The sequence below is a fragment of the Lepisma saccharinum genome, chromosome 21, assembly GCF_977018435.1.
Source record: "Lepisma saccharinum chromosome 21, izLepSacc3.1, whole genome shotgun sequence".
NCBI lineage: Eukaryota > Metazoa > Arthropoda > Insecta > Zygentoma > Lepismatidae > Lepisma > Lepisma saccharinum.
In genome coordinates, this window is record NC_139249.1 from 50,161,920 (window position 1) to 50,306,098 (window position 144,179).

General features: G+C 37.1%; 2 protein-coding genes and 1 long non-coding RNA gene across 4 annotated transcripts; all 3 read right to left on the bottom strand.

The window, feature by feature from the left end:
* Window positions 1–11,072: 11,072 nt before the first annotated feature.
* On the bottom strand, window positions 11,073–11,957 carry LOC146004179 (uncharacterized). The gene has a single exon (XM_083142846.1). It carries the CDS (start codon window positions 11,955–11,957, stop codon window positions 11,073–11,075), a length of 885 nt encoding a protein of 294 aa, XP_082998972.1.
* An 11,026-nt stretch (window positions 11,958–22,983) lies between these two features.
* On the bottom strand, window positions 22,984–88,939 carry LOC146003979 (uncharacterized). Of its 2 annotated transcripts, none has more exons than XM_083142513.1 (4): window positions 88,885–88,939; window positions 69,395–69,571; window positions 41,826–42,347; window positions 22,984–25,445 (listed from the first exon to the last, which is right to left on the bottom strand). In XM_083142513.1, the coding sequence occupies exons 2-4, from the start codon at window positions 69,523–69,525 to the stop codon at window positions 24,299–24,301; spliced, it is 1,800 nt and encodes a 599-aa protein (XP_082998639.1). In that variant the 5' UTR covers window positions 69,526–69,571; window positions 88,885–88,939; the 3' UTR covers window positions 22,984–24,298. The 2 variants fall into 2 exon arrangements, with proteins under 2 accessions (XP_082998639.1, XP_082998637.1); XM_083142511.1 differs by lacking the exon at window positions 88,885–88,939 and adding an exon at window positions 88,763–88,831.
* Window positions 88,940–98,088: 9,149 nt separating this feature from the next.
* LOC146004293 (uncharacterized) lies at window positions 98,089–105,373 on the bottom strand. The gene is made up of 4 exons (XR_014443908.1): window positions 105,251–105,373; window positions 103,964–104,076; window positions 100,729–100,883; window positions 98,089–98,344 (listed from the first exon to the last, which is right to left on the bottom strand). It is a non-coding gene; the product is annotated as an uncharacterized LOC146004293 (long non-coding RNA).
* Window positions 105,374–144,179: the final 38,806 nt, after the last annotated feature.

The window sequence follows — 144,179 nt, forward strand, 5'->3', positions numbered from 1 at the left end:
GATCCAAATGATGTTCAATAACAGCACCCAACAGAAATGGACTGCTCGTAACACCAAACATTACAGGAGTATGTCTGAATTTTTTAACTGTTCCAGTATTAATATCGTGCCACCAGAGAAATCTCAGGTAGTCTCTATCTTTAGGGTGTACAGCAATTTGTAAAAAGACTCGCTTAATATCTGCTATAACTCCTATTTTTCCTTTCCGAAAATGTAATAAAATATCAGCAATAAGAGCAATCAAGTTGGGTCCAAGTTCTAAACATTGGTTCAAAGACGGGTGTCCTTTTACTTTAGCAGAAGCATCAAACACTGGTCTAATTTTTGTTGTGTTACTGCGCTCTTTCACTACATGTTGATGTGGTAAGTAATGGCCAAAATTCTCTGTTTCATCCTCTGGAACCACCTTAATGACTCCCTTGGACAACCATTCTTGTAGCACTTCATCGTAACTCTGCAAAGATGTTCTTGTTTCAACTTCTGTGTAGTTGACCGAAGTAGTTTTTCTGCTAGTTCCTTATTGGTGGAGAGAGGCGAACAATCTCCCTTCCATGGTAACTGTACTTCATATCTTCCTTCAACATTGAATGTCAGTGTCTGCAAAAATTGTTCTTTGACAACCCGTGTATGTTCTTCTGCAGACTTCTTGGCAATGGGATCCTTGATCCCTATGGTATCCAGTTCCCACAGATCAGCTACGGCTTCACTAACATATAAATTCGATACCAACAAAGCTGTATCTGATTTTCTGTTTTCACCTGGAACTTTACCCATAAGTGTCCATCCCAGCTGAGTTTCCACAGCAACTAACCACACTTTAATTTCACAACATGGCCAGTCAGTAATTTACCACAAACATTCGCACCAATAAGAATTTCAACTGGACCTTTCATCTTATCTGCATCTGTTAACCTTATTTGACTTTTGTTCAGCTCATTTAACCAAACACCCACCTGGTGTTACGTAAGGAATCTCACCACATATTGTATCTTGATCAAGAACATCAAATGTGCAAGGATATTTTCTCTCAATGCTACATACCTCAACATTATAAACATTATGACTACAAGGACAAGACATGGTACCACCAAATAGCAAATGTATCAACCTTTGTTTGCCAATGTAGTTATAACCCATATGTGTTACAAGAGATTTGCATATATACGACTTTTGTGAACCTGTATCAATAAGAACTCTCACATTCCTGCTCTTATTGTAGTTACCTTTCAAATCCACTACTAATGTCTGCATGAATACATGTGGATTTTCAAGTTGGTTTATCAGTGTATTGTTTACCACAGTGTTTGATTCTTTGCCTTCAGAATAATGGTCAGAATCATTATCTTTGTCTGAAATATTAGGACACATCAATACAAAATGCTTTTTCTTGCAAACAATACATTTCAAATTGGCCTTGCACTTCTTCAAAAAATGACCAAATTTTAAACATGCAAAACAATGCTTTTTATCTTTTAGAACCTTCTGTCTTTCAGAGAGAGATATTTTCTGGGCTTTAAAGCAATCATATGAACTGTACTTACCACCACAGAACACACAACTTTTTTCCCTACCACCACTGACACTCAACAAATCTGTCGCACTGGGGATAATAGGTTGATGCAGTGGAGAACACCCTTTCTTCCGAACTTTCACTGCTGCACCATCCAATTCAAACCCAGCTGTTGCAGGGTTGATTCATTCTTCTCCTTCCACTTCAGCTCGCAGGAATGACATCAAGGACTGCGGTCTTCCGGTCTCATTATTTTCCTCAGCAGCAGACAATGTTCTTCTCTGCCACACACGCATCAAATCCTCTGGGAGGCTGGACTCCACCAATGGAAACAGCGTTGCTGCATATTTGTTGCTGGTAACACCCATCGATTCTAATGCTCGAAGTTGGGACTCCAGTGTGTCATACAAAGTGCTCAAGCAATTTTTTTCTTGGCGGTTCAACACCTTTTGTAACACCAATTTTAGCAGTTCATGTACGTACACTTCCACGAGCATATCATTGCAACCAAAATGTAATTTCATGGACTGCACAACTTTCGGGTAATTTTATTTTGTTGGTGGAAAACTGTTCACAAGCTGGCGTGCACGAGAACCTTCAATTGTTGCTTGTATCAAATACTGGAATTTGTCCTCTGCAGGGAATGTATCATCTTCATTGATCTTCTTGAATTGTCCCCAAAAATGTAACCACTTTTTCAAGTCCCCTCCAAACTTATTCAGTTCGATTTTAGGTAACTTGAATCTTCGATTCTTCACTTCCAAAAAAGACTCGCATTGACAGCAGTTTCCTTACGACAATTTCAAATAGTTTGTCATTTCAATATGTCGGTTGTTGAACAAACACTGATAATCATCTGACAATGACTGTTCTTTCTCTGCACCCAATTCCAACATCAAATCAAAAACAGTTATGTCAGTGGCATGCAGATCACTTGCCTTATTTTCAAGCAACTGGATATTTGCTTGAATAACATTCCTGTCCGGAGTTTGCATCGCTAACTCATTTGCAATCTTCTCTGAAACACGTGTGAAAGCTGACCTAGCAACCGCATGACTTTTCTTGAGACGATCACTGTCCGTTGACATTTTTTCCGATATTTGCACTTACTTTTTCCTCTGGTCCAACACAGAAAGAAAAGACACATCCTGTCACGGTCGCCAATAAATGTTGGATCAAGAAATAAAAGACTCGCTGCAAAATATCCTTTTGACTGTATTTTCAAAAACATGAGCACAACACACTAAAAAAAAAAGACAACCTTCATACTTTTTGCCTGAGTAGTGAAAAAATAACACAGCATAGAACAAAAAAGACTACTACTGCACAGGCTATTACCCAGAATACATAGTAGACAATATTGCCAGGTGCCAACTCACGTAAAATCTAACACCAGTGGAGGTACATTTCAGAATGGTTTGATTTCCACTTTGAAGATCCAGTCCCAATTAGCTTATCTGACTACTGAAGATCCAGTCCAAATTAGCTTATCTGAGTACAAATTGGACCTACAAACAGGAACCCTTGTAATTGTCTTGTTGTGAAATATATACCCAATAAGTACATGCAAACACAAAAAACGAACACATGCACAGATTAGGTTTACACATATGTATGTACTGTTTTTAATGTCATATAATCGGCACATTATTTCCAGTTTTACATCTTATCATATGCTTACGGTATAGATTCTCTGCTCCTTCCAGAAGAAAAATTCTACATCCACCTATGGTACTTGACCTGTGTTTACTATGAAAATCTCCTTTGAGAAAGTATTTATGATGCAGTGGGTTCCAGAAGTATTGATAGGCAAATTGTCAAGAACTATGTTTATTCAATATTCTCTTGCAGGATGCATTTTTAAGGAATGGATTTATGGTGTGTGCTGATGGAGAAATAGTCAGCAGCTTGTTCAGCATTTTATTTCAATTTTGAAGCTCTCATTGGGTAGAACCAGTGGTCAAAGTGAGGGAAACATCTCCTCAGCTGGCAAAACGTTTGCAAAACCTTCCTCCGACCTGTCTTATTGCCAGCATGTTAAACTATACAAGCACCCCTCAGATAACCGCATTTTCTTAGATAACATTTTCCACTTCAAGTGCTGGGTAGAACGAAGAGAATAAACATGGTGATGGAAAACTTGATATTATGTTTATAGATTCTGCTCTAGTTACCATATTTATGCATATTTAAAATAGTAATGTGATTAAGTCTTTTCTGGGTCATTATTGAACAACTTCAAACATAAAAAAAAAAGAAAAAAGGAAAATGTCTTTAGCCCACATTGCGTGAAGAGATGACTAATCGAGTAGGTGTCCATAATAAGGCAGGCATTGAATAGGAAGCATGTGGTTTAGGTATTTCAATATGCAGTCTAATAATAATAATAGACCAATTATTGAATAGGCTGGAGCCCCACGCTCCCATTAGTTTGCGCCACTGCCTAGACAATGACGAAATCAATCCATGTTGGCATGAATTTTTTAACATGTTTTAAACAATTTAGATTAATGCATTGTTGGTGTATAATAATAATGCTTGCGAGTTAACCGTTTCCATAGATATACAAATTAACTATACAAAAGAAATAAAATGCCTGGCTCTTTAAACTCGTTACAAGCTATTTTAACCACGACAAATTCCAAGTATGGTGAATAACATATTCATGGAATATGTACACTCTGTAGTGCATGAAGATTTTTACATAATATATACAGACGCATCAAAGTCTGCAACTGGTAACACTGGAGCTGCAATATATTGCATTAATCTAATGGAATACAAAATCTACCCATTACCAGCAGAATTTTCAATATTCACGGCAGAAGCGTTTTCTATTCGTCAAGCATTGTTGTATATACAGGAGAAAAACCTCAAGAGGGTAGTGATCGCCACTGATTCAGTGTAAGTCTTACACTCCCTGGATCGATAACAGCTGATTACTATGTAGACTGGTACATTGTTATTAACATAAAAATTTTGTATCACAAACTAACCAACTCAGGATACAGTATTCCTTTTGTCTGGACTCCTGGGCAGAAGGGAACCACATAGCAGATACATTAGCCAAGTACACAGCTGAAGAATCAAGTCACCGATCGCTTCGGATCAAATTTTCTGCAAAAGCGCTAGAGTCGCATGCTAAAACAGAATTGTTGAAAAGTTGGCAGAAACAATGGACAATTACAGGGAAGACTAATGGGAAAAAATATTATTCAATTCAACCAATTACACCTAAAGAACCTTCGTATCAAGACATTAACCTTTCAAGAAACTCTTTAACAAGTCTTCTTAGATGTCGGCTAAATTACACCCTAGCTCCTAAAGACCTGTACACTAGGCAGATTCTTCAAATTCAGTGTGGTGCAACTGAAGGAACATCTGATCATATTATATTTGAATGTCATCTTAATGCAACTACGCGTGATTATTTCTTTAGAGACCTAAAAGAAGCAGGATATAATGTCCCATACGCCTTGTCAACACTTTTGAGGAACCCAACAAAGAAAATAATATATGTACTTACCAACTATATTGTGAGAGAAAATATTATATTATAAAATTAGGAAATTGTAAAATTATGAAATTGTAAAATTATGAAATGTAAAATAAATGTAACTGGTGCATAGCAGCAAAGCTACAACCAAATATACATTTATAAAAAAATAAAAAAAGACAAAGCCAATTTGCCAATTCAGTCAACAAAAGAAAGGTAAGATACAGTACATATTTACATTATTTATAATATATAAATATTTGTAAATATATACCTACTGTGAGCTTATCTAAAGTTTAACAATTTTCCAGTCACACTGCTACAGATTATGATCAATGGAATACTTTTTATATTTAAAATTATGCATAAGTTAGTACGCAAATACATGAAATGACCAAAATCCATGCATAATATACTTTATCAGAACTATGAGCAATGTTCTTGAACAAATCATGAATTAATGTAAACTAGAATACCCTTTTCAAAACTTAAGTTTGTAATGAAAGTTGGGATTCACTTGATTACAAGCTCGCTCGTATACTTTTTCATGAAAGATATTGCATTACACCTCATCTCTCATTTTCTTGTTTTAATGCAAATGTAAAGGGGGTATAAGTATAAGGTAAGATATTACTGTGCAAATCATTAGTACTGTTTTTATTCTGTAATGTTTATAATGCATTTTTTTTAAAAGTTTTTCTAATATTACTTTCAAAGGTCTGCCTGGTCAAGATGAAGATTTATCAATATAATTGCATGAAGCACTCATTTGAAACACTTTATTATAAGCTTACTTGTGCGTCTCTTGTATAAATTATTTTAATAACTTTTCATTTTAATTCCAGTAATTCCGTCACATTCATTTAAAATAGCATTGTCCAGACACCTTATGTAGATTTTTAATTCTATGTCAATAACTAATTTTAGTACCGCAATGAATCTGAAATAAATTTGGGTTTGGGTATATAGTATTTTAATTAGCTTATGTTCAGTTAGCTTATGTTTTGTTAACATCAAATCTATGATGCAATTACAGTAAACATTATCTACATGTTTATACATAAAAACTCGATAGTAAGTGTAGGGAGTTGCGTTGATTCTCGGAAGAAAACAGAATCACAAAAGCACACGCTGGTTCTTTTAAGATATCTATATTCTACCTGTAAAGCACTACATTGGAGAATAACTGAAAAGCAATACTGATCACATCAGACGACGACCGTTCTTGGTAATATCCAGCTGCATGTCACCGCGATTCATGCCATGTTGCTTCTCACTCGCTAACCGTTCTCTCTCATTGGCACCCATGCAAATCAGCTGATACTTGGACTACAAAAATAATTTAACTCACATATCTAAACCAAATAATGAAAACAAGAATAAATGAAACACATTCCTATACATATTCCCCCTCTTGATTGGATAAATTCCAATCAACAGATTTGCTAATTCAATTGTCATTAGGTAAGGGAATCTATTTGTTCACTGGTCTTTTAGTAAAACCAGTTTTTGATCTAATATTTGCCACATGCACTGCACCGTCTTTACCAGGAAACGTCTCTTCCACTACTGCTATCTTCCATGTAAGTGGAGGTGCGTTGTCTTTTTTGACCAGAACCACCATGTCTGGTTGAAGATTTTCTGTTGAAGCCGTCCATTTACGGCGCTGTTGTAGTTCATGGAGATAATCCTTCGACCATCTCTTCCAAAAATGTTGTTGTAATTGCTGAATATGTTGCCATCTAGAAAGACTGTTTTGGGGCAAGTTAGTTAAATCAGGCTCAGGTATGGACATGAGAGGTGACCCTATAAGAAAGTGACCAGGTGTTAAATAAAAGGTGTCACTGGGATTATCAGATATTGAGGTCAGGGGTCGGGAATTGAGGCATGGTTCAATTTGCGTTAACAATGTTGCAAGCTCTTCATATGTCAAAGTAGCATTTCCCACTATCCTCTTAAAGTGATATTTCATAGACTTTACAGCAGCTTCGCACAATCCTGCAAAATGGGACGCCTTAGCAGGAATGAAGTGCCAGTTGATCCCATCTTTTATTGCAAAATCTTCAAGTCCACCTTTTAGTTGTTCTGCTTTGAAGAGTTGACTGAACTCTCTCAGTTCTCTATTAGCTCCAACAAAATTAGTCCCATTGTCACTGTATATGTTTTGACATTTTCCTCTCCTAGAAACAAATCTGCGTAGAGCAGTGATAAATGCTTCTGATGTTAATTAAATAGCTGCTTCATGCATTGCCTTAGTAGCCATGCACACAAATATAGCTACATATCCCTTGGTAGTGATTCTGCTTCTTCTGTTTGTTCTTAGGATGCAAGGACCAGCATAATCTATTGCTGTATTTAAAAATGGACATGATGGTGTGACTCTTGGGCTTGGCAATTGTCCCATGAGTTGATGTGGCACCTTGGCTTGCAACTTAAAACATATTAAGCATTTATGCAAGACAGATCTGACTGTTTGTCTGATATGTGGAATCCAGTATTCCTGTCTTAAAGAGCTTATCAACAATTGAGGCCCTGCATGTAATAAACGACGATGTTCTGATTCAATTATGAGTTGCGTCAGATGATGTTTGGTAGGCAAAATTAATTGATATTTGCTCTCATATGGCAATTCTGAATTTTCGAGTCTTCCACCAACTCGTAACAGCTGTCTGTCATCAATAAATGGATGAAGATCCTTGATAGGACTATTTTTTGATACTTGTTTTCCTTCTTCTAAGTCATGAATTTCTTGTGGAAATGAAATGCGTTGCATAATTAAGATACATTTCATTAGTACTGCACGTAATTCAACATAAGAAAAGTTTCCTGTTCTCTTCGAAGCAGGATCCTTAACCCACGATCGCTCGCGCCTTCATGTGTCACGCGATAACTCGCGTGTTAGATTTTTTCTAACAACTTGTTTTTTTTTCAGTTATCACTTAATATTTGCAAAATATATTTTATCAAACATGTTTTATTAAACATTGAAATCATTTTACATTGTTACAGCATTCTTCTTTATGAATATTTAAAACATTAATGCAAATAAGCACATTAAAATACAATTTATTATTGATATAAATTCAAATTCAAAATGTTTTATAATTGAGGATGTTTCTAATCAGATTCAGAGTCAACTTCTTTTGCAGCACATTCACGACAAACATAAACAGTTGTTTCTGTATGTTCTTTACATATTGGGGAGGAACACTTACTACATGAATGATATGTGAATCGATTCTTTCTTTTGGGACAATAGGCACATCAGGACTTTTCCTCTGATTCAAGAGTTCTCTCAGTTTTCGGCAGACTTTCAATGCTTGCAATACTTTTTATTTTCTCCTTCAGACGAAGTGATACATTTGGAACTGACATCCGTCTCATCATATGTTGTTTTGTAAGCATCATACTAAGTTGCGTAACAAATTTTCTACGAGCCAACAAGTCGCCTGTATTTGTTTTGTAAATTATCTGAGCATTTATTACTCCAATGTTGAGAAGGCTGAAAAATATTGTGAGAGGCCAGCGATTGCTTATTCTTGAAACAGAATATTCAGATTTCAGACGATCTACAACATCCACTTCTCCTTTTGTGAGATTGTAGAAAGTAATCACTTCTGGCTTTTTTGCCTCTCCAGAGTCAGGATCAATCCCGTCGTCATTATGCATGGTGGAAATCATCATAACATTTTTTTTTCTGTTTCTTCTTTGGCACATAAGAGCAGAGGAGACAATTATTAGATGGTTTCTCTCCAAACGCAAACATGCTGCTGTTTCCAAGCCTTTCCTTGACAGATAAAAATTCCGGTGGAATTTCTCTTTTATTCAATCGAAGAGTTCCTACTAGTGTCAACCTGTGGTTGGTGTACAGTTCATTAGCTAGAGGTATGGAGGTAAAATAATTGTCCATGGTCACATTCCTTCCGCTGTTGTCAATTGGACATATTAATCGCAATACCACGTTTTGTGCATCATTGGGAACTTGGTAAGGCCCAGATGGTTGTTTTCCTGCATAAATTTCCATATTTAGAGTGTAGAATGTTCTAGCATCACAGAGTGCATATATTTTTATGCCATATTTTGCAGGTTTATTGCAATGTATTGTCTGAACTTGCATCGTCCTTTGAATGCTTCTAACATCTCATCAATGATAGTGTAAGGACTTGGCCTGTAACTATTCATGCAGACACTAACAAAGTCATCGAATATTTCTCTAATTGGAGATAGGTTGTCTTCTTGCTTCCTTTGTGCTCGTGTAGTGATATCATCAAACCTAACAGCTTGGAGAAGAGTGTGAAATCTTCGTTTGCTCATTGACGCGATGAAAAAGTCTGGTGCAGTTCCATCTGTGGCCCACAACTCATCTGTATTTAGGTGCTGTGACTTCTTTACTCCAGCAAGATATAGTACTCCTAGGAATGCTGAAATTTCTTCAAAATCAGTTAGAGGGCAGTCCCATGTATTATGTGAGTAGGAAGGCGCCATTTCCTTGAGGTTTATGTTTGTGTATTGGACAATACGTGTGATTAGAGAATCCGGAAAGAACAGTTTCCAACAGTCTAGAATTGACTTCAAATTCTTGGCCCCACCTATCACACCTGGTAACTGTGTGACAATATTCTGTCTGGCGATTTGACTTGGTGGGGCTTTTTGCTTGAACCATATTGTTGAACCATCTTTGCCTCGATACGTATCACGATTCACATGTCTTGAAACTGTCACAGAATCATCAGAATCACTAACTGACTGTTCTGTCTCGGTATGCACTTCCTCATGTTCTGATGGACCATCTGTATCGGTTTCCCAACCTGTGTCTTGAGGTCCAATGTCCACTTCATCTGTGTCTTCTTCTTCCAGCCACATCATGTACTGTTTAGTTTGTTTGTCAGACATTTTACTGCTATTCTCTTCAATAACACAATGCGAAAAACAACAACCATCAGATTGGAAGAACCAATGCACCTTTCCACTACACTGTACACAGACGGAATAATAAATGAAAGCGGTATTTCCCAAAGGAAAACTGTTGTACAATCATTTGCTGGAAATGTGACGCGATAACTGGCATTTTAGAAAAAATCTAACAATGCACTCGGCTAGGATCAAAGCTGCTAGTATAAGGTTTCGCTTTCAATTTCAATAACATTTGCTAAAGTGTTGACAAGTAGAGACATGGAAGGAGGCATTTTAGCCTTAATGCATTGTTACCTCCAGTAACAATCTAGAAATAACAAAAGTTTTGCAATTGCTAGATTTTATCTAATAGCGCAAGCGATCGCGGGTTAACATTGTAAATGAATCTGTAGCATATTGCTACTACACGAAGCAATCTCTGTAATGTGGATAATCTCAGCATGAAATCTGCCTCTGTTGCATGTATCTTGCTAAACATTGATGTAGCCATCTTCCTTTGTTCTGTTATGCATTCTTCTAGTTCACTATTTTCCATAACATCTAATGGCCAAGTATCTTATTTTAATCATGTAGGTCCAATCCACCAAATTTCCGAATCCTTGTGGGCTCTTGGTTCTACTCACCTTGTTATCAAATCTGCTGGATTCCACTTAGATGTGACATGATGCCATTGGTTAATCACAGAAAGTTCCTGGATCTGTGCGATACGGTTACCTATGAAGGTTTTCCATCAAGTGGGGGATGGTGCTAGCCACCCAAGTACAATTTTAGAATCTGTTCAAAAATATGTACTGTCAATTGGAATTCTCAAAATGGGTGTTGTTTTCTTAAGTAGTTTAGCTAATAGAAGAGCACCGCACAATTCTAGTCATGGCAAAGTAACCTTTTTTATTGGCGCTACTCTTGACTTTGCGCACAGTAATTTAACGTTGATTTTTCCTGACTCATCTCTTGATGTAATATAAATGCAACAACCATAAGCTCCTTCTGCTGCATTGCAGAACCCATGTATCTGAATGTCATTTGTCTTTTCTCTTGTCAGTACAAATCTCTCTATTTGGATGTGAATTATATCTGGTAATTGTTGATACAAATTTGTCCATTGGTTTCTTAGATCTGAATCTAATTGTTCATCCCACTCCAATTTACAACTCAAAGTTTCTGCAAAAACATCTTATATAAAATGACAGTTGGACTGATAAGTCCCAGTGGATCAAATATGGAGCTAACAATTGACACAACTTGTCGTTTGGTTATGTTTATTAATGGTGAACAAAAGTATCCATCTTTTGCTACTTTGCACGAAATTAAAAATTTGTCTGTAGATGGTTGCCAGATGAGGCCTAATGTGTTTATTCCTGCTTCATTATTGAACTGAAATGGTAAATGAACTTCTCTGTATTCTTCTGGTACTGCTTGCACCAATTCCTCACAATTGGAGCACCATTTGAGTAAAATGAATCCACCTCGTTTCAAGAGTTCATTCAGTTCAGACTGCAATTTAAGCATAGTTTCAATGTTATCACTTCCTGATGCTACATTGTCGCAACAAAAATCCTTTAATAATATGTTGGATGCATTGGGAAAGTTTTCATTTTCCTGTCTTGCAAGCATTTGTAATGCTGCAACAGCTTGGTACGGTGATGAGGTTAAGCCATAAGTTACAGTTAATAATTCATAAGTTTGTATTTCTTCGCTTGGTGATGTTCTCCACAATATTCTTTGATATTTAACGTCATCAAGATGGACTCTAATGTTGCAAAACATCTGGGCTATATCTGCTGTAAAAACTATCTTGTGCATTCTGAACCTCAGTACAATAGAGTATAGATCTTCTTGGACTGTAGGCCCTGTCATTAGAACATCCTTAATGGATAGTCCACTGTCTGTTTTCGATGATCCATCAAATACAACTCTCACAGGTGTTGTAGTACTTTCTCTAATAATAGCATGATGCAGTAGGTAATATGACTCCTTGTTTTCTTGATCAGTAGTTTTAATTTGCTTCATGTGGCCTAATGATTCATAATTGTCCATGAATTCACAATAGTTCTGCCTGAGTGTTGACTATACTGTTAATCTTCTTTCCAACTGATGAAATCTTTTGTCTGCTTGTTGAAAAGAATTTCCTAATTCAGTATGTATTGATTTGAATGGTAGCCTAACCATAAATCTACCATCCTCCTGCCTGATGGTTGTTTCTTGAAAATGCCTTTCACAATCCATTTCTTCTTTGCTCTTCGTCTTTGTGAATACTTCTTCTAACTCAAAAAACCTCTGTAATTGTAATTGAAGGCTATCTTCAGTAGGAACAAAACATGAAGTAACTGCTGTAGGTTCTAAACATTGTTGAGGCATAGCTCCTGCTAAAATGTATCCTAACTCTGTATCTTGAAGTACAGGATAATTACCTATTCTTGTTCTTCTATCTGAACGTAGTAGCAAGAAAAATAGTTCAGATCCAATCAACAAATCTATGCTGCCTGGCTGATAAAATGAAGGCTCAGCAAGCTGAATATCCTTTGGAAGATTCCAAGTATTACAATTGATTGCCTGTGATTTTTGGTAACACAAGACACTTCACTGTTGTTGTATAATTAGATGTTCTAGACTGAATTACAACATCTACACAATGTTTAGTTTCAAGACACGAATTGTTTATTCCCTGGACTGGAACAACATAGTTTTCTTTCTTCAGTCGTAGTTTTTGCACTAATGATGTGATTACCACTGTCCAAGAGAACTCTGCAATAATGAAATTGTCCATTGTCGCCTTTTACCTTCACTAAGGCAGTTGACAATAAAACTTGTGAAGTGTGTCTTTCTTTGACTGTACAATATGAAGATTGAGGTGCTTCATCTCTTGCCACATTGTTGCTTTCTTGAGGAGACACCCTGGAATTCAATTGTTGTCTATTGCTTGTATTGTTACTGACACTCGCTGATCTTGGTCTTTCAGGTGTATCCCTGTGCAAGAGAGTATTATGTTTCAAATTACAAATTTTGCAATTTCCAGATTTATAAAATTTCACTGAATGTTTTGAAGATAAACAATTAAAACAAAGACCTTTTTTCTTCACAAATTCTTGCTTCTGTTTATAACTTGCCTGTAAGAAAGTCTCACATTGGTACAAAGTATGATTTGCGGAACAGTACATGCACTGAATGTTAGTGGATGTTGCTATATACGTATTGCTTTGTTTCATGAATTTACCTTGTTTATCATGTGATTGAAACTGCTTAGCATTGGTGTCACTATGTGTCGGTTTCATGTTTTCTAAAGCTTGACACCTGCGCTCTACAAATGCAAATAATTCTGACAAGGTAGGAAAGTAATCATGCTCTTGTGATAATTCAAATTCCTTACGAGTATTGTGATCCAAATGAGATACAAAATGTTTTGGCAAAATGACTTCATCCAAAGGCACCTCAAGTTTAAGAGCCTTTAAAGCATTCAGATTTGAGGTTGCTGTATTTACAAACTGTCTCAAGGCATTAGCATCTTCTTTACACACCGACTTTATGTGTAATAGTTCACTAACATAATGTGATGCAATAAGCCTGCTATTATCATATCTTTCAGTGAGCAATTTCCATGCTACTGTATAATTTGCCTCACTGACTTGCAAGTTTGAAATGAGCTTACTGGCTTGTTCCTTTAAAGAAGACCGCAAATAATAAAATTTTTGTATTGCTGGTAATGTATTGTTATCATGGACCAACACTTTAAAATCGTCCTTCAATGGAAGCCAGTTTTCATAATTTCCATCGGCCTCCCCAATGGCGCATTGGTAGCGTTGCCGCCTTGTAATCAAGGGGTCCCGGGTTCGATACCCGGTGGAGGCACAAGACGTTCGGATCCCACTTTAAACTGTAGGTCCAGTCCCGATTAGCCTTACTGTGTATAAAAGTGGACTTAAAACACCAAATCAACCAAATCAATCATAATTTCCATCAAAAGAGGGTATGGAAATCTTTGGAAGTCTAAGTTGCGACTGAACTGACATAACAGAACTAGTAATAACACTGGGCTGATTCATTTCATCATGCCGCATCACTATTGTCTCCATTTGAGACCTAATGCTGTAGTACCTTTCTTCAAATTCTATTCTGTGAACTTCCTCTTCGGTTGCTTCCGATTGAAGTTCCAAACTGGTTTGAACGTCATTGAATTTGTCCCACATCTCAGTCAAGTGACTTAATCTCAGTTTAATTTCCTGAGCACACTATATTAATATCAAATGCATCGACGAATGCTTTCATACGGATCAATTACCCTTTGCAGCTTCCTCTCAAAACTTTTAAACATTTAATCTCTGCCTCTGTCATGGTGAAAGAATAACTGATAACGTTTCACAACAATGCAATTAATAAACGTAATGTAATGTAAAGAAAGGAAAGGAAAATGGTACTAAAATGAGCCTGATTACCTGCAAACTTCAGCACTGCCGATGTTGGACACACAATCGTCTCGCCGGTTGGAAACACTGCTGCACTGCTCGCACGAAGATAAGACATCTGGCCTGGAGGACCATAAAAATGTAGGGAGTTGCATTGATTCTTGGAAGAAAACACAATCACAAAAGCACATGTTGGTTCTTTTAAGATATCTATATTCTATCTGTAAAGCACTACATTGGAGAATAACTGAAAAGCAATACTGATCACATCAGATGAGGATCATTCTTGGTAATGTCCAGCTGCATGTCACCGCGATTCATACCATGTTGCTTCTCACTTGCTAACCGTTCTCTCTCCTTGGCGCCCACGCAAAACAGCTGATACTTGGACTACAAAAATAATTTAACTCACATATCTAAACCAAATAATGAAAACAAAAATAAATGAAACACATTCCTATACAGTAAGTACAAGGGAAAATAACAAAATCGGTATTGATAATATTTAGATCTGTCCTGAAGATGCTGCAAAACAGTACTAGCCCAGTCAATAAAGGTTTCATGTCTGGAATAATTCTGTAAAAGCTGAATTTTGGTCAGTTGTTAGAACACTAATAAAGTTCAATTCAGCAACCCTGAGACCTTCTGTAAACAAAACCATGTGCATGCAGAAAGCATTGCAAACTCATAGAAGTAAAATAATCCACATGAAAATCCAGCGTTGTTACAGGATTCATTACGTAACGTAAAACAACGGCCAATTTGTAGTATGGGATATGCTGTCGCAAATGACGTCTCACTTTAAACCCAATTCTCTTTCTTTTGTACTTATTGCTTCAACTTTATGGTTAACCTCTTTGCACCAGTAATCATTTCCCATAAATTTGGCTTCTTTCTTGCATGCAAATTGAATATATTTTACTTGCATTTTTTTAGACAAAATGATATAACATGGTAATGTATATTTCTAAGGTTTGATATAGATAGGAGTGTATTTGAAATTTGTTTGTAGATTTTATGTAAATTGTATCTTATGTAAATAAAATATATAATGGACATAAACAGCCATATGCAATGTTGTAAGTCCAATAAATGTATTGATGATGATGATCAAAACAAGACAAAGGAAGTTCGTAAATTTATTGCGGTTGGAAACTTTGATAAGCATTCTAATAACGATTTTTGTTCCACCAAATATAGTGCACTTCGTAAAATAACTTGGTGACATGAAAAGACAAGATAAGTGTGAACATTTTGTAGAAATATGCATTGTAACTTTCAATGAGCTTAGAGATTTGTGTACAAATATGTGTACAAATATGATATTTTATAACATTGGTTATTTTCTAAAAATAATCATGTGAACAGCAAGGAAGTAGTGTCACTTTCAACATGGCGAGTTCTATACATGTGGGAAGGTCTCTATGTTCTCCGAGCTTGTTTTCAAAGCACCAGCAAAGACAGCCTTTGAAAAGGGGCGAGAAACAGATTCTACTCAATATTTATGTAACGTTGTGTCAGTGGTATCCTGAGAAACCAGTAAAAGAAGTGGTTAAATTGGTATCCCAGTGCAGTGGTGTGTCAGTGTCGCCAGTTTTAAGGGTTATGAAATAGAGAAAAATGACCAGGAAAGTTGCATCTCCCAAAAAAAAAAAACACACAAAGTTGTGTCTTATATTAATAAGTATGACAATTTCAAAATAAGTGCATTAAGGTGCAAAGTGCATTCTTTCTTTTTAAACCAAGAACTGCCTACTTTGAAAAAGGTATTAACTGAAGTTAATAACGATGAAGATCTTCCAAGTTTCAGTGTGTCTACGTTAAACTACCTCTTGCTGGATGTTTTTTTGCTTGTTTGTTTGTGGAAAGAGAAACTGACAAGCAGCACTCATTGATAGGGATGACATTGTTGTTTGGTGGCGAAGATACCTCCGATCCATTTGGGAACTACGAAACCAAGGTAAAAAAATGTATTACTCCCTCTGTCCCATAATTATTGTCCAGTACACTTTTGTTTGTTGTCCCATAATATTTGTCCGATAGGCAAACTTTGACATTGGTGTATACAGAAGAAGAAAATTAAACACGGGAATGAGTCATACAACGTTATTACTCAAGGATCAGTACAAATTTGCCAATCAAGTATCCAAAAGAACATAAATAAAAAGTCACCATTTTGGCATACCGGACTATAATTATGGGACGGAGGGAGTACTTGGATGAAACGTGGGTGAATGCAGGGCACACTGTAAGCAAAGTGTGGCATGATAGCACTATAACCTCAAAGAAGCAAGCTTTCCTCGAAGGGCTATCAATTGGACTTAAACAACCATCAGGAAAAGGCAAAAGACTCATTATCACTCACATTGGAAGTGAAAATGGCTTTGTTGAAGGTGCGGAACTTTTTTTTGTGTCCAAGACGACTGGCGAATACCATGAAGACATGAACGGTGATGTTTTTAAAGATTGGTTTTCGTCTGGCCTTCCTAAACTTAATGCGGACAGTGTTATTGTGCTTGAAAATGCTCCCTATCATAGCGCGAAATGTGAAAAATTACCGACCACTGCTTGGAGGAAAGGTGATATTTTAGAATGGCTACGTGGCAAAGGTGTCATACTTTCAGCTGATTCATTAAAGTTGGAACTTTTGGATCAAGTTTCCCACTTGAAACCAAGCTACGATAGTTACGTGATAGACAAAATGGCAAGGAGAATGGGGCACACTGTGTTGCGCTTGCCTCCTTACCACTGTAACCTCAATCCCATTGAACTGATATGGGCTCAAGTCAAAGGGTACATTGCCAGGAACAACAAAACATTCAAGCTTGAAGAATTGAAGAGACTGACTGATAGTGGCATTGCTCAAATTTCAGCTATCAACTGGGCAGATGCAGTTCGACACATTATTGAAAAAGAAGAGAGAAAACTGTGGGATGTGGACAATTTAACTGAGAACTTGAATTTTGAAAGATTTGTTATCCAAGTCAGCGACAGGGAAATTGAATACGAAGACAGCTGTGACGAAGATTTGGCAGTAAGTGAACCCCTTCCATCGAATAAAAAATACATATTTTCCCCCTGTCTCAACAGTTTGGGTATTGTTGTGACTTATGAAATGTAAAGTGAAGAGGAAGAATCAACGTTTCATTTTTCTTGGCTTGCCTTTGATTTGAGTCTGATTGAAAACGTGGCGATCTTTTCGTTCTGCCACCGGAATACAATACTCTGCACGTCAACAATATTGAGAAATGTTTTGGTGTGAGTGAAATGCTAAAATAAAGTATAGTTTAAATATGCTTACGATTGTCTTTGCTTTGTCACTGATAACAAAGGAAAATTTAGCGTACTATGTTTTTGTTAGTAAATATACACATGGGACAGGTTATTATAAAACAGTGAAAAATAAGATTTGAAATATTTTAATTCAACAACATTTCTGTTAGACATCCATTTTGGCTCTTATATAAAATGAATAGGTGCGGCGAACTATAAGTGTAACAGCAGATGACTGCGGTAGTTGGCAGACATGAATCACCTGACACGGAGTGATACATCGAATCGGTGAGAAGGTTTGTTTACAGAAAGTCTCAGGGTTGGTGATTTACACTTTAGTAATGCTTCCCTCCCTGCCCCACCCCCTCAAACATAATTTTGCAGACTCTCCGTTATTCGCCTAAATCTCCGTAACCAATCATCATAGGCAGGTAATCTTTTTTCATCTTAATCCTAATTAGATAGTCTAGAAAAAATATTCTGTTTAATTTTTCGATAATGTCAGTGGTTTTGCCATAATTTGAAAATTAATCTTGAAAAAGTGATTTTTTTCTAGTACTTTCTAAAGTTTTTACCTTGTAACTTTTGAACAAATTAAATGACAAGAAATTGTTTCAAATAAAAGTTATAGCCTAATTTATAAGCTTTAAAACGATATAAGTTTTAATGTATTTTAATGAAAGATACACCATAAAATGTCTCAAAATGGAGGATGGTACCAAAAAAGTGTGTCTTTATCACAGTCCGGTGCCCTTTTGAATGGTGTAACTATAAATTGACCTTGAACTCCTCTTCTTGTAGAGGGTCAGTATAATACGCAATGCTTGCAAAGCCCTCCTTGCAGTTTTTTTGAATATGACAGCCAAGGAAATTCTATTAACCACTTATGTAGAAAAGGTGTTTTCCCTGCTTCGCTGTCTTGCTTAAAATCGTAACCTGGACCGGGTTTCCATGGTGATGTTAATAGTTCTTATCTTTCAGTGCCAGACAAAACTTGATCAGAACTTAAGTGTACATAATTGCCAATGTCTTTTTTTGCACAGCTAATGTCCACTGATTTTCTTTGAGAAATCGGATCAAGTTTGGGAAGTTTTTCATAATCACCAATCACCTGAGTCACCTCCTGTCCATCTTGAAATGCCCGCTTTCTGGAACAAACTACAGTTTCTGCAATAGCTGTCTCAGAAGACATAGATTTCTTTTAACAGAGGTAACTTAATTTCTTTATTGCTTGTCCATGGTGTAACGCGCACTATAAATAACTTGTAAAAAACGAGCAGAAATCAGACACACAAATTTGCACTAACACAACAACACTTGAAATAGTTTAAGAATAAACATGAAGTTTCCTCCCTATGACAGGTGTCTGCTTCCCAGTAGGTCGTTGGCCAAGGTCAGTCTTTTTCTGTCCTTTGGACCTTGCATTGCAGATTGACAAGAAATTCAACCCCTGAATGCTCCCTGGTTTTCCGCCCATTTCTTCTGATAATGCACATAAAGGCGAAAGTTACAAATTAGTATAGTTTCAGTGTTGCAAATTATGAAAGTTTCACACCAAATTCGATATCTCAAAACCATTTTTAAATAATGAGGCAAAATGAAGTGCTTTGTTTATAAATTGCCATAAATTGAAAAAAAAAAAGTTGATTCAAATTTCCAGGCCCCCTTTGCCGATGCCCATGTAGACATTATAACTAATATGAGTACACACCTTCAAGCATAAACCTGTAATAGGCTATTATTTCATTGCATTACATTATAAAATTTCATTGTATTAGTATATTGTAATGTTTGACTGACATGTCCAATATCACAGCATGAAAATGCAAATGTGATTCATGGATGAAATAAATCTAAATCTAAACCCAAAAATAATATCAAACTTTTATTAATTGATCTTTTCTGGAATATATCTGTAATATTTCAATTGTCTTTACTAGGATGATAATTCAGGCAGGAGTGTAGAACAAAAAGAAGCAACTACAGATGTGTCATCTCTTCAGCCTTATTCTGATGCTTCAAATGGGTATTTTGAAGTACTTTACCAAACCATCAAAAAGTTCCTTCACTCCTGTAAGTGAAAAGATACTCCTACACGAACACCACAGTGAAGAAGAAATCAGGATTCTCTACACATGTATATAGAAAAAAGTCAACAGTGATGAAATACAGGAAATACACTCAAAGGTAGCTGCATTTTTTTTCGTATGTAATGTACCATCTAGCACTACAAATTGGGACCATTTTAGGGACATGGTAAAAGTTTTACGGCTTGGAAATATATCACATCTACCTAAACGGAAAGCTTTGTCAACAACTTTGCTTGATAAGGAAAATGAAAAATGTGTTAACATGAGCAAAAGTCTAGTGGATGAAGAATCTGTTCTACTTATAGATGGATTGAGAAATACATCCAGCAACAGATAAACAGTTGTGATAATGTTGCAAAATTCTAAAGGGTGTGTCAGTCATTCCTCAATGTCTGGAATCTTACAGAAGCAGCAGAAACAGGAGACTAGCTAGCCAAAATTGTCACACAGTCCATAGCAGAAGCAAAAGTTCTGTATAATACAACAGTTTATGCTGTTGTCTCAGACAATGCTTCAACTATGCATAAGATGGGAAGAATAGTTCCTATTCGGCACAGTAATTGCAATAGCCACACAGGAAATTTATTGGCCAAGGATATCATAGGTGAGAGTATAACCAAAAGGGTCCAGCTGATACTAAAAGAGTTCAAGCAGCCTGATCTGGAATATGCTTCTCTGGTCCAGAAATGGGAGATGTAGAATCAAGCTTCCATGTGACACAAGATGGTCTTTGTACTGGGACTCCTTCTCCTATGTATGTTTGGTGAATAACATCCATTTTATGAAGGTGTTAATTGTGAACGATAAAATATGTAATAGGTAATAGGGTCAAGGCAGAAGCAAAGCAACTGGTTGTTGATGATTTTATTGAGGAAGTTAGAGACAATATTATACTTTTGGATCCCATTTGCAAGCTAAAAAATATTTCACAGAGAACAGATTCATCCATTGAAGATTCAGCACATTTGTGGTGAAGACAGACTGGAGTACAGGAAGGACATGGCACTCACAATTTATTTACTAGCAGCATACTGCCTTCATCCTCTATATGCCGATGAGGCAAAGAGCTTACCAATAAGAAACCTTGCAAAGAGTTCAGACATTTTTGCTGGTAAGCCTTGATACTGACGGCATAATTGGACTCCATGAATTTCCACAAAAAAGGGGGGGATATTCCAAACTTTGTTTGAGAAGATCAATTGTGTTTTGGAACATGGCAAAGATACACCACAATAACTTGGCCTCTTTTGCACTGAAACTAGTAAAGATTACAGCATCCTCAGCTCAAATTGAGAGGATTTTTTTCAAATTGGTCGTATGTGCATTCTTCAACCAGAAACCGTATTGATTTCAAGCATTCAAAAAAGCTACCACATGTGTATTACACATACAAAGATAATTGATTCAAACAAATCAGATGAGTATTATTTAATTTTTATGTGTGACCATAAGGAAAGAGACTATTATTTTCTATCTATGGCTGTGTGAGTCAGTTTCGTAAATCTGCGTTGCTGGCTTTGGATGGATCCCATTGATTTCAAGGAACAAAGGTTACAGTGTCCAGTACAAAGATGCCTGGGTAGTATGCCAACCAGAACTAAACAAAGAAGTGCCATGCTATCATCTCAGTCTTGGATCCCATAACATTTATTAATGAAGGGAGTTTTTTTTTAATTAATTTGATCTATTCTAAAGAAAATAGCAACACCGATGTAGAGAACTTGATAAAACATTGCTTTCTAGTTTTTTTTCCTCTTTGAGATTATTGTTATGCCCTTTTTTGTAAAAAAGTAAAGTGTTCCCCTGTGCATAGCACCACGCCATGAAGGCGTATAGGGGGTGTGGGGGTATTATTGTGGGAATTATTATGAAAAAGAAGCAAAAGCTCTTATTTTGTTGGCAATATTTCAGCCTTTAATTTCACTAAGCTCTCTCCAGGCAAATGCTCTCATTCAGCATGAAAAAAGCTTGTCAGGTTAAAAAGCTGAGACAGCAACAGCAACAATTTGTGCTTGTTTTTGAAGAATTTCCAACTAGAACATGTACTGTAAAAGTTTTATGTTTTTCAGATAAACATTAGAATTACACATAAAAATTTAATAGCTAAACTGAATTGCAACTTAGCCTCGATGAAAGCAAGGTCAATGCTTTGAAAAACGTATCTTGCCTAAAATGTTACTTTATATATTAATACAAGATGATGGAGTTGTTTTTTAAAACCAATGTTAAATTAAAATTTGTTATGTCAATAAATTAGTGCTTAATTACAAACATGTTTATCCCTTTCACCACAAAAGATTGAACCTGTCTTGTGTGCATAATTAATAATTCTATATTTCCAATATATGATGAAATCAATACTTGTTTCATTCTCATATTGAAAAAGGTATTAGAATAATGGAAGTGTGAAATTTGTCGTTAGTAATATGCACTTCATGTTTTGGAAGAAAATAAACCATACATCCCTACAATAGATAGAAAGAAGTGTGGGGACGCTAACAATATCAAACAAAACAATCCTAACCTACTCAAGATGTAAAAAGAGTAACACTGCAAATATGTATGAACCTAATTCTGTGGCTTCTGGTCTAACTTGGTAAATCTAAAAAAGTGTATATTTTTTATTGTGTACATTTGCTATGTCCAAACCGAATAGTATGGATTCTAGAATAAATAATAACCCATGGCTTAACAACCCTCGAATGGCCTTGACATATCTCCCGACTGCCAGTTTCCTTTCCACAATCCTACCTAGAGGTTTGGAGATATTCAACCGGTAATGGGGTGACGTGGGGTCAGCACGTCAAACCCTCAGTCGTTATAGGAGATATCCATGACCGGGTTACACAACTCGCTTGTAGCTCCCCAATACAGTCCAGTACAGAGACTGAGAACCCAGGTGAACTCAAACCCATGACGTCGCACAGTCAGAATCAAGAGCAGAGCACCTTAGACCTCACGGCCACAGAGGAGGACGTGGATTCTAAAAACTTGGTAAAATTATAAGTCAGTCTAGTTCGGTTAGAATGGTAGATAGTATTTTATGTATTTTATGAAAACTGCAAATTTTGAGTTATGTTTTGACCAGACACCACAGCATCATATCCAAAGAGCAATAAACATAACTTGTTTAACCTTCTAACAGCATATAGGGGTGTGGAAGGAAACATTGTTCTGTAAACAAATATGCAAAAAGCAATTGGTAAAACATTTTATTAATGTTTCAAGACATGTACTACTTTAAAAACACATGTGTACAATAATCTGAACAAAATTTTACAATCAGAAGTTATTCTCTGCTTAGTTGCTCAGTCAGCCAGAAGTAGTTCAGACAGTAAATATCTAGGTCCAAGTTCTGATTATTTAATTAAAACTAATCATGGTACACATGAAATTTTAACATGATTTGATTAATACATTCTTCATTGGCTTGGTTAACTACCTACTTTGTGTTTATGTTAGGGGAATAAAATACATGTTTTATAATACTTAGATGTAAGTGAATTTATTTTTCCATGAAACTTGCTTGTAGAGGTTCTATTAATTTCGTATTCTCCCACCATCCACTTGTGAACTCATTGGGAATAGTGGACGTTTGTGAAAAAGATAGTAACTCACATACAGTATGTAACATTTTTATTCGTACACATATAATTTCAGAGGAAAAATGTCATAACTACTAGTAAATATAATCATTTTCACATGTACCTGGAAATTAATGTTAATCAAGGTTTCACCAACAAATGTAAATAAAAAAAAATGTTCAAAGTATATAAACAGAGCATATAATTTGTGTGAAAAGAGAAAAACACGCTGTTTCATGCAACATTGTTATTCGTACAGGCAAGAATTTCAATCTTTCTCGCATACAGCGCCACCACTATTCGGGCGATTTCGTGCAGTTTGCAACTTTGTGTTTGCAACATTCTTAAGTGTTGTTTACATTAAATCTATTCTCTACATTAGACTATGTAAACTACTATAAGCTAATGTAATATTCTAGTAGATTACACATAGACAATGCATGTAGACATAAACTTATAGTCTATGGCACATCAGTGGTCATTCTCTTTCAGGTCATCGCATCAGCACACAGAGTCACCATCATAATGCAGAATTTGGGTCACCTGGGTTTGTTCAAAAGTTCTGAATCATCTGCTATATTCTATATGCTTAGCCCCTTCATCCGACTATCTTTACCCAAATCTCAAAAAACACCAGAAGAGGAGTTGTTTTGTCAAAACTGTTGAGGTCATACTGGTTGTAAAGGCAAGTTTTCAGTAACAACCATATATCTTTTTAGAAGGGTTTCTAAAGTTCCGACAAAAGTCAAAACAAGTGTGATCGACTTCACAAAGAACATGTTAAATAAGAACATCAACATCGTTCTAGATAGAGCTAGAAGCTATCAGCAAACACTTGTAAATGTATTATGACTGCTTGCATAAGGAAAAATTCCATCAAATCAATTTTCCAGATTGCATTTTCAAAGATACGTTTTTCCGTTGTAGGGGATTTGTATCACCAATTCTTTTGTGAATTATCAAATAAATTCAAAACTTAGCACATAAAGCATGTGTTTCTTTTGGTACTAAGGGCATTATGGATGAATTCGCTAGTGAGTTTTCAAATGGACTTTTAACTTTTCAGTTTCATTAAATATCTCTTTGCATTGAGGGCATTCATATGGGCGAATTCCTTTGTGAATTCTAAAATGGGCTTTCAAGCTTCCACATTGAGTAAACCTCTTTTTGCATTGAGGGCATTCATATGGCCGAATTCCTTTGTGAATTCTCAAATGCACTTTCAAGCTTCCACTTTGAGTAAACCTCTTTTTGCACTGAGGGCATTCATATGGCCGAATTCCTTTGTGAATTCTCAAATGCACTTTCAAGCTTTCACTTCGAGTAAACCTCATTTTGCACTGAGGGCATTCATATGGGTGAATTCCTTTGTGAATTCTCAAATGGACTTTCAAGCTTCCACTTCGAGTAAACCTCATTTTGCACTGAGGGCATTCATATGGGTGAATTCCTTTGTGAATTCTCAAATGGACTTTCAAGTCTCCACTTCGTGTAAATCTCTTTTTGCAATGAGGGCATTCATATGGGCGAATTCCTTCGTGAATTCTCAAATGGGATTTCAAGTTTCCACTTGTAGTAAATCTATTCTTGCACTGAGGGCATTCATATGGGCGAATTCCTTTGTGAATTCTCAAATGGGCTTTCAAATTTCCACTTACAGTAAATCTCTTTTTGCACTGAGGGCATTCATATGGGCGAATTCCTTTGTGAATTCTCAAATGGACTTTCAAGTTGTGATTTTGAGTAAATCTCTTCTTGCATTCAGGACATTCATGTGGACGTTTTGCTTTGTGGCATTTTTTTTTAAATTTTATGTTCTGAATAACTGTTTTCTTGCATTGGTTTCTTTTCAACAAAAGTAATTCATTGTGTGTTTTCATATGGCACATTAAATTTACTTTCTCTGTAAATGATGTTCCACAATGAGTACAATTGAAAGGATAAATTCTATCCTTGATTTCAGATTTGATATTGATATTTTCTTTTTGATTCCTGTACTTACGTTTAATCAAAGCAACTGATTTATTGAATGATTTTAAATTACAACATATTGACATGGTTTCAATGGTGTGATTATATTTAATACCTCCACCAACAATTTCACCAGCACACATGATTCCTGATGGCTTCCCACAATTTCTGATGAAAGAAGGTAATATTAAATTTCCTTCTTTGTTCCTGAAACAAGAAGTTTCAATATGTTGAATTACAAGAAATTTTCACCAAACGTAGGCTACACTCTTAAATTTATGCTTGCACAAACATGTGTAACAGTATCTACCTACTAGCATATGAAACCACCTACAACCACAGCCACATGTTCTTTCTATGTATTCCTAACCCATGGCAATTTTCTCTTTACTGTACCATTCTACAGCAGCTGCACATACTCTGGGTCATTCTCTGACTTTTCTATCATTTATATTCAAACTGAGAAATTATTATAATTCACAAGATAGGGATGAAATTTTACTGGGATTTTTCATATACAGAGAGTTTAAAATAAAGGGTCATTGCATGTAAAACAGACCCTGAACCTTAGTATTTAAATGCAATGTTCTAACTTTATGCTATCTTGTGAGTGAATAATCTAAAACTGTCATTACGTAAAAATTCAAGTATTATCCATAATTAAGTTAAAAGGTAGAAGTTATTTTCCAAATAATTATATCATTTAAACTTTTAAATTTACTACTGTTTTGTTCTGTATCCAGAAGTGTGCAGTAAGGAAAAGCTGGGCAAGCACAACTTGCGTTGTTTTTTAAAACATTTTTGATATCTTAAGTTTGTGTTTTTCAATGCCTTTATACACATTATAATCGAATTTATTTACTATAAGATATTTACATTGCAGAATTTTCATTTCCTCTATTTTCTGTTCTATTGGCTTGAAGTTGCAGGACCTTGTAGTTGGTGGTGGGGCTTGCATGCTCTGATGATCCCCTAGGCTATACCGGCGGTAGCATAGCTACTGGCAGGGTCTCCCATGCCAGGCAGACTAGTGGGTAAAGAGCCAGACTAAGAAGCAACCTAACGGTCAACGGCTCGAATGGCGGAAGAAGATGGATGGTCATCTCAATGGCTGAGGAACCTAGAGAAGTAATACCTCTATAAAAAACCTTGGTCCATCTGGCTCCAGATGGTAGCACCTTGTAAGGGCCCCTTGTCAGGATTACGGTGAACACCTCAACGACATCTGTGGCAGAGAAGGAGACCTTCGGAACAGCAGAGATGGCGGAAGAGGCAACCCACCCTCTTGGGAGAAGAGGGAAACCACTGCCTTGTGGAGAAGGGGAACTTCAAAGGGCAAGGGAGTAAACCCCGAAAGAAAATCCTGGTCCCCGAGGTTGGGGGTTGGAGTGAGAGACATTAACTCTACCCATAAAACATAGAGCAGAATAGTTATGCTATGCTCACTGCAAACCCAGAGGCACAAAGGAGGCAGCCCCTCCACTAGGCTAAAATGCTGTAGGCCAATCCCCTGCACATTTGAACCTACAATGATTAAAAGAAGAACAAGTGAGCAAGCTGGACAGATCACGATGACGACGAATTGGCAAGGATATGACTCAGTGAATGTTAGAACATGGAATGTAAGGGGTCTAAATGGGAAAGAATGTGAATTAGTAAGAGAGATAAAGGAAACAAAAGTGAAATACCTTGCAGTTACAGAAACAAAGAAGAAAGGTAATGGAATTGAAGAACTTGATTAAAACTTTCTTCTATTCTACAGTGGAGTACCAAAACAAGAAAGAGCAAGATCAGGAGTGGCATGTATGATACATCAAGATAGAAAGGAAAATATCAAGGGATGGAAATTTATAAATGAGAGAATAATAACAGTAGATATATTAGAGCAGAAAGAATTAACTCTAGTGACGAGAATGTAACTTCAACCAACAAAGATCAGTTTTATGAAATACTACAAAGAACTATTGAAAACATAGATAAAGAAGTTATTATGCTAGGAGATATGAATGCCAGAGTGGGAAATAAAACTGATCGATGGGGAAAAGTAATAGGAAAGTATGGAGAAGAAGTGATAAATAACAATGGAGAGAGACTATTGGAACTCTGCATAATAAATGATCTGAGTATCACCAACACTATGTGTGTATATATATATATATATATATACATAAAGACATACACAAATACACTAGAGAAGATCCAAGTAGAAATGAAAAATTTATAATAGATTACATCATTGTGCGGAGAGAGATGAAAAAGTTCATAAGAGATGCAAGAGATAAAAGAGGGCCAGAAGTAAACACTGATCATAACTTCTCATATTAGATATGACCATAGGGATTAAAAGTAAGACATCAAGGATGAATAAAAGGAAGAAAACGATAAATTACAACATAAGAGAGAAGATAAAGGTATACAAGTTGAAAGAGAAAAATGTTCAACAAGAATTTAGAAAGAAAGTGAAAGAAGAACTAGCGAATGAGTAAGTAGAAGAAAGAGAAGAGGACTTAAAAAACCCTGGAGTAAATGGAAAGGGGCAATAATATCTGCAGCTGAACAAGTGTGTGGAACATCTAGAGTAGGAAGCAACAAGAAGAAGATAACAAATTGGTGGAATCCAGAAATAGAAGCAGAGGTAAAAGAAAAGAAAGAAAAATGGAAATACCTGCCAGTGGGTACTTGGAGGCATTTGAAGAATATAGAAAGCAGAGAGATATAGTGAAGAAAGTGCTTCAAGAGGCAAAGAAAAAAATGTGGGAGCAATTTGGAAGAAATATGGAGCAAAATCGAAAAAAAAAATCAAAAACTTTTTTACAAAGTTTTGAAGAACATGAGGAAACAAAAAGATTGCCCTTCAAAATTTATATATGATGAAAATAAGAAAATATTAACAAATCCTGAAGAAATAATAAAAAGATGGAAAAACTACTTTCAAAAATTATTAAGTGAAAATGAAAGAAGAAATGTACCAAATGAAGAGGAGGAGGAGAGAAGGCCTGAAGAACCAGATGTCCTAGATGTACAACAAGAAGTAATTACACGGGAAGAGTTAAAGAAAGCTATTAGTAGAATGAAACTAGGAAAGGCAGCTGGTCATGATGGCATTGCACCAGAAATCATCAAGTATATGGGAAAGGAAGGAGAAGATCTGTTGCTCAGAATAATAAATGTGGCATGGATGGAAAAAAGATAGTGAAGGATTGGGAAATATCAATACTAATACCAATATATAAGAAAGGAGATAATAGTGAATGCGGAAATCACAGAGGTATTTTACTACTCCATGTGCCTGGCAAAGTCTATTCAAGAATTTTGGAAACTAGACTAAGACAAGAAATAGAGGATAAATTAGAGGAGGCACAAGGTGGATTCAGACCAGGTAGAGGTGTCCAAGATCACATATTTACAATAAGACAAATAATAGAGAAAGTTATAGAATACAATAGAGAATTATACCTATGCTTTATAGACTTGGAAAAGGCTTCCGATAGGGTGCCATGGCAAGAGCTATGGAAAACCCTAAAGAAAAACAATGTAAACAAGAAATTAGTAGAAGCAATACAAAGTTTCTACAAAACAAATAGATGCTATGTCAGAACTGGCAATAACAGATCAGAGGAATTCATAACAACAACAAAAGTAAGACAAGGTGATATTTTATCTCCATACTTGTTTATCATTCTGATGGATGATGTTCTGAAAGAAATAAAACCAAAGATGAGAAAATTCAAAATAGGAAATTGGAAACTGAAAACTGTAATGGTATCTATATGCAGACGATATTGTATTGTTTGCAAATTCACAAGCAAACCTACAAAGAAATTTAGAAATAATAAATGGTAATATGTCAAAGAAATATATGAAAATAAACAAAGATAAAACAACTGTGTTAAGGATAGGGAGAATAGAAAAACACTGCATAATAAGACTTGAAGATTCAGAGCTAAAACAAGTACAAAGTTTTAAGTATCTAGAAGTTACAATCGATAGTAATGGAAAAATAGATGAAGAATTAAACACTCGAATAAAGAATACAAACAGATTATATTATGCCATAAACAAAGGATTTTTAGGGGAAAAGGAAATAAGCCAAAAAACAAAAATGATTGTGTAGAAATCAAGTTATGTACCAACATTGATATATGGAAGTGAATCCTGGATAATTAATGAAAAACAAAACTTACAAACAGTAGAAATGAAATATTTGAGGAGAACAGTGGGAAAGACCAGAAGGGACAAAATCAGAATAACATTAAACACAAAACCAATATATCAGGATGTTGAGCAAGCACAACTCAGATGGTTTGGACACCTCAGCAGAATGCCTGAACATCGAATACCTAAACAGGTATGGGAAGCAAGAATGGGAGGATTGGATGCAAAGAGACCGAAAGGAAGACCTCGTAGGACATGGAAAGCAGGAGGAACATCTCGTGGAGTGAAGGAAGGAAGTTGGCAGAAGATCGTGACAGATGGCGAGTGCTCTGTAAAACCTCGACACCAATCGGTAGAAGAGGATCGGAATAAGTAAATAAAAAAAATTATGTTGTTTAATTTCATAGCACATACCTCAATATTATATTTACCTGTGCAGGTGAAAATTTGTAGTAGTTTACCCATTCGTTAAAACCAGCACATGCTACTTTCCTACAGAGTTATAATATGAAGTACTGTGAAGAATATTGAATAACGATATATGCCTCAGACAATATTAGATAATGCCGAACATTCATTTTAATAATATTCACCAGGGGGTTTCAAAGTTTTTGCTGTCGCAGTTCCCCTCAGGTGCCAAAATCTGCATTCACCATGCACCTACCATCAGCAATAATAGATAAATGCATGTTATGTGACCATAAAAAACAACACAAAATCTGTATGCATACAAGTAATGAAAACATAATGATAAATACAGATGATGCAATTTTCTTTAATGTTCACAACCTGAGAGATAAATACAGAGTAAGAAAACCAGGATATTCAGGCATATTGCAATGTTTAGCTGAGTCAGTGAGTTGTATGAGCTTGCTTGGTGGCACACATTGTAACTAATCTTGGTATATATTTGGAAATGACAAGGATCATCTCAGTCTGTATATTTCTTCTTCTTATGGCGCTACAGTCCACTGATGAACCTTGGCCTCCTCTGTGATTTGTCTCCATCTATCTCTACCTTTTGCCACAACTTTCCAATTTCTATACTGGAGCTTTCGAACATCCTCATCCACTCCATTCACCCATCTTAATTTAGGCCTTCCTCGCTTCCTTTGTCCACCTGGGCTATCCAACATCACTCTCTTTGCAGGGTCACTATCACTCATGCGAATCACATGTCCTGCCCATCTTAACCTCGCCACCTTTATTACACCAATAACTGTTGGTTCTTGATATAAGTCGTACAGCTCCTTATTAAATCGCTTTCTCCATTTTCCATTCTCACATACTGGTCCCAATATTCTTCGTAATATCTTTCTTTCAAATGTCTCTACCAGCTGTTCATCTTTCCTTGAACTGGTCCAAGTTTCCGCAGCATAGGTCAATACAGGTCTTATCAGTGTCTTGTAAAGTATTAACTTAGTTGTTCTGGACAATATGGTGCTCTTAAAATGTCTCTGTAGTCCTTAATAGTAGGCCCTATTCGCTGCTATAAGTCGTGCCTTCACTTCCTCCTGTGAATCATTTTCATATGTCACAACAGAACCCAGGTAGATAAAGGCATCCACTCTATCAAAGGTATAATTAGCCATTGTTATGGTCGGTGATGTATTATATCCATGTGCTTTACCTGCTGCCATGTACTTAGTCTTCCCTTCATTCACCATCAATCCCATCTTCTTTCCTTCCCTTTCTATGGCTAGAAATGCTTCTTCCACTGCATGTAGAGATCTTCCTACTATGTCCACATCATCCGCATATGCTAGTGTCTGGATTGACTTATAATATATGGTACCCCTAATTTGCACCCGAGCTTCCCGTATAACCTTCTCAAAGGCAATGTTAAACAATAAACAGGACAGCACATTGTCTTAGTCCATTTTCTATTTCCACAGGTTCTGAGAGTTGTCCTGCTACTCTTATCTTACTATTGGAGCCCTCCATGGTTATCCTCACCATTCTTATTAATCCAATTGGAATTCCAAGGTCTTTCATTGCCAGATATAGTTGGGTCCTGTTTATACTATCATATGCAGATTTAAAATCAAGAAATAGATGGTGCGTTCCTATCCCAAACTCCAGAGTTTTCTCCAGTATTTGCCTTAAGGTGAATATCTGGTTAATTGTAGATTTTCCTGGCCTGAAACCAGATTGATATGGTCCAATGCACTTCTCTACATATGGTAGTAGTCTTTTATATATAATTCTTGCAAATACTTTATATGCAACGTTCAACAATGTAATTCCACGATAGTTTGCACACTCCATCATGTCCCCTTTCTTGTGGATAGGTACTATGATACCCGTCCTCCATTCACTTGGCATCTGTCCCTTTTTCCATATTATGTTTATTAATTCCTTCAAGCCTCTAATGACACTCTCGCCTCCATGCTTAAGCAGCTCTGCTTGCAAGTTATCCATCCCAGGTGCTTTACTATTTTTCAATATCTTGACTGCCTCCCATACTTCATCTAACTTTGGACTTTCTTAGCCCTCTTCTCCTTCGTCTTCTTCATTTAATCCTTCTTCCAGCATACCTGCTACATCTGCACTGGCATTCAATACATCATTAAAATGCCTTCTCCACCTTTCTAAAATTTCATTACTGTCACTAATTATATCGCCTGTTTCATTTCTACAGACTGTTGTCCTTGGCTTAAAAACATCTTTTGTATTATTTACCAGCTTATACATCTGTCTTACATTCTTCTGCTCATGCAGGCTTTCCAACTGCTTCATCTCTTGCTTCATCCATTCCCTTTTTTTCTTCCTATGGACTCTCTTCTCAATCCTTCTTTTCTCTTGATATTCATCCCTAGCTCTCCTTGTTGCACTTCTTTGCTGCATCCTTTTATATATATCATTCTTTTCTTTGGTCACATTTTGACATTCCTCATCGAACCACGTTTCTTTCTTTACTGGCTTTTGTGTTTCAAGTATTTCCTTTGCTACATTACTGATCCTCAGCTTATATCTATCCCACCTCTCATCTACATTTTCCACTTCTGCCGGTTTCATCCCGACGAATCCCTCTTGTAGTTTACTTCTGTACCTCTCAACCACCGTTGGATTTCTTAACTGCGTGACATTAAATTTCATCAGGCTAGCCGCCTTCATTTTTCGACTATTAGATATTCTTGCTCTAATCCTTCCCATAATCAAATAATGGTCGGAATCAATATTAGCCCCTCTAAAAGATCTAACATCAATGATATCTGATCTATGTCTACAATCTATCAGCATGTGGTCAATTTGATTGTAAGTTTTTCCATCCGGGGCTGTCCATGTCATTTTATGAATATCCTTGTGCTGGAACAGAGTTGTTGATATTACTTGATTCCGAGATGCTGCAAACATTATTAGCCTCATACCTTTGTTATTTGTTACTTTATGCATACTTTCTTTACCAATTGTTGGTTGATACACATCTTCAATGCCTATCTGGGCATTAAGTCTCCAATTACTATTTTTATGTCATTTTTTGGGCAGTCATCAAATGATTTCTCTAATGCATCATAGAAATCTTCTTTTACATCATCTGTGGATACTTCCGTGGGTGCATATGTGTTGATTATACTATAATTAAAGAACTCTCCTTTAACTCTTAATGTCGATAATCTAGACTTATAGCTTTAAATCCTATCACTAGATGTTTTAGTTGTTTATGTATTATAAACCCAGTTCCTAGCATATGCAGCCTTTCATCACAGCTATAGAAGATGGTTGCTTCTCTCTTTTCCAAAACTCCTTTTCCAATCCAACGTACTTCTTGCAATGCCACTATCGCAGGCTTATAATTATTCAGTTGATCCAGCAACATCCTCAATGCACCTGCCCTATACAAAGATAGCACATTCCAGCTCCCTACATATAGATCCCTTCCCTTTCCATAATTCGCTTGTCCATTGTTCACGCCAATCCGTCGTCGGTAGATCTGTCCGGCTACATTTCTTTGAGGTCTCGTAACGTGGTTCCTTTTGTGGGATGGGGTTGTCGGCCCCACGCCCAACCCCCATTCTTGGAGGACCAGGATTTGTTCAGGGTTTACTCCCGTAGGGCAGTTGGCTTCACTATGCCTTACGCTTATGGTCTGTATATTTACTCTTGATTTTTATTTGGACTTGATCACCGTCATGGTCGAAAGTCCAGTTTCACGAAGATATGAAGTCGCAGAAGGAAGCATAATGTGTAAGGTCTTATTATTGTTTAACTCTGGATACTTATTCATTACGCATGGATCCAAAATTAAGACATTGTCGCAGATAGAAACAAACATATACTTCACTATGTTGTCTGAGGAAAGATCAGTAAGCTTCTCCTCTTGTGCTTTGGAAAACATTGATAGAGGGTCTGCATTGAATGAATCTCTCATTCAGTTGTGTAGTGTGAGCTGTGGAAAGTACTTTTCGAAGAGGATGAAGTTGTGTGAAGTGCTCCACTTGATTGTAGTCCTGTTCCTTCTACCACCATGCTCAGTGTAGGTAAACAATCACCAATGTTTTCATATTCAATCTTTTTCTTTGAAAGCAGCACTTCCTTTTGAAGGGATGCACAGGATTCTAGAAACCATAGTAGCTTGCATATTATTGACGTTATTGCGTAGGAGGCAAAACTTATCAAAATGGCCCCATACCACTGTGCGTGTGTGTGAACATGTGTAGGTATTCTGTTGATATTAGTTCCATCACAGCCCACCAGGCGGTAGGCATTTGTATACCAGAAGTGGCATAGGTGAGCAAATTTTCTTTTGAGCAATGTAAGAAGTATCTACAACACAGATTTCCCAATTTAACACTTAGATTTCTACCTCTGGGAAACTGAATAATAATGTGTACCCACAAAGCCATGGTCATTGGATGACATGAAACATACAATTACTCTTCCTGTGCTTCCCTTCCTGCAGAAACCATATTTGCTGTTTGTTGATCTGTTCCACAGCATTGCAGACAACTTACTGCTGCAAATGAATATCTGTAACTTTAAGATATGTGACTAGCAAAAAAGTTCATACTTGGTGTTATTAGTGTTCCCATTATTATATTTCAAAGAGTGTAAAAACTATTTTGGGACATTCTGTATGTACGTTTCTACTGGCCTCACTCCCACCTGATCTAACTCACTCACTCACCCATGGTGGGAGATCATCCAACCAGTTAGATATGGGGTGGAGTGTGGTCACCATGTCAAGCCACACTCTTTTTTGTATGTTTCCATGACCAGATATATATGTATTAGGAGATAGTAAACACTTACCAAAAACAGAAATCAGAAGTCGATATTTTGCTGCCTAGTCATATTTTTAAAGAACAAATAGATGAGGTTTTATCAGGATGAGGGGGATGAATTGAGGCCTTGGCCTCTGAGGACTAAGGAGAATGGGATGTTTTTTTCTTTTGGTGTGGAAGGGGTGAGAGATGGATTAGTGGAGATATTGGAGGTGGTTGGTAGGTTTGATGCGTATGCAGGTTTCTAGGTGATTACCCACGATGTGGACAAACACATCTAAAGAGGAGCCCAAGTTAAGAGTTCAGTATGGGCTGTTATGGGCTTTTACTTTTGAGATCCCCACCCCCAAAACAAGTGTGTTTCTGTCAGAAACAAAAGTCATTAACATTCGAAGAGAAAATAATAAACATGCAAAAAGCAGAGGAAATGTAAGGATTTGATGGTCTATACCTTCTTTTACAATTCAGACCATTCAAAAAAGGTGCCTTCCTTTCTTGTGTTAACCGCAATTTCGGGAGTTAAAAATAACAGCCTTCCGCCTGTTGCCACTCGGTGCAAACACGTGTTGGGAAGAGGGAAGGGGTGGGGACTGGCCAGGCAAAAGTTAGTGAATAGGCTTTCGTCTTGGGGTCGGGTCAAGTGGTTTATTATTTGTGTGAGTGCTTTCTCAATTTTGGGTATTTTTCTTCGAAAACAGGCATATTGTATGCATTGGCGGATCTAGCGGGAAGACCCCCGGTTCACTTGCTCTTCCCAAAGGATGACTAACTATTATAAAAAGTATTGATAGCATTATATTAAAAGACCATAAAATGATCGAGCAGTTCTTTTCCAGATAGTACAGTTTGATGAAAATGCATAAATAGGGAATAGATTTATAAGATACTTAAGTAAATTTAATCCGGGACTTGTTGCTTGCAAGGCAATAACATTAACTGATGGACACAAAGCGAGACCATTATAGATTGAATATTTTAAATGTCTGTCTCTTTATTTCTGTAATCATTGTTCACACAAAATACAACAGAGCTTCCTTCATCTATTTCACACATCTAGCAATTGATTAATTGCATTTTAAATCCTCTTTTATGCACAGATATGTTAATTGGGACTGGACCTACGGTTTTATGTGAGATACGAACCACTATGAATTTACACAATTTAAGTGCTATATTCTTGTGAATCAGGTAAAGAATAATACATAATAATTCCATGTGACTGTACTTTTTTTTATATAGTTGTTATTAATACCTTACTCATCTTTTTACGTGATACCATACTTTTCCTCATGGCTAGTAAATATGGTTCCCTATTTTATACATACACATTTATCGAGAAGAGTAGTTATTACAAAAAAATATGTTATATTCTGTTTCATATCTTGCAACATTTAGAGCTTTCTTATTTACAGGAATTATAATTGAAGCAGCCCACCAATTAACGCTGTATGGCACTTTTGGAAATGTGCTCAGTTACCAGTGAAATCATGCTGCGGCCCTGCGGCTACAGGCAACAAACTGGCCAGCCATAAGGTCGGAAGTTGCTCAAAGATTGATACTGTGTTTGCATAAGGTTTTATGTTTTTTCTACTGTAGTCCAGTAACATACAACAGGTTTTATCCGTTGTTCTCGCATTCACTGATATGTGTCATACAGCGTTATTCGGTGGAATGCTTCAATTTTAAAATTGTTGTAACGCAAAACAAAAAGGACGAAAATATGAGGAGAAAATGTCTGCTTAATACAAAGAAAACATATGTTAATATTAAGTTATCGGGTAGGGCATAGTGTATAATAATAAATATTATGCGCTTATCCACTTAATAAATTTTCTCTTTCTAATTTGGGGAGTTTCTCAAAGTCCTACTCCCACCGTTGAATTGCACATACTCACAAGTCGCAACAAGAGGAAATATAAAAGCGTTGTGTAAAAATCTATTTCTTTATTATAAACCCATGGCAGCTAGGGATGACCAAAATTACGTCAACTTTAGTGCTCTTTGTTTATATCATACTATATTAAGCCTGTCTGAGCTACCCTGCTGTTGCACTTTAATATATTAACTCTTAGGTTCAGGAGAATGTAATTTTTGGAAACTTATGACTTGCTACATAATCTTAAAGGTTTGCTAAATGCATTTTTGTTATCGATTTACACGAGAAATTCTTACCATTGTTGAAAATAACGTTTTAATAGCCATCCTATCGCGCTCCAATGTAAAGCTTAGGGCAACCAAATGACGAACGAAATTATTTAGTGACACAACAGGGGTGGTGCCTCTAGCGGAAAAGTTTGGCAGTGAAAAGCCCCATTGAACAGTACCCGTTGACAACCACTAAATTTTGTTGCGGCATGTACTACAGCAGACGCTCTATGCACGCTGGAGTTTTTCTTCTACTGTGCACCATGCGGCAACACTGTCGCCATAAGCCCCATACTGAACTCTTAAGTTGGGCTCACCAATAGGAAGGTCGTCTATGGAGTGGAATCAGGTGAATCTGAGGGTGGTCAAGTTGTTGAGTTGATTTAGGAAGGTTGTGAGAGGGTTCACCATGTGTCCAGAGGAGGAGGATGTCATCAATGAACCTTAGCCAGAGAAGTAGCTTCTTTGATTACGAGTCTAGGAACTCATGTTCCAACCTGCCCATGAAGAAATTGGAACAGGAGAATGGCATTTGGAGCTCGTGGCTGTGCAATGTATTTACAGGTACTGCTGGTATCTAAAGTGGAAGCTGTTGCAGGTGAGTACAAGGTTGGCTAGTTGAATCAGGAAGTGGGTTCTGGGACTATGTGGTTTGTGTCAGCTGTTAAGAAATGATTCAGTGGAATGGGCATGGGCATGGGGAATGTTTGTGTAGAGAGAGAGTTATGTCAATGGTGGCAAGGATTGTATTGGGTGGTAGGTTATAGATGATGTCAAGGTAGTGGTTGGTTCCATGGAGAAAAGAAGGCCATGGCTTGGAGAAGAGATTAGAGAGGTGGGAGTCTACAAAGGCAGATATTAGTTCAGTGGGTGAAATGTAGTTGGACACAATGGGTCTCCCAGTGTTGTTAGGTTTGTCAATTGTGTGGAGACGACAGAAGGCACAGACACTGGTGTGTCAGGGATGAGAGTGAAGTTGGATAGGTTTTCAGGGAGGCCTCTGGAAAGGAAAAAAATCACAGGTTGAGGCCAATGCCTCAATTCATCCTCCTCATCCCACCCATAATACAACCTATGCCTGCATCAAGCTATAATCAACCATGGCATTGTTGCAACAATTCCATTGAAAGTAAATTATGCCATTACAACCCGAAAGCGTCCGTGGCTTTTCAACAACACATGTACGAGGGGCGTACTATAATGATTTACACTTTATTTTTTTCACGTCCCATGGCCCACCGTTCGAGAAGTGAGGACTGGCATATGAAGCTACGAGTCCAGTCTACCGATTGCAGGCGGCAGTGTCCACAAAGGATTCCTGGTGTTTACACAGCAGCACGTTCCGTACATCATTGTCAGCGGACTATTGGACAACATGGAAAGTGACTATAATGGCCAGCGTTGGACAAGTTGGTTTCTATGTAGAGAGGGTCTGACCACAGCAGAGATTTACAGACGATTTGTGGCAGTATGTGGTGAACATGCACCTTCACGGAAAACCGTTTACAATTGGGTGGAAGGCTGGAAAACAGGATGCCCCTCAACAGAAAAAGGAACAAGTTCTGGAAGGAAAGTGACTGTGACAACACCAACAAACATTACACAGGTTGAGCAAGTCATTCTTTAGAACAAGTGCATCATGTTTTCTGAAATGGAGGTGACCATCAGCCTGTCCAGAAACACCCTGCAGCGAATCGTGCACGATCACCTTAATATGGGGAAAGTGTGCAACAGATGGGTTTCCCTGACATCGGTGCAGCGGCAGCAGCGTGTGAATGTGAGCAGAGACCCTTGTCCCTTTTTCTGTTGACGCGCTTCCTGTTTTCCAGCCATCCACCCAATTGAAAATGGTTTTCCGTGAAGGCACATGTTCACCACACACTTCCACCGATCGTCTGTAAATCTCTGCTGTGGTCACACCCTCTGTCCATAGAAACCAACTTGTTCAAAGCTGACCATTATAGTCGCTTTCCATGTTTGTCCAATAGTCAGCTGACAATGATGTACAGAACGTGCTGCTGTGTGAACACCAGGAATCCTTTTTGGGCACTGCTGCCTGCAATCGGTCGACTAGATCGTAGCTTCATATGCCAAGCCTCACTTATTAAATGGTGGACCATGGGACCTTAAAAAAAAAAATAAAGTGTAAATTATTATAGTATGCCCCTCGTAGAAATTGTAGATCATGAAATAGTAGATATCATATGTAATTAAAAATGATGAAGAGAAAGCTAAAATGCTTACATAGAATTCAAAGCTTGTTCTTGTACGAGTTTCAATGACTGGTGCAATTCATGAAGCACATAGTCCTATGAAGTGAGACAGTCATATGATTTGAAGACAACAGTCGATATTTGGCATCAGTTTTCCCTAACATTATTTTCATCTTGAATATCGAGGGTAGCTACGATTTTTTGATTATGAAATTCCCTGACTTTTCCAGGTTTTCCAGACCAGAAATGAAATTTTTCCAGACATGTTTGTCATCATAATTTTTGCTTTTGAACCTCATGTTTTTCAATTAAATATGCAGGCTCGTTAATTGTTATGAATATACACAGTTATTAGCTGAAAATGTACAAAGTGATTAATATAATGCTATTCAATGAAAAAATAAATAACTATTGTACTTCCCCATTTTCAACAAGTCATTACAATTAAGGTGGTTAAAAAAATTAATAAAAAAATGTGGCATATATCAAAGCTTTACAATGTAACCTGTATACAACCTCTATTATATCAATACAAATGAGAAACAACAGAAAATTAGGTCATGCACCTTTAGAAAATATGCAGTAATTTTAATGATTATATTTTTTTAATTTATTGAAAATAGTACATATTTCAGAAATTCAGAACGTGAATGGGGCCGTTGACCAATCATACACCTAAAAAAAAAATATACGCGGGCCATACTTTGGAATCAAATATCTCCATTATTTGAATTTTCCACATGCTGGAATCAATTTTATATTACGGAAAACCTCGAAATCTGTCTATTAAAAGGTAACAATTCCGAATGTTTTATGATTTTTTTTTTTTCAAATTTTCCTAGCAGGAAGACTAATTATCATAGAATTTTGGCAATCATTGTGACACAAAATTTGAACCTTCCTTAAAATAATGAGCACTATTTGGATTCGAAAAAAGTTATTTATGTTGAAAAAAAACTTTAAAATGACCTTATGCAATCATACACGCTTGACACGGACAAGGTATTCTCCGGTTGACAAGCGACAGTAAGTATCGTAAACTAGTGGGAATGAACGTAGAAATAAATCGGAACCTTAGTAGAGTGCATTCAGGGTCTTTATTTTAATTATAAGAAAACCAAACCTGACCTACCTAACCTAACCACAAAAGCATATATTAACAAAATCTTAAGTAATCGCTAAACTCTGCAGTATGTGTTAACAGACATAAATCGAAATTGAACCATGTAAAAGTTGCATTTGTAGCATTATGAAATCGTAATAAAACAAAAGGAACTTGGGCCCATTTTCAACACTTTTCAGCATAATTTCATTCTACATGCAAAAAATACGTAAAATTACTATCGGCATCAAACCAACATTCCTAACCTAACAATGATGTGTGACCAGTGTACATTTAATTCCTCTATTTCGCACCAGTTTTTAAAAAATAAATTCGTTCTACATGCACAAAACACGTGCATATTCGAATAATGACGTCACTGATACTGCATCAAATCACTAATTTCTCGGGTGCACCACATCCCTGCAATGTAAAAACTACGACAACGAGCAAATGAACTAGTTGATCAGGTTGCTTCTGAACGGGTCGCAAACGAAGGACTCAAATTCACACAATAGGTTCACGGGGGGAACGAAGTAATGAGTCCTTTTGTATTTACTCAGTGTTCGCACTCATCCAGTGTGACGTCAACCACAGCCAGTTACGTGAAATTCTGCTCTTCAAGTTTATTGCAGATCCAAAACCAATGAACTGTCCGAACACCAACCTGCTCCGCTTCATGTATCAAAAGAGAATGGGTTTTGAATGTGTGTGTTCTTGAAGAAAGGAAATTTCCTCACCACACACGAAGCTAAAGCAACATTCTTTTCTGCAGGAAATTCTGAGGATGGCTGGTATGTAGGTTTCATCTTGAGTATCTTGTTCTCTAAGGATAAATCTCACGCCTCTCCAAATTCTGGTCTTGAACAGTTTCACAAGAACGGATTGCAAAATGAACGGATCCAAAAACCTAGATCCGAGAGTGAATAAATATAGAATCGAAATGCGAAGGAACCATAATTTTGTACGTAACAGACTAGAAGTCATAATGACGAGAGGAACAAATTTCTGAACTGAATCTTTTTGGGGGACTGGAATCACAAAAAAAAACGGCGTAAATCCCAGAAAATATGCAAAATTCCCTGATATTTCCTGACTTTTCCCTGACCAACCAAATTCCCTGATTTTTCCCGGTTTTCCAGTCGCGTAGCAACCATGATATCCTATATTGTCAGGCTAGTTTTAGATATTGTTAGTCCTACTTCTTACTTGAATGTTTGTCTCCCCACCCCCCTGCTTGCCTGTTCCCTTGTAATTTATTTCCACCTAAGATTAAACATGCAATGCCCTCCTGACTCCACTGTGGTTGTGCCACTGCATTCAAGCATACTTTGCAATAAGCTGTAAATTTTAGTCTGTGCACTCTTTCATGACATCCCATTGGCAGACCCAACAGATGTCAGGAGAAATGTCACCAGACCAGCTGTGGCATCCCAGGGTGACAGTAGTGTAACAGTGAAGAACTGAAGTGAAGCATAAGACAGACCATGAAAAACAATTAAGAGAAATTCAATGTCAACTAGATACCTCGTGGGCAACCAAAAGAGTCCATGTTGAAGTGAAGAGAGAGTACAAAATTGCAGTTACCAATTTCGATTGAAACAACCACAAGTTCCTCTTTTTTACGTTTTATGTGCGATTTTGACTTAAATCTGTGAAAGAATTTTGCAACATGCTCTTTGACTAACATTGGAAAAATTTTATTGACAATAGTAAATAAAATTATAATGTAGATATTTTCGATTACCTGGAATTAGTATCTTCATCCTTTACTGGGTAGTTCAAATCCACATCCATCAGATTTATTATGTTACTTTCTTCTGTTTTAATAGTTCGGATTTCTTCATCATTATATTTCACATCTTCCTCCATCTTCACATATTCTCTTTTTGCAAATGAAATTTTGCTTTCTCCTACATTAAATATATTTTCTTCCCAATTGAATGCATTTTCCTCTCCCTTGACTTCTGATTTGGAGACAACTGACTGCTCTGGCATATTTATATTTCTCATTGAATCAGGTTTTGTATCTGGTGATATCACAGGACCAAAATTATCCAAATCATTCTCACAAATGTCATCAACTTCACGTATGGCATGTTCAAGCACCGAAGTTTTCTCACAGCTTGTATCTTCTGATTTGAAGTGAGCACTGGAATATGGGAATGCTGGTAGAGATTTGCTATCTTTAATACATGTTTTTTGTGAAGTGCTAAAACTGGCTTCTCTTTCACACTCCAATGTTGTGCTTCCAGATGATATATTTTCACTGAAATCATCAGACAAGAGAAGATAAACAGTCGAAAGAGTGATTATATCAATAAAACAAATACAACAAACTTTTTCTCAAAATTTCTGAGAAGAGGTTGTAATGAAAGTTGATACGTACCCAATAGGACCAAATAATGTAAATAGTTTGCCAAAGCGGAATAGAGATGGCAGAACCAGGTGTGCAAAATTAAAAATTAACACAATATATGTGAATAACTATAAATAAAAACAAAGCAAATTGGAAAGATGAAAACAATAGAATCAACTATAAGAAGATAAAGAATAAATATAAATGGAATAAATTAATGTACATATTTGATAAATCAAATCAGTGATATATGTAACTTAATCAGAAAACTAAAAAAGCCAAAGCACCGATACAAATTTGTGTCTTTAAACAGATCTTGAATCTGTCTGATTGACTTACCATCCACATAGTGTAAATCTTGTTTACACCAGTGGTGGCGAGTTCCAGTCCACGCCCCACAGAACTTCTGGTTTCACGTTTCAGCCATGGCACCTACTTGGATGCACATGTCAGTCCTTTGGCACCAAGTATACACATTGTTGCACATATTTAGTGTTGGCACGTTCCAATCACAGCCGTAAGTGAAGAGATTAGTACAGGGTGGCTACTCTAGGACCATGATAAAATTCAAGTACAATTTGCAGTTTTCAAGGCAAATTTTCAAAAAAATTGAAGGCCACAAGATGTTTTCTCTATTTCAACCTTGCATATTACCGCCTCTCAACATCCACACATGCCCCAGAGGCGCAGCCACAAACTTTTGCCAGGCAGGGGGGGGGGGGATATCAGGACAAATGTACCAATAATAATAATAATGACATTATTATGACCATTATTATTATTATTATTCGTAGTAGTAGTAGTAGTGGTGGTAGTGTCAAAGACGTTATCATACTCGTAAATTACACAAAAAGGAGGTAGAAGTCGGTGTTAAAAGCATTTGTGTTGCAACAAACGATTTCAAACATTTACAAAAATAAAAAAAAACGTTCAATTTCAAATTCATTAATAATGGAAAACAAGTACACAAACTGTATTTTTGAATGGCAGAACATGCATGATAAATGCATTCCAAATATTATTATTTTCGTACACATAATATGTATAACTTTCATGAACAACATATATTTTACACATATTCAAAATGGAGTGATGTAGAATAAGAAAATACATGCCAACATTAAATTGTGTACGTATTCAAAGTTTCTTGAATATATATATACAGCATACGTCTATTACTTACATTCATTACATAATCAATCCACCTCATAACAAACCAACAGCAAAAATTATATAAATTGTCTCTCAAATGTGCATGCTCCTTTTCCTCATGCATGTCTTATTTCTCTCGCTGGTAATTTACAATGCATTACAGAAAACAATCATATTGCGAGTGAAGCGGGCAATGAAATTTTTAATCCATTTTTTTGCAAATTGAAAATAATATTGATTTAATAGGGTGCAAATAATTTCATGAGGTGCCAAGATATTCTCTCTTTTACAACTTTTTGCATTTAGCTTGTTGGGCAGCCAGGGTCGACTCCCGCCGCTCCCCAGCTATGGCTCTGAACTTGACGAGACTAAGAAAAGCAGGCATTGCGAGTGAGAAAATTTTATGAAATGTATTTTTATTTGCATAAAATTTGAAATCGAGGGGTATAATTGCCTCTCTGTGCCCTCTGCAGGTGCCCTTGGCCATCAATGTTTGCCCCCTTGCCCTCCTTAGAATTGATTTCCATTCAAGGTTGGGGGGGGGGGCAATGCACCTGACCCACTGTGGTTGTGCCACTGATATGCACACACAAATATAGTAAAAATATGACGTGTCTGTGTGATTGCAATGTATCCTAAAATTCTAATTTAATTAAACAGTATTATTTAAAACATTTAATGTGAGGTCCTTGATTTACATTCACATACTCAGACTCGAAATACATCTCCAAGTCACACAAATATTATGGTATATATTCTGGTTGATTTGTTGTTTTAAGTCCACTTTATGCACAGTAAGGCTAATCGGGACTGGACCTACAGTTTAAAGTGGGATCCAAACCACTTGTGCCTCCACCGGGTATCGAACCCGGGACCCCTTGATTAGAAGGCGAAGACGTTGGTATATATTCTAACCTGCAAAAAATTGTTAATTGTGTAAGAATTTCAAACTCAAATCTACCTAATCATCTTCGAGAAATCTTATCTTGCAATAATCTTCCGTCCGTCAGATTGCTCTAAAAAGGCCAGTAACAAAGTCAGGGTAGCTACAAACAAGCAGAAATGAAATTCCCTGACTTTTCAAGGTTTTCCAGGACAATGTTGATATTTCCACTGAGGCTTGGAACCCTCTGCTTGCAAGAACAATGAGTGCGGACTCATTTTTTTATGCATAAAGCTACTTCTCTCATCTCTGTGAAGCAAACAACTTAACTCTTGCATATAATTGAAACAATTGAATTGTACAAAATAGAGTGTCATATTTCCTTACATTATCAATGGGATTTCTGCTTCAGTACAGTATATCCAAGTGAAGTACTGTGAAACTGACAACACACAGTTATACCATTATTGCTGACGAAAAAGGTACGTAGGTATTAGAAATTTAATACATGGAATTTATAGAATTGCATTGTATAGGTACCTGATTTAGCTAACCAAACATTAAAACAGGAACACTCTGTTAATAACAGCTTCTGAAAGTTCATATACGAGGGGCGTCCTAAAAAAAAAGCTTCAATGGTGCCTGTACGCAGCACTAGTGGCCGGACAGCAACACACACATGCGTGCAGGAAGAAGTGGCATGTAGCTGTATTCTGGTATAGTCGCAATGCAGTCATTTTAGAACAGTTCTAGGTTAAAGATTGCAGCTCTCATACAGTCTCCCACTGAATGCGATGTAGCCTAAGTGTAGTAATGAGATTTTGCATGCTCAGAATTTGGTACAGAGCCAGCCACCAGCAATCATGTGAGGTGTGCAGACCGAAGGTCATGAGTGTCATGAGTGATAGTATGGTCAGACGATGGTGCAGACAATTCACACAAGGCCAATCGAATGTGCACAACCCCATCCAGCTGAGTACACGCGAACCCTTTGCACACTTCAGGTGAGAGATCTTGGACCACTCCCTGTACAACCCTGGCCTTGCATGTACCGACTTTCATCTTTTTGTTTAACTGAAGAGGTTTCTGGCAGAGCAAGGATTTTACAGCTACACTGATGTAGAGATAGTTACAGTCTTTGCTGTCAGACACATGTGCCATGGGCATACAAAATTTAGTGCCATGTTACGACAAATGACAGGATAACGGTGGTGATTATGCCAAAATTTAGGTTAGGACTCACTGCTACTAATGCAATAAATTACTACTGATATTCTTGTTTAATTTATGCCTAATCGGTAGTGACCTTGATTTGTTGTTATTTTTTTCCAAATTGGTGTATTTTTTATTTTTTTTCTATTCGGCATTATGTTTCCCAAAATTCACATTTTTATTTTAGTGCATTTTCTGCCAAATACCTGAAATTATACCTTCATGGTGTTTATAAACTACTGTTTCAAATTGTAAGTCACATGGCCTACACCTCTTCGTGAGAGTTTGATATCTTGAAAGTTATTTTGGGAAAGTTATTTTCCATACCCCCTTTTTAATTTTAACGTAAGGGATTTAGATAATAGAATTTTCCCTGTATATACTCAAGGGTGCATAATGACCATATGTGCTGATGCATCCAAAATTTTTAAATCAATCAATCTCACGTGACAGATACCGATATATTATGGCACCAAAATTTGGCATTATCTTTTTTTGACTTGTTAGTATGTTTCCCAAATTCGCGTTTTTGTTTTAGAACATTTTTCTGCCAAATATACCAAACTTAATACTGCCATTGTGCTTTTAAACTATTATTTTAAATTGTAAGTCACATGGTCTACGTTTCGTGACAGTTTGATATGTTAGATCATACTCTTGAGGAAGTAAAAGTAAAGTGCTCCCCTATGCTTAACACCAAGCCATGAAGGCATCTAGGGGGTATGGAGTTAGGACCCCGACACTTTCTTGATCATGGCCAAAGGTGGGGGTGATGTGATCAGAACCAAGCTCCTGGCTACCTTTACCCCCAAAGTTTCCTCCAGGTATCCGCTTCATACGACGTGGGGTGAGCGCCGGAGCAGTTTGAACTGGTGGAAAAGATCCCAGTTCTCCCCCGCAGGCAATCGACCCCAGGTCTCTCACATGGTAGTCAGACACCTAAATGACTGAGCTGCATTATTTCTCGCTCGATAAATGCAGATGGTGCGAACTTAATTTGGTAACTCAAAACACATCTCCCATGACAAATACTGAAGATGCAGCTCCCGTGTGACAGTAGATACGCACTCGATCTCCCGTTAGAACCCTCCCACTTTGCTGTGTGATGCAAATTGTTTTGATAGAAGTTGAACAAATCGTGGGAAATACATGATTTAATGTGGTTGTCGGAATTATTCCATGTATATAACAAGCAAGATAGTTTACTCTTGAATAAAATGTTGGAAAACTTGCATGTTCCATGTACACAAATATGGCACATTTTGTTTCATTAAGCATAGAAAAGACAAGAATGTTGGATTTCATGGAATTTTTCATTCTTTTAGGATATTTGTTTTTTAAAACATTGTTAAAACACAAACAATTCACATTTTTATGTAAAATTCGTATTATTTCAATATTTTGAACAGGCAAAAAATTTGTTCAGACATCACTGAACATTCATAAATGCAACTTTGCAGCAATTAAGTTTTTTCACGGTTTTTGCGTTTGTGAAAAATCAAGGTCTGTACTAATTGGAAATTACTTTCTGGGCACCCCTTGTATAAATCAGTAGATGGAAAGTGAAAATTTAGCAGGGCTGGCAGAGAAAAGTCAATTCTTGAAGAAAGTGATTTGCCTTTATGATTGAATGATTCAAGTAAATATGAAATTAAAATATTTACGTATTTATTATTAGTATTTTATTTCATAATATTTGACATTAACTTCACTGAGTGAGAGATTAATGACCATCTCTCACGAGTTTAAACAGACAGGACAAAGAGTGGCGTTAATTTCATTGCAATATGTACTAGTGTTGCAGTAAATTTGAGATTAGGAGCATGCACTTACCAAACTTTTATAACATTCACCAAGGCAGATTTATGTTTCACTTTTTCGTGATAGTATTCAATATATATCCCGTTTTGTTGGATTCTTCTTCATATCTAAGAATAGTGCAATGTCATTGTAAACTTATGTAAACTTATGTTAACTTGTGCGAAACCAGTAATACATCAGGATGATGAAAGAAAACCTTTGTAAGCACTTCTACATTAAATAAGTGAGCCAGAACAGTAATAAAATTCCAGCAGCATATTTGAAGTCCAAAGCTCTTGTTTGTGCATGCGATTTTTGTTGGATGTTGCAATCAGAAGACATCCAACAAAAATCAATTCCATAAGAGTGGCATGCAATCTCTGTCACATGTTGGGTGGCGATATTCGACAAAAATCGTATGTATCAATGGAGCCTATTTGTTTCCACGTTCCTTCAGTTTGTCCAACAAGATGCCTTACTACGACATCCGATAACTATCGGACGGCACCACCTGCTCCCACCCCGTCCACCTGTTGACAGTTCTGTCCCCTTACTACTCCCATACGAACAAGAAAAGATGTTAATTTAATGAATTTTCCACGTAATATTTAGAGGCTTAACACATTTTCTGACCCTCCGGAAATTTCTCTCTCTCTCTCTCTCTCTCTCTCTCTCTCTCTCTCTCTCCTGCCATCACTGATTTCTGGCGCCGTGGTTGTGTTGTGCATAAAAGGGGCCTAAAAGTTGAGGCCAAAACAAGATTTCCAGGTTTTCCAGGTCTGTCGCCACCCTGAAAGTAAACAGATCGAGCGAATTGTGATTTATTTTTCACACAACATTATTTTTCTTCCTCGATAAAAATAACTCAACTGTGAAAATCTCGCGTCAGGGCATTTATCAATATGTATAAATTCAATAGGATTTGGATTAAAAAAGATTGCAATTTTCCACGTCTACGCAGAAAGATTCAAGCAGAATCCACGCATAATTCCCGGAGCCAATAAGTCATGCAGAATTCCCAGAATCCAAGAAATTCCCAGTGAGTAGACACCCTGTAGTATAGTTCCAGAAGTTTAAAGGAAAAAACTGGAAAAAGAATAAAGGAATTCCTAAATCGTAGAAAAGCGGAAATAGAAGGAAATCCAGAAGGAAGTCCAGTTCTAAACCCTGCATTGAGAAGGAAGTCCAGATCCAGATCCTCCATTATGAAGGAAGTCCAGATCCAGATCCTCCATTAAGAAGGAAGTCTGGATCCAGAACATATATTAAGAAAGAAGTCCAGAAAGAAGAATATACAAATCAAGAAAAGAAATAATAAGGAGCATATTGAGATGAAAATTGACTGTAAACAGGAATTATAGAAGAACGTAGCTTATCATGTAAATATTCTGATTCCATGTATCCTTTGTTTAAATAATATATTTGTTTAACAATCTCCATTCAAAGGCATCCTGTCTGGTTTCATTGTCTACACAGAACTATACCCTGAGATATTCTAGCTGAGGTTTAAGATTAAGATTTTTGCACCTTGCAGCAAATAGAGGTGGCACTAATAAATTGGCGCTCCTAACATGTGGCATAAACGAATGCACGTAGTCAAGTGTGTTATCATAAAAAAAGAGGTTAGGTAGTATGAAATTAAGAGCCAACATAGAATAATGAATCCCAAGACAAATTATTGTTTTGTACAAGTCATAAGCATGTCATCATTCAGGAGGCACACAAACACACACATGTATACAAAGGCTTTTTGCTGAAAAAAATGGAAAATACAGAAATTTTTATTACTATTTTTATATTCCAAGTTTCCATTTATGTACATCTGTTCAGAATTCATATTTTCAGATGAATATCTGCAAAGCAACATAACACACATAGTAAAAGAAATTTGCAATTCATGCACACAAGTTATATTCAAGCTATGTTCACGTATGATTCCTTGGCCATATACCACACATGCAATGCAATTTGTAATGCATTTAAATATTGGAACTACGAGGCATATTTTTAGAGTAAGTTCCGTTTTGATATTACACAAACACAAGGACACATGTTGTAATAATTTTATTTTTACATGAAAGCCTCGGCCTACATCTACCTTTCAAAATAATTGCCACCTACATTAAGGCACTTATCGTATCATACGAACAGCTTCTGAATGCCATCTTCATAGAAATCGGCCACCCGATGTGATAATCACTGCTGCACAACTGTTTTCACCTCATTATCTGCATTAAAGCACTGTCTGGCAGGGTGCTTCTTTAAGTGCAGGAACAAGTGATAGTCACTGAGTGCTAGGTCAGGGCTATAGGGATGATGATCAATTTGTTCCCAACCAAATGACACGATGTGATATTGGGTTCGATGCACCGTGTGTGGACGGGCATTGTCATGAAGCAATACAATATCTTTATTGAGCATGCCGTGCCTTTTGTTTTAGATTGCATGATGCAGTTTATTCAAGGTCTCACAATATGTTGCAGTATTTACTGTCAGCCTGTGGCATCCAGCTAGGTTGCAGCACAGGTATTACCCAGGGATTTTGGAAAGGAAGCGTGTTATTGGGCGTAAGATGTTATAGCGTTCGTAAACCTAACTGGACAATCACAAATTACACTGGTCAACAAATTTTAACTTTTTTTTTGCGACATGGATGAAAATTCACTTTTCTTTATCAATACATGATGCTGAACACGAAACTAACAATGAAAATGCCACTCGACTTCCGGTTTAAGAATTATACGAGGTATTGTCGAAAAGTCGGGTTTCCCAATGTTCTAACGTAGTGGAATGACGTATGCTTGGTGTGCATGTAACTTTTACGCTTGAACTGTATTATGCGAACAGTACAAAACGTGGATACATTTCCATCTGCCTTTCCAAGTAAATTCATGAATCATAGTTTTTACATTAATCACAAAATAAAAGTTCAGGGTCATCCCTGGTTACTGTCCAGCAATAGTCGGCAAGCATTCCTCTACTCCATTTCCCTTGGTATCTTTTCTCCATTACAGATATTTGTTGGTGGAAATGCTCACTGTGTTCATCACTTACCTCCTCACAACTTTTCGGGAAGAAATTGAGATGATGGTGTAGAAAATGCAATTTAAGGAACATATTGCAACCCATTTTTTGATACGATGAAACCAAATTATTTACAAGTTTTTCATAGTCTTCATCACGTTTGTTTCCCAAAAAATTGTTGGAGACTTCTCCGAAAGAACTCCATGCACCTTTCTCAACATCAATTAGCAGGTGTTCGAAGATCTCGTCCTGGTGAAGTTGACGAATTTGAGGGCCCACCAAAATTTCTTCCTTGATCTTCTGTTCACTGATTTTTGGAAATCTGTTAAGTAGATATTTGAATACCAAAGAGTATCGATCCAACTTTTTGACAAAATTTTTGATCAGTCCAAGCTTTATATGAACTGCAGGAAGTATAATATTTTCAGATTCAACGAGAGGTTCATTATGTACATTCATATTTCCAGTTTCCATACTTTGACGTAATGGCCAATCCTTTTTAATAAAATGAGAAGCTCTGTCTCTGCTATTCCATTCGCAGAGGAAACAGCAATATTTGGTATAGCCTTGTTGGAGTTCAGTTAAAATAGCAATGACTTTCAAATCTGCACATATTTTCCATAGGTATGTACCTAGTTGTTGTATTTAATTGATTGAAGGAGGAATTTTAGGCTGTCATACGATTCTTTCTTTTACACAGAATAACCAATAAGGATTGACGTCAATTGATTGCTGTTATGAAGCAGTACAGCTTTTAGACTTTATACCGATGCATCTATGAACAACCGCCACTCTTCGCAGATGTGCTTAATGCCCATAGCCCCAATAAACCATTAATATCACTGCAGTATGTCATATCTCCTTCGGTAGAAAAGTATTCTTCCAACATTTTTTGACCGTCACGATAAAATGACACCTTCACATTACTAGCCAGAAAATTCCATTGTTGAACTCTGGAGGCTAATAGCTCTGCCTTGGCTAACCTGGTGCTGTTCAGTTTAACATCACCTGCAAAGTCCGGATCTGTAGATGTGGAAGGTTGTGGATCGTACGGTTCGTCTTGTGAGTCTACGGAATAAGATTCAGGGGGTGTTGGAACAGGTAGCTCATTACTATGCACTACAGGACGAGAAGCAGAACGGATATTTGGAAATACAATTGTCTTCTTTTTAGTATTGGACATACGTTGTATTGATGGGACCATACAAAAAAATAAACAATCGTCTGTATGATTAGTGGGCTCCAGCCAAATCATGGAAATAGCAAATGGCATCGATGGTCTTCTGTGATTCAACCAGTCCAGCAGATTCGTGTAGCAGGTCTTACAACAGAAATGTGGAGCCCAAGTCTTATCTTCATCTCCGAATTTGCAGTATTTACCGAAATATAGATTGTAGGCTGTTCTTACAGCAGGGGTAATATTTCTCCGCTGTCCAGAAAACACAATTTGACCACAAACATAACAGACATTGTTAGCATTGATAATGCATTTACGTGGCATTTTTTAACATCACTCAGCAATTTAATTAAATGTCAACCTTACCATAAACGGACCACCTAATACGCAAACACGATCTTCGGTAAATGCACACACTCAACCTAGTTTTATAAAGCCAGAATCATGTCTGCACAAATTAACACCTCACAAAACAATGAATAAAGAGGTTTTGTGGCTGGTCTTGAACAGTTCCCCCTTTCCTTACAACAAATAAAAAAAATAAGATAAGAAAAGAAAAACTCAACATTTACTTCTTACAGCTATGCAATGCCATATATATAGGGAACTTCTCCAAATCAACAATGCCCTGTAACTCAATTATAATTAGTCAAGTGCGATTTTTAACTACAGTTTCGTATTTAGGAGACCAATATTGACTAGAAATTGTATATATCACTCATGTCGCATTTTGGCTGTTGACCAGTGTTATTGGACTTCCTTAAAGGACAATGAAATTAAAAATAAAGTCAAGTCACGAAAAGGATGTTGACGTGCGGGTAAGCGCAAAGTCGACTTTCAAACAAAAAAAACTGTTACTCATAGATATATTAAATTACATTAATTTAGGTGATCTCCGTACTCTTCCTTATTTATCTAATGCGATGGCAAACGAATAGGATGCATGATCAATTCCAAGAAACATGCGTAATTTTAATGAGCATTACCACAGAGGGCATTGACAAGAACACCAGGACACTAATTGGTTCTCTTCGTCAAACAAAATGTTAAGTAACAAATATTTTCTGAAGTGATGCAAACACCACATTCGTTGTTTGCTTAACAAAAGAAACACTGGTGTGTGCGTTCCTTCTATTAAATAAGCACAAGAATTTGTTGAAAATATGTACACTAAATTCGTGCAGTTACGTTTGTTGTTACAGCGTGTGCTCTAGAAGCTGGCAGGGGAAGTGGGGAGCACAACGAGACAGGCCGGTTAGAGAGAGAGACTGCAGCATTGCCATAGTAGCGGGAAAGGGGAGTTGAAATTGAAAGAATGAAATATAGACATCCCATTGTTGGCGTATGGCCTGAGAATGCGTATTATCCCAATCTTGTGGTCAGTAGAATACCGATAAGTGTATGATATCAAGTGTATACATTGTAGGAATTCTCTCCAACTGTACCAAATGGTAGCTAGCATTGTCCATTACAATCACTGCGTCTTTGATGTTCCTTTCGTGAAGCATATCTAAAAACTGCAAAAACCACTGAAAACTAATTTACATTCCCGTAGAAAACCAGCGTGTCTGGAACCTTCGTGACAAACAATAATGCACCCACCTTTACCCATGGGCACTTTTAAACCCCCTGCACCCTCTTTATTTGCCAGATTTTTGTTGGAGCGTAATTCCGATGTATGTACGTTTCATCTAAATAAAATACCTATATAGGACAAAGGTTCCTTATTTTTTAGAAGATGCATTTTTCACAAAATCGTTACTCTGGCTGTAACTATATCGGCTCTCTCCATCAGAAATCGTCTACCGTCGTTGTTCTCTTTGTACATGAACCCCATAGACTTCAGTATCCTCCACAATGACGAAACTCCCAACTGAACGCTTATTAATGTATGCAAATCAATGAAAACATGTTCAGTGTTAGATGTTCACCCTTTACACAATACCCGAGGATAATTCTTATTATTATATCTTTATCGCAACCGTCGATTGCCTTTGTGATACTGTTCCTCTTGATTCATTTGCGTGGTGATTCAAATGACGTGGAAACTGAAGCCTCAAGACTGTCTTTGCCTTCCCTAACAACATGCTGCACAGTTTGCTTACTCACTCCACAAGCTTCCCACACTCTCTGTTGCACTTTGTGCACACTTACCAAGGGACCACTGCTTTCTGCTCCCTTTTGAAAATATTCATGAACCCTACTGATTATTTTCCTGCCTTGGCTATGAACTAACTCCTTCCTGTTCGCCATTGTACGATACTTACTGCGTTGATAAACACAAAGCTCCCAATGGAACAACGAGAGTACAAATAAACGTCATATCACATGCCACATACATGTTTATCGAAGAAACAATGCACTTAGGCAGTACACGATGCGACAACAATTACTCCCATGTATGTTATTCCTACATTCCGCTCGTAACAAACAGGAATCAACACTGGGGCAAAACACCATCAGCAACACGGTGAATTGGCAACACAGCAACGTGCAGAACGAAGCTAGTGCTGCAGCTTCCTCCCGTGACTGCGTAACCCTCGGCTCCACCGCTAGGTGGTCTGTTCTCTGGTTGGTCAGGGGCATGTTCCCCGCTCCCCACTTCCCCTGGCAGCTTCTAGAGCACACGCCGTAAGAACTGAAAAGAGCTATAATACTACCTTCACCCTGTACTAGGAATCAGTCTTAATTTAATTGTACTTCAATTTACTGACACGTATTTAACAAGAGCCTCGTAAGTCTGCAAAATGCAGTCCAGCGTATACTGTGTGGAAGTGAGGTTGACTTTTGGGCGCCTTAGCAGAAGGTCGCCCCTTACACCCCCAGAGGCAACAAAAAAGGGACATATGAGAGTAAATGTGAAGTAGATGATATCACAGTAGTGATTATTTATAGTCCTCATCCAAACTAACCCAATATGTTTGTAACCATGTAATACACTCCTTTACCTGTTCTTAACTGTACAACAACAGAAGAAGCATGTATGGCAATTGTCTTCCAAGCAAGTTATGGTTTCATCACAAATTTTGTACCAGAGACTGGTCTGTAGTGTGTGTCACACTTTCTGCAGGGTATATTTGGGCACCATTTACATATTATGAAAATTGAACTCTGCATGAATGGGGGCTATGATCTTTACAGATGAGTCATGATTCAGTTCGCAAACTAATTTCCTATGAACTATGGCTTGGAGAAAATATGGCAGCCACTACAATCCCAGGAACATCATCAAATGGAACCAGCTTGGTTGCTGTTCATATTTATATTTAGTGCTCGTGCAACTTACTCACGTTGTATAAGTTAGTATACAATAAAATATATATACTTAAAGGTACTTACGATAGTGAGTATTGTAATGGTATTGGGGGTTTTGTTTTAAGCATTATTGTTAGGGTTATGTAATTTAGATGTTTGGGTGTAGAGTTGAAAGAGAATGTTTTATTATTTAGGTAGAGTTTTAATTTTAAATAGGGAAATTTGTAGGGTGTAGATATAATTAGGTGTATGATTAATAATAACAAGGTTTATTATAGAAAATAGATGTGGTTGATATATGAAGAATATTTTAATTTATATATTAGAGGAAAAAAGTTGAAATAAAAAAAATAGATTAGCAATATTTAATAAATTTGAAATAAAAATTTATATCTATTTTTTAAATATTTGAAAACAGCCTGGATTTGGCTGGATGGATAGCTATTTTAAATTGAAAATTAAACAGCGCCTCCGGCTGTAATTTAAATCTGCTGGTCAATTACTACTACTATATTTTTAGTTTTGTGACTAGGGTTTATATATTTCGGGTGTGGCCGAAACAATTTTAGGCAAGGTTACTTTTGTTGTTTTGTGTTGTTGTTAGGAAGTGCAGAAGGTCAGGGAGACATGGACAAAGGACTGACTGTTTTTGCATTGTGTTATCGGTTGTTTGTATGTGGTGTCCTCACGTGTGGGCCTCTCCGCACGTGGGGTAACTGATCATATCTGGTTTCTAGAAACCTTCTCAGTAACCGCAGCTTTTCTGTTGTTTTTGATTTTATTTCACCAAAGGGTAGCAAGTGCATGTGGACTGAAGACAGGCGAGATAAGATCGATCCACAGCGCCTTGAGTGCCTTCTGTTGAAAACCGCACCCAAATCCAAGTTTACAGAAGGTTATGAACGTGTGGAAACTTGCACGTTATATACTTTTTGTTTTATTTTAGATGGCTTTTATTTAAGCAGAAGACAATGAACAGTTTTTTTAAAAATTAATTAGGTTTGAGAGAAGAAATTGCGCTATAGTATTTATTGACGAAAATTAATTTTTTAGTTTATAAGGTTTTAGAGAAGTATTGCTATAGTGTTGCTATAATGTTGAAGAAGATTATATGATGATATTGGCATTATATTGTTGGAGTAGTTAGAAGTATTGTGAGGTTAGGTATAGGGATAAGAGATATTAATTTATTTAAGTAGTAATTAAAGGAAATTAGTTTAAGGTGTATTAGTAATTATTAGTGGGTGATTTTAAGTAAGTTAAAGAGATTTTTTTATATATTAGAAAATAGTTTATATTATGGTTGTAGTTGCGGAGATAATATATTTGTTGTTGATTTGTATATTTAGTTTTATAACTAAAATTCATATATTTCGGGTGTGGCCGAAACAATTTTAGGCAAGGTTATTTTTGTTGTTTTGTGTGGTTGTTAGGAAGTGTAGAAAGTCAGGGAGATATGGACAGAGGACTGACTGTTTTTGCATTGTGTTATCGGTTGTTTATATGTGGTGTTTTTATGTGTGGGCCTCTCCGCACGTGGGGTAACTGATCGTATCTGGTTTCTAGAAACCTTCTCAGTAACCGCAGCTTTTCTGTTGTTTTTGATTTTATTTCACCAAAGGGTAGCAAGTGTATGTGGATTGAAGACAGGCGAGATAAGATCGATCCACAGCGCCTTGAGTGCTTTCTGTTGAAAACCGCACCCAAATCCAAGTTTACAGAAGGTTATGAATGTGCGGAAATTTGCATGTTATATATTTTTTGTTTTATTTTAGATGGTTTTTATTTAAGTAGAAGACAATGAACAGTTTTTTTAAAAATTAATTAGGTTTGAGAGAAGAAATTGCACTATAGTATTTATTGATGAAAATTAATTTTTTAGTTTATAAGGTTTTAGAGAAGTAGCAGGTTATAGTGTTGAAGAAGATTATATGATGATATTGGCATTATATTGTAGGAGTAGTTAGAAGTATTGTGAGGTTAGGTATAGGGATAAGAGATATTAATTTATTTAAGTAGTAATTAAAGGAAATGAGTTTAAGGTGTATTAGCAATTGTTAGTGGGTGATTTTAAGTAAGCTAAAGAGATTTTTTTATATATTAGAATATAGTTTATATTATGGTTGTAGTTGCGGAGATAATATATTTGTTGTAGATTTGCATATTTTGTTTTGTTTTTTATTTTTGCTAAAAATGTTTATGTTTTTTGTTATTTTATATTGTTAATTAATAATATGGAGATATGAGTTTTTTGGATTGTTTTAAATTTGATTTTTTATTAATATAAAATTTGCAAATAATACAGTGTTAGGATGTAGGTGAAATTAATAGAACCAATGATATATATGGACACCAAGGGAATAGTTTTTTGTAAGGATAAGAAAATTATATTATAATATCGATTGATAATAGATGGTAATTTTGAAAATGAAAATATTAATGTATTCAAGTGTATTGAAGTATAGTGATGAACAAATGCAATTTAAGCTGAATTTGGAAGTTTTGTTTGTGAGTGTATTGGAGTAATTACAAGATATTTTTTTGTTATTTGTTGTTAGCAATAATAGCTAGACCAATAAAATCCAGATGTGAGAAGTTATTAATTTTTATATTAAAATGTGACAATTCAATTGTTGAAAAATCAGCAGTCAATATTTTGTATATATTATTTCAATTAACACCTTGTGTAGATTTTTGTGAAGTTCAACACAGCAAGGAACTGTAGTACAACTGCAAAAGTTGATTTTTTTTTAAATTAGAACAATTGGTTTGAAATGTGATAGTTTATGTTAAAGTTCACAATTTGTTTTCGTTAATTTTGGATGTTTTAGAGTTTAATAAATTGTATTGATTGTTGAAATGATTATGAATGTTGAAATTAAAATAATTAATTAATGTATTTTTGATTTTTATGGTTTTTGATTAAATTAAAAATAAGGAAAGTTTGTTTTATTATTATTATTAGTTTAGAATAAGGAAGAGTGGAATTTAATTGGGAAATATAATTTAAAGAGTAGATAAGGGAAAAGTTAGCAGCATCCATCCATGTAGTGCAAGAAATAGGAAATTTATAAATATATAACAAGTATTACTGTATTGACAAGTTATTTTATATATTTCACTATGTATATGAATATTGAAGTGTGAAGGTATATTAATTAATTGTATAAAATAATATAATGAAATAAGGGGAAATATTATATTTATTTTATTTTATTATTTTAAATATATTTGCAATTAATTTATTTTTTTGTAAATAAGATATGATTAAAATATTGTTATATTTATTTAATATTATAGTTATTTATTTGTTTTGTTATTTTGCTAGTAATAATTTATCAAATTATTTGATTTAAGTTTAAATAATAAGTTGAGGTAGGTTATTAAGTTGAATGTTTTTTAAGCAAATTGTTTTTAATTGAGATTTTTGTAAAAGCAATAGGATTATATTAAGTTTAAAAATTGGTGAAGAAATTATTTGTATTGAGTAATTATTTTTTTATTTGCGATTATATTGTATTTTATTATTTTTATTAATGAAATAATTAATGTTTTGATATTTTTATTTAGTGAATGAACGGTAAGTAATATAATTAGTATTTTTAAAACAAGGGCTATAATTTTTAAATATTATTAATAAATATTATTTAATTAGTAATAAAAGTATTTAAGTATTTAATATATAATAGTAAGTAAAAGTATTAATGTGATTTTTAAAGCATTGATTAGATAAAAGAAAAATATATTGACTCAGATGCAAGAAGGAAGAATTAGGTTGTTTGCAGTTAAGTTTTGATAAAATGTTGTGGTTTTGATATGATGTTATAATTAGTTATTATGTTATTAGATATTTGAGAATGGCTATGTTTTGTTTATTTTTTATTTTTTTTTATTTTCCCCGACCCAAGGTTGCAATTGCCCCCAATTGCAAGCAGGAAATAGGGGGAAAGCTAAAGTAAGGGAAAATAAAATGAACTGGAATGGAGCAAGGTAATAAAAAGACTACAATTTTTGAAAGGGCAAAAATACAGCTATGTAGAATTGTTTATAAAAATTCAAAGGGACATCAGCAATGCCAAAAATGCAAGTGAATGTTTAGTAGAGGGGTATGTGTATGCAGTAATAAAAATAAGATTGATATATATGTACAACAGGTGATGCCCAGAGGTGTTTGTTTGCAGGGTGCAAAAGTTAGGGCTTGAACAATCTATGAAAAGAAAACGACGAGGGCAGTGTTGAGATTTGGATGTATATAATGAACAACAAAAGTTTATTTTGAATAGTGTTTGTATATATATTTTTATGACAGGTAATTAAAAAAATAATAATTTTAATTGAAAAATTTGTGGCTTTAAGCCAACAGCCAGGGCTGGCACAAAAGGGGGATCCAGGTGCAAGGATTATTATACAATGAAGTAAATAATGAGAATAAAACACAACGCTACAGTGGCGTTACGAGGAAAGCGAATGTGAAATACAAGAAGAAGGAAGGAGTCCGCATATCATCTAAAAGATTAGTATGTAATTTTAAGAAAAGTAGAGGTTGATATGAGTGTATAAAAGATTGGTATTCAGGTATTGTTAAAAATGAAAGATTGAGTTTAATTACGGGAAAAAGCGGCGAGAAAGACGAATGCAATTATGCGATGTTTTGTGTTTGACCGGTCAATGATTTGTGTGCATTCCCGCTGCTATAATTTTTGCAGTGGGTTTGTACACAAAGTGTATATTAGAAGGAAAATACAAGTGTGATTTGAATATTGTAATGGAACGACCAGCATTCCAAAAGTATATGTTAAAAGTGAAAATGGATACCGGCATATTGTATAATGATGTCAATCAAGAAAATAAATTAATAAAATACCATTAGAGTATTGATTTTAACGAAAAAACAACATTCTAGGATTCTACTGATCCTTCATCAGGTTACCATACTAGGCCAGTGTGACTACACTTTGCCAGAATCAGATATGACAAGGACTTAGGAATTTTCGTATGGCTTGGTAAAAAAGAATAAAAAGGAACACTTGGCCATCTGAAACCACACACATAAAACTGCCATATTCCCACCAAGTTAAAACACTGATCTAAAAAGCCATGGGTGCACAAGGCTTGACACGCAAACACGTTAAAAGGTCCTACTTAGATGTGACCGTTGGTGAGTTATGCAACGCACTGACCACCTTTGGCTAATTTGTGAAAATGGGAATGAGTGATGATATAATGAAATTGATAAATGAACACTCACAAACATACATGTCCAGGCTGGAATTCGAATCAGGGATCCCTGGCATCGTAGCATGATTATGATATTGGTGAGAACATCATACATTGTTTTCTGCAGTGTTTCATTCACGTGGCGTTTGTTATTTACATGTTGCTTTTCTTGTTTAAATATGCATGCACACAGTAGCGGCGATTAGGTGTCTTAACTGAGCAGTGAGTTGGGGGGGGGGGGAGAGGCAAGGATAGTTTACTGTCTACTGGTTGTAATTAGAAAGAATCGTATTGAAAATGGAATTCGGGCAGATGATTTTGGGTCAAATCCACTGGTAGACAATGCTTAGAATTAAGAGACCATAGTGTGGGGACAAAAAGTGTGTGTAGGGGGAAGGTGAAACTGCTTCCCATGCCCCCATCCCTATTCATCGCCACTGTCAATACATTCAACTAATATGATACGGTAAAATATGGTTCTAAACCGGTTACTTTGCCTTGGAGTCCATTGCAGAATTTTTCTTAGATACCTGGTGCTAACATGTTAAATTTATCATTTCCTCTACATACAGACGTGCACTTGTAGCACAGGTGTTGCCCCTGATGCAGCAAAAGGAGAACATACGAGTAAGTGATTGAAGATGTAAACTCCACTTCCCAATATGCTCGGCTTTAATGGAATCCCGAAGAATATCGAGCATCGTAATGTACTGAAGGCACAGAGCAACATTATCCTGTTATCTTTCATTGTTGAAACAAATGCAGATAATAAATTTTCAGCACCTCAAAGAGCTTGAACTTTCATTAACGTCTTCTTCTGAATTGAGGAGGCTAATGATTATTGAATGTATCTCAGAAATATGTTCATTTGAAATTCACTTTGCTTTTTCCAGGGTGTGCGGCACTCAGTTCCGCTGTAGCTTGTGGACAAAGTGAACCGTACATCTATGCTCCGTCGGAAAAATGTTAAGTGTGAAAGTGGAACAGCATATCAATTTGAAGTTTCTTATGAAACTCGGAAAATCTGCCACAGAAACTTATGGTTTGTTGAAGGAAGTATACGGAGATGAGTGTTTATCATGCACGCAAGTGTTTGAGTGGTTTCAAAGGTTTAAAAAGAGGGATGAGAAGTGATTGCGGATGACTCGCATCCTGGATGGCCTTGCACGTCAAAAACGAAATCAAACATTGCAAATGTCAGTGAATTGATTCGATAAGATCGTCGCTTGAGTATTCGAGCTATTGCAAAACAACCAACATTATTACATTACGGTGCTGACGACCTTTCGTGAGCGAGTAAGAAGAGGATGACCTGATTTGTGAAAAACCAAGTCATGTCTTCTTCATCAGCACAATGCTCCTGCCAGTCAAGGCTTTTTTGGCCAAGCATGGGATTCCAGTGTTAGAACAGCTACCCTATTCACTGGATATCACTCTGTGTGACTTTTTTTTATTCCCAGAAAGGAACCAGATTTACGACCACAGAATGTGTGGAAACAAAATGCGATGAGGTCATGAACATGGTTTCAGAAAATAATTTCCAGCACTGCTTCCATAAATAGAAGATTCGTATGGAGTGGTGTATCGATAGTTATGGGGAGTACTTTGAAGGGGATAATGTTCGTATTGTACAATATAACCAATAAAAGATTTTGTAGCAACAATCTGGTTTTTTTCTAGCCACACCTTGTATGTTTGTGATTGTCCATTCATCCATCCTTATCTTCACGATTGGCGCACACATTCCTTACACGGTGGAGGCACATTGCACAGTGGTTAGGATCGCACTTTAAACTGTAGGTCCAGTCCCGATTAGCCTTACTGTGGATAAAGTGGACTTACAACAGCAACTAAATCAATCAATTATCTTCATGATAGCAAAAAGTTGCAGGAAAACAACCTAATATACATTAAACAAATCAAATCAATCCGAAAAATCAATATCTAGAGGCACAAGGGGTCATCACGAAGATAAGGATGGATGAATGGATAATCACCAACACGCATGGATGGCACAACGTACATCCGTCTGTAGTAGGTCCTGCGGCAAATAAACGAAAAAAGTAAATCATCCAGGGAAACCAGCAATTTCCTTACCTCCAGATATGCATTCAATCCACATTGCACTGTATTTGTGGGCAATCAAAGAGGTAAATCACACAAACATCATCACATTTGATCAACCAATATTTCTGAATGCACTCTGTATTCTAGCAAATGAGAACTCAAATAGTCCTCTGAAGTAGCTCATACTAAGGCTGGGTGGTCTTCATATCAAGATGAGTTTCCTTAGATGTGTTGTTTATCAAATGGAAGATTCAGGTCTACTACAAATCCTTGAGATCATTTACGGAGGTAATGCTGTTAAAACTATGGTAACCTATGACCACCAGAAAAGTGCCACACTTCCAAGCAGTACACCTTGAACTGCATTTCGAAGACTAGCGAGGTTCTGGCATCTAGACTCACAGTCAGCATAATCCTCTGTGAGGCTCGTGTGTTATCCATATTGTCCCTTCATCCATATCACTATATTATCATCAGTCCTCATCTTTGCAATTAGCCAAATGAAATGGAACACGTAAAGTTAGGGAAACACATGACTGCATAAAACTCCATATCTCCTCAACCCCTGACTCTAAAGGCACGAAACAAAAACAAATCTCTAGAGGAAATCATAAGCTATGAATTTGGTTGAGTGACATTAGGACATAAATTACATAGTTTCTTACATATTTCCTGTTCTTTGTGTCAGAAAACAACATTTTCGCTAATTGAAAAATTTAAAGAAAATATTTGAATCCTTGTAATTCAATTAAGATGTATGGTAGCTCTATCAAACAAAAACCATAATTTAGCGAATTTTCTGTTCTTTCATTTTGGTCATCTTCACTTTTTGTGTACAATGCAAAATTTTTTTGAGATATTAATTTATTTTTTAATTTTTAAGTTGAATTTTTGTCGCCATTTTTCAAGATGGCGGATTTTCCCCAAACATTTGGATGACAGATTTTTAATATGTTATTCACTATATCATTCCACACAATCTGGCACAAAAAACATTTGTGTTGTAATTATTTCCGGGTGAATCCATATATTTCCATGAGACTAGTCAAGAGTTGCAGCCAGTCCAGACTTCACATTCATGAACGAAAATGCATGTCTGCACTGAGCCAACCTGGCGGATGATTTTCTTGACAGGCTACCAAGGTCAACAGGTATGAATCCTATTTTGCATGCATGGTATGCATTAGAGAAACAAGTTGCAGCCCATCAGCTGCCACCAAAGGCACTTCCACAGCTCCATACAGGTCTTTGTGAGGAATGGGACCAGCTGCCTGCAATACTCTTGAGCCACCTCGTAGAGAGCATGCAACATTGCTGCAAAGCATGTGTGGGCCCATTAGGGTTACCACACTTCTTATTAACTGACCACTGACCTGTTGTTATGGAACCCTCATGCGGACTATATTTATTTCTTTAATATGTCTTTGGCATATAGTCCTTACCTTAATGTTTTTGCATGAGGGTTTGGTTATAAGTAGGGCTAGGATTTTGATGAAATTGCATCTTTTTTTCTGGTGAATAAGAAACCCAAATCTTTTAATATTTATATGTTTCATGTCGTGCTGAAACTTTTAAGCACTATTTGTTGGGGCATTTTTTTGCATTTTTTGCCATTATGGGTTGTATAAGTCATTTTTTGGCATTTTAAGTCATTTTTTGCTCATTTTTTTTATTTTCTTAGTTTTCCAGAGCACTTGTACGCTGCGAGTGCATGGGCAGCATTAACGTGAAAGGATTAAGATGAATAAATATCCTATTTTTTCATATCTTCCCTAGACAATTTAAAATATATGAAACCGCAGCTACCTTCCATCCGTCTCAGAAGAAAATAAACAACACGAATATAACGATTTCCTTACAATGAAATTCAATTGTTAGAAGTTCAAAACAGCTCGCAATTTTGCCCCAGGAGAAGAAAGTCGTTGCCCTGCCTAATCTTATCTTCTAATCTGCTCATGCCAATTGTTGTGTTCCTTGAAGTGAATGGATGGAACGTGTGATCTGGCCACTGTCGAACTTCCTGTTTATTGCGAGAATTTACTTTGGTGCAGTGTTCAGTAGAGCAGGTTTTCGAAGGATTGGACAAGATGCCAAAAACCAAGCAAAGTACACAGTACAAATTAAAACAGTTTGTGTCCCAGTATGGTGAAAATACGTTCAGTACGGACGGATCAGTATTATTCTGTCAGCTTTGTGGTGTAAGAGTTGCTGCGGAAAAGAAATTCACGGTGGAGCAACATGTCAACCGTGAGAAACACAAAGCAGCTCTGAAGCAAATTCAAGATCAGAAGAGGACGGTGCAATTGTTAATGGGTGAGTGTTCCTCCAAATCCTCTGTTATTTCTGAAGAACTGTGCGACACTTTTATTTCTGCTGACATTCCTCTAAGTAAACTAAATAATCCTAAACTTCGAGCATTCTTGGAAAAACATACTGGGAAATCGATACCAGATTCTTCCACGCTAAGGAAAAATTATGTCAAGAAATGCTACAACCAAACAGTGGATCAAATTCATGGTAAAAAAATATGGGTGTCAATTGACGAAAGTACCTACTCACTCGGACGGTACATTGCAAATGTAGCGATTGGTACGATGCAGGAATCAGAGTCTACTCAAGTGTTTCTAATAAATTGTGAATGTCTAGAAAAAGTGAATTATTCAACGATCGGCAAAGTTTTCAATAACGTGATGCAGTTATTGTGGCCCGACGGCATTCAATATGACAAGGTGTTGCTTTTCGTAACATATGCGGCACCGTACATGGTTAAAGCAGGGAATTCTCTGAAAGGTCTGTACTCGAAAATGGTACATGTAACATGTCTTGCACATGCGTGTCACCGTATTGCTGAAGAACTGCGAAGTCACTTTTCTGATGTAGACCAACTGATTGCAAACATTAAGAAGATTTTCCTCAAGTCGCCATCACGAGTGTTAGCTTTTAGGTCTCATGCACCTGATGTGCCTTTGCCACCAGCTCCTATTCTTACTAGATGGGGTACATGGTTAGAGGCTTGTGGTTACTATTGTGAAAATTATAAAGTTGTGAAAAAGTTGTAACCTCATTCGACAGCAGTGAAGCATTGTGTATAAGACAAGCACAGGAACTCTTGGCTGATCCCGAAATGGAGGGAAAATTATGCTATATAAAGTCCAACTTCGGCTTCCTACCTTCTGCCATAACTTCACTCGAGACATCTGGAGCTACATTGGTTGATCAAGTTAATGTCCTTAACAAAGTTCAGGATAGTTTGGAAGCAGTTCCAGGTACTGTTGGAATACAAGTGAGAGAAAAGATGCAGAAAGTGCTAGGGAAAAATGCAGGATATACAATAATATGTTATATTCGTGACGTATTGTGTGGGAAAACGTTTTCATTGCCAGACTCTGAAACCGAATTAGAATCAAGTGACATTGTATGTTTTAAATATGCCCCTATTACCTCTGCTGATGATGAAAGGAGCTTTTCTATGTATAAAAGTGTGCTAGCTGACAATCGTCATTCATTTCTTTTTGAAAATTTACAGAAAATATTCGTTACACAATGCAACTCAAAACTGAACAGTAACCTCTCATAATTTGTCAAAAGTTGCATACTAGAGTTGCTGTAATTTGAAGTGCAAATAAAATTTTACTTAGGAATTTTTAACGGTTTTTAGGTCATTTTTAAAGTCATTTTTTGGCAATTTTTAGGTCATAAATGCATCTTTTTAAGGGCATTTTTTACGAATTTTTAGGTCATCAAAATCCTAGCCCTAGTTATAAGTCATGGCAAAGGTAAAACTCCCCACGTACACAGCACCATGCCATGAAGGCACATCTAGTGGATGAGGACATAGGGCTCCACACATTCTCAATCTTGGCCATTTTGGAGGTGATGTGATTAGCACCATGCTCTGGCTATCTTTTACACAGTTTCCCATTGATTTCAGGCTGGGAGAGCCCCAGAGCCAATTTTATGTAGGGTCAAGGCCTGAAAAATTCTGACCTTGGATCACACACCCCAAGAATCTAACTCGGGTCTCACGCCGTACCAACTAGATCACCGTGGCTTATGCATAGTAATAAGTAATAGCAACATTCTCTGGCAAGAATACAGGACCAGAACAAAAATTTGAAATACACAAATAGAAGAGGACACTGTATGGACAATGCAGGTCATAACTGCCAGAGGTTGGTAAGGAAGTGCCAAAAAAATTCATAAAAAAAAGTATTGTTCTACATGTGTGTATTAGACACAAGGCTACATTGCAGTACAAAAACAAAAGTAACTATAGTACATTACAAGTAAGATCTTGCATTCCGAACAGTGAGTCACAAGTAGCAGAACATTTTGTCTTTAGATGGCAGTGTGATTGGTTAATTTGCTTTATTTTACTTCACTTTTTGTGCCACTTTTGGCTAATTTGCAAAGATGGGGTTGAGTGATGACCTGATGAAATTGATGGACACACACAAACATCCAGGCTCAAGCTGAGATTTGAATCCGGGACCCCTGGCATCGTAGCGCGATGTGCTAACCACTCTGGCATGGGGGCCAGCTAGATAGCAGTGTGAAGTATGGTTATCGCACTGAGCACATGAGAACATGCCATCCCAATATGATGTCGACCTCGTACCTAAAGTAAAGGAACACCTGTGCAGGAGACTGTTTTGGACTCAAAATGACATTGTCATCACCATGAAACATGAGATGACCTGACTCACACGCAGTGACGGTCCCTCCATGGAACAGCGGGAACAGGCTGTTCCCTCCTACTTATCGACCATTGAAGCTATTTCAAATATCTATAATAACATAATAAGAACACTTCTTTCTCCCAAAATCAACATTTCCAAAAGTAACGCTGAAGAAAAACATTCACCGTGATTGGGCGTTTGTTTACTTCACCTACCCTCATCGTTCATCCCTCTACGGCCTGATGCCTAGTATTTCCGATCACGTGCAAAGGTAAACGATCCTCACCACGGAAGCTGAACTCTCTAGCTGTTCCCTGCGAGAGACATAGCGAATTCCTTTTCCTTCGAATTCTTGCTATGTGCTAAAGTTTAATTGCGTCTTAGTGATAGTTTTGAGTGTAGTAAGTCCATTATTTTCCTAATTTCATTGCAAAATTGCGCTGCCATTCATAACGAACTGGAAAAATGTTCTATAGTCTAAGCATCTGCTAAATGCTTTGGCTAAATGCTGCAAAATAGCTTCCGAGGGAACAGCTCACATCCGTTCCACCAGCCCTAAGCCAAGGCCCAAGATGCATGCAGCGGCAGGACAAGAAAGCGAATGTTGCGAGCGGACGGTTGTGAATGTTATATGATCGACTGGCTGAAGACGAAGACTTTTAGTTCATTGAACTTTACAGAAAAGACAGCAAACCAATACCTATCCTAACTGGATTAAAGACTAAAACGAAATCATACACAAGGCATTTTCAAACAAGTTACTACAACTCTGTAAAATGATTAACTGGATACTCTTCAAGCAGCAAATTATTGTTGTCCTTGTTTGCTCCTGAGAAGGGAGTTTGGAACAGTTCGGGTTTTGTCACAATTTGTACAAATCTAACGGACGTCATGAAAAAACTCGGCCATCTGAATGTAATTATTTCATTGAGGACGTTTGAATTACAAGAATACTCAACTCTACAAAAAAAAAAAGTCAATGTAATCTACAAATAGAGAGATGAACAGGATTTGACCAAACATTTATTTCCTCTCATCACTTATAAATTGCTTTCATTATTTTCTCTTTGTTGTGCATCAACAATTTTGTTTTTAATGTTTTCTTTACATTATATCATATTTGGTTTAACAATGTTATTGTCATAATTTTAACATGCTTCATGTATGTCACCTCTGACAATTTGTAACACATGTATCATATATTTTTTTTAGTTCATTTCAGTAAGGGTTGAATTTTACTTGGTCTACTGCATTATATTACGACAGGCATGGGTGGTGGGGGGGGGGGCAAGTGAAGGTCACCTGTTCCCCTGCCTGATTTAGCACTGCACGCCACTGCTCACAATAGAATGGTATTGGTATTCAATGCTTCTCACATCATTGGCAGCATGTTGTGAACACTCTGGGGAACTAGTTTAAATAGTTTGAGGATTCATAGGGCAATTTGTGTACATGTCTTTAGTTTTTGTACTGCCTGTATAGCCTTGTGAGTAAAACACATTTTTTACTAATTTTATATGGCACTTCCCTGACAACCTCTGGTACACATGACCTACAATGTCCTCTTCTATTGGAATTATTGTGTTGGTCCTGCATTCTTGCAAGAAAAAATAGTTGCCATGATTTATGCTCTGTACTTTGATGTACATCAGAGCTCTTTTGTTTCAGTATTACAGTAATGCCACTTCAGTTATCAGAAGGTTCAAGCCGTTGCAGCCAGGAGATTTCCAAGTGTGCACCTTTCGGTAATGATCTGTTTTCTAATATTTTAATTTGCTTGAATTTTGGACATGGGTGTAAAATGAACATGCCTCAAATTCATATATTTTTACCCCACATGGAACATGACTCTGAAAGGCACTTAATCGCATGGCCATGAAATTAGGTGGGTTGCAGAAGTTTGCCCTGCTGCCACGCCAGAGCACAACCCTATGTGTTCGGAAGGTTTAGACAATGAAAGGTCTCATTGTAGAGTTGGCCTTTGTAATCCATGTGATACAAACTGACAGTATTTGCTTGAAAGGTCAGGGATGACAACTGTATGCCCCAGAGAGAGGCTATAGAGTCCCGTGGAAGCCACACAGTGCATGGCAACCAGTGAGTAATGTGCTGATCTCGCTTTGCATTTCCAACATGTGGCACCAGCTCAATTCAGTCCAGTCACCTATTTTCATGGCTGTGCGTTTAGATGATTTACTCAATCATCTTGCTCACTAGATCTGATTTAGTTTCTAGCAGCACTAAAAGTGGACATCCATATAACATGCACACAAACACTGTATTCACATACAAAATAATCGTTAATAATATTTACACTACAGTGACAACCTAGCTAAATTTGCTCAGAATACTATTCATCAAACATCTAATTACAATGATCAGAAGGCACATCAAGAAGTGGAATAACATATAGACGTGGAAGAGATCAAAGATGTATATAACATAAATTGCTTGTGAAATTTGAAATACATTTAGCATTCATGCAACTCACCTTATATTCAAATGAACAGCTTCATTTCGAATTGATTCAGGCAATTTAGAAAGCTCTGCCATTAGCTCATTTTTCAAACTTTCAAATGTTTTCAATATTTCTTCATCTGTAAGTTTCTCGTAATCATCCATTTTCGTTCTGACAATTTACAGTTATATATTCAATGTAAACAAATACCTGTCAAGAACAAAGAAATAACTGCATAAAATAAAAGTGTACTTAACAATTATTTATACAATACTTCCTTATTTGTCTCATTTGAGTTAATCAGAATGTTTGACCTTTAACACACAGGTTTCCAAGTCTGTTCTTTGAATGTGCAGTGAAGAAATAAATTAAAAAAAAAAAAACGAAATTATTTACTCTTTCCTCAAAGGATTTGGTCCTTGGGTGAATGCAAATTTGCACAATTGTAGTAAAATAACAATCTGTGTAGCTATACCTTGCAGTTGAGTTCTTGCTGTCATCAGTAAAGGCATTCTGTTGTGAGATAATTTACTTATCACTGTCTGTGAGAATAGGACCCAACGCAATATTATTCTTATTTGTATGAATAAGTATGCAACACTCATGAATCAGTATTGAAGTTTTCGGCATTTTAATTTGAACATCTTTGAATTTTATTTAGTGACGTGTACAATTTGGTGTCACTTCTCTCATCTCTGGGTAGGAACTGATAGTCGCAACTGACTATCCAGAAGAAGAAGCAGTGTTACCTAACTTGTGGCTCCAAATATTGGAGTTATGAGAGTAGGGGCCCGTGGCAATGCATGTATGTGTGTGTGTGTGTGTGTGAATTATGCAATAATATGTACTAAAAATGCATGATAGGATATGAGAAGGAACTTAGTCTTGTTTAAAAAAAATTATCCTCATGGTGCACTAAATAAGTGCCAAACAGAGGTGGTCGAAATTTAAAAAACACATTTTCTCCATGAAATTTTGGTTTTCTCATACATTTCTTGAATTTTTCTTAAATCCCTGAAAACGCAACTGTTTTGCACAGAATGAATATTTGTGGTACCATACACAAATTCAAGAAATTAACTACATTAGGCTACTTAGGAACATTTAGATGCCAACACTCCTTTTCCCTCCTGATACATGTATTGTTTTCTTATGATAAATTACAAGTGTAGGAACATAGTGATACTACATTTTTAAATTTTAATGTTCATTTTGGCTTAAAGTGGGGATCGCAAGGGCATGCAAAACATAATTTTATAAGAAAATTCTCTTTTTACTTCATCTAACTCTGCCTGTATCAAGCTACAATCTCAACATCATACTTCCTCTGAATCCAATAAACATTTCAATCAAAATAAAACTCATCTTATCTCTCTATGTCAAATAGTTCTTATTTCCCACATAAAAAAAATTCATGCAATTGAAAAGTTCATCTTTCAAAATCTTTAACCATGTATTAGGTGGGTTGGAACAATTGTGGAGCATCAAATATGGCCATGTTAAATGCACAACCTAATGTGTACAAATTATTTAACTTTACAAGAATCCGGTCTGCAGTTCAACGAGCCACTTCTAGCTCTATCAAGGGTCCCTAAATGGTACTTACAAAAATGCACAAAAAACAGAAAGCACTTGAAAGGTGAAGTAGTAAAATTCTCTTTTGCAACATTCAACCAATTCAGAAATTCGGCAATCGAGGGAGCACATACATCTCTCACATTAAACACCAAGGTAAATACTACCAGATTATCTACTATCTCTTAATATTAAATGCTGGTATATTCTTACAATATGACTTAGTATATTTGTACCTTCTATACTGGTAATAGACGACAAGATTATGGTTGAGGTATTAACATATTAATTTTGGAATATAATGGAACATAGAAATATTTTAACAGTTAACAACGTTCATCAAATTTAAATAGTATAATAACAGAACATATTTTATAAAGATTCCACAATATCTAAAAAAAAAAATATGTGAAATTATACATTTGTGAATGCCTCCTTGCTTTTGTTTATATCAATATTCTTTCCAACAACATATTTTACAACATATGTTAGGACTCTTGTTGCCATGTGAATTGCATTTGGTTATGCAAAAACTTAGCTTCTCTATTTAAAAATTATTTTTATTTTAAAGAATGTACAATGGGGAAGTATGAATCATACTTATGAGGGATCACTATTTTGTCCCAATATTAAACACAGTCGTTCCATTTGTCACTTGTGGAAACTGCAACGAAGTAAGCAAAAATATAGTACAAGGGGAAAATTCTTCAGCAGATCACATCCATAAGCGTACACAACATACAATGTGTGAACTGAGATGATCCATGGAAAATTGCAACCCACGCAATAAATAAATGTTTATTATCAGCATTCAAAGTGTTGACACTTGCGCACATCCAGTGCACCAAGGGAACAATTATTGACTAATGCACATTAATATTCCAATACTTCACACTTTAGGTGTGATTAATCCTTTTCCAGGGTTGACATTTTGCCCAACCCGGTTGCTTTTCTTTTTTTCAGATAAAACGTGACCAAAACTGGGTTTTATTGTTTTTCTTTCAGGTTATGTTTAAAAATATATATATTTTAAAAATTAAATACATTTCTCCCTGATAGTAATATATTGGAACATTCAATTTGTATTGTTTTAGTTCATTGAATCAAAAACTATTTAATATTTTCTGTTAACATAGTGAAGAATTAACAATGAAGGTCTCACACCTTGAAATGATTATAAACTAAAAATATACATAACCCGTGCCATACATAATAGACCATTGAGGGCCAGGCCTACCTACCAACTGCCGGCTGCACTCCCACCTGATCCTGCTCTGAGGTGGGAGATCATCCAAACAGTTATGGGGTGACGTGTGGTCAGAACGATTAAAACCTCCAGTCATCGTTGAAGGTTTTTATGATCGGGGTACGCTACTCATTCATAGCTACCCCAATTTAATCATGACTGTGAGTGTTCATACACAGGCCAAAATCTCAGGAGAAAAGTTAAATTTCCCCAAGGAGACTAAAACCTACACACGTTCCATAGCTGGAGCCCAAAAGCATGACCACACAGCCAAAGATGATTAAGTTATCTAAAATACTATATTCTGAAAAATTTGACCAACAGTTTGATTCTACTCTTCTTGGATTGCATAGCAGTTAATAGATCTATGATGAGTTCCCAGGGTTGCGCATTGCAATACTATACCAATACTTGATAGCTTTGGTGGTTTAGTCAACCTCCGTGGCAGATTGGTTAGCATAGCACACTGCAATGCCAGGGGTCCCAGATGCGGACATGGATATTTGTGTTTGTTCCAATGAGAATACAGAGAAAATAGTGAGAAAACGAGGAATACTACTGCTTAGGTGCATTACTTTTATTACAAATGTAAAAAAAAAAACAGACAGGGTGTCTAACTGCCATGCAGAAGACCCGGGTATGAATCTTGGGGTGGGTGATCCAAGGTCGGAATTTTTCCAGTTTTTGCCTCTTCATAAAGCAGCTCTGGAACTGACCCATCCTCAAATCAATGGGTCGTGGGGGGTAAAGGCCGCTGGAGGTTGGTTGTGATTACCACCTCCAAAATGGCAGAGATCAAGAATATGTCGGGTCCTACAGTCATATCCCCTCAAGCCTTGATGGCACAATGCTATGTGCACGGGGAACTTTACCTTTACCTTCTATACAACATATGTTAGCTGCACACACACTTTTAAATACGCTTCAATACATTTTGATCACAGTTGTGTTTTACCAATATTTTTGTGGATGTTTCAAGTTGAAATATCTCCTCCGTATACAGAAGGTTGATCCGTCTATATGTGTCCGATTTTGACGTCTCACCTACTTTAGGCCATGGGACCATTATTGTTTGACCTCGATGTGAGCACCATGGGTCCTGGCAATAGCCCTGCACCGTAACTTCCATTGTAGAAGGCTCCGTTCAAGTACAGGAACGGGAATCTTGAGCCACTCCTCCTGGCAGGCTTTCCAGAGGCCATGGACAGTGGTGATACGACGAGATGCAAGTACTCTTTTCAATAGGCCAAACCCGTAAAAATCCATGGGACTGGCATCAGGTGACTTCACTGGTCTGTCCTGGAAGGGAATAGCCTGGATGCCGGTGTCTGCCACCATTGTTGCAGAAATCTCTGTGTGGAACGAGATGTATGTGATGAGGCCTTATCCATATGCACACGGACCTGATTTATTGCATTTCCATACAAACGGGGCAGATCGTCTGTATAAATTAGTGTGAGGATATGTTGCTCATAAAATGCAGAGTTGATTTTGCAGTCTTTAGGCACCTGCCGAATCGTTAACTTGCCTTCATAGCAGTATCCCACGACAACCAGAAATCCCTTCATGAAACTTGCTTTGCACTGACGGATGAAGTCAGGACGGGTTTTTGCGTCTCATGGGGTGTACGTTACGGCTCGAATTTGGCCACAATCGGATAGATAAATCCATGCTTCATCGAGTGTGGCAACAAACTTCAACTTTTCCCCGGATAGATGGCGTTTGTAGAGGCGCCTGCAGTGAGTCTTTCTCTCCTTCCGATGGGTGCAGTGAGGAAGTGTCTCCAACTTTTAAACACCATCCGGAGCTTAATTTGTCACGTAGGTTGCGGTTCACAGTTGACTGTGCCACGTGCACTCGTCTTGCCATCGCACGTTGCGTAGGAGAGTTATCCTGTAGGGCCATTCGGTGCAATTTCCAAGCTACAGGTGGAGTCACCGTAGTACACAGTTGCTTCCTACTCCCCTTTGTGGGTGAACAAAGTGCTGGAACGTCGTCGTGTTTATGTCAATCAATTATGTTCTTGATGGTCGTTAACCCCAATGCACATCCATTTTCTCCGCACTGTTTTTGAATCTGTGTCACAGAAAACTTGGCGTGGAAAAGTGCTACGATGTAGCCTTCCCAAAACCGGTTCACCTTTGGAGCCATGATGCACACACCACACACTAGAGAACTTGACACGATACTAGAGGCCTTTGGCTTTCACCTGCTGCTTGAATCATTCAGATTGGTCGATTCTGTGAGCAGGGGTGAAGGTTTAAAATCGGACACATATAGATGGATCAACCTTCTGTATTACCCATGCCAAAATTTTAAGGCTGACATATCTTATTGTCTTTGCTGATTTCATCCAAATGGAATACCATATCCATTCTCCAAAATATCTGGTTGGTATGAAACTAACAGTTCCCATGAAAAAAAAAACCATTAGTGACTCCCAATTTGAATCCTAACATACATGTGCACTATATTTAAAAAATAAATATCTGTCAAGCCATATGCCCTAAAATATTTAAGTCTTTTTTCATAATGTCCAAAAATGTACTTTACACAGATATTTGAAAGTGGGAACACAATTTGGAGTTACCTCAGAATATGAAAACCATCATGAAATGCTTTCAACAAATGCAAATGCAAAATAAAATCAATTCCTGGGTGTATCTATTTGTGACATGAATTTCAGCTTAAAAACTCTAAATTTGCTACAGATATCCTGGTCTCAAAATTGGTGACATTCCCCCACAATTCATAACCCTCCCCCCCATATTACATAGTTTTTATTAAAAACTTCAAGCTCAAGTAATGTCCTAATGTAGTTGAGACTTGGGTTTCTTAATCTATGAAAATCTAATCTCAAATATTGGCATAACTTGTAACTCTCGAAAGGCATGTTAAATCAGTCTGTTGTCCACCATCCATAAATATGGTGACAAATTTTTCTTAAATACAATATGACACTAATCTTTTAAGTTATCTTGTAACTATAAAAATTGCAACTCAAAAGCTTGACATTTATGGCAAAATGTATGTTTGCGATTTTAGCACCACTCCTCTCCTAAATTATGGACTGACGAATTATCTACAATGACTGATAGTTTAGTTCCATATACCCTGAAAATGTATTGTAGACAGTTTCGGGGAAAAAGAGAGCATGGTACAGAGCGTGCATGCAACATGAGGAAAATCAGTTTTTCATTCACCATCTTGAAACATATCCTTTAATTTCACTCACATGTAATACATTTGCAGTCTATCACGTTTCTAGCAGCAGAAACATGTTATCATGGTCACTAAATAGATGACTTGTCTTTCTTTGCCCTTCAACCCCACCCATGCTCGTCCTAAATTGTGTATTATTTTTCGATAATTTTATTGTGAATTTGCATTGCAGGTAATGTCACAATGCTCCTGACAGTTTTATGCACAAAGCTATAAATTGCACTCTATAAAAAGATTTGAAAATGTCAAAAATGGTCAAAATATGAAAGTATACGTAAGCATTGTATTTAATTGAGAACCCGACACCCTCTATTTTCAAGGGAAAACATCAAATTGTGGTAGAGTATGAGAGTGCTCAACTTCGTGGGTATAGAGCTCCTAAGCACAAATAACATTTATCCTACCTGGGAAAGAAACCCATTACATTCAATCAATGCACTGAACTGGAGGGAGGGAGGGGTCACTGTGTCAGTGCAAGGCTTTGGAAAGAAAACAGAACATTTGCACTATACTAAATTTTGTAAAAATTGATTGTCACGGGTGAAACCATGTGGCTTGCCCAAATACGGAAGTGAATGATATCTAAAGTGCTACCACATTTCAAAATAATAAGCTTTGTTTGTTCAATGTTTTATCTAAATATTTCAGACCCTTTTGATTATTGTTTCTTGGATATATGTTTGTATTATTTGTGTTAAAAGTCTATTTCTAGCATGATTTGAGACAAATATTCTGAAAAAAAAAACCACTGTGGCTTCTACCACGTTAATTGTTTTGACTATTACAAGCTTGGCTAAGCCTTTATTTGACAAGTTTTCTCAAACTATTGACAATTCTAGAACCTCACAATTATTTAAAGCAATAATATACATTATTTTCTGAAAAAAATAAAATTGAGTGGGTTTCTCTGAAGAAAAAAAAACACATGGGGAAAACTGGGCTGGGCCCACACGGGCCAACCCTGGGCTTTTCACTTCCTATCATGGGCACATGATGTTATCGTGAAACCTCGAAATAATTGGGCACAGTCAAAATCACTTGTTGCTTGCAATAATGCACACTCCTGAAGTTTGGTAACAAGGTCCTTACGTCCAGTCCTCATTGATAAGATACAGAAGGTAGATTTCTGAAGTAGACATAATTACATGTCGTGGTCCTTCTACAAGCAAAATAAATGTCCTGGTCTCTGGATACGTATCACAAGCAATCTGGTCCCTCTACATATTCTTTGGGCAAAATGGAAAAAAAAAGACATATTCTTTGGGCAAAATGGAAAAAAAGACATCTACAAATTTCTCACCTGAATTCTCTCTTACATCAAGCATACAATGTAGTTAGTAGCGGGCACCAATTCTCAGCCATCCCTTGAAGTCCCAGTAGAAAATCAAGAGTATGTATGTTGTGTGAATCAAGTTCGTATTGTATCGGCGTATACACTGGCAATGCATGGTGCAAGTCAATAACGCGATTGCAGTTCTTACTCAATGACTGTTGAGCAGGTATTCAAACATAACACTGTGAGTCATCTCTTCCTTCGATTAGAAGCAAGGCTGCTGGTAGGCAGAGACATACTCGTGAACCTACTTAGAGGTGAAGAGAGACCTGAATTGTGATGAGTTTTTACGACATTATTTTAATGAAAATAAATAATGCTTTTTATAATGCAAGACAATCGTCACAACCAATAACAAATATAAAGCATATTCTTGAAGAAATTTCAACCCCACAAATTGGAAAGAAATTCAAATATGTCACACTTTCATACATGTAATCAACAAACAATTAAATTTGAAATAAAAAGAACTCAAACATTTTTGTTCAAGAGAAATAGCATGTTAATCGTACGAGAAATGATGTGTTAAATGCCACCAGTGGTCACAGCAGTTCTGAAGAGGTTCAATAAAAACATGTATCTGCTTAAAATGAAAATAAATGAGTAAGCCTTCTCTACTTGGATTGTATTACACCAACTCAAATGTACAAACAAGCCCAGCTTCATGAAAATGCCAGGAAAAAAACAGGGTTAGTCCAAAGTCTGATCAATCCCCCCCCAAGGATTACAGACGTGACTGTAAAATGTTCTTATTTCTGATTGTACACCTATTCAAGGTTGCCCATGAATGAACTTATACCCTTAAAGAATGGATAGTAGCAAGCATGTGGAATCATGAATAACATCACACAGGAAAATCAATTATAGGCATTCAAAATAATTGAACAACATGATTTAATGAACCTATTAACCCAGGCACGGGAGATTAGTACTATTTATGTCATCAATCTATATTCATGCATCCCTGTGCCTGCATGCTCTGTCTTATCCAAGGGCAAGGTGTTATTAACCAGAAAATGAAGCTTATAATACTCAAAATAATTAATGTGGTACAAGTCACAATGTTTTTTTTCCAGAACATTTTTTTTTCAAATCATGCTAGAAATAGACTTTTAACACAAATAATACAAACATACATCCAAGAAACAAAAAATCAAAAGGGTCTGAGATATTTAGATAAAACGTTGGTTGAACAAAGCTTATAATTTTGAAATGTGGTAGCACTTTAGATATCAGTCACTTCCGTATGTGGGCATGCCACATAAGTTTACCTGTGATGATCAACTTTTACAATACATTTTTCCATGTATAATACATTACAAAGGAGAATTATGTAGGTAGGTAGGTACTAAAGTAAATACGAGCACTTTCATATTTTGACAATTTTTGACATTTTCAAACCTTTTTAGACTACAATTCCGAACTTTGTACATAAAACTTTCAGGAGCATTGTGACATTACTTGCACTGTAAATTCACAATAAAATTATCGAAACATAATGCACGATTTAGGAGGAGCATGGGTGGAGTGGATGGGCAAAGAAAGTCAAGTTATCTACTTAGTGACCATGATAACATGTTTCTGCAGCTAGAAAACTTGACACACTGCAATGGTATTACATGTGAGCAGAGGCGTGCGTGCATGTAACCGGTGTTACCACAGGTAACAGAAAAATCTAAAGAAATTAAAAAGTCATTTTTCTCAATAAAATAACAACATAGTTAAATAAGTTAACCGACAGCATTGCAGTTAAGTGTATATTGCACAGGACATTTTTTCTGCAGCCGACAAAAGCAAAGAGACAGGCTGTTCCGCTACTCTCAAGAGGCAGCAAGAGGAAAGGGCACCCGCCAATGCAAGGGAACACCGGGGAAAGACTTGGAGGCAAGTGTGCTAGGGGGTTATTCATATGCCTGTTTAGGGGCCCTGTTGCCGCTGCGGCCTACAGGATCAGCAAGTGTTGTCACTTTGGATTTCCAGAAAAGAGCCAAATCCTGCCTAAAACGGGGATATTATTTCTCTGAAGCAACAAGAGCCAGACTGGAAAGCCAAAGCTGGATTTAACTACAACTGAGACCGTTTAGTAATAGACGAAAAAATAAGTTCTTGATGCGATTCATGATTTGGACAAACCTTGCTCCAAAAAACTAAGTTGGCAACAGTAGTACGTACATCTGGACTTCCTCCCACCACTGGAGGAGAGGAATTCTGTCGTCTGCTCAACGCAGAAACGTCTCTGACCCGAATGTGTGATTCTTCTTCCCCTTTCCACCTCTTTGCAAAGAAACAGAGATGGTTGACAAGGCTCAACTCACTGGATTTTCGCGGTAACTCTCTCATGAGTGGTAGTTCTTTCTAGGAGTGATTGTGGCTAAATAAATCATTGAGCGGATTGAAAAAAAAATTCCAGATCAAAGGTACGTTTCTTTTGGGGCGAGTGGGGGGGGGGTAGGGTGGAGATGATATTCGAATACTGTGAGATAGATAGTGATAACGTTGTTAAAACAATTTCAACTACATATGTAAGAATAACTATTTAAGAACTCTTTTATAGTTCTATAGATGAAATATAACAATTGTATGTATGTTTATGCATTTTTAAAATTCTAGTACTTTTAGCTTATGTTTTGCGAAATATTTTCAATGCTCTCTTGTCCAATACTGTGGTTTTGGATACCTTGAAATATGTAACTTTGTAACCATGTAACATGTAATACTGCTGTATTAAGGCTGAAAAGCTGTTCTCGGCAGTTTAAAAACACTTTAAAATAAATAAAGTCTGATGGCCGGTAACACTTTTGAAAAAGTCACGCCATGCCACCACATGTGAGTGAAATTGAACAACGTGTTTCAAGATGGTGAATGAAAAACTGATTTTCCTCATGTTGAAGGCACGCTATATACCATGCTTTCCTTTCCCCAAAACTGTCTACAATACATTTTCAGAGTATAAGGAACTAAACTAACAGTCATGGTGGATAATTCGTCGGTCCACAAATTTGCAGTAAAGCTTTTAAAATTATATTTCATAGATTAGGAGAGGAGTGGTGCTAAAATCGCAAACATACATTTTGCCATAAATGTCAAGCTTTTGAGTTGCAATTTTTAGAGTTACAAGATAACTTAGAGGATTGATGTCATATTGTACTTGAGAAAAAATTGTCACCATGTTTAAAGATGGTAGACGACAGACTGATTTAACATGCCTTGCGAGAGCTTTAAGTTATGCAAATATTTGAGGTTGGATTTTCATAGATTAAGAAAACCAAGTCTCAGCTACATTAGGACATCACTTGAGCTTGAAGTTTTTAATAAAAACTCTGTAATATAGTGTGTGGTTTAGGAAGGGTGGGGGAAAGTCACTAATTTTGAGACCACGATATCTGTATCAAATTTAGAGTTCTTAAGCTGAAATTCATGTCGCAAATAGATACAGCCACGGAATGATTTTATTTTGCATTTGTAGAAAGCATTTCAAGATGGCGGATGAAAAATTGATTTTTTATATTCTGAGGTAGCTCCAAATTCTGATGCCACTTTCAAATATCTGCCTAAACTAAATTTTTGTACATGAAGAATGGAGACATAAATATTTTAGGGTATTTTTTAAGCTTCTTGACAAAAAATTGCTTTAACAATATAGTGCATATGTATGTTGGGATCCAAATGAGGACACTAATATTTTGTCCATGGGAACTGTTAGTTTTATAGCAACCAGATATTTTGGAGGATGAATATGTATTCCATTTTGATGAAATCAGTCAAGACAATAAAATATGTCAGCCTTATAATTTTGGCATAGTTAATACACGGAGGAGATATATAAACTTGAAACATCCACAAAAATAATGAGAAAACACAACTGTGATCAAACTGTATTGAAGCAGATTTAAAAGTGTGTGTGTGTAGCTGCCGTATGTTGTATAGTAGGTAAAGGTATAGTTCCCCGTACATATAGCACCGCACCATGAAGGCACATTCAGGAGATATGGGGGCAGGGCCCGACATATTCTTCATCTCGGCGAATTTTTAAAGGTGATGTGATCACAGCCAAACTCCGGCTAACTTTACCCCCAGGACCTATTGATTTTAGGCTGGGTGAGTTCCAGATCTGCTTTGTGCAGGACAAGACTGAAAAAAGTCCAACCTTAGACCACCCAACACAAGATTCGAACCCAGGTCGTCTGCATGACAGTCAGCCAGCCTGTCTACTTTTTTTTACATTTGTAATAAAAGTAATACCCCTAAGCAGTAGTATCCCCCTACTCTCTAATTTCTCAATTTTCACACACATGAATTTTCTCTACATTATTGATTTGCTTTTATTTGACTTTGCTTCTTGTGGCACTTTTGTGAAGATGGGGATGAGTGATGATTTGATGAATGAACACTTATAAACATCCATGCCTAGACCAGGATTCGAACCTGGGACCCCTGCCGTCTTAGCGCAATCTGCCAACCACTCCGCCATGGGGGCTCTCTGTATTATCATTGGAACAAACACAAACATTGACGTCAAAACCAGAATTCGAACCCGGGGTCCCTGGTATTGCAGAATTGCAACAACTCCCCAACGGAGGTTTACTAAACCACCAAAGTTATCAAGTATTAGTATAGTATTGCAACCCTGGGAACTGATCATAGATATATTAGTTGGTAAAATAGCACTGTGGCTGTGAGGTCATGCTTTAGGTTCTGGCTATGGGACATGTGCAGGTTTGAGTCTCATTGGTGAAATGTAACAGCTTTTCTCCTGAGATTTCGGCCTGTGTATGAGACTGGTGAACACTCACCATCATGATTAAATTGGGGAGCTATGAATGAGTAGCATAATCCGGTTATGAAATCCTACAACTATGACTGGGGGTTCATCGTGCTGACCACACATCGCCCTGTAAGAGTAGGATCAGGTGGGAGTGTGGCCAGCAGTCGGTAGGTAGGCCTGGGTCCTCAATGGTCTGTTGCAGAACGGTTTATGTATGATTTCAGTTTAATAATTTCAAGCTGTAAGACCTTGATTGTCAATTCTTAACTATGTTAACAGAAAATATTAAATAGTTTTTGATTCAGTGGACTAAAACAATACAAATTTCCAATATAATACTGTCAGGGAAAATTGAATTTCATTTTTTAAAATATATATATAAACATAACCTGAAAAAACCCAATGATCCACCCAGTGCGACCTATAAATTTTATATCCCTGATCTTTTTAACCAGCTGCAAGCTGTCTTGTTTGCCATTTTAGAATGGATCCTGCAGAAGATGAGAGGATTTTGACACTGTGGGAGAGTGTAGGAAAGAATGAACGTAATTGATGATATTAAATGTTGGGAAATGGCTTACAGCTTATCCAGGGAAGAAAAGTGAGAATATGCAGCATCCTAAAACAATGCAACGTTGGGGAACAAGGAGAGGGGAGGGTAAACATCCTAGACAGCCAAACAAGATACATCAAATGGTCATTGCACCCACTGTGACTGGTGTAAACACAGAAATGCAATGGCAAATATCAATCATACATCATACATATATGACAGGAAAGGGTGCCACACTGGAATCGATACCTGGTGGAGACATGTAATGGTTCGGATACAGTGAACATAAGAAATTTAAAAAAAAACTAAAGCCTTCGGTGTGTTGTATGACAGGAAAAAAGTCAATTAGTGCATACACAGACAATAAAATTATATGTTTTACCCTTAATATTATTTTGTTCCCAGTACGGGGCTTGCTCCCATATTATGTGATGAACTTGATTAAAAGTTTGCATGTTCTAAATGAGGAGGGGAGCACATTATGTAGCATTTGTTTTGTTTGTCAATTTCATCAAGATCTGTCGTAAACCTCTTTTGCGATTATTGATATTGCATGACAGTCGGAATACAATAGAGACTTTTTAGAATGAACATTTGAATTTCAGTCCACGATTGTTGGAAATTCTTTGTCTTGGTCAGTTTGTAATTACTGTAAATACATCTTACAACATTGCAAGTATCATTATTCATTTGTATTTTGCTTAGGAAAGATTGGCAATTGACGCTAGTGGCAGCCCTGCCACGCACCCATGGAAGTTATGTCAGAGCGATCGTTTGCAGTGTTGGGTTGCTTAAATACACATTAGATTTTAAGCACTTAAGAACGTAGAAACTAAGCATTTTGGAGGTAATGTTTATAAGGAAAAGTTACTTGTTTTTGTGATATCTACCAGTACCCAAGTGTTGTTGAAGTGGTTTTGCAACACCACTTTCTACCAATACCAATACCCCTTGTATTGGCCGATACCAATACATCACATCGATATTAGCTCAGCCCTAATGCATGTATATGTCTGTGTACTTCCTTGTAGGTGTGTAACAATTTAATTGTCCAATTTCAGCCAGTGTGCTCACTTCACCAGCAATTATACATGGAATCTCTGGATTACAAGATAACAATCTTGGCCAAGATACTACCATGGGAGCATTTATATTTTTGTTAAGGTACAAGCATTCATTTTCCTACCATAAGTTGACCACATGTGGCATTTTAGCTGGGGCAGTCCCTTTTTTTTAGTCAATGTCCCATTTTTTAAAAACCCAAAGTGGGACACCTTTCTGTGACAATAACTTTTTGGTTACAACACACCTTCTCTACTATTACAGGTCTGTAATATTCGTTCCACATTCTGGGTAAGAAGAAACTTAAATTCTTCTAATTTTAAAGGCCTGCCTGGTAGGGGTGAAATGCATAGCACAATATAATGCATGTTATTTGTACAGTATTATAAATTAGTTTTCAAACATATGTATTTATGACTACCCAGATCTCATATTAAAATGCTGCATTAGAGACCATGGTGTTTTACTGTTCAGACACAAAAATATGTTCGCTAACCCTAGAAATGTAGCGTACGTAAATTTTACGTGGAAGTAGAGGTTAGTAGGTTCCCCTCCCTTCCAGGCGCTCCCCAAGACAGCAGTGCTTCCTCATGTTGAGTATGAGTGCAGGTGGACTCTGCGTTCCTGTGTTGTATGTGGATATTTTTTTCTAGAGCTTATACGCCAGTTTGATGTGTCCCTACCCTTAATGGCTTTGGTATGATTTTGCAATACCGGACCCTTCTCCAATTTCGTTCATATTTCACATACTCTCTAATTTAGGGCTCCTAATCACAAATCTGAAGTTAAAATCTGGCGCTCTCGTGTGGAACTTTCAAAATAACATGTAGAAGGTGGTGATTTTACAATACGAAAAAAGGCATAATTTCGTTAATAACTCTAATACTCACTAATTATGGAGTCCTGATGATGCATTTGCAGTTAAAATTTGGTTGTCACATGTAGAATTTGTAAATTAACGTGCACAAGTTGTAAAATGACACTGCGATTTACCACAATGATTTTCGAAACATCAACAATAATTGGAAACCATATTTGCTCATATGAACAATTGAGGTTCAAAATTCGTTACGTTATCTACAGCATTGCCACACTGTTGCATTGTTATTAGGATTGCATTCAGGGTGGAACAATGGCAGAAGAGAGAATTGTTAATGTAATACAGTTGTATAAGTGGAGTGTGGAGGAAGAAGGGCATGGACTCATTAAGAAACTAATGGATTTTGGAGTTGTACCTAAAGAAGGGAATTATGTATCCACGTGTTCACATATTTAATTTGAACAAGGATGATGCGTCAATAGATAAGTATTCATGGAAGTGTAAAGGGAAGGTTGTGTTAAAGAAGAAAGTCTTTGCGGTGAAATTACTCCATATCAATTAGAAAGAAACATTCTTCTGTAAATCAAAATTATCATTGTTACAATTATGCATTTTTGTCAATCTGTGGGCATCAAATTGCACATTAAACATTATTTGTGATCAGGCTGAAGTTTCATCTAAAACAGCTGTTGACTGGTCTTCATTTTGTCGGGAGGTTGTAGAGCACGCATTCTATGAAAATTGTGAGAAAATTGGAGGTGTCGGCAAAGTGGTAGAAATTGAAAAGTCGAAGTTTGGCCATAGAAAGCACCATCGTATTGAAGGGCAGAGGGTTTTCGGCAGAATTGAGACAGGAATTGGACGGTGGGTAAGATTATAGTATAGGGGTGATGGATTTCTTCAAATTTACAGGAGAAAGTACTTACGGAAATCATTTTCTGTAGCGTTGTGGAAGTTCGTGAATGTAGTTTTGATCCATTTTAATGCGAATACATGTTGTTTCCTGCGAAAATCTCTGTCCGACACGCTGTTTCTGCTGCCGCCATTTGCTTTCTGCACAAGAGCACAATAGATGACAAAATCCCATAGTCAGTGTTTCAAACTCACCGTGTCAAGTATTTTTATTTCTTTAATTTTTTTTTTAACTATGCTTGCCTAACCTAACTAAACCTAACCTTACGGAAAATGGTTTTTGGGGCTAATGTCAATGGTTTGTGAGGCTAACATGAATGGTTTGTGAGGTATTAGCATAATTTCACATCTGGGCACAAAAGTAGGTATTTTCCAGTGAACGAGGTTGCAACACTGCATAAATTGACAAAACACTCCGACAACGCTCGATGAACCAGTACACTGTCGGCATAATGTGTGTTACAGAATCGAAATAACAAGTAACAGTAAGTATTCGTAAATGTAAGAAATAGACATTATCTTACTTAGAAATGCATTACTTCACCTTAGGAAATGTTCCGCAATCCAAAATAGTATGTTAGAAATGTAAAAAGGGCAAAATATATGATTTATAGGTGTCACCCCCATACTATAATAGTACTGGACGGTGCTTTCTAGTACCAGTCGAGAGGAGGGATGCTGACACCTTAAAAAAAAAAAGGTAAAGTGCTCACCAGCGCTTAGCACCATGCCATGAAGGTGTATAGGGGGTGTGGGGGTAACGCCCCACACTTTCTTGATCTGGTCATGAATGGGGGTGATGTGATCAGCATCATGCCCCTGACCGCCTTTACCCCCCCCCCCCCCCGGGGTTTCCCCAGGTACCCATGTCATTCGACGCTGGGTAGACTCTGACACCTTAGTGAATATAATTATGGACTGGATTCTACCGGGTACAACAATAATATCAGACTGTTGGAAGGTGTATGATAATCTGAATGACAAAGCTTTTGAACATCTCAAGGTAAACCACAGTGTGATGTGGAGACTTTGGCTCACACTAATACAATAGAATTGACCTGCAGGCATGCAAAAGTTAATTTAAATTCTTATGGCACGAAGAAAGTTTTCTTCTCAGGATACTTGGCCAAATACATGTTTCTGAAGAGATCCAGTCAATTAGGTTTGGACTGTACAGTTGACTTTTTCAGACTCACAAGAATGTTATATAACCCCCTGAAAAACTGCGACCAGCCCGAGGAAAATGAGGGAAGTGAGAGTGACAACTCAAAAGGGGAAGAGTATGTGGAATGTGGACTAAATAAATTACAGTTTAGTTTGGCAATGGTGTAGGGAGCATTCAGTAATCTGCGAGTTGTTGGTGGAATGAAGATGGCATCTTTGAAGGTAGGAAATGAAGTCATTTCGAAAGTTTTGCTTTGAAAAAAGCTATTTCTTAGTCACTTTCAGTTGGGTACATATTAATAATACTGGGGTATTCGTTCATATTTTGCATAGTTAATAATTTAGGACACTTAATGACGATTGTGTAGTTAAAATTTGTTGCTCAAGTGATACGAAGCACATTTTTTAATGGTGCCCCTCAACAAAAACCATTCCCGCATAGCCCCACAAACCATTCATGGTAAGGTTAGGTTAGGCAAAGAGAGTTAAAATTTAGAATATATATTTTGTTCCTAAAGTATTCAAAATGCAAAATCTTCCAATAAATAATGAGCAATCCTGCATTGCCAGTTGCGATCACGGACCACCTTTTTTTGCAAATTCAACACGTGAGCACCAAATATTAACTTCAGATTCGTGATTAGGAGCCCTAAATTAATGAGTATGCGAAATATGAACGAAATTGGAGAAGGGTCCGGTATTGTAAAATCACTTCACGGCTTTTTTCATACATGCAAGTCTGACGTATCGCTACCTTTGATGGGTGTTTTTGTTGAATGTTTGAGTACAGTTTGCATTGTTTTCTGGGCCCAAGTTCCTTTTGTTTTATTGCTATTTCATCATGCTACGAATGCAATTTTTACATGGTTCGATTTCGATGTACGTCTGTTAACACATACTGCGAAGTTTTAGTGATTACTGAAGGTTTTGTTCAATATATGCTTTCGTGGTTAGGTTTGGTTCCCTTAGCATTAAAATAAAGTCCCTAAATGCATTCTATTTAGGTTCCGATTTACTTCTACATTCATTCCCACGCTTCTATGATATTTACTGTTGCTTGTCGATGGAGAATATCTTGTCCATGAGAAGTGAGTAAGGTAATTTTCAAGTGTTTTTTTTTTCAACATAAATAACTTTTTCGAGTCCAAACAGTGCTCATTACTTTAAGGAAGGTTCAAATTTCATGTGACAATGATTTCCAAAATTCTACGATAATTAGTCTTTGTGCTTGGAGAAATCATAAAACAAACGGAACCGTACAGTTTTCTGTGTTATGTCAAGTAATTGGAAGACTAAAACAATGTCAAACTTTTGGACAGTGAAGATGGTAAATGTCTGTTATATTGGAGACACTTTCCTTCAAATTTACAGGAGAAACTACTTACGGAAATGAGTTTCTGTTGCATTTATCAAACTTCGTGGAGGTATTTTGTCACTATGGAATGCTGCACAACAGAAAATAAGCACTTTTGATGTATAAAAGTAGCCTTTTGTGCAAAGCGACATTATGCCGTTGTTTCCATTATGAACCAGAAGATGGCGCGAATGTTGAAAGTCACTCGGTCTCGTCAGAGGAAGAAGTGTTTCCAAATGTGCCTTTTTTTTTTTTTGCAGAATTTTAATTTTTTTATTTTTTTAACTATGCTTACCTAACCTAACCTTGCCAGAAGTGGTTCGTGGGGCTAACGTGAATGGTTTTTGGGGCTAAAGTGAATGTTTTTTGGGGTTATCGTGAATGGTTTTTGGGGCTATCCGTCAATGGTTTTTGGGGCTATCAGGAATGGTTTTTGGAGCTATCCGTCAATGGTTTGTGATGACATAATGAACACGAAAGTAGGTATTTTTCGGTTAAGAAGGTTGCAACACTGCATGCCCACTCCAAATCGACAAAACACAAGCACGACACGTGATGATCCACAGCTGTGCGCGAAATATTCTATGCTCCGCAACGGAAGAAAGGTCCCAAATGAATTACTCATAATGTGAAAAATCGAAGTTATTTTCATGTAAAAAGCATAATGGCACCTTCAACTATGTTCCGCAATACACAATTGGTAAGTACAACCCTTTTAAAACTGAAAATATCCGATAGAAATGTGTCTCCGATATAACAGACATTTACCGTGAAGATGCAATATTGGCTGCTCTCGACGAGGCAGAAGAAAGTTCCGAAGGTGAAGTAAATTCGGATTCAGATGAAAGCTGTTACGATAGTGATGCTGACCCCGAGTATGCACCAGATGAAAATGACTTAGATTCTTTGGAAGTAGAAGTAGTACAAAAAATTAAAATTTCTACTACACCAGAGCAGCCTCGGAAAAAGAAAAATGATATTCTTTCAAACGAAAGTAAAAAAAATAAAGCCAAGCGTACCAAAAAGTGGTAAGGAAAAAACTATGGAACTGTTATAAAAGTGCAAGGAGAAACAATGAAGGGCAAGAATGGGTTTGTATGGGATACGAAATGTCAACAGAACAAGGGAAAGACACCAGCCAAAAATGTTATTCATATAAGGCCAGGACCCACAGCAGCAAACAACTCTGGTCGAGCCACCTCTTCTCTGGAATGTTTTAAACTGTTTTTTGTGACGAAATTCTTGTGACTATTCTTCAATATACCAATGAACAAATAAAATGTACCCTAAAAAGAATATAACAACAAATTTACAATGTCATGATTTGTCCTTCGTTATAGCCTACACGTCAATCTGACGTGTCCCTACCTTTAACGTACATGCCGAGAACCATACCTTTCTAGCGTTAATAATACTCAATTCGGCACTGTGCATTTCTCACTTTGTGTCATAGACATGTGTTCCTGTTCTGTGTGAAAATATATATTCTTCTTACGTTACTTAGCATAGTCAGTTACCTGTATCGGAATCCATGTTGTAAACACACAGTATAGCCAGGTCGAACTATTGCTAATTAACGTCATGAACAGCGACAGTGTCGAGAAAATTTCCCGAAGCTCTGGAAATCTCGAATTCTACACGTCATTTTCACTTTAAATGATTGTTTTTGCATTTCTGGTACAAAAACTAACAATTTCAAATACGTTCCAGACATTTACAATGCAAAAATTGTCGAGAATTAACGACTTTTTAAAATGATCATTCGGTATTTTCCGATTGCTCGGGATCCCGTAAAGTTGGGATCGACACTGGAAATTTTTGTTTCCCAATTCAGGGAGCTTATTCTTGACACTCAACACCTAGCTCACGAGTGAATCGTCTCGTTCGGTAACCAACTCGGTTGCCAGCCGAAAGTCGAATTCTTGAAACGGAACGAGTTGAGCAGCAGCTCACGGATTCGGGGTCTCGAGTTGCATACGGCTGAAATGTTGGCTGGCAAGAGAGGCTACCCTACCATTAGCCAATGGCGTTGCGACTTTTGCGATTTCGATTCTCGGTAATCGTACAGTCGATCGCACTCGCAGCCAATTTTATTTTGTCTGTATTGAAATACCCATTGAATGTATGTTCTTAACACACAGATGTGTTACGTGTAAAATATACGTAACGTTACATGCAATTAATGACAGTGCCGTGCCATGTAGAAATACCGGCACTTTCAACATGTTGAAACTCTTTTCGCCCGCAGTTGACAGAAAAAGCTATGAAGAAAAATTGAAGTTGTGTTGCTGCATTAAGGCAAGTGTCCATTCTATTCTTTATATAAAATACTTATTTTATTTGTTGAATTCAAATCACAGTGATGAGTTTATTAAAGCCTTGTGCACCGTTCATAATCATAAGCAAGGATGTCTTCCATCTAATCTAGTGTAATGTAAATTTTTGCAAACATTTGGACTAGTGTTAAAGACGCACAACCTAAATTGGTACATAGACGTTAATCAGGACTGGATGTTGTGTTGTCAAAGCATGCCCTATCTCATTTAGAACCGCTATTATGCTCCAGGCCAAACCTCATACATGACAAGGAACGACTGAAGATGACCGGACCCCTCTCCGATTTTCTTCATATTTTGCATACTCACTAATTGAGGCCGCCTAATCACGAATCTGAAGTTAAAAGTTGTCGGAAACGTCTAGAAATTGCAAAATAAGGCGTTAGTTTTCTGAATGGAAACCATCTATTTTCACGATTTTTTTTTGTTTCCCAAGCAAATATATATATATATATATATATATATATATATATTCCTGATACTACCACGACACCAAATTTTAACTGTTTGCCTAACCTAACCACACGTCAATGGTTCGTGGGGCTAGCGTCAATGGTTCACAATTATTTTGCAATTTCTAGAACTGATACTACCATGACACCAAATTTTAACTAAGTTTGTCTAACCTAACCACACGTCAATGGTTCCGACAAATTTTAACTTCAGATTCGTCATTAGCAGGCCTCAATTAGTAAGTATGCCAAATATGAAGAAAATCAGAGAGGGGTCCGGTCATCTTCAGTCATACCCATACCCATACGAAAAGGTATTCTCGGTACCAAAATATCCCAAGCAGAAAGTCAACACGAAAAAATACAATTGGTGCTTGTGTGTCTATATTTTGCCTTTTTCCCTATTTTAAGCCACTTTTCTGCATCTTTAGTCTAAATTTGATAACAAAGATGTGAGGATTTTGATTGAATTTGATGAATTATGCTACACAAATATAGAACATTTTTCATTCATCAGTGACTTACAGGCAGTGTAGCCTTCACAAGCTACTTTTCACAACATAATTCCTCATGGATTAATACATTCTTCATATTTAAAATGCACAAATTAATTACTCCAAACGTACTTCCAGTATTCTAAATGTATTCTTTATCCTCTTGTACAACTTGCAAATTTCATTACACAATCTGAACCATTACTATGTTGGCTAGTTGTGATATTACTTCAGATAGTTATGTATGCATTTTTCATTCTAATTCTTTTCTTCTACTTTCAGGTTAAACATTCCTAGAACCCCAATTGAAAGAGGATGGGGAAGTAACATGTGGCCCTTGTTTGCCTATGGCTGGTATTGGAGAGGTCTGTCTCATCTTGCTGCTATTGTCTTCATGCTTGAACTGGGTGTACACTAAATGGATAATTTATCATGCATTCAAGAAGAAAATGCATTGTGACCTCCTCATATTCCAATAAGTAGCATGGAGTTTGCTCTTTCCGTGCGGAAGAAAAGAAGGCCGGAGATGGCAAGTGAAGCCAAAATCACCGATGAAAGCATTCCGAAATCTAGAAAAGAAGGGTTCCATGTACAACTTCAAAATTTATGTAATTGAAGTAAGACACCTGGTGTATTGTCAGTATTTCCTGGCCAACATGTAGTAATCAAAAGTGCTTTAATATGCCAGGTTTCACTCAAGCTACCCGTATTTGTGATAACAGTTGGAAAATGAATGTGCAGTTATATTTGGTGGTCAAGCAGAAAATTTGAAGTGGTTTTAGTACAAATCAGGGACATCAAACATGAAGACCATTATTACAAATGGTAGTTTCACCATCTGCGTCACTTTTTTTTTTTTTTAAGCTGCCCATACCAAGTTCTTATTTTTCCCCGAAACTTCTAAGGTATAAACCCATGAGAGTACAGTGAGAAAATTATATGAACACACTCACAGGTCTTACCACTATTTTCCATATGTGGGTTATTCCTAAAAAAGATTACCCTTGAATAGGTGCAATACCAGATGGAATGGTGAATTCTACTTGCTGTGGGAAAGGAGTATAAGACAAAAAGTGCCCATGCAGTTTGAGAAACTTGACTGTGAATGAGATTTTCTGTGTGAAATTATCTTGGTTGATGAAATATAACGGGATCATTATGTTAAAAATAGACCACCCCAATTATTTTTAGGTGCAAACGCAAATAAATGTTAACTTAATTTTGTGAATAGAGGAGAAAATGTTCATCTGTGATTCTGGGGGATGTTGAAATGTGGAATGGGTAACGGTTCCGATTATTTTATGATTTCTCCTAGCACAAAGACTAATTATCGTAGAATTTTGGAAATCATTGTCACACGAAATTTGAACCTTCCTTAAAGTAATGACCACTGTTTGAACTCTAAAAAAAAGTCATGTATGTTGAAAATAAACCAACTAAAATTTCAGTAACCATCAAACGTCTCTAATTCCCTTATTTTTCACATTTATACTTACGTATTCTGCATTCCTAAGGATTCTTGAAGGTGGCATTTCGTTTTTTTCCACGCAAATAATCTCAATTTTAGACATATCGAGTATTTTTTTTTTTTGTTCGCTTTCGCTTGCGTTACACGCAAACCATGCACGGATAGACCCACAAACAATTGATACATACATGGCAAGGTTAGGTTAGGCAAACATAGTTAAAATTGTTTTTTAAAATTAGAAAAATATTTTTTTCGGGTTCGAAAACCCCACGAACCATTCATGAATTGCCCCACGAACCATGCATGGCAAGGTTAGGTTCTGTTAGGTTAGGCAAATATTAAAATTGATTTTTTTAAAATTAGAAAAATTGAAGATAATTTATTTTTTGGGACATTCCAATTCCTTCACAATTCCATGGTGAATTTCAAATTCTACTGGATCTTCAACGCCATGCAATTTCATCATGCATCCTGTGCACGTCATGTTGTCGCAAGTTCGTAATCAGAAATGTTGAACAGTAACGCACGTTTATTTATATTCTACAACTGTTACACAGTTACAAAACTGCGTATTTGGAAACACTGACTGGTTGTTACGTCATGAAACGCATGCAAAAATTTGGTTCACGTAGTAAGACAGACATCAAGGGAATAGCTTTCGTGCATCGGAGTGAAATTAATGTCTAAAATTACATGATTTACCGGCCAAAAAATTTAAGCGAGGGGGGAAAAACACACTTCCAAGACCTTCCTAAAGTATAAATAAACTCAGTTCAGTAAGTACTTTCTCCTGTAAAATTGAAGAAATACGTTTTGCGGAAACGAAAATTTTACCATAAAAAACAACTTAAAAATTACCTTACGCAAGCATACGCACTTCCCATGGACAAGATATTCTCCGTCGACAGTAAATATCGAGAAGCGTGGGAATGAATGTAGAAGTAAATCGGACCCTTAGTAGAATGCTTTTAGGAACTTTGTTTTAATGGTAAGAGAACCAAACCTAATCTGCCTAACTAAGCACGAAAGCATATATTGAACAAAATCTTAAGTAATCGCTTAAACTCCGCAGTATGTGTTAACAGACGTACATCGAAATCGAACCATGTAGAAATTGTATTCCTAGCATGATAAAATCAGAATAAAACAAAAGGAACTTGGGCCCCAGGCAAAGTCAAAGATCTGCAGTTCCAACCAAACACATGTAGATGATCCATTAATTGTCAGCAACAGTGCTGTGACACTACCAATTTAAGAAGTATAGTGCTCGTTTTTGTTATATATGTGATTCATTGGTTTGGTAGTATTACTTCCCTTTTCTGCTTCTTTTGGCCAATTACAAAGATGAGAATAAGTGGTGATGAGATGAAATTGATAAAGGGGCAATAAAAAAGAAGCACCCATGCCCAGGCTGGAATTTGAACCCAGCACTCCTGGTGTTGTAGCATGCTATGCTAAACACACTGCCACTGAGTCTGGCTGTTACGTAGAAAATTAGAACATCTACTTACTGCAGCATATGCTCCAGTTTTGTTCTGGGATTTCAGGTGGAATGATGTGAATTTATTCATTCTTTGTTTATCACAAGAATGTTTGTACAACTACTAATGCTTATAATATGAGTGTTCCGGAGCTATTAACATGTTCACTTCAGCTGATGATAATTAATGTTAGTGTTCTGATATTTTAAAAATAAATTGGTTAAATTTTTAGGTTTACAACGCCTGGCCTTAAAATTTAGGTTTTTTTTTTTGCTTCAACCATACAATCAATTTTTCAACAGTGCTATTGCTGTATAATACTTTTTACATGCCCATCACATTCACTGAAACAAAATACCATAAATACAATTGATATCTGTCTCTTCACAAAACTAATAATGAAAGTGTAGAGACGTGTATAATTAAAACATGTATTTTTTCAAAAAAAAGTTTTTTTTATTTACTTTATTATATATAATAAAAGTGTTTACTGAAGTAGAAATTATGTTTACAGTTATTGAACGATTCATTTGAAGTACATTTGGTACCCTTGACCCTCTGTACCTCCTCGAGAAAGTGAAATATTTTACTGTGAACATTTTCTGTTTTTTAGCTCATGTAAATGTTACTGTGAAGTAAAGTACATTTATTATGTTAGTGTGTTACTTATGAAGGTGAACAGCCCGAAGGCTTCGAACCACTGAATGTAGCACCAAACAGGGTATGCAACAACAACTACAGTAGGAGTCTTAGCTTTGGAGCTTATAGAAAGTTGCAACACGTTCTTCTGTTGTTTTAGTGTGCATACAAAAGGTTTTTGCAATAAAAAGCAGCAAAAGTATTCAGAGATGGCAGGTTTCTACTCATGTGGGCCATAATTTTGGTTCAAATATCTTGTGTGTTTCATGCATGCAAGAACCAATTTTATATTACATAAAGACATCAAAATCTGTTGATTAAAGATCAACATTAACTCTTGATCGGGTTATAGTGAGTACATTTCTTATTAATTTATATTGACAATGTTTATCTACAGCCAAGCTACCTCCATTCATGTTGGAACTTAAATCAGTCAAATACAAATTATCTGGACTATTGCTTTCAATTATAAGAAATATTTCTATTTGTGCTTGGAAGTGTTTTAAATTTTTATCTTAAACATACAATTCACAAGAAAGAATACTTCAAATCTTTCTGCAACGCTCTGGCTGACATCCTATGGGAGCGGATGAAATATCTGCATGAGATGTGTGGCATTTGTGGATAAGTTTTCTGAAAGATATCTGGTTAAAAAGGGGAAAATGTACCTTACAACTAAGGGTGCTAACAGTTTTATCTTAAATGAGCCTTGAAATACCTGGTGAACCATACTTTATCCTAAATGAAATTTCATCCTAACTTGGCTAGAAATTGGCCTTGTATAAACAGCCACCCATCAGTTTTAAGGCTCGGCTGGACCTTTGGAAGCACAAAGGGCAATTTTTTCCAATTTTTGGTCTCCATTCCAAAAACCTCTTTGATATTCCAAAATATGAAAAATTACATACGCTTAGAATTCTTTTAGAGCACTAATGTGAATTTTCGAGAGTTTGCTTTTGCTGTTATCTAGTTATTCTGAAAAGTTTCGTGATTACGTAATAATATCTAGATAACAGTGAAAACAAACTACACGAAAATTCACGTCAAAGGTCCAGTTGAGCCTTAAGGGTTTCAGAAGCCATAAACTGTTGGGTACAACATTATTTGTGTGACTGGTTCAGTTATTACAGGGTTCACCAAATCAAAACTGACATGCAAAAGCTAAACATGCTGTAACTTTCATTGTAGGCAGCAGCTTGGTCAATATATTAACCTGCTAACCAACTTTTATTACAGCAGTTATACTCTCAACCTGAATAAAGCTCACTATGAACCAGGCAAGGATTGTAGATTATGGTCACTATTAAAACTCCATTGGTATATAATTATAAGTTTTTCAGGCTCAGGTAATTATACTATTTTCTGGTCTTCTCTAGCTGTAATTCATAATGTTCATGGCCAGATGATAGCAGTTATATGTTCTGCCATTACTCTGTCTACACACACACGTCATTTTGTGAGCACCAAGCTCACACATACACCAACCACGTAACCATTTTCTGAAAACATATTTTATTTCTGTGCACACTAAAATCATGTTTTGATATTCAATAGTTATTTTATTGGACTCCATTCATTTATTATGGCTACTATTTCTGGCAAAATAAACTTTGGAATATGATATTAGTCATGAATGAACAGCAGTTCCTAACATGGCCTGCTGAATCAAAGAAAAGAGAAACCCTGGGTAGTGTGTTTGATTCTCATGGCTAATTGTTGTGCTTTTCTTGATAACTTGCCTCTCAAAATAGGTAATCAGTAATATTGCACTACAAGCATATAATTTTTTTAATATAATAAGAAAAAATTTAACATATATAAGTGATACACATTAGGCACTACATATTTATAAACTACTTTCAATATCATTAATGTAAAAAGATATTTAAAAAATGACAAAAAAAAAAATTCATACGTGAGCGGCATGTTCACAGTACACCAACCACGTTACTTCTTTAAACCATGAAAAATTTCATACCCGGTGGAGGCACACACTGGTTCGGATCCCACTTTAAACTAGGTCCAGTGCAGATTAGCCTTTCTGTGCATAAAGTGGACTCAAAACAATTCAATCAAAGCTCTCGGTATCTGCTAATATAGGCATTTATTGGTAAAATTAGATATTTTTACCAATCCAACATCTCTACAAATAGTCTGTAATTTACTGCAAAATTCCGACATATTATTTTTGTGAACCTATATAAATTAATACATCCTGCTTTTGTATAAAAGCACTTTATTCGTATCCACAAAATTGTACAAACAAAAATTTGTTCGAGCATAACACACTTCAACAATTTTGTCTGTGTTACATCACCTGGTATAGCACTGCCACGTATGCACATGTATTGTTGAGATCAGAATACTATATTTTCTGTGAGCAAACATATTCTATCACTAATTTGACATGTTTTCCGAGATTCACCAGTTTCCAAGTGCATTGCATCTCGGTACCTGTTACTTATTTTTTACCTCTTGATAATTGTATTTGAACAGCCCAACACTGAAAAATGTTGGAACTCTTATCTGCAAGTACCGTGCGTCCATTTCGATCTTCAGCCGAGAGATCGGGAGAAGCGTTGCGGGCGGCGCTGACGCTGGTGCCGACATTTGCGGCCTGTAATGTTCGCTTATTTTTATGGACATATGCAGACATTTATATAAATATTGCAAGACAAGCACTAACCTGTGTTATAAGAGTTGTTCAAACTGATATCCACCTAGTGCCAAGTGTGCAGACTTTCGGGAAGAATACGTTGAATAGCCTGAAACTTTCGTGCCTGTAGCTAAAGTCCTTCTGGGTCGGGCCGAGAACTTATCAGTCCCCCTCGTAACGTGAACCTTGCAGCTGGCATTCCAATCCTCTCACTGACATAACACACATACACATTGCAATAACACAAACAAGTAACGGCAAGTAACCAATAATAACACTCTTGCGCACAGTACGAAATTAACACGCTCTTAGTTTACATCTGCTCGCCACTATATTCACAGCTCTGTCGCGAAGAAACAAAAAACTCGAGCTCGGATATTTCGGATTGCAAGGAAGTTCACGAACACCATTGACTTTTATCGGTTTCATCTACAGCGTAATCTTGATACAGTGTTGCACATTCGAAACCTCCAAACAATCCCCATCGGCACAAAACTCTTTCAAGGATATGAACTTAAGCAGGAAGTTACTGGTCAAAACTATGATTAAAATGTTTTATTATCTGTGGCTCTTAACATCGTTTCTAAAGCGTATTTTTTTGTGTATATAAGGGCAGAACTTGGATGAACTACAGATGATAAATTATAACACAGGTTAGTGCTCGTTTTGCAATATTTATATCATTGTCTGCATATGTCCATAAACATAAGCGGGCATTACAGGCCGCAAATGTCGGCATCTCCGCCAGCGCCGCCCGCCACGCTTCTCCCGATCTCTCGGCTGAAGATCGAAATGGACGCACTGTATAAGGTCAACTGGTAGATTTTGCCACTGTGTTCTGTAATGAAAGTTATTACACACACCTTGAGGGTATATACAGATCAAATACTTAACTGTATTTTGTTTACAATTAGACCAGGTCATTGCTCTTATAATCAAGCATGGTGGCCTGTTAATAAATAATTTGAAGCAATCTATAATTACAGAAACTCTCGCACCACAATTTGCCCTGAAAAGGTACTGTTTCATGTAACAATGTTCTTTCTGACCATGGTATGCAATTTAAAATCATACATGTATGATATTTGACCACTTGTCTACTATTCAGGATGCTGTCACTTTCCACACATATCAATATGCCAGATCCTGCAGTGGAGAGTTCATTTTTTAATTATTTTTTTTGTAGAAACACCATCTCCTCAAATTTTGAAAGTTAATTATTCAGGGAACAACTCCTATGTGCATCTAACACATTGAAAACAGCCATTAAAATGGTTAACTTGCTGGGACCATTGTAAAACTGCACCCTTTCTTCGCTCTCATTAAAGTCTTCAGTAAACTTTGCCTTTGACACTTGAACTCCTTTGCAAGTTCCTGTGATCTTAAATCACATTGTCAATATACACTGTATTCCATTGTCATGGGTGTCTGCCATGCAGTGTGTTCATTTCCTAAAGAAAAGAAGAGCATAAATAGTACATGTATCACGAAGAGAAAATGCAAAATAATAAAATAAAATGTATGATAAATACAGAAAAATTAGTACACACTTTATCCACGAAATGTTGTTTTCCCCTTCTTTGTTCTATTAATTTCAGTGGCCACTACCACCATCCTCATTGGAACTTGTACTGTTGCTTGACATGCTTCCAACGAGGATGGTGGCAGTGGCCACTGAAATTAATAGAACAGAGAAGAAAAAAGTTTTGCTGATAAAGTGAGTACTAGTTTCTCTATATCTACTAACGCGTCTCTCTTTTCCCAATTATGAACAAAGTATATGGTTCTGATGGACCAATGTGATAATATGCCCATATTTGATGCTACTGATGCTGAACCAGTGATGATAAAAATAGATAGTGCACACATAAATGCGAAAAAATTTTAACTTTCCCATTTATCTTTGGATTTTTCATATTTGTTTACACAGATTTATTTTAAAAATATATATATATACAGGTCGATGAAAGCAGCATGTGAAATTCCAACATGGCAATGTAAAAATATGTCTTATTACGTGTTCAATACTGGTGGTTGCATGGAAAAAATACTCATCATTGATCACGCGGATCACTGTCATGATCCATAGAATATTATAGTTTTTACCCATTATTTGTCTAAATTGATCTGGTTTTATAGCAATAATGTCCATTCAAAAGGCATTCTGGTTCCATTAGCAAAATGTTATTTTACTCAATATGTCACAGAGGAAAGGAAATTCTAAATCTAATAAATTACATTTATAGTGCAGGAGGCCTTAGAAAGATCGCTTCGCGGGCTTACAGCAGACGACAATATGGGGGTGTGTCTGCGAGAACCAATCAGGTCCGCGAATGAGCGAGCCCGGTTGCCACAGCTAGCTCGCTGCACCCTTCTGGAAGGGTGAATGACCTCTGCCTCTTGCTACCTCGGCTTGTTTGTTCGGCTGAGGAGCAGACGACACAAGAGTATCGGCAATAGTGTGCGAGCAACGTCTGCTGTTAGCCCGCGAAACGCTTTTTCTAAGGCCTCGCGCACTATAAATATGGTGAAACCAACAAAAATACAACTTATGTTGTCACATTTATTATTCAATTTCCCCACAATGGTGTGAACATACATTTATAATAGATTTTAGAAACTAGTAATTGTATATATAGAAACACTTTGTGTCTAAAAACACTTCCGTCAAGTTGCATGGATCCTTATTGTGCTCCACGGTAGTGTGAGCTCTAAAACAAGTGAAAATAATTTGTGTGTCATTATGTAACAGAACAAGATGTCTTCTAAATACATGAAACTTGACATTATAATATATGTAACTATTATTGGCATATTAGTTCTTAAACTGCAGTTTCAAGCAAAAAAAAATGGATGATATTGTTAAGACAAGGGGAATTTATGTGCATGAAGTTCATGTGAACATAACATCTTAGGTTTGCACATAATTTGAGGACCTACAAGAAAAGTTAAATATTCAAAACTCTTCCAGAGAAGAGCCATTTTCTAAATACTTTCTAAATGATTGTCATGCATTTCATCTCTGATTGTAGTAACTCAGCAAGAAACGTATATTTAGAAGCATATTTTAATAGCAGCAAGTATTGCCAGAATCATCAGTTATGAAGATACAAAATCTCATCAGTGTTTATTCACTAAGTTGTTATGTACCTGTATTAACATTAGTTCAGTCTTATAGCCATGGCGATAGAAGAAAGGAACTCTCGGTATCTTCCAGTCAACTATGTTTTTAACTGCTTGAAATAAGTTCAGGCATTGCCATTAATTTATCTCTAGTTTATTTCTTTTAAGTTTTTAAAAGTTCCACTTTTATGCACAGATAGGTTAATTGGGACTGGATCTACAACAGTTTAAATGGAATCTGAAACACTTATGTGCATCCACCAGGTATCAAGCCTGTGATGGTTTAATTACAAGGTGACGACGTTACCGATATGGCATCGGGGAGGCTGGTATGGGTTTTAGTAATGACAACAAGGAAGGTTTTGTTAAAAGGTGCATGTGTCAGATACAGAGGAATACATTGATGTTTCAGAGCATGTGATGGGGATCGTAGACTATGTTTTGATGCATAATGAAAGATAATAGTAAAAAGCAGGAGGCTGAGTAGTCTCTAAAACTGTATTTGAAAGATAATATTATTACGATTACTAACTTTGATTAAATAAGTATTTAATGTTGATTTCATTGTAAGACTTAATTTTCACAGAAAAATTACATATTCCCTTACATGGTTAGGTCATGCGAGTATCTGTTACAAAAGTTGGTGTGAGTGAATTAAGTTTATACAACATGTCAATGTGTAAATGAAAGAAGTGTGGTGTATTTTCCTTACCTTTCTCTTGGTGATATTTGAATATCTTCTGTGCAACTTTAGAACCACTGTTGGCATTTGCCTCAAATACCTCTGGTTCCTTGCTAATTTTTTTTTATAACCAACAAAGGGAGCCCAATATGGATTAGTCTCATCCATGTGGTATGCTGGTTTCCCTGAAACAGGCAGAATATGCATTATTACCAACATTTACCTTCTGTTTGTTAAAAGAAAAAAAATCAATAGAAGCACTTTCCATACATAAGCTCACTGCAGCAAGAGTGCACAAATTTCGGTAACAGCTTACTATCCTTTGGACACCTATAACTTCTTAGTTTTGTCAATTTTTGACATTCGTACTTACCTATCTGCTTCGCGGAACATTCTGTGGGCTATCCATCCCGGAATCGATGGGAAATTTAAACCAAAAAATTATTTTCGTTTGAAATTTTTGAGTCCAAATTTCCCACCGATTCCGGGTTCCACCCCTGGGGTAATTGAACTACCACCCCCAACTGCTCCGCTCCGGCTTTCTCTATAGACTCCCTGTTAAAGGCATGTTAGAAATTGGTTGGAGTCACCTGCCCCCAAATGAGCCCCAAACTTTTAAATTTGAAGAAATCAGTTTCCAGGATACGGAAAACTTACCTGAATTTCACACAAAACACCTTCCCGATGTTAGACAATACTACAGGAACTTATTACGGTAAGTAGTTTCTTCTGTAGAACTGAAGAAACCTGACCGAAGGATAGTAAACTGAGACCCACATTTCTAGTGTTTCGTTTGCTTACACATTTTTAAAAATGCAAATACAGATTATGTTTGTACCTACATTACTGATGTGTATATCTTTGCCTATGTATTAATTTCGTTGGATTCTGGCCAGGGGCGCCGACTTGTCAAAATTATTGGGGGGCTCTGATCTCTTTTTTAAAAAATAAAATTATGTCTTCGTATAGCAGTTTTTAAACAGCTATTATATTCCTCATGCAATTGAAATGTAACATGAAAAACGTTTAGAAAATGTTTCTATGTCTGTTTATGTCTTTTGTGTCTGTTCATTTGTTTTTTAGATAACAATTAACATTTTTATTGAGAAGTATGTATTTACATTAAGAGACCAACCTAACAGTTTTATGCCGGCCTCAGTAGCCGAGCGTGTTGGGTGGTCGACTCAACTCGCTTTGATCCAGAGGTCTCGGTTCGAGTCCCTGCGAGAGCATGGGTGTGTTTTAATGTCCGCAACAGACATGTGATGGTTTGCAAATAACCTTAGTGTTGACGTACCCATAAAATAACGAATATTTACAATATTTAATAGTTTTATTTAATTATTTACATAAATGTTAACACATCGCAGGAATTTAGTTTACTTTTAGGTTCTTGCTACAATATTTTACTTTTTAAATTTAATTTTGCAATAATAAAAAAAATAGCATGTACACTAAGATATAAAGTGACATACACAACAAAAACATATGAACATGATTTAAAAATAAAGCAAAAGTTGCTCTACGCAGTGGGTTATTTTTTTATGAACTCATTAACGAGCGGTCTCAGGTCCAAATTTTCAAGCACAGTTCGATGTATGTGGAGTACCGCTAAGCTTAGCCTCTTCTGCCTCATTGTAGATCTCAAATATGTCTTTAGTAGGCGAATAGCACTGAATGACCTTTCGGCTGTGGCTGTTGTCATTGGAACAGTGCGGAGGACCATTGTGAATTTGGCAACTTCAGGCAGAAGCTCCTGGTCCTGGAGGGTGCTGTCTTCCAAAAGAAACTTCCTTATGTCACTTCTGGCAGTTAGAAGCACTTTCTTCTATTTGGCGATATCACCAAGCATGAACATGTGTAAGGAGAGTCTATCGACATCCAAATTTTGGCGATAGAATTCTCGCGTTTGCTCAAAGTTTGTTGTGCAACTGTTCACAGTTGAGATGCATTCTTTCTCTACGGCTGTTATTTTTTGTAGACCTGTAGATTCATCTCCTTGTTTAACACATGATTTTGCTGTGTCACACACGTCAGTGTATATTGATTTATAATATTATTTTGCAGTGTAGAACTTGTGATGTTTGGCAGCATCAGGATTTTCAAGTCTCTTAGGGACGTGACGTTGCCGGGGCAATTCTGGCTCATCAACGAGGCTGGGTCTACCCTCTGTGCATTTCTGCCAGAACTGCTCAAAACCCATTCGCTTTTCTTGAAAGATGTCAGTCAAGTATTTTAGTTTCGATTCCACTTTTGTAGCACCAATGCGTGGAAACTGAATCTTACAGTTTACCTCTTCTATTGGACCCATCACATGGCAGTAGAGGGAGAGAAAGAAACATGTCTTGAAGTGAAGCATTGTCTCCAGGTATCCAGCACATTTTAATGCTGCGTCACTAGAATGTTCTTCAGAAAATTTCTCAAGAAAATTTAGAAGGTTTTCATAGTTCCTTAAGATCTGTTGCATACTGGAGGCTCTCAACGTCCACCGACGAGGGCAAAGTGGTCGCAGTCCAGTATCGGAAGCCTTCTCATTCACATCAATAATATTCCTAAATATTTGCATTCTTTTAGGGGATTCCCAAACAGTCTTTAACAAGTCGTTGGCTAAATTCATTATGTCTCTGATTAATATATGTATAATAGTAAATAATAATTATATACTTAGTATATAGTAATAAGTCATGTGTTTTGCTGTCTCCGGTCATAGTCCCCCAAAGTTGATGGTTTAGCGGTCTCAGCCCCCCAAAGTTGATGGTCTAGAACATTTCTAATGTGTGTTTAAAGTTAAGTTCATGTGGCAGAATTCAGAGTAAACTTTACAAGAAAAAAAATTAATACAGTAGTTCCTCTTAAGCAAAATTATTCGGGGGGCTCTGCACCCACATCATTAACATTGGGGGGGCTCGAGCCCCCCTAAGCCCCATGGAGTCGGCGCCTATGATTCTGGCATTGTAAGTATTAGATCATTGCTTATAGCAATGATTAGGTGCAGAACAGCTGCATTCTTAACCTTGCTCTTCAATAAAGGATAACTGAATTGAATAAATAGACAACATAAGCCACAACTGTGTAATAGTATTCCTGTGAAACACTTCTTATAATGGGACATGTAAATTTTACCACATACCAATACCAATGAAAAACACAATGCCTACATTTGTTTTGACGTGTGGTAAATAAGTTTTTCTACATTTCTTTTGCAAAAAGAACATTTCTTAAATTTTGTGTATATCACAAATAAATGTGCTAAAAAGACACTCACCTTCACTGTATTCCGCCCCTGCTTGCAGAGCAAGCCTTGCTTGATGCAATTGCTGACCTTGGCCTGACAAACACTAATTCTGCAATCTTTTGCCACTGTCAACCGGTAGCTGCCTGTTGCAAAAAAGCAAAAATATTTCACTAACATGCTAAAAATGTTCATATTAAGATAATATAAGATTTATTTCATCCATGAAATATATGCAGTGATATTGGACATGTCAGTTTGTTTACAATATCATAAACAATGCAGTATAATAAAACAATGAAATATAATTTATGGTTACAGCGAAATATAGTCAAATTATAATACGATAAACACCCACATTACTACCTTAATGGTACCCAGTACACATTTGCATTTTACATCCATTTCAATATCTCAGAATTTCTCTATTGATCCTTTAATTCCTACAACACGAGAAGTGCTTATTATTTAGTTAAATATAAGCATCCCAACACCTCTCACTAGTTTATTTTGTCATTTTTAACATTCATACTTAACTATTCTGCACTGTGAAAGATTCTTCAAGGTGCTATTTTGCTTTTTTCATGAAAAAAGTTCAATTTTTGACATAAAGAGCAATTATTAAACCATTGGCGTTAGCCCCACGGACCATCACGGGGACGAGGTATGCCTACGAGGTTAGGTTAGGTTCCATTAGCACTCATTTCGTTCAATTTAGCATATACGGACAACATCTGTTTTTATCGAGAAAGAAAATACCAACAATAACTTCTAAATGCAACAGAAACTCATTTCGGTAAGTAGTTTCTTGTGTAAAAATGAAGAAATCCGTTGAGACGCTATCGAAGTTTTACCAAATATAATTGAGGTCAGTTCTATTTTCCTTATTTATTACGTACCCATTACATGCAATGTGCACAGATAGTATAACAATTATGACCTTCAAAGTGCTTCAGTATTTCCAAGTTGGTTTTCGCTTTTCTACCTTTTGGATCTATTGTGACAAAATAAATTGCGAACTTATGATATATATGGTGTGACAATCATACATCCATCCACCTTACCCGTTAAAATGCTCTATATTTTTACGACAAAAACCTATTGTATTTTTTAAATATTTTTTTTTTATTTACACTTTGACAAATAAGTCTTCAAAGTCAAGCATGTGTACGCGCAAACCAATATTTTAATAAAAAATCGAAGAAAAAAAAACATTGTGCATAGAGTAACTACAACATATTTACGTTGCTGGATGCTGATTACTGCTTTTTTTAAAAAAATGCAAGCTTATAATAATAATACAAATCGTAACATACTCACCCTAAGATGGACTGGAATGGTCGTATTCTACTTCATCCGCTATTATCCTTGCCTCAAGCACAAACAGCAACTTATATATGCATAGATGGTCGACAATTATGGTAACCGACTCGACAGAATGAGTGGATACGGTAGGGTACCACCTTCCGAGTGCTAGCGAACGAACCGACTCTCAAGCCAGGGACCGAACGGATTTCAAGAATCGAGTACAAACCATGTCGTTCGCCGCGCGACCGACTTGGCTTGGCAATCCAAGAGCCAGCTACCGTAACGAGTTTCAAGAATAGGCTCCCCGGTCCCGACTTTTTGGGATCCAAGGTGTTTACAGGATGGGATCCAAGGTGTTTACAGGATGGGATCCAAGGTGTTTACATGACGGGATCCAAGGTGTTTACAGGGAGCTTATTATTGAAAGTCAACACCTAGCTCACGAGTGAGTTTTCTCGTTCGGTAGCCAAGTCGGTCGCCAGCCGAAAAGCGAATTATTGAAACTAAACGAGTTGAGCGGCTAACGGATTCGGGGTCTCGAGTTGCATGCGAGTGAAATGTTGGCTGGCAAGAGAGGCTACTGTACCATCAGCCAATGGCGTTGCGACTTTTTCCATCTCGGTCATGCACAGCTGATCGCGGACAATTTTGTTTCGTCTGCAATGAAATACAGAATGAGATGTATCGATACTCTTTTTCACGTATGATCTTAATGCACGGATGTGTTAAGTGTAAAATGTGGGTGACATCGCATACAATTAATGACCGTGCTGTGCCATCTGGAAATAGCAGTAAAACTCTTCCACGGTTGACAAAGATATGAAGAATAAGTGAAGTTCTGTTGCTCCGTAAAGGCAAGTATCCATTCTATTTTTAATATAAAAATAATTATTGCATTTGTTGAATGAAAATCACAGTTATGAGTTTATTAAAACCGTATGCACCATTCATAAGCAAGGATGTCTTCGATCTAATCTAATTTAAATTGTTGCGAACATGCGAAATTGTGCGAAGATGCACAATCTAATAAAACGGTGCCTAGTGGTGAAAAAGTTTAGTTTGGTACACAAAAGTTAATCAGGTCTGGATGTTGTGTTACAGACCTCATTTCTATTATTGCTCGACACAAAAATACTCCAAGCAGAAAGTAACCACAAAAAAATACAACTTGTGCTTATGTGTGTGTGTATTTTGCTTCTTTTCTATTTTAAGCCACTTTTCTGCATTTTTAGCCTAATATTGTTATTCCACTGTGAAAGCTTGTATTACGTACTTTGAATCTCCACCTATATTTAAAAATGATTTTCATTATTGTTACTGTGTTTTTCCAATTCCATTGTTATAATGATACAAATTTTATTTTCTACTTGAATTGAATTCCGTACATCACTATAAGCACATGTTGAACATGTTTCATTATTATTTAACTCGTTTTTATGTGCAGATCGATTTTTCAACATGTTTCTGTAGGCTTACGTCAGTAGGCTAGGGTTGGTGCCCTTAACATTATAATTATACTCCTATGTGCATACACATACAGTATTACTAATTTTACATTTTAAGTAGGTTTGGATACTTTAACATTTCCACATGTTCCTTGATGTGCTACACAAATATAGAACATTTTTCATACGTCAGTGATTTGTGGCAGAGTAGCCTGCACAAGCTACTTTTCACAACAATTCCTCATGAATTAATGCATTCTTCATATTTAAAATGTACAAAATAGTTTCTCGGTAAGAGTTTAGTATATCAGAGACACATTTAAATTGAATATTTTGTTTCGAATGGTTCGTACTTACCAATTGTGTATTGTGGAACATAGTTCAATGTGCCATTATGCTTTTTACACGAAAAGAAAAAAAATATTTTCACATACAGAGTACTTCTTTTGATTCATTTCTTTGCTTTCGTAACACACAATATGGCAGGCTGAGGTTGACTACTGTAGTGGGTATACAGTGTTTCCAAACTTCTTCACTGCAAAATACCTACTGTCATGTTTGTCACTTGTGCAAATTGTACATTATGCACGGGTAGCTGACGGATAGCCCACGAACCATTTCCTATAAGGTTAGGTTTGGTTAGGTTCGGCAAGCATAGTTAAAAAAAAGGGATTGGAAACACTGACAGGGGCTTACGTTATCAAACGTACGCAGCATCCAGTTGTCGTAGGGCAAGCAAATGAAAGCAATGGCAATTGTGCGTCGGTGAGATATTTCTCTTGAAAAATACATGATTTCTTGCTTAAATATATTCCACGATGAAAGAAAATACCTTGACGAACGTTGTAAACCTTGGATAAACTCATTTCCTTAAGTAGTTTCTTCTGTAAAATTGAAGAAATGTGTCTCCGATATACTAAACTGTTACCTGTTCCTCTAAATTTACTTTCAGTATTCTAAATGTATTTCTTATTCTTCTGTACAATTTGCAAATTTCATTACACAATCTAAACCATTGCCATGTTGGCTAGTGTATTACTTCAGATAGTTATGTATATATTTTTCATTCTAATTCGTTTCATTTGTCTTTCAGCGTTTCAGATTAAGCATTCCCAGAACTCCAATTGAAAGAGGATGGGGAAGTAACATATGGCTTGTGTTTGTGTATGGCTGGTATTGGAGAGGTCTCATCTTGCTGCAATCATCTTCATGCTTGAACCTGGTGTACAATAAAGGGATAATTTATCATGCATTGAAAAAGAAAATGCATGGCTGATTCCTCATATGTAAACACTACTAACCATTTCAATAAGTATCATGGACTTCGTTGCTTCCGTGCAGAAGAAAAGAAGGCTGGACATGACAAGTGGTACCGAAATCACCGATGAAATATCAGTTTCTTGTAAACATTCTGAAACCTACAAAAGACTAGCGAGATGTATTTCTTCAAAATTACGTTATTCAAGTTAGGCACCTGGCCAAAATTTAGTGATCAAAAGTGCTTTAATATGCCAGGTTACACTCAAACTACCTGTATTTGTGCTCAGAGTTGGAAAATAAATGTACAGTTATATTTTGTGGTCAAGCAGGAAGTTCAAAGTGATTTCAGTACAAATCAGGGATGAACACTGTATCAAACAACTGGTAGTTTCACCATCTGTTTCACTATTTGTTTAAGCTACTGAGACCAAGTTCTTCCTTTTTCCTGAAGTTTGTAACTAAGGTATAACCCATGAGAGAGTAATGAGAAAATTATATGAACACAGTCAAAGGTCTTACTACTAATGTCTACATGTCTGTTATTCCTAAACAAAAATTGTCCTTGTATGGGTGCAATATAGTAGATGTAATGATTAATAGTATTTGCTGATGCTGTGGGAAGGGAGTATACGGAATAAAGTGCCCATAGTTTGAGAAACTTTACTGTGAATGAGATTTGCTCTGTGAAATCATCTTGCTGAACTAAAGACAATGATTTCATCAAGTTGAAACTAGACTATCCCTATTACTTTCAGGCACAAACACAAATTTACAAAGAAGGAAATGTTCATATGTAGGATTCTGGGGGATATTGAAATGTGTACTGTACTAAAAGACCAGACATTCTTCAAGAATGTCTTGCTGTCTGAATTATGGGCTTCTTGCTTTATCAGGCATTCCAAATCAAACATGCATAGATATTGTCTTGTCAGCAAGGGTGCTGTGACACTACCATGAATAAGTATAGTGCTCGTTTTCGTTATATATGTGATTGATTGGTTTGGTTGATATTACTTCGCTTTTCTGTCACTTTTGGCTAATTGCAAAGGTGAGGATGAATGGTAATGAGATTAAATTGATGAAGGGACACTCAAAAAAGAGCACCAGTGCCTTGACTGGGATTCAAACCCGGCAACCCTGGCATTGTAGCTTGCTGTGCTAACCACTCCGCCACTGAGACTGGCTGTTACACATGTGAGTTTATGTAGTTTTCGGTAATGTAGAAAATTAGAGCATCTACTTAATGCAGCATGTGCTAGAGTTTTGTTCTGGGATTTCAAGTGGAATGATTTATTTATTCAGTTGCTTTGTTTATCACAAGAATGTTCTTGAGCTGTTAACATGTTCACTTTAGCTGATGATGTTTTAAAAATGAAAACTGGTTTTAAAATTAAGTTTGTTGCTGCAACCATTCAATCAATTTTTCAACAGTGCTACATAAGATTTATGTGACCATCACATTCACTGAAACAAAATAAAATAAATACAATTGATACCTGTCTACCCACAAAAATAAACTAAAGTGCAGAACCGTGCAGAACTCAAACAGTAATTTTTTCAAAAAACTTTCTTTTCTACTTAGTTTATTACATACGATAAAAGTGTTTGCTAAAGTAGAAATTTTGTTTGGGTATTTTCATCCTTCATTTGAAGTATGTTTGGTACCCTTAACCCTCTGTATCTGTGAAATGTTTTGCTGTGAACATTTTCAGTTTTTAGCTCTCGGAAACATGTTTTTGTGAAGTAAAGTACATACCTTAACGTGTTACTTTACTGTGAAGGAGCACAGCCCAAAGACTTCCCGGCAGTGAATATAGCACCCAACAAGACATTCCATAACTATGTTAGGGGCCTTAGGTTTGGAGCTTATAGAAAGTTCCATGTTTTTCCATTATTTTAGTGTGCATACAAGCATTTTTTACTAATAAAAAGCAGCAAAAGTATTCGGAGATGGCAGGTTTCTACTTGTGCTGGCCATAATTTGGGTTCAAATATCTGTTATTTGTGTTTTCTGCATGCAATAATCAATTATATATGTCGTAAAGCATCAAAATTTGTTGATTAAAGAGGAAAACATTAACTCTCGAAGGGGTACAGTGGTTAAAAGTACATTTCTTCTTATTTTCTGGTGACAATGGTCTGTAACAAAGCTACCTTCATTCATTTGTTGGAACTTGAAAGGACAAATTATGTGGACTGTTCCTGTCAATTATAAGAAATGTTTCCATTTGTGCTTGAAAGTATTTTCAATTTCTTTTCAAACATACAATAATTCACAAGAAAAAAATATTTCAAAGCTTCCTGCAACCCTTTGGCTTACATCCTATGGGTGCGGATGAAAATCTGCTTGGATGTCTTTGTGCTGCTGGCATGAGAAGCGAGACATTCGTGAATGGCTTTTCTGAAATATCTCTGGTGGTGGTGGTGATAGTTGTGTGTATCAAAAGGAAGGAAATTTACTTTACAATTAAGGTGGTGACATTTATCATAGATGAGCTTGACATACATGGTGAACCATTTTTTCGGTAGCTCTGATAAGAGTCCTGGTCGTGCCTGCATTTTTTGCTTAAAATTTTACTTGGTGAACCATCGTCTATCTGAAATGAAATTTCATCCTAACTTGGCTAGCAAAAGTTAATTCTGGCACCATTTCCCTCCCCCTGATACTTTATCAGTTAGCCTTGTTTACACAGCCACCCTTCAGTCTTAATGGTTGTGGAAAGCACCATAAAAGTTGAAGGGCTCTTATTTGGTTGTGAACAACTAAACGTAACATATTCATGTGGTCTACTGAGAGGAAATGAAGGTTGTTGAGTATATGTACTTGAAATTTAATTTGCATGAGGTGAATTGGTCAAACAATGAATGCTGTATTCAACAAAAACCTAATGCCACAGAAACAGCACAACAATCACCCATGTTGATATCCCAATTATCACCCATGTTGTTTTATGTTATACATTTTACCTCAAACAGGAAGTTCCATGGTTCCGAAAACTTTTCCATCTGTTCATAAAATGTGCCACTACTATATTCTGGAAAATCCTTTTTCTTATATGTACGCATTGCTTGCATTGTAGAATTATTTCTCTTGTAGTCTACAGTCATTACAAGCATAAAAACACAGTTTTTCATTGTGACGTTTCAGCAGATCATATGCTCCCTTAATCAGACTTTTATTTTTAGTTTTATTTACATTTATTCAAAAATAAATGTCTGATGAAGGGAGCATTCGTGTAACCAGTTCAGTTATTGCAGGATTCACCAAATCAAAACTGACAAGTAATTAAGCTAAACCTGCTGTACCTTTTTTTCATTGTAGGCAGCACCTTGGTCAATATTTTAAAAAGCAATACAGCAGAGCCGCTCTTGGTTACACACACAACTAAACCTTGACATTGACTGCCATGCTGGGTGCATATTTAAATATAATTTACAGAAAAAAGTAACTTACATTAGTGTGCAGAAGGTACCAATCACACTGCCAACCTCAACTTTCATTAGAGCAGTTATACTCGCAAGTAAAATTACAGATATTTTTACCAATCCAATATATCTATAAATAGTCTGTAATTTACTGCAAAATTCTGCAATTATATTACTTTTGTGAACCTATATAAATTAATAGTCCTCCTCCGTGCCATCTAAGGCACCTTGCTTTGGATGGCAGTATTGGTTCGAACCCAAGTTCAGTCTCCAGGAATTTTCGGCCGGTGGCAATCCACCATCATGAGGAAATTGGGGAGCTCCGAATGAGTAAGTGTAATCCGGTCGCGAAGACCTACTGCAACGGCCGGGGATAAGTCAGGCTGACCCCCCGACTATTCCAATCCTGGTTGAAGATCTCCACACTTAGTGGTGATGAAGGAAAGCATAGGAGGGAAGCCGGTAGTTAAGTCAAGGCCCTTCATGGGCTGTTACGCACAGGATTATTATTTTTATATAAATTAATAAATCCTACTTTTCTATAATAGTACTTTATTTGTATCCACAAATATTTCATATGGAGAGACATACACACTTTCCAGAGAGGAAAACAATTACAAGTATTAGAAATATTTATGCATATGGGTTGATCTGTGAATGACCAAAATGCACCATACACAATAGTATAATTAGAGAATAGATTAGTTTGAATTCATTGCGTGGGTTTAGCAATTCCTCTTGTCAAAACAACATTCGTAGCTATTCATGGACAAACAAAAAATTCTTAAAGCACAACACACTTGAAAAATTTTGTTTGTGTTACATCACCTGGTTTAGCACTGACAAATTGGGCAGGTATTGTTGATATCCCGATACTATATTTTCTGTGAACAAACAAACATATCCAATCACCTGCTAGACTTGTTTTCTGAAATTTGCCAGTTTCCTAGTGTATTGCAGATAGAAAGTCATATAACACGACATTTGACCACTCGCCTACTATTCAGGATGCTGAACAACTCCCATGTGCACTCAACACAGGGAAACCACCATTAAAATGGTTAACTTGCTGGGACCACTATAAAACTACTCTCTTTCTTCACTCTCATTGAAAGTCTTCAGTAAAATTTGCTTTTTGACACTTGAAATACTTTGCAAGTTCCTGTAATCTGACATCACAGTGTCAATATGTTCCAGTGTCATGTCTGTCTCCCATGCAGTATATTCAATTCCTAAAAAATAAAGAGTATAAATAGTACATGTATCACAAAGAGAAAAATGGAAAAAAAAATATATGGTTGGGGTGGACCAATGTGATATGCTCACGTTGGCTGCTACTAATGCTTAACCGTTAGGGCTGTCCCATTCGTAACAAACTGTGATTATAAAAATATATATCGTACACATAAATGGAAAAACGTTTAACCTGCACTGTGTCATGCATTGGGCTCTGACTATGGGATGTGCATAGGTTTGGGTCTCCTGGGGAAAGCATAACAAATTTTCCCGAGATTCCAGCCTGTGTATGGAACCCATGGCCACCAACCATCGTGAGGAAATTGGGGAGCTAAGAAAGAGTAGCGTAACCTGGTCATGGAAACCCACGACAATGATCAGGGGTTCGTCACGACCCGTCATGCCATGGGAAAATGAAAGTTTCCCACTTATCTCTGGATTTTACATTTTTGTTTACACAGGATTATTAAAAAAAAAAAAAAAAGAAACACACACCAGCTTGATAACAGCAGCATCTGAAATGCTAGCATGGTTTTACAGCAATAATGTTCTATGAATAGTATTCTGGTTTCGTTAGCAAAAAAAGTCATTTCACTCAATACATTACAGAGGTAAGGAAATTCTAAATCTAATGAATTACATTTCAATATGAGGAAAATAACAAACTACAGAAGCATGTGAAAATAAACGAGTGGATCACTACCGTAATCCCCACAACCGTGTTAAAAAATTGATTTTTTCAAAGATTTACTGGAATCATTTATGGCATACGTGTGTCATTATGTGCTAGAACAACAATTGTGGTCCCCTAAATCCATGAAACTTGACATTATAATATATATATATATCAAATATTGGCAAATTGTTTCTGTTTAATTGTGGTTACATGCGCAGTAAATACAAATTGGATGATATTGTTAACGCAAGGGGAATTTATGTGTGCATCAAGTTCATATGAACATAAAATCTTAAGATTGAATATAACTTAAGGACCTCAAAAGGGAAGTTACTTCCACAGAGCGCCATTTTCTAAATACTTTCTAAAATAATGTCATGCATTTCATCTCCGATATTGTAAATCAGCAAGAAATTTGTTATTTAGAAGCAGATTTTTTAGCAGCAAAGTATTGTGAGTATTGTCAGTTAAAAACACAGCAAATCTCAATCAGTGGTTATTCAATAACTTGTTATGTAGCTACATTAACCATCCAACTTTCATGTTAGTTCAGTCTCCTAGTCATAGAAGAGAGGAGTTCTCAATATCTTCCAGTCAACCATGTTCTTAACTGCTTAGAATAAGTTCAGACATTGACATTACCTTATCTCTTGTTTATTTTGTTTCAGTTTTTAAAGTCTAGCGAATACTGGTGTCATGATTTATGTAATACATTTAATTGTAACTGCTAGAGGTCTTTAGTTTGAGATTGAGTTTTGTTTTAAGTCCACTTTTATGCACAGATAGACTAATTGGGACTGGACCTACAGTTTAAAGTGGAATCTGGAACACTATATGCCTCCAACCAGGTATCGAGCCTGGGATGCTTTCATTAGAAGGTGACTGCATTACCGCTATGCCATTGGGGAGGCTGCTATGGGTTTTAGTGATGATGACATGGAAGGTTTTGTTAATACAAGGTATATGTGTCAGACACAGAGGAATAAGTTGACGTTCCAATGTTTTGTTTGCTACATATTTTTAAAAATGCAGATTATATTAGTACTTACATTACTGATGTGTACTATATCTTTGTGTAAATATTAATTTTGTTGCCTCTGCCATTTTCAGTATTGGATCAATGGTTGTAAATAGGTGGAACACCTCTAAATGTAAATTTTACCACATATAGAATGCCTACATTCGCTTCCATTTGTGGTAAATAAGTTTTTCTACATTTCTTTTGCAAAAATAACATTTCTTAAATTTTGGAAATCATGAATAAATGTGTTAAAAAAGACATTCACCCTCTCCACTGTATTCTGCCCTTCTTTGGAGAAAGTCTTGCTTGATGCAATTCCTGACTCTGGAATGGGAAATGGTAATTCTCCAATCACTGCCAACTAGTAGCTGCCTGTTGCAAAAAAGCAAATATAAACATCACTAAAACATGCTAAAAATGTTCGAATTTAGTTCTACATTATCAGTGCCCAGTAGTAAGTGTGTATACATTTGCATTTTACATCCATTCCATTATTTCAAAATTTCTCTATACATTTTGTAATTCTGATCAACACGAAAAGTGTTCTTGTAGTTAAACCTAATTCAGGTTAGCTGCTAGTGTTCTATTTCTGAATTATGACCTTTAAAGTGCTTCTGTATTTTCAATTTAATTTTTGTTGCGCCGCTTTTCTACCATGTGAATCAATCGCGACAATAACTGCGAACTTATGACATATATATGATGAGACAATAATATATTAACGCCTTACCCCATGAGCATTAAAGCGCTTTTATATTATTTTTTACAAGAAAAGGTGAAAGGTAATGTTTTCGTGGATATAGCACCGTGTCATGAAGGAAACTTAGAAAAACCTATTGTATTTTTTAAATATATTTTTATTTACACCTTGTACTGCAATACAATATACATTGACAAATATGTCTTCAACAAAGTAAAGCATGTGTACGGGGAAACCAATATTTCCTTAAGAAATCGAAAAATGCATTGACTAACAACGGCATATTTACATCGCTGATTACTGTTATTTTAATGTGCAAGTTTATAAAATAATAATACAAATCGTAACATACTGACCCTAAGATGGCCCGGAATGTAAGTATTCTCATGCATCTCACATTATCCTTGTCTCAAGTACCAAAAGCAAACATAAATATACATCCATCTTCGACAATTATTGCAAACGACTCGACCGAACGACTGATCTCGGTTGGGTATGAGCTACCGAGTGCTAGCGAACGGAACGACTCGAGAGCCAGCGAACGAGTGAGTTTCAATAATACGGTATATTCGATGTCGTTCGTCTTGCAACCGACTTCAGCCACCAACTCGTCAGCTAGCTACCGTAACGAGTTTCAATAATAAGCTCCCAGGACAGAATGGACATTTCCACTTTGACATGAAAAACGTTTTAAATCCATTCATTTTACAGATAATGACACAAACATGAAATGTGCAAAATATCTCGGCGATATTTGTTTCGGTTCTTGAGAAACACGCCTTCAAACACCGCTGAAATTCACCTACTACGTCACGGATTTGAAAACGTCCTCTCCACAGACAGGAGGTCCTCTGACGTCATCACTTAGAAATGCGCGCAGGCGGGGCTTCTGCTCGTCCCGTCAACTTAGCATGAGCAGCGGAAGCGACAGAAAATTCATTTGTTACTGTGTAAAACAAGTATCTTACAACTTCCAGTGCAAAAATCTGTGCTCCATTTTTTGGAGATGAATTATGCCCTAGCAGTATAGTAGTATTTACTATAATTCAGCCACTCGGTAGAGGATTTTCCCATTAGGGTGACAAAGCAAACCTTGTAACAGTCAATGGCTGAACACGTGAACAGCCTTGTTCATTGCGAATACATAAGTTAGTTCTGACTGGCAAGAACTTCATGTTATAGGAATGCCTTTTCTGGAATTACAGTTATTTTCGTCATAATATTTTTTTCACAAATTTTAAGATAATACTTTTAGAACACACTGGTTTACACCCCAATTTCCGCAATATAAGAGGTGATACAGTATAATTAGGTACGGTGAGTTTTTAAATTTCCTGCAGTAAATGACAGTTTTCTTAATATATATATTGCAAATTTTTGTATTTAGCCTACTTTTACGTCGCTTTTCCGTTCATTTTGTTTAACCGCAACGATGAGAACGCATGGCTAATTTATTATGTACCATCTCTAACATCACATTTCTTCCCACTTTTGGCTAATCTCTACAATGAAGATGAATATCTACAAGCAGTATTCGTAGTCGGGGTGCAGGAGGACACCCCCCCTCCACACACACACACTACCACCAACTGCACAATCTAAGTATCACCCAACCTGCCACGATAAGCGACTAACTTTTTTTTCTGTCCCATCTCATTTCCAAAACATTCACTTGTCCCATCTCCTTTTATGAGACGAGACGGAACATGCCTCGTCTCGTGAGCAACACTAACATTAACAACAGAAGCATCTCCCTAGCTGTCCCCAAAGTCTCGAGCAAACATCCTCCCATGTAACAATTTCCAGTTCAATGAAATGTCACTCACAAGGAAACACTCATGCCCAGGTCGATAGTCAAACCTGGAACATGCGACTTCCTCAGATAAATCATGAATTTTGTGTATAATAATTACAACGCCAGTTCATTCCTGGTAATTCTGAATCTGCAGTTTGGTTTGCATATATAAGCAGGATAATATTTAGTTTTCGAGGGCTGTACCGTCGAAACGAGGAGTCAAAAAAAAAAATAATAATAATAAAAAAATATTAAGAAAGGGTTTTTTTTTATTTATAATGATAAGCTTCTGCATACGTTGTTAATTCTATATTTTTCTAGACTTGAGACGAGAACGAGAATTGCCCTTCCAAACCGAGACGGATGTTTATAAATTGAGACGAGACTGTCAATGAGACATTTACAAATAAACACGAGACAGACATTTACAACTCTCAACGAGAACGAGACCAAGGCTGCCATGTCTCGTCTCGATAGGATCCTTAGTGGTGAAGTTGTGAACCAACCAATTAATGCGTTCGGGGTAACGAGATGAGGCGGCTTTTTTCGCAGTACAAAATTCAAAATAATTATATCGTAACATTTCAGTATGGGATATTGTTATACACATGGGCGTATATATAGTTCACGGGGGGGGGGGGATGGATCAACTTTTGGTATGATTAGGGTTGCTTTATTTCTTAAGTGAAAATCCAGGACACTGCTGGCCGGAAGCTTGTTGGGGAGCATGGGGGAGGGGATGTTGGACCCGACAAAGTTGTGTGCTTGTAGTCACGAAGTCGCGCTACTTAGTATTGATACTTTTTTGTTCATCTTGTGCCACTACGTTTTTAAGAACCAAATTTCTTTAATATGATTCGAGGGGGAAAAAATAACTAATTTGACAGTCTCAATGCAGTTTCTTATCGCAAAAATTCCGAAACTATCAGGAAATTGCAGATATTGGTCTGCAGTCCCATCTGGTGTGTGGAATTACGAAATTTCCTTCCCATCCGTATCCCGTCCTATTCGTCTCTAATTTAAGAGAATGAAATAAGTCCGAAGGATTTTTTTATGAACAAGCGGATTGAACAAGGAAACTGTAATTTTAGTGAACCAAAAAAAGAGGTGGGTTGAACCCGTTGAATCCCCCTTAAATACGCCCATGGTTATACACATTATTTCCTTGTAATAATTATACATAACCTAAGTATAGATATGTACTGTGCAACTAACGTAATCTTCTCAGTGTATTTTCTATTATCTGCACAAAAATATTTGATCATAATTTGCGCAAAAGAAATGGAACACAAAATGAAATTGCTTTATGAAAAAGAAAGTCAAATAGGCTTTATAAATAAAGTGAAGAATGTGAAAATTCCTATTTTGCACTACATAGGTTACGGTAAATATCGATAAATATAAGTTTAAAAAATATTTTTTTAGTGTCTGGTCAGCAAAAAAAAAATATAAGCAATATTTTTAGCATGGCCTGAGAACACACACACAGCTGAACCCTTTCATTTATTTTGCACGTGAGCAGTACAGATATTTCATAGAAGAATGATCATTACAAAGCATAGCTTTCCTTTCTCCTATCGCTCCTTCTTCCATTATTTAAATCGGTACAGATTTCTAAAACTGCTGCACGTGTTCGCTCACCGTTGGTTACCCATCCGAAACCTGGACGCTCGAAGCAGACGACAAACGAGCTCACCGTAAGGAGTGACGTAGTAACATGGCGGCGGCGTGTTTTCAGCCCAACGCTAGCCTCGCAACTTTGGAAGTCTCGTTTCTGCCTTAAACTGGACGCAGAGAAACGCGAGAACTTGCAGGGGTCATTTTTCCAGGGTGTAGTTTTTAAAATTGTTGTAAAAAAAATTGACTGGAAATGTCCATTGTTTTCGTCGGTACGGGAATTTTTTTAAATTCCGACATTCGGGACGGGAAAAATTCGTAATTTTCCGACCGACGGGAAATGTCCGAAATTTCACGAAGGTTTTGAAATCTCGAATTCCACACGTCATTTTCACCTTACGTGATTTTTTTAAAATTTCTGGAATAAAAACTAATAATTTACAATAAGTTTCAGACACTTACAAAGGAGAAAACGTCGAAAATTAACGACTTTTTAAAATGACCATTCGCTATTTCCCGACTGCTTGGGATCTCGAAAAGTCGGGAAATCATTTCTCGAAGTCGGGATCCCGATTCCGGTCCCAACTTTTCGGGATCCCGCACACCCCTAGTGGTCACCCTCCGGAGGACGACCCTCCAGGGGCGTGCCGTGATCTTTCGTGATAGGCAAGCGATGGGTTAATTTTTCGTTTCGGTTAATCATAACGATTTCAAATATAATGTAGGACTAGACACATTCCTACTTACAATAATGTGCATAATGGCGGCATACATACCGTAAAATCAAATCTTCGCTGCACGGTTTTTAAAGAAGAAAAACAGCCTCTCCATATAAGCTTGTAAATTTCAACCATGAAGAAAATAATGATTTACTTGATATTTGAGGGCAACTCTAAATTAAATTAAGTTCTTTTTTAACCCTGAAAATAATAAACATCCTATTAGCATAAAGTTTCGATCTTAAATAAACGGACGGATTTCGGTTTCTTACTTGGCTGAATTATGAATCATGACTTGTCTTCAGTTGGATGCAAGCGCAGATGTGATTCTGGGAATGTTCATGTATTTGCACTGCATTATAAAAATTGCTCAAGTCACTGTAGCCTGTATAGTTCAATGGTCCTAAATTTGTATTGAACAAAACACATGGCCAACAAAATAATTTATTAAGGTCATTGCTGCCACATAACCACATAATATTTTTGTACTGAGATGTTTCAAACTGCCTAATGAAAACTTTCCCATCTTTCTTAGTTGGTTTGGTTATGCACGACACGGTCGCTCATGATTCACAATCACAAGTTCCAACTTTACACCATATGTTCTCGAACTGAATGGTTTCGAGAGAAGGTCCCTAATCAAGTCCTTACCTGCAGTACAGCAAATTGATGGCTCGTCTAGTGGAAATTTTCAATGTAGAATCATACTTTTACACCAGGTACAAAAACACGACACAAAGAACAGAAAAAAACAGCACAATATCACAGCATACACGCTTCTAAATTAACCTTCCTTTTTACCCTACCTGCAGTGTTACATACCCTCCATATTTCCGAGTAACTGACCTCATGACGAATATGTTCAAGTACCGGCTGTGATTTCATTTCTTATAAATAGCATACGACTGGTGATCACTGGCTAACTTCATAATGTAATTTGTTGATTACTATAGAGTTTCAAACATGAAAATCGTACCGCGTTAGGTGGTGCTACGGATGCACAGAAAATTCTGGAAGTTAGCAACAATTGTGGCCAGTGTGGACGAATTCTTTCCAACACCCTTGCCAAAGACAGATGCGGTCTTAGTGTTGCTTGCCCTCGGCCTTTTTTCTTCGTAAACGGGGATGGACAGTGTCCATGCAAGAACTGCATAAGTCACTCGAAAAGCGGGGAGAAAGGCGAGCAGTCCTCTTCTTCTAACGCGGTCAGTCGTGCCGCATCGCCCAGCGTCGTTAAGGGTGTAGCCGGTTTATGTTTCAAGCCAAAAGAACAGAAAATAGGGGAAATGAAAATTCTGCAATGTAAATCTCTTATAGTAAATAAATTCGATTCTAATGTGTATAAAGGCATTGAAAAACATGAATTAAATATATCAAAAGTGTTTTAAAAAACAACGCAAGCGGCGCTTGCCCCGCCTTTCCTTACTGCACGCATCTGCGACCCTCATGAGAGCAGACCTCACCCTCCGAAGACTTGTGAGGGTGTGGGCGCAGGCTAGTCGTGAGGGCTGGGGGGTGTGTGAGGGTGAAGTCGATCCGTGAGGGTAAGGGCGAAGTCGAGTCGTGAGGGTGAAGGCAAAAGGGCGAGTCGTCGTGATGGGTGAGGACGAAACGCAAGTCGTGAGGGTGAGGGCGAGCGGCAAGTCGTGAGGATGTGTGAGGATGAGAGCGAAACGCGAGTCGTTAGGGTGACGGCGAAGTCAATCTATTAGGTGAATGACGAGTCCCGAGGTCGTCTGAGGTTGACGGCGAGCCGTGAGGGTGAAGGCGAAGTCAAACCGTGAGGGTGAATGGGAAGTCGTGAGGGGATGTGAGGGTGAGCCGTGAGGGTGAGGGAGGTTGAACGAAAATGACCATCTCTGATATTCACAACTCGCCAAGTAGAAGTATATGAATGGTATGTTGTAATTGGAATTAAGGATTTGATCCTTGCAAAGCTAAACACTGTGCAATACTGTTTCATGGTATTTCTAGCCGAAAACGCATTTTTATAGTGTAAATGTCTATTTTGAAGGCTAGTGCTTATTTCGCATAATCGTACCTAAAATATCTACCTTGCAAGTTCTGTTTACTTGAGGTGTTTTGTCGCGCCTGGTATTCCAGTTGAAGGTGGAATGGTACGCCAGATCTTTGGAAAATCCAAACTGTACAACTGATTTTTGACTCATGCTAGTGGCGGCCGGCGGCAACTATGATGGGTAGTGCCAACGTGATCAAGAAATCGAAAAAAAAAAACTCCGAAAGCCACCCCCTCCCCTTGCGGTTTCGTCACTGGGCAAGATGTTTATCCTCGTTTGGTAACGTGGAAAACAATGTGTGTTTAAGTAATAACGTACTAATCCGATTAATCTTCACTCACTAACCTATCTTTATACACTACAGGACACTTCCCTAAAAATATAACAATTACAAGAGGAAAGCAAAAACAAATCCTATCACCTTCTCCTCCTCCATACACACGTATTCTAGCTGGATGTCGAAACTGTCTTTGTTATGAAAAGAAATTGTCGAAATGCCAAAGGAAACTCGCATCATCATAGGATTTTTTACTTTTATATTTTTAAAAAAGTCTGAATGGTCCTCTTGGTGCATCTATCTATTATCAAAAATGTTCACTTAGCTTTGGAAAAGTACTAGGTTCATTTATCCAAAAGTAGGCAGCAATTACTTCCCTTCCCCAACGGGTCTTACAAATCAGTCGTATTTAGCGACTTTTCTCTGAAGGTGGCAACTGTGTCAACACTGCTAAAGTTCCCCCGCCGTGCGAGGCCAAGACGGGCACGGTTTCTTATGGGGTAACCCCGTCCCCTGCCACTTTGTTCTCGGCTCATGGTGGAAATGTTCCTCGCTGAGACTTCTTCAACCCTCTGCACGTGTGTCAACTTGGTTAGGCCAGCTCTTGGTCGGCACGGACTGTTGCATCGCGAGGGTATGAACGAAACAGCTGGCGATGCAGTGAGGAGGTTGGGAGGTCGTCACGTCAGCTTGACCGATTGCAAGATTCGAATCTCCTTGTCTGTAAATTATCAGTGTATTCATTTAAAAATACTTGGCGAGGTATGCGTTTCTTCTGAGGGTAGTGCCATGGCACGGCGGCTCTACCCCTTGAGCCGCCACTGACTCATGCTAGGACATAAGGACGCCAACTCACCCTTTCTTTTTGCCGCCTAAAACTTGTAGGAGTCAAGCATTACTCATTTCCTTTATTGTTCCTGTGAAAGAAATGTGGTTGTCTGTGGATGTATCATGTGTTTCAAATTATGAAAGGATAAGACAGTCCTAAGTATATTAATCAGTGGCGTGTCCGTGAGTACCCCCCAATCCCTTTCCCCAGTATTTTTAAAAGAAGAACATCAAAGGCAGGAAGAGATGGCAAAATAAGAACTGACGCCATAAAAAAATTATTTCCCTTTCGAAAATTCTGGGCAGGGAATCGTCAAAGTGGCATGCGCAAACCCTCTGATTGGGGGTGGGGGGGGGGATGGGGTCATTGATGAAAGTTGTGGAAAGGAGAACCTCATTCTATCATTGTTTTGTTGAATAGGTACGATAGGTACGAAACAGGGGCGTATGTGTCCGTATCCACAGAAAATCTTATTAGGTCTAGTGTAATTTTAATGGAGAGCCAATTCTAAACTAAATTCACCACGCTTGCAAATTAAAGGTGCCTATATTTACACAGACAAATATTGGATAGCATATGAAACACTGTTGGTCCAACATTAGAATGAAGTAGTGCAGTCTAACGAAAATATCCTACACTACAGTGTTGCCTTCTTTCAGTTGATAGTACAAGAGTCTTAAATATCTCCATATCTGCACGGCAAGATTTTGCTCAACATAAGGCAACATTAGAGAACGTATGAAACGTAAAGAAGAAAACAAAAAGAAAACTTGTGCTGCATATTCACTCATCTAGTGGATTTATTTATTGATTGATTTGTTGTTTTATGTCCACTTTATGCACAGTAAGGCTAATCGGGACTGGACCTACAGTTTAAAGTGGGATCCGAACCACTTGTGCCTCCACCGGGTATCTAACCCGGGACCCCTTGATTACAAGGCGACGACGCCACCACTGCGCCATCGGGGAGGCCCGTCTGGTGGATTGAGTAAGCCCCCTCAAGGATATAATAATTATATTATAAATAATAATAATTATTATTATTATGGAATAAGATTGCTTTATTATTATTTAATTTTAATTATTATTGTATCATTATTGATATTCAAATTTCTGGCGACGCCCATGGGAATAATTATGAATGAACTCCCCGAAAATTTTTCCTGCCTACGGCCATGCTGGTAAGAGTAAAAAATATTAGAAGTTGTTGATTGATGTGATGAATATTCTAAGATAGAAATCTAAAAATAGTCTGCCAATGTTTTCGATATTGTGAAACCAAACATCGCTGAATATGCTTCTTAGTTCCTGGGTGTGTGGTTTCGCGTATGTCAGTTTCACTCTGGTATAAATGAAATATACAACCTCTGACAATAAAGTTCGGTGAATGATCCTGAATATCGAAAGTAGACGAATTCTTAATGAAACCTACCTTACTGTCCTCCGAAGTAGGAAAATTTGTTGTTCCCTCTGGCAGGAATTCCTTGTGGATAATGCCATCACTGTCAAAGAAAGTGATAAGCATCGTCTTGATGAGTGATTTTTACGCCTTGATCTTTTACGCCGGGGTGATGCAGGAGAACGCCATTCCATGCTTTGGCGTTTCGTTTCAGGGTCGTACCTCACACACCAGCTCTCATCCTCTGTAGCAATGCGTTGCAAGAAATTTGGATCTGAATCCTCCAGATTTCTTTCTCTTCCCACGCCTCAAAATCGCTTTGAAAGGTCTGAGATTTGAGGATATTCCGGACATCCAACGGAACGTGACGAAGGTCTTGAACACCATCCCGAAAGAAGACTTTTATAAAAGTTTCCAGGACTTATACAGCCGTTCTCAACGGTGCATAGCCATGGGAGGGGACTACTTCGAAGGACAGTAAGGTAGGTTTCATTAAGAATTCGTCTACTTTCGATATTCAGGATCATTCACCGAACTTTATTGTCAGAGGTTGTATGTATATGGAGACTTAATTATACTTTAATAACCTGAATCATGTAAAATAACACTAAATATAATGAAGAGTTCCTCACAAATGTACGCGAATATGACGAGGCGTACAACACACGTACGTCGTGTCACGACTCAACTCAGACTCACTCTGCGCATGCGCACACTGCATGGCAACAAGCTTAATGAGAATGACAATTCGTCTGAAAATCACGGCTCTCTTGGAAGATCAGCTTCCAAAATTAGCAAACACAATAATTATTATCCTTTGCAATATAACATATTACACTTGAATACATAGATTACAATAAACACAAATTTTATTTCTGCTTACATATTTACACTTTCTCAATTGGTAGAGGTGCAAGCTTCATAATAGGCCTCTTTAGTTCACCGTCTTTAGTTTTAACAGTTGCAACTCTTACCAAACCATCTTGTCCTTTGTGAGTTTCGATAACTCTACCTAATTTCCACTTCAATGTGGGTACGTTATCTGCCTCTATCATCACTAAATCATTGACTTGAAGGTTAGGCAACCTCTTCTGCCACTTCGGTCTACTTTCAAGTCCAGATATGTACTCCAAATGCCATCTTCTCCAATAATGCTGCACGATTTGTTGACACCTTTACCAACGCTTCAGGCGGTAAATCTTGCTCTTGGTGAAATCATCTTCTGGAATGTTTAGTAGGTTGTCGCCAATCAGGAAATGCCCTGGCGTAAGTGCTGTCAGGTCATTGGGGTCACTTGACATGGCTGTGATTGGACGAGAGTTCAAACAATGTTCTATCTGCACCAATACTGTGTAAAGCTCTTCAAAATTCAACCTAGCATTGCCCACAGCACATTTCAAATGATATTCAATGCACCCAAATTCCGGCAAACCAAGGTGAGGAAGGGGGATTAAAATGCCACTTCATTCCTTTATTTGTCAGAAAGTTATGCACAGTTTCTCAATGGTTCGGTTCTCTCAAAAAATACAACATTTTATGCAATAGTTTGTCAGCTCCTACATACTGAGTACCACAATCAGAATACAGGTTAGCAGGTTTTCCTCTACGAAATATGAAACGTCTCAAACATGCAATAAAAGTATTAGTAGTTGCTGAAGATACAACTTCAATGTGAACACACTTAGTAGAAAGACATATAGACAAAACAATGTAACCCTTGATTGTTTTATGTGATTTCAAAAATCCAGACTTAATTGAAATGGGACCTGCAATGTCAGTGCCTGTGTTAACAAAAGGTCTTGCTTCGTTTACTCTAGGAGGCGGTAAACTTCCCATCAATTGTTTAGCTGTAATAGGCCTTGATACGTCTACAAATAACACATTTGTTCACAATGCTACTAACCATATCTCGAAGCCCAACTATCCAATATGTTTCTGTCATAATAGCTTGTAACAGTTGTGGATTGGCATGGAGATTCTTCACATGTTCATGGCTCAATAACAGTTCAGTAAACAGATGATTTTTGGGTAACACTATAGGATGTTTTTTATCTGAAGACACAGACGCCCACCTACTCCTAACACAGAATGTTTGTCAATGAATGGACTCAACGAAAGAAGTTTACTGGATATGGAGAGCTCTTGTTTTGTTTGCAAACAGTTAATCTCGCTCATATGCTTCACGTTGGGTGACCTTGACCCAGAACTCAGTCGCAGCTGATAACTCTTCGGTTATCAACGTCTGCTCGTTTCGCTGCATGGAAGGTGTTCTACAGTGGTTTATGAATCTAAACATCCAAGCAGTAACACGTATTAATCTCAAGAATGATGAGAATCTCTGCAATAACTCCTTACAGTCAGAGATTGTAGATAACAACACACGAATCTTTGGTTTTCTTTCCTCTTTTTTCACTTCCTTACTTTCCACTACAGATGATTCATGCATAGGCAACTCAGGCGAGTAAAGATATGATGGACCATTCCACCATAAATAAGCTTCACACAACTGTGTAGGGAAAGCACCGCGACACCCAATGTCTGCAGGGTTTTCTTTCGAACGCACATGAAACCACTGTTGAGGATTCGTCAGTTCGTGAATGAGTGAAACTCTGTTTGAAACAAAGGTACTCCATCTTGATGGATCTCATTTAATCCAACATCAGGTGATCTTTGAATCAGACCAAAGGAAAATATCGTCTATACGCAATGACAATGATGACTGCACAACACTAATCAATTTGGCTAACAACACAGTAGCACATAACTCTGAACGTGGCAATGTTACAGGTTTTATGGGTGCAAGCTTTGTTTTCGAAACTAATAATCTGACTGTAACAGTGTTGTCATCATATACTGTTCGTTGATACACAATAGCACATGTACCTTTCTCACTGGCATCACAAAAACCAATCAGTTGACGCAAAGTTGGTTCTCTACATTTTAAGCATCGCGGTAACTGTATGCTCTGTAACACATGTAATTCAGCACCATGTCTTTCCCATATTTCTCTTATGTCACTAGGAATAGGTTCATCCCAATTTAACTGTCCCTTCCACAGTGATTGAATCAATATTTTAGCTAACATTGTGACTGGGGCTAGTAATCTGAGTGGATAAAATATGCGAGCTACCTCAGACAACAACAACCTTTTGGTTAATACAGGGTGTTCACTAGGTGGAATAATGATGAAACTCAAATTATCAGTACCCGGGTGCCACACAAGCCCTAGTGTTCTTATGAATTCACTGTTATGGATAGAAGTTATAGTAGGTTTCTCTCGCAAATGTTCAGGAATACTGTTCAACACGCCAGAATGATTCGATGTTCACTTATGCAACTCAAATCCACCTTTTCTCAACAATTGTGTCAATTGTTGCTGCATCTCTATTGCTCCAGGAACACTGTCAGCTCCACTGCATACATCGTGCATATAAAACTGTTGCTTTAAGACTTCTGTTGTAATCGGATAATTTCACCTTCATCGTCTGCTAACTGACGCAACACTCTCGTAGCAAGAAAAGCAGCTGGTGCCGTGCCATACGTGAGCGTATTTAAACGATAAACAATCACAGGTTGACTGGGATACTCTCTCCACAAAATTAATTGGTAGTCTCTGTCCTGAAGATTCACTTCTATCTGGCGATATATCATCCAAACATCACTCGTCAATGCAATAAGATGACCACGAAAACATAACAAAATGGATAGTAACTCTGGCTGTTGTTTACCTCCATTCATTAACACGTCATTCAAGGACACGTTTGAGCTAGTTTTACTCGATGCATTAAAAACTACCCTCAGTTTCGTACTTGTGCTTGTCTCTTTTGTTATAGAATGATGCTGAATGAAATAAGAATCAGCGGGGGTGCTGGGTGGTTCACAGTCCGCCACTGGTGTCATATGATTATATACTCCTGTATGAATAACTTGTATTGTTCTAGTCTCTGGCTATCAACTCGAAGCCTACGCTCTTGACTAAGCAATAATTTCATCGCCTTATCTTTGAATATCCTAAGTCGTCGCGGTTGACCTTAAATGGTAAGCGGACGACATACCGACCATCATCCTTGCGATAATGTGTTCGTACGAAATGTTCCTCACACAATTGTTCTCCTTGACTCGGCACTCGTAAGTTAGTAATCTCCTCCGATTCAAAAAACTTATTCAGAGTTTCGTTCAGATCATTTTCTTGTACAACAATGTGATAAGAAGACAGATATTGTTGAGGTCTTTGTTGAGGAGCTTTGCCACAAACAACCCATCCCAAGCGGGATGAATACCCACGGGTTCATTCATTCTCCTCTCTCTTCTTCCACTAATTAGTAACAATGGGAAAAGATCAGCCCCGATAAGCAACTGAATAATGTCAGGTTTGTGATATGAAGGATCGGCAAGTTCAATGTTACGTAAATGTTTAAAACTTAGGGTGTTATGTAAAAATGCTTGTGGAAGAGAGTTGGATATTTTCTTCACAACTAAAGGCGAACAATGATAGGATCTGTCCCCGTTTTTAGAGAGTATATACAAATCAACAGTAGAGTGTGAATTGCCGGCGTTTACACCCGAAATTTCAGTAACCGAGACGAATACTTTTTTGTGTCAAGCCTAATAATTGGGCTGCGTTCTCGCACAAAAAGGATTTTTCACTAGCACTATACAAAAGTGCTCGCAGGGAGTGAAGCTGATTTTGTTTATCCTTTACTCTCACAATAACAGTCGGTAACAAGACATGCGTTGCGTCACACTGCGAATCAGATGTTATGTCCGATACCACTTGCGGCATTGCCACATTTTCACTTACCTTAGCTCATTGCGAAGTTTCACGATGAATAGACGTGTGGTGAAACTTACCACAAGACTTACACGAGTCTGATGTACATTTATTCAAAAAATGGGAATTATTTAGACAGTTGAAACATAAGACCCTTGATTTCACAAACACTTCCCTCTCAGGGACAGACAAGCTCATGTATTCTTTACATTTACTCAAAAAATGCGATTCTCGACACACAGGGCAAGAGGACGACACGTGAAATGAAATAGCACTTCTTCTAGCACTGGGTTCATTGTGGGGGTTGCGGGGTTTCCCTTTGGATCCTGGTTTCGGGTTCTTCGAAGATGCAGATGCTGCGAGCGCTCTCGCTCTGTTGTCCAGGAAGGCGCTCTAACTAACTAACTCTCTAGCCTTCTTAAACCCGAAGGTTCATGGCTGCAGCAACACAGGCCTTCCATCTTTCCCTATCTTGAGCAAGTTCTAAATACTCTTTTCCATCCCTACCGATTTCCCTTAGGTCCATCTCAACGTTGTCCCTCCATCTTCGTCTTGGCCTTCCTGCAGGTCTCTTACCATCAGGTTTCCCAACAAGAATCCTGTAAACTACTCTTTCCTCCCTCATTCGTGCCACATGGCCTGCCCACCTAAGTCTTCTTGATTTAATTATTCTAATAATATCTGGACATGAATACAAATTATGTAGTTCTAAATTATGTAACCTTCTCCACTCACCTGTCTCCTCATCCCTTTTAGGTCCAAAGATTTTCCTAAGGATCTTATTCTCAAATACTCTCAATTTATGTTCCTCTTTCAATGTAAGGGACCAAGTTTCACATCCATATAATACTACAGGCAAAATTACTGTTTTGTATATTTTAACTTTCAGTTTCTTAGATATTAAACGAGAAGACAAAAGTTTATGAAGAGAGAAGTAACATGCATTTCCTGAATTAAGCCTACTTTTTATTTCCTCTTTAATATAATTTTCATTTGTTAATATTACTCCTAAGTATTTGAATTTGGAAACTGGTTCAAACGAGTTGTTATCAATAATTAGATTTTGATTATTGCCTAACACTTGGTTTCGGCCTGTAAGCATATATTTAGTTTTATCTTTGTTAACTTCCAAACCTATCTCTTTAGCAGTTTTGAAAAATATTTTAGCATTATTCTTAATTGTATTCACATCATCCCCCAGTAATTCTACATCATCTGCATATGCTAACAACTGAGTCACACCATTTAATTTTAGTCCTTTTTAGTTTCTTTTACCTTCCTAACAGCATATTCTAAGGCAAAATTAAAGAGCAATGGAGATAATGCATCTCCTTGTTTCAACCCATCATAAATTGTAAATTTGTCAGACATATTAAAACCCACACGAATTTTACTTTCTTTTTCACTTGTGCATATTTTATCATACTAACAAGCTTCTTAGGTATTCCAAACTCGACTAATATAATATATAATTTATCTCTTTTGACCGAATCATATGCTTTTTTGAAATCAATGAATAGCTGATGGACATTTTGATTATATTCCCACTTCTTTTCAAGTGTCTGTCTGATGTGAAAAATTTGATCTGTAGTTGATCTGTTGCGTTTAAATCTACATTGATAATAACCTATAATTTCATTAGCATATGGGGTTAGTCTTGTTAAAAGAATGTTAGACAATATTTTGTATGTTGTTGAGAGTAGAGAAATTCCACGGTAATTATTGCAGTTCATTTTATCACCTTTTTTAAACACAGGAACAATTATGGATTCTTTCCACTGTTGAGGGATTTCTTCTTTATTCCATATTAAACAAATTAATTTATGAATTTGACATATTAATGAATTTCCACCATATTTAATTAACTCAGCTGGTATTAAATCAATGCCAGGTGCTTTGTTATTCTTTAGCCTTTTAATAGCATCTTTAACTTCAGTCAAGTTAGGTTCTGGAACTAAAGGTTCTGCTGTGTGGACTTCATTTACTTCTGATTTATCTCCTACATGGACATTTAAAAGGTCATTAAAGTAGTTCTTCCATCTATTTAGAATATCGCTTGGGTCAGCTAGAAAATCACCGTCTTTATCTTTTATCAAGTTTACTTTAGGTTGACACCTCTTTCTAAACTCATTTACACCTTTATATAAATCTCTGATATTTTTATTTTTGTTGTTTGTTTCAATTTCGTCAATTTTGCTTTTCAAGTAATCTCTTTTTTTACTTCTAAACGTGCGGTTAACTTCTCGCTTTATTCTATTATAATTGTTTAGATTTGTATCATCAGAGTTATTTAACCACCAAAGTCTAGCCTGATTTCTTATTTCTATTAGATTATGACATTCATTATCAAACCATGGCTTACTTTTTCTCGGTTTATGGTATTCTATACTTTCTTTAGCTGCTGATTCTATTGCATTACGTATGTGCTCCCAATTCTTATTTACGTCTGTTTCATTTATATTTTCATCATCATTTAAATCCTGCAAAACATCAAATCTATCTGACAGTTTAATTTGGTAATCTTTCTTAATTCTTTCATCAGTAAACTTTCCTGTATCAAATTTGAGAACTTTTAGATTTTGTTGCTTATTATTTATCACTGAGAGTCTTTCTCTTAATTTAGCAATTACTAAATAATGGTCACTGGCACAGTCAGTACCTCTATGTGTACGAACGTCAATTATAGTAGTATGCCTTCTCTTATCAATGAGAATATGATCTGAAGATGCTCAGCTGTTCAAAAGTAGGAAGTTGCTCGGACGACACGCTCAACTCCCATTGTTACCTCTAAGTACTTTCCAATTTCTCCACTGTATGAAACACTAGGATAGCGTTACAATGCTGCACTGGAATGTCCAACACACGTAAAACTCGAGCACATTCTGTCGTCAGGTCCACAAGCTTGCGTAAGCCGACAGCAGACTAAGTTTGTAATGAGGGTTGAGACACAAGCCGCTTAATTGTGTCATTCACTAGCGCGTGTTTCTGTTCATATCTGTCAGTCAGAATGTCCCATGCTTCTTTGTAATTCGAATCGGTTACCGTTATAGACTGTAAGTAGATGTAATTGGCCGGTTGACAAAGCTCTTTTTGGGCACAGTGGGCTCGCAGTGTTGCCAACCCACTCCACAAGAATTTCACCATATGATATTTTGCAGGCGAAGCTAATCTACAAATAGGAGTTGGCAACACTGACTAGTACCAAAAAGTCGCTTCACAAACCTCTTGTTTTTAATTTTGCTATATGATATTTCACAGGCGAGGCTAACCTACAAATAGGAGTTGACAGCGCTGACTACGATCTATGCTGTAATATTTTGTAGCCTTCTAAGATGATAAATATGCAGTAAGATGGAGAGTTGGTGACAATGACTTGTGCAGTCTTGATGCTCTTGTTAACCCCCCAATTTTTCTGTCTTTTATAGCATACTGATTTATTGCATGCTAACTAAAAAAACAACCTTTAAGCAGGCTCTTCTCTCGTAATGCCATGGACGGAAACATGCATACTTTTGTCCCCCACATTTATGTAATGCGATTTGGGGGGAAGAGGGGGCCAATTTTAACCTTACAGCTTAATTAATCTGCACATGCTTAATGTTTGACTTCTTTATTTCTAGTTCGACATGAGATACACACAATTTTACTTTTTGAAGTACAGTTAATATTTCTGATTAATTTTACTGTCCAAAAGTGAGCAAATTCAAAGTGTGATCTATCGTGAATTAAAGTAACCTCACTCACCCACCCACACATAGCCTTACAGAGTACAGAAGATGTGACTCAAAGTGGTGCATAGCTTTGATTGGTCGTGACAGGTAGATCTATCGTGAACTAAACTAACATTACCCGCTCACCCACACACACACACACTATGCCTTACAAAGTAAGGCTCCTATATCACTTGTCATTGATGACGGTTGCCAACACACAAGATCTATTGCAAACTAAATTAACCTACGACATAAGCCATGGACACACACACCAAGCCTTCCAGATAGGGTATAAGCAACTCACCTCTTGCAATTGTTTATTTTCTTTGTATTTTATGACGGGGAAAATTAACCTACAGCTAGCAACACTGTTTGAGCTGCTTTCGACGAACAGTAAAACTAAACTTTAACTCTGTAAATATTTGTTTCTATAGGCTAAAGCTAATGCTCTACAGCTAGAAGCTTGAAACATATACACACAAAACACCCTAACAGAGTATGCAAACTTACCTCATGTAAAAATAATACCTAGTATGGTTTTTCACGGGTTAAGCTGTGACATACAACTAGCAATCGACACGACCACCTGGAGAAAATAAGACACACAGACAGAGAGAGTGAGACAGCTTATACGCAGTTTTTCCTACGCATGTACTGGGTTTTAAAGGTAACTTGCAACAACTATTTCAATCACCTCCTATCAATATCGTCTAACATATAATAAAATAACCACAGGTTTTTTATACTTGGTGCCAGATCATAGTGGTTTTAGACTGTAAATTCAGTCCGATTATTCTATTTGTGCATAAAGTAAACTTAAAAAAGAAAAATGATGCCTGCATTTGGAATATATAATTCTTCTCTCTTGGCTTACGGTATTTTGCGTGTCCCAGTAACCTTGCATTCAATTCAGGGAAGCTATGACGTGTATTTCCTGTTTCGCGAACATCCGAGAACCTTTCACAACTGTTTTTAATGTTGCATCAGAGAATATATTGAAAGAGTGAGTTGGTTGTGTATATAAATCGAGTCTTGGAAATGGACATGAATATAATGTGAATTATTGCATAACTTAAAACACTGATAATAAGGACATTTATTGCACTGCGCTTTCTAGCAAAGATATTATTGTTTGTAAATGTGGAATGCAAAAAGCTCAGTCCCCGGCCCCTCAGAGATTCGAATCCTGTTAGATTAAAATTTCATCACTGACAGCAAGCATTTTCATATGGACTGACGATTGTTTTTTTTTTTTTTTTAAAAAAAAGAAAAGACCTAGTAATGAGTTATAACTTGTGCTGTTTTGCAAGTCACTCAAGTTTGATATCTGGTGAAGGAATATGATGTCACTGTAAACTGTACACAAAATATGCAGTAACTGGCATGAGATGGACGAGGATTATGAACCTCGACCTATACAGTTGTACAACCTGGCAATGAATGGATGTTTCTTTTTTTTTTAAGCATAGCGGTGTGTTTTCGCTTATTTCAATGTCAGCGAGCGTGCATGCAAAGAAGGGAGGGAGACCATAACGGATAATTCTTATTTCGATTTCAATACTTTTGCTAGTCACGATTCACCTGCTATCTAGAAGGACTGGCTAAAAGCGAGGGAAGGAGAGAAATATTACCTTTTACCCCTTTGCCCGTGTGTGATGAAATAGTTTTACTTGCATACGGCTGTATTGTGATGCGAGGCTGAAAACAATTTCGAAAGCAGTCTCGAGCATCTTCTCGTTCAGCCAACAAGGAAATAAAAAAAACATTACACATGGAGGGCACAACAGCCACAGTACGGTATTGTCCATGGATGTAAAAACTTTTGGGTTTTTCTGAATAGACATACATATCACTTTTGCAGTCTCCAGATGGGACCTTAGTTTTCGTTTTTTGGACAAGGGGGTTCAGATCAATGCATGGACTAAAACTTTTGTTCATATCAAAATAAAAGAAAGAACTTTACTCCACTGCTCACTTGTTCATTATTTTTTGTATTGAAAAGAATGAGGCGCCGTGTCTTATTGTATAGTCTTCCAACAGCACACCTCGGGGCGTACATTTCTACTTCTGCATGTATGCAAAATATAGTTAACCCTTGATTACTCGTGCGGCATCCCGTAACACGGATACTCGCGCGGGTGACAGTTGTGACCCATAAGGTATTTTATTTATTTCGAAAAGACTAATTATAATATGGTGGATTTTTTTGTTTTGTTACATTTACAATCTATTCTAGTGAGACTTAAAGTATTTTTTTGAATTATTTTTGTATCAAACAGGTGTTGTAAAGAAAAATATACCAAATCGTTCTTTAACAAAATTTTTCATGGAAACAATAGCCTAAATTTTAGGCTACCATGACTTTTTTAATGCAGGGTAACATTGTAAAACACCTTGCTCATCTGAAAGACAGCTTTATTGAGAATCCATAAACATATAAATTAATATGTTTTCGCCTTCATTACAAGGCAAAGAAATCGCTAAAGCGTACCCTGCATTTTACATATGGAAAGAGTATAGTCACAACAATGTTTGTTACTAGTAATTTTTTTTTACGGATATTGTAGGTTGAAAATTTCAATGTAATTACTAGGTCTATAATGTCCTTATTTTGTTTCACATTGTTTTGATATCAAGAATGAAATGGATGTTAAACTACAGAAATACATTTGTAGATAAGAATACTAAGAAGTCAACAATATTTTACAGTTGCAATGGTTGTATTACCTTAGTCCCATTCCAGGCAATCAGTACAAACAATTGATGAAGGGTCACTACAGATATGACATCCACATTTTTCACAATGTTTTCTGGTTGTATTGTCTCTCGCCCTCCCACACAGATAGCAGTGACCTCTACTGTTACCTTGTTGTCTGCGCTCAGGCTGAAGAAGAGTTTCTTCTATTACAAAAATGGCTTTTCCTCTTCTCTTCAGATGTACAGGGATGAAAGAAAGCTGGATTAGACTCTCAATCAGAGGTTTTATGAGTTCCAACGCCAAACTTTACAGGAATTGTTGTCTTGCAGGTGTTTTAGCTGCAGCATTGTTGAACTTGTAAATGATTGAGTCGTTGACCACAAGTTTTGCGCCACAAGTTCTAGGACTTCTTTGATAGGCGCAAGCCCATCAATTTCTCTTCGCTTCTGACGATCTCTGATGTCATCAAAACGAAGACATAGCATGAGAAAATGAAATCTATTCTCACTCATGGCAAGATAACAGACTTCCACACCAGTCCCTGCAGAGTTGTCCCGCACCTGTTTAGTTTTTTTTTCCTGTTACTGCCCAAACAGCCGGTTAGTAGCAAAATGCCTATGAAAGCACGAATTTCAACAACATTCGTGTGTTTGGTGTCCCTGTCTCGGCTAAAATGCTCCTGGTCAATATAAATGTTGGTTGATGTAACTATAGTTCCAATAACGTTAAAAAGTACAAACCAATCAAGTGCACAGCGTGCTTCCCTACCCTGTCCAGTTGGTCCTGGGAGCCACAAAATAATGTTGTCAGCTCTGGTTTGTATATTTCTGGGCTTAGGGGATAGTTTTTCCACTTCATTACATTTTTAAACTGGTCTCTTACAATGCATAAATTTGCAAATGGGATATTCCTTTCATCACTGGATTCTTTTTCTGCATTTGGCGCCAGGTCATTTTCGGCATTTTTCACTTGGTCCTTTTGTGGCTTATCTGCTTCTTCGGTGTAAAAGAGATCGTCCTGGACATCTAAATGGTCATCTCCACCATCGTCACTATCATTTTCCACAACATCGTCCTCATCGGAACTTTCACCAAGCAATACGTCCAAAATAAGAAAGTTATTACAGAGTCGTGGATGCTTCGGTGCATTCATAACGCCGTTAATCGCGCGGGGGAACTAACTTTCAAGCGCAATAACACGGGCTACTTCTCACTACAACATACAAACGCACATTAGTCAGGTAGCTGGAAATGTAGGCGGAAGGTACTGAAGCCCCTACCACTCCCCTCCACCACACAGCTTGGTGGTAACGAAAACAAAGGGGCTGGGTGACAATGGTCACCCGCACGAGTACTGGAGGGTTAACTTCTTTTGTCTAGCGAATGGAGATAAAAAAAAGAAGAAGCGAAGATATTTTGGTTAATGGCAACGTTGAGGATGAATAATGGTTATTTTGATGAAATTGAGGAAGTGGGGCACTTAGAAAACACACGTCTGCTTCGAAGTGCATTACACCAACAACTACAATTGTCCCCCCTCCCCACACGAGGTGGTTAACAGAGGTGACTTTTGTCGGTCTACGATTCTGAGGGCTTAAGTTACTATGTTTACCTATAGCTGTACATATTGAAAAAAAATGACTGAGCAATAAAATGTAACAATACCGATCCTGACCTTTGTCGGATGTAATGTTGTTGCAATCCCACCCCCGATGATGTATAGACTTAAATGTTTGCATAACATGAAATACTGTTAATGGAATTGTGTTGTTTCTAATGTTCAATATAGAAATCAGATAAGAAGAAAAGAAGAAAAGAAGAAAAGAAATGTTGCGGGCAGATACGGAGCCTCAACTCAAACACATACATGATCAGACAGGATGTCAACAATGCGTTCATAAATAACATGTGATTGTTCAAAATTCAAATAGTGCAGTGAGAAATAACCAAGTAACTAACTCTCTAACCTTCTTAAACCCGAAGAGGACAAATACAAGCCCATCCTGATCTGAGAAAGATCTATCTATTCACTCTTTTTCCATCCTAACCGATTTTGCTTTTAGGTCCATTCAACCCCTCATGGTATACTGATTTCTTTTGACGAGCTCCCACTGCCCATCCTCCTGATGGTGGAGGAAGCTAATCTATTTATCCTTGCCGAGTTGGACATGAAAGAGCATGATGTGTGGGAGACTATAATGTATGCATGTGGTTGCTGGCTCACTTTCTTGATGCTTACAGAGGATGACAAGATACACAAGGATGCCATAGCTCGTGAGATTGAGGCATTTTCTTAAGCACATATTTTGATGAGCGTAAATAATTAAGTAAGTCACAAGTGACTGAGGCATGGTTTGAATCTCTCGGTGTAGGTATGGATGCAGACAGGCACGATGTTCTGTATGTAGACACAATTGATAATGAAAAAATGTCCTTCACCCCGATAGCATAGTGGTAATGTTGTTCTTGCCTTGCTCCCATCGATAACATAGTGGTTACACGAAAAGAAAAACACACTGTCCCTTATTAAGAAGTTCTTCTCAAAATTATTCAACCACTCTCTCTCTTCTCCTTATTGAAAACACATTATTTCCAGTGAAATATCGACTCAACTACCTTTCTAAGATGCTAGAATGGCTACCACGAGCTTGGTGACTGAACATTAAAAACCACCAAGTGACTTACTTCACAGCAGTGTCACTTAGTTTCAACAAGAACAGTTCAAGGCTTCCCGGGTGTCCTGCAAGGTTCGGCATTTTTTTTAGTAGCGAGCAAATGAACTCGCTTTACAATATGAAGACCCCTCTTACTGTGTCGGTTGCAGTTATTCTCTGGTAATTATGCCTTGCCGATGGCGAAGTGGTAGCGTTGTCGCCTTGTAATAAAAAGGTGCCAGGTTTTGATTGATACCTGTTGGAGGCGCATGGTGGTTCGAACCCTATTTTAATTTACAGGTCCAATCCCGATTTGCCTTTCCGTGCATAAAGTAGACTAAAAACTACAATTCAATCAATTATTCTCTGGTAATTCTTGTGTCAAGTACATCCCTCTCTAGGAACTTTTAACATATATACTACTTGTTAAATAACATTGTTTTTCTGATTCTTTCATCCTCATAATCATGAATGATCCAAGAGAAAAATATATTGTGCTGACATGGGAAACATGCAATAATAATGCATGATCAATGGTCAAGGTCAACAGCTAGCGAAAATAATAAACAGTGAGGTGATACACACAAGATTCGAGCCGTGTGATTTACACAGAATTAGATACAAAATTGGATTGATCTTGCTCATGGATAGGGTGAGAGATGGAAGGCTTCTGTTGCTAAACCTTTGTTGAGAATTAGTTGGTTAAGACCGAGCTATTAGGAACTGGCATCCTTGAAACTTCATGCTGCAAGCCTCGCCCTCTACAAGTTTATTTCCGACAGGATCCTCGCTCTCGTTATGCTTTTCACAGATAACATCAAAAGCCGTGACATGCTGTTTTCTGGCCCTTCCATTCACAACACGGACACTCATGTTTCTCTTTATATCGCAATGATGAGGATACTCAGTACCATAGAGGGTTTGGTGAGTCTCAGAGCTCCAGGAAAAATAAACTCCTGTAGGATTTTCCGAGTAGCAGTGAGACGCGCTAGCACTGTAAATTGAACTGCACATAATTTAGATTTTATTGAAAAGCAAGCAGAAGCTGTGTTGGGAACAGTTTGAAGACTGGAACGGCTATGCAAGGACACTTATTGTAATGTAAACATTTCAGTATAATGTTTTTGAGAATTGCTTTTTGATAATGTTCGGTACTTAATATAATCAATTGTTAGACAAAACACAAAATTTTGAAATGATAATTACGGCTTTCCTTTTGTTAGGTACTTGAGAAACTATTGTAACACACTTCGTAAAGCTGTATCTTGTACTATTTCCAATTTTTCGTTCTTTTTGAGCCTGAAATTGTGGTGAAATCTCTTTTCTGTTCTACAATAGTTAGCCCAGTTTTTAACAGTACATCTACAGATTCCATGGAAGTGTACCAGTTATCAGTAGTTACATTTCTGTTGGTATCAAAATTAGGTTTACACAGTCTTACTACAGCCTGCCTATGTATAGAAAGCTTTTTCTTGTTTTCACATAACTCTAGCACATCTGTTCCTTTATCGCAATAGAGATAAGTATTGTAAATGTAATGTGTTCTGATTATTAGTTCTAGTTATATTAGCACCAAGCGAATAGCAAGCTTGAGAATTGACATTAAATTCACTCAGAACTTGCAAAATTACAAATCTCTAGAAGTACTGCAAATCTAGCTGATGACATGGTTACTCGAAATATGTCTCGACCTGTTCCGTCCGTAGCAAAAAGAGATCGAAAGTTTTTGTTGTTCTATTTAAAATTACACTGTAAATGAGGAGGCCAAGGAAGCTTTACAGTTCTGTAAGGGTACAATATTTGAGCACAACTCTATCAGAATTAATGTATTTCTTTCTCACATTTTCAATTTTTTTTTGTTTGTCCATTTTAGCACGTTCTCTAGCATAGTGTCTGTGATAATGTAGCCCCATGCATCAACTGGATCTACTTCGTTTCTTCTTTGTAGTTCGGGATGAAACAAAAGAATTTTAATTTTATTATATTCCGGGACTCTGGTATGTTTCGTAGTCTCCACTGAAGATCTCTTGAATCTATTTTTTACCATAAAAATATTTGTCACTTACTGTATCAGGTCCACTGCTTTGGTTGTCTTCATCGCCTTCAACTGACACATATGAATCGTATCATGATTGCTTTGAATATATTCTTCTCCTCTGTATTGGAAAAATTCAATATCTGACACATCACATCAAATCTTGGCAAGCATATTTGCAAGTTTCTATTCGAAGTTCGGATCACGAAAGAAGAGGTCGCATTGCCTGATATATTCCATATTTTTTTTATTTAACTCACAGTACAGACACAAACACAGTCGTGACGTTCGCCAAAACCGACACAGTGAGAAGGGTCTTCATATTGTAAAGCCAGTTCATCTGCTTGCTATTAAAAAATAAATGCCGAATCTTGCAGGACACCCGGGAAGCCTTGAACTGTTCTTGTTGAAACTAAGTGACACTGCTGTGAAGTAAGTCGCCCGGTGGTTTTAAGTGTTCAGTCACCAAGCCCGTGGTAGCCATTCTAGCATCTTAGAAAGGTAGTTGAGTCGATATTTCACTGGAAATAACGTGTTTTCCATTGTTGAGAGGAAAGCAAGCTTCCAGTTTGTATGAATAATCTATTTCGTCCACTCCTGTTGGCCCACCCAGCAAAAAGTTGAAAAAAAAAAACTTCTTGAAGAGTAAAAAAAACAACATACTGTTTCTTGTCACATTGCTAGTCGTACGTACATGAAGAATATGCATGAGTTGATTTATTTATTTCTTCTTCTCTCTTTCTGAAGGCATACGCGCTTCTTATTCAAGAACCGGAATATTTGTGCCTTTCCCTTGTTTTATTTTAATCGAATTTAAGGAGGGGTAGAGAGAGAGAGAGAGTACCATGACAAACATCTACTGAAGTTTTAATATGAGCCCCGCCATATTCCTGCAGAGTTTTGTATGTCCTCTCCTAAGTTAGTGTCTTGTACTCAGTGGCGGCTCGTGGTGATCCAAAGTGGAGGGGCGATAGCTCACAAATTTGCTCTATTGATTTGCTTTATTTTACTTCGCCTTTTGTGCCACATTTGGCTAATTTGCGAAGATGGGGATGAGTGATATGATGAAATTGATGAATGGACACTCACAAAATCCATGCCAGGCCGGGATTCGAACACGGGACCCATGGCGTCGTAGCGCGATGTGCTAAACACTCCGCCACGGGGGCCGGCACAAATTTGCTCTACTAGTAATGTGCGTTTAAATGACGAATTTCGTATAACAGCCAACGTGATAAGAAATTGATACGTTCGTGTTTACCGAATATCATGTTTTACACGTTTTAAATTAATAATCATTTAACAGTAATGCGAAGAAGATGGAAGAAGAAATAGAATTCTAACAGATTTAGTCGTTTAACAGAGAGGAAAATTCAGAAGAAAGGATATTAATTGTTACACAACTTGATAAGCCCAATGACGAATATTTACGTGCATTGATCGTGAAAATTTCTAGTAAAAAGATTACACAGAAAATGTCTCCCGTCCAACATGACTAATTGATATGTGAAATAGGCCACCAAAATAAATATCTCACTGGAAAGGTGATATCTGCGTTACCAGAAGCTCTAGTAAAAACTTCAAACTTACCAGAAATCTTCAGACATGCTTGTAACTGAAATTCATCCTTCTGTCCTTCAACGCGAAATTTGCTAGTGAACTCACGACCTCCCTTCTTTGACACTTGTTCTATATTCAAATTCGGACTAGATTTTTTATGTTTATTTTTTCATCCAGACTTCAGACTTCTGGTAGAAAAACTTCGCACCAACAATTTCTCCACACTGTTCATCGCGACAAATGCACAACTACAGCACACAACTACCGAAAAAGCTTCACTTTTCCAAAAACGAAGGAACAACAAGTGTCAATACTATCGTATTCCCATCCGGTCGTTTTATTGCTTGGGGTTGCCAGACAATTTTGCCAAATTTTAAGAAATTTGTAGTTTACAGGTTCCTGCAGCGGCTCTTGGTGACTTTAGATGACGCATTTCTAATTTAGTTAACATCCGCCTTGAAAAGAAATTGGAGAACTTTGTCACATTATCAGCAATTTTTTCAAACGTGCTAATCAAAACATGTATTTAAATCTACATGATGTACTCCACATCATTGTAATCCAAATGTACTTTTCACTAAACTCAGAAAAAATACAACGCATATAACAGGGAGTCCATAAAGTCCTGCAAGAAAGTAAAACTCTATAACTTTTTAGCTGTTGCGTTTAACAATACACATTTTTTGGGTGAGAAGGGTCGAAGTTTAAAGTTTTGTTCTGGCCACACTGCTCAGTGACGCTTGCACTGGTAATCACGTGATGATGTTACTTAAGATGGCGTCCATCCAGGAAAAGGCACAGTGTGTTCTGTGGTTTGCAGAGTTAAAATCTTGTGTTTCAGTGAAGAGAAAGTTCCAGACAACGTATGGGAAACCACCCCAGCAAATTCAAGTATCAAGAGATGGTATGGAAAGTTCAAGGCAACGGGAAGTGTGTCAGATTTGCCACGCAGTGGAAGGCCAGGATCGAGTGAAGATATGATTCAGTCAGTGCAGGACAGCGTGCATCGGAGTCCAATGAAATCGCTGAAACGAAGATCACTGGAACTGGGAATACCGAAGTCAACATTACACAAGATCGTACGCAAGAAGGTGAAGGCCCGGCCCTACAAGTTAAAATTTGTACACGATCTGAAAGACGAAGATGGATTGGCTGAAGAGGGCCCACACCTTGACCTGCAAGATCACCAGACTTGAATCCTTGCGATTATTGGTTGTGGGGACATGTAAAGACCGAGGTGCATTCACAGAAACCAGCTAATCTGGATGATCTAAAGGGAAAAAATAAGAGATGTGATTCTGAATATCCCAGGAGAGCACCGTCAGCACGCAATTCTTGGTTTCACAAAAATACTGCAAAAGTGTTTGGACGTGAATGGTGCACAATTGGAGATTTGGCGATGAACCTAACAAGCAGGAAATAAACTTTGAACCCTGCTGTAAGTACACACAAAATATTTTGTTAATAAACTTAATAGTTTTCAAGTTATAGAGTTTTAGTTTTTTGCGTGTAACAAGAATCTATAGCCGACTTCCGTGGCTAGCATACCGCATTACAAATCCAGGGCTCCTGGGTTCGATTCCCGGCATGGGTATGTGTGTTCCTTGTGAGTGCCCCTCCATCAATTTCATTATATCATCACTCATCCTCATCGTCGTGATTACCGAAAAGTATCAGAAAGCGACGGTAAATAACAAAAATCATGCAAGAGTCTGCACTTTTTCAGTTATCGACATTTTCTTTCCTCGTTGGAAATTGAGTAATTTAATGATCTACTCTTATGTCATAGATGAATAAGATTATGGAGTACAGAATAATTTTTTTCAACGGTTGGTAATTTTCTTTCTTATGTTAACTTCATTGCTTCTGGCAACTCTTCATTATTTACCGTTCCCCTGAGAGAGGGCCAGTTTCGCCTGGGGGGTAGGTTTCGGACGACAAACCCTCCGTCCTCCCAGCCAGAGATCCCGCGCGTGTTAATCCCACAGTTCCCTCGCCTCTTACCCCTTTCGACCGTGCCTGAGAATGCTCTACATCTCGTAAAGTGGGAGGACGGCGCCCCGCCACATTTCTCTCCAAGTTGCATATTCCCCGCACGGTGGCGTGCAAACTTTGCAATTGTCGCGGAAGAATGAATACAGAACCGACTAACCAACGATCTAAAAGCAATGGAATATTTGCAATTCAGACAATGTAAAAGCTAATATATAAATGTTAATATAATGTTAGTTCACTTGTGGTTCCACACGGCAGTGCGGCGTCCGTATCGTCCTTATGACCGGCCGCCCCTGCTTGTACTTGTGTTTTCGGTTTCCAATGTGGACAGGTTAGAAACGAGTGCAGTAAATAAAATACTGAAATAAGAATCCCTTGGGCCTAATCCTTAATATATACGTTGATAAGCATATTGTTATTATTATCCTGCTGAAAATGATGTTATGATAGCCTAGGTGTTCTCCGTCGCCATTTCAGAGTGGCAAATGTTTAACTCTATTAATAACATTAATTGTTGAATTTTATTTTAGGCTAGAGAGAACTGTTCTGCATATTCAACGAATTCATTTGATTACAATGCAACAATGTTTCATCATTACTTCATACATTTCAACGTTTTCGTAGTCGTCTAAACTTTTGACAAACCTTTTTTGGTTACAAAGATAGGAGGAGAAGAGAGAGAGTGGTTGAATAATTTTGAGAAGAACTTCTTAATAGGGGACAGTGTGTGTTTTTTTGTGTTTCTTTTTTTGTGTAACCACTATGTTATCGATGGGAACAAGGCAAGAACAACATTATCACTATGCTATCGGGTTGAAGAACATTTTTTCATTATCAATTATGTCTACACACAGAACTTCGTGCCTGTCTGCATCCATACCTACACCGAGAGATTCAAACCATGCCTCAGTTACTTGTGACTTACTTAATTATTTACACTCATCAAAATATGTGCCTAAGAAAATGCCTCAATCTCACGAGCTATGGCTTCCTTGTGTATCTTGTCATCCTCTGTAAGCATCAAGAAAGTGAGCCAAGCAACCACATGTATAAATTATAGTCTCCCACACATCATGCTCTTTCATGTCCAACTTGGCA

Bases quoted from the DNA above. Each gene is read 5' to 3' on its own strand.
- LOC146004179 (XM_083142846.1), bottom strand. From the start codon at position 11,957: ATGGACAATTATGAATCATTAGGCCACATGAAGCAAATTAAAACTACT.
- LOC146003979 (XM_083142513.1), bottom strand. From the start codon at position 69,525: ATGGATGATTACGAGAAACTTACAGATGAAGAAATATTGAAAACATTT. The intron at 42,348-69,394 runs GTGAGTTGCATG...TGATGATTTCAG, and splicing joins GCTGTTCATTTGAATATAAG to TGAAAATATATCATCTGGAA. The intron at 25,446-41,825 runs GTAATCGAAAAT...TTCTTGTTTCAG, and splicing joins GATGAAGATACTAATTCCAG to GAACAAAGAAGGAAATTTAA.